General features: G+C 40.9%; 3 protein-coding genes across 7 annotated transcripts; all 3 read right to left on the bottom strand.

Annotated features, from left to right (window-relative positions):
- Positions 1 to 1,864: 1,864 nt before the first annotated feature.
- Positions 1,865 to 41,142, bottom strand: shtn1 (shootin 1). 5 transcript variants are annotated; one of them, XR_008573357.1, is made up of 17 exons: positions 39,616 to 41,142; positions 38,359 to 38,411; positions 37,276 to 37,336; positions 31,123 to 31,217; positions 25,097 to 25,253; positions 23,853 to 23,950; positions 22,287 to 22,368; positions 18,471 to 18,565; positions 18,229 to 18,375; positions 15,650 to 15,803; positions 14,874 to 14,982; positions 12,837 to 12,913; positions 8,240 to 8,340; positions 7,239 to 7,289; positions 4,900 to 5,031; positions 4,274 to 4,363; positions 1,866 to 3,794 (listed from the first exon to the last, which is right to left on the bottom strand). XR_008573357.1 is itself a non-coding variant. In XM_054795747.1 (16 exons), the coding sequence occupies exons 1-15, from the start codon at positions 39,677 to 39,679 to the stop codon at positions 4,903 to 4,905; spliced, it is 1,473 nt and encodes a 490-aa protein (XP_054651722.1). In that variant the 5' UTR covers positions 39,680 to 41,142; the 3' UTR covers positions 1,868 to 3,794; positions 4,900 to 4,902. The 5 variants fall into 5 exon arrangements, 3 of the variants coding, with proteins under 3 accessions (XP_054651722.1, XP_054651723.1, XP_054651720.1); XR_008573356.1 differs by having other exon boundaries at positions 1,865 to 3,794; positions 4,274 to 5,031; XM_054795747.1 differs by lacking the exon at positions 4,274 to 4,363 and having other exon boundaries at positions 1,868 to 3,794.
- A 607-nt stretch (positions 41,143 to 41,749) lies between these two features.
- On the bottom strand, positions 41,750 to 99,601 carry atp6v1ba (ATPase, H+ transporting, lysosomal, V1 subunit B, member a). Its single transcript, XM_054795744.1, has 14 exons — positions 99,389 to 99,601; positions 75,327 to 75,382; positions 75,015 to 75,113; positions 72,278 to 72,371; positions 71,892 to 71,969; positions 65,299 to 65,438; positions 58,503 to 58,604; positions 56,293 to 56,390; positions 56,088 to 56,211; positions 53,186 to 53,336; positions 45,770 to 45,852; positions 44,870 to 44,974; positions 44,349 to 44,478; positions 41,750 to 42,359 (listed from the first exon to the last, which is right to left on the bottom strand). The coding sequence occupies exons 1-14, from the start codon at positions 99,492 to 99,494 to the stop codon at positions 42,217 to 42,219; spliced, it is 1,509 nt and encodes a 502-aa protein (XP_054651719.1). The 5' UTR covers positions 99,495 to 99,601; the 3' UTR covers positions 41,750 to 42,216.
- A 6,957-nt stretch (positions 99,602 to 106,558) lies between these two features.
- On the bottom strand, positions 106,559 to 122,570 carry vax1 (ventral anterior homeobox 1). The gene is made up of 3 exons (XM_054796725.1): positions 121,785 to 122,570; positions 119,875 to 120,062; positions 106,559 to 109,352 (listed from the first exon to the last, which is right to left on the bottom strand). Exons 1-3 carry the CDS (start codon positions 121,996 to 121,998, stop codon positions 108,810 to 108,812), a joined length of 945 nt encoding a protein of 314 aa, XP_054652700.1. The 5' UTR covers positions 121,999 to 122,570; the 3' UTR covers positions 106,559 to 108,809.
- Between the last annotated feature and the right edge of the window lie 795 nt (positions 122,571 to 123,365).

Raw genomic sequence — 123,365 nt, 5'->3', positions numbered from 1 at the left:
ACAAACGGTGTTGTACCATGAAGGCAACAACGTCTTCTGGAAAACACAGGTCACGAACACCGCTGTCCCACACGAGTCACATCCTCATTCTCGCTGGAGATAGATTTGCTATAGAGTTCCTGTCCCTGCTGCACGTGGAGTATTGAAAGACCCCTCCAAGACACATCTGTGGTTTGAGGAGGAAGGGGTGCACTCGTTTATTCAACAACAGAGTTGTAAACGATATCAAATGACATGACATTACCAGACGTTTCTCCTTATCTGGCAGGCCTTTGGTAGGGATACACTTCATACTTAATGGATTTAGCAAAACATGCTCCTTATGAAAGAACAACTCATATACAACTTCAGGTCAAGTTGACCTCTTCTTTAGTGCAATTGGAGCTCACAGAAAGATTAATTCTATAATCACCCCCCTCTGGGGGTCCCAAAACCCCCAAAACAAATGAATGAATGCATGAATTACGATGCATGGGGCACTCAGTTCATGGGACACAACTGTATGTTGTCCCAAAGACCATGGTGACGACACGATCTACTGTTAAAACACCCGACAACATTTGCTTCTTTGGAAAGACGAGAGTGGACTCAGTGTGTGGTTGGCGGTTCCATCCTCGCAGCCTCCACCCATTCACGGTCATTGTGACACTTCACCCGCCATGCCTGCAGTGCTGCCCACACTGCGAATGAATGTTTGGTGGTGTTCGGAGAGGCCAAAGGTGCCAACTGGCACCCGCGTTGCCGTCAGAGTACCATGCGGGCTACATCTGTGGCTACATCTGTGGAGTGAATGAATAATGGCTTCACATTGAAAAAATCTAATCAAATCTAATCCATTATTATGATCATCCATCAATGAACAAAACAAGACAAAATGAACACATTATTCTGATGCAACAACAAAAAATGTAAGAAAGATATTAAAGTAAATATCAGTGATATCAATATCCACCCACCGAGACAAAGAGACTGAATGACGGACAAAAGGGTCATTCCGTTCATGCTGTTGTTCTAAGGAACAAACACGCCAAGGTGCTGAAAGCAATACAGAGTTTTCCATTTTCATTCATTGTGTGATGAATTCATTTATTCATTATGGTCCCAGGCCTCGTGCCCACAACACTCCTAGGAATCTGTTTAGAGGCGATAGAGTCATCGTCACCATACCCGTCTATAAAAGCTTGACATGCAATGAAACACTCTGTTAAAGGAACTGCAAGCTGGAAATTGCACCAGAGTGCTAAATGAAGTCTTAAGCTTGAATTAGCCAACACGTACAACGAGTGAGGGACTTGGCACATGGTTGATACCGATCATGTTTCAGGTGTTGGGGAAATTGGGCAGGTGTCAAGAGAAAACAACACTGCACAAAACGGACGAGGCCTGTAGGAAAATACGTCGCACAGCGAGTGTGATTTCAAACAAATGACACCATGAACAAACATACGAGGACACCCACGCATTAGCCTGACAGCAACCTGGCTTTCATGTGAGGTTTGGACACGGCCAGCATGCTACACTACTCTCTTACAGTCTAATGTGCTTTTGTGGATGTATTTATTGCACGGTATACGCTAGGGATGTCCCGATCTGCTGCATTTGTGAAGGTCGGATAATGTCGGCTTCCGCCACGAGATCAGGCTGATCCGGTTGCCGCATCATGTTCGTAATTCTGAGCCACACTCCAACACGTTAGGTGCAGTAATGCTGGTTGCCACTTGAGCCGCACCACTCGCAAGAAGAAAAGGCCACAGCGCCATGCAGACATGTCCGTGGTGAAGTTACTTTCATGTTGGACGTTCGTAGCTCCAGCGGTTGTTCTCTGTCACTGTGGCCGGACTGCTGCGTCATGGTGTAGGGAGCGCTCACGAGACATGCCGCTTATAAAAGGGACCTTACTAACACGACTAAACATTTCCAAACGGCGGCTTATAAACTTATAAATGTATAGTATGTATATATAGTATGTATACTTTATAAATCTACAGAAATTCCTCATTTATGGCAGTTAATTGGTTCCAGACCTGACTGTAATAAGTGAATTTCCACAAAGTACGATTCCTTACTTATAAATGAAATATTTTGGTAGCATAGAAAACCTGTTTACCACCTTCTAAATACAGTTTTTAACATTCTTAGAGCCCTCCAGACAGGAAATAACACCCCTATAGTCACCTGTACACTCCTACTACCCAATATAGTAGACATAATAAGAAAAAATAAGACATCTAACTCATAGAAAACGTGTTTACAACCTTCTGAATATGATTTTTAACATTATTAGAGCCCTCAAGAAAGGAAATAACACCCCTATAGTCACCTTTACACTCCTATTACCCAATATAGTAGACATAGTAAGAGAAAATAAAACATACTGTATAAGTCATAGAAAACTTGTTTACGACCTTCTAAATATGATTTTAAAATTATTAGAGCCCTCTATACATGAAATAGCACCCCTATAGTCACCTTGAAACTTCTATTACCCAATATAGTAGACATAATAAGAGAAAATAAAACATATTAACCTGTTTACCATATTCTAAACACACTAACATTATTAGAGCCCTTTAGACATGAAATAACACCCCTATAGTCACCTTTTCACTCCTATCACCCAATATAGTAGACATAGTAGACAGTTTTAAAAAGTACCAATTTTAAAAAGTGTATTTTATATCACAGCATAAACAATTCAAGACATTTCATAATTTTTTAATTAAATTAATTCAGTTTAGATAAAGTATTAATTAAAAGCATAATAATTTACTCATTATTTGATTCATTTTAAACCAGTGGAGGTAGCAATACAGCCAAGCTAATATACAACACTACAAAATCATATGAAATATGTGAAAATGGTCTTTTAAACAATAAAAACATGATAAAACCATTGAAATAATTTAATTACTAAGAACGCATCGGTCATCATTCTTTCAACAGACAAACATCAAAACAAAATGAAGTATCAAAAGTATCGATATTTTGACTTGGAGCATGAAGAGATGGTATCGGCAGTATCGATCCGCACACCATGCACAGTAAATGAAGTACAGCACAGTTTCACCCCGTAAATACTTTCACATGTTTGCAGACAACAAACACTACAACTTCTCTTTTGGACTCCTCACGGTTCTGCAGGAGAACCCTGTGGCAATGCTAATGTTAGATCACATGACCACCTCACAGTGACGTGCAGTGAGGTTCACGGCTGGTGAGGCACTGACTCCTTTGGAGTTTTTTTTATATTAATACAGTTGGCTCATTAAGAAGATAAGAAAACAAAGATCAGAATTCACTTTGGTTACACAAAATGTATTTATTGCACTGTATACGCTAGGGAGGTCCTGATCTGCTAGATCTTATCTTTCATTTGTATATGAAGTACATGCAGCCTGCCTTATCCTTCTCCAATACTTTGTTGTAAAAGTCTGATCACCTCCTGGTGAGCTTGGATGTATAATCCTCCATCTTGGCGGTCCAATTCATTCGACAGAGCATCAAAATATCGTGAATGCATTTGACTTGCTGCTCTCCAGCTGGTGCAGCTGCTGTCAAAACAAACAAACAAACAAACAAACCTCTCTATGGAAGGACAGCAGTGACAAGCACCTTCCTGCTCACGCAAGTACTGCGAGTGCCTCCCATATGATATTTGTACGCATTTTATTGTGGGATTAGCAAGAAGAAGAAGTCACACTCCCATGAAAGACATTGCACGGGCGCCATGATCCAACGCTGTGGATCTACTGTGGATCACCAAGCGCACTCAGATGGCAGGCAAGGCTTGCACACTACGGTGAGAAAAGACGCTGGCATCAGCCTCATTTTTACTTAAAAAATGTTGCAAATGATTGGAATCATCTAGAAAATACGTTTCTAATACACTTCAGTGGGGAAATATTCATATTTATGTGGCGTCACTGCCACACTTTGCAGATTGAAAAGGAATATCAAAAACTGATGGATCCCAATCAAAAAGTACGGCAAAAATAGTATAAAAAAGATTTAATGGCCATATATATACAGTATATAAAATATTAGTGTTTGTATTTGTATGAACACACTGGATTATGTATCTAGTTATCTTTTTTAATTGCTCATTCAGTCATTCATAAATGATTATTTTGACTTTTGTACAGGTTTTGTCTGTGCTAGCACACTGGAATGCGTTTATAACTCAAATAATTAAATGGTAATTATTTTCATATGTTCATTTGTTTTGTTTTATGAATTTTATATAATAAAATCTATAATTTTGCCCAACCCGTACCACTGTCGTCCGTTTCGTGCAGGGGCGTCAAACTGGTTGTCAACGAGGGCCACGTGTCAGTTATTGGTGCCCTCAATTGTAACTGACAACCTATAGATGAATATAAGCACATGATACTATTACATTTGGACTAACAAACTGATGGATAACTTGCAGATAATATTCAAGTTCAGAAAAACTACACGCAGTATAATTTTTCTGTCCAAATGAACAAATCCATTCCCAGGCCTTCGCGGGCCACATCTGGCCCTCAGGCCTTGAGTTTGACACCTGTGCTTCAGTGGGTGTCAAACAAGCTGAAAGAGTTCATAATTAATCAGCAATAAGACAATTTGAGAATACAAATCCTTTTCCAGGTTTATAAACTTCTTTTCTTCCATTTTCCATCCATTGCGTGAAACATTAAACATGAAACTGTAGTGCAAGTAGCGTTTCTTCTGAATGAAGTACAAACTTCAGCAGTGGAGTCACATGACCCAAGTGTTCATTGACTGAATGAAAGACATTGTCTTTCCTCGAGGACAAGCCGCTACTGGCTTGGCATGCGTATTGCAGCGCTATTTCAAGTCCAGATGAACAGGTAGTTATTTTGTCTATTGAGAAATGTAAAGAATAAAACATGGAACCTGTTATTGTGTTGTTGCGTTTGATGCCTTCAGTACACGACAGCGTCCCAGCAGGATCTTCTGCAGCTCGTCATCGGAGCTTGTGGATGAAGGTGCACGTTCTGCTTGAGTAGGGCTTCTGTTAAAATCACCCTGAACAAGAAAAACCAATACAGACTCGTCAGGAAGATGACATCTTTCTCCTGCTACCACTAATGCGTTTGTCACGCGAATGTTAACCCTGTAAAACACAAACATAGTAACACATGAGGAGTGCATGATAATTATCAGGGAGTTGAGTCATCAGGGAGATGACGCCTTACGGATGAATCCGATAACGTTAACATTCAATGCCAGCCATTTTTCAAAAGACAACCCCTTCAGTAGCGGCCATTTTAGAGGATTTTGACTGATCTTTCGAGGCACACAGAATATTGTGTTCCATGGCTTTGTAAACATGGAACCTACCAAAAGAAAGATTGGACTCGTATTTCATCAAGGAAAAAAAGTTTGTTTCCACTTTTTTCCATTCTTTAGTAATCAGCAGTAGAACATAGGTCAGTTTCAGGAAAACATCAGTTTCCAACAAAAAAAGGGAGAAAAACAGCTTTTTGTGGAAAGATACATTTGAAGCAAGTTATTAAAATGGCATTTTCAAATTTGAAATAAACTGCGCGTGTGCATGCGTTAATTTCCCTACAATGCGTAACCTGCTGCACGCTACACTCCTCCACTTCCCTTACTTCCTCCTTGCTGTGGAGTGTGTTTTTACATGCAAATGATACATGCCGAGCTCTTATCAAACACACTTGTGCCCCCTTGTGGCCGTTTTTATTGCTGAAAAGTTCTAGAAAAATGACCTCTTTTATTGTGCACTTGCGTCGTCACCTCTTTTTGCCTCTCATAGAAAAAAATGTAAAAGACGTCTAAATATGTCTTTGGGATCGGGCGTTCTGTCACGTTTCACGGGCTCTCTCTCGTTGCCCCCGTCTCCCGTGCCTTTTCTGTGTTTCTGTCCAGATCCTTAGTTCCTGGCTGGAGGCGGAGCTGCTGAACGCACCTGTAATTGAGTGCCGACGCCACTACTTAAGCTGACTACGGACAGCTGGAGAACGCCGGATTATTCCTTCGCTACACCACGTTCCAGCCGTGTGTGTCTCTCAGCCTCGTACTGTTTCCAGTCTCTTGCTAGCGCTCAGCAGACTCCGCCTCCAACCGGCATTATTTGTGTTTCATTTTTTCATGGTGTATCTGTTTTGTCACCATCGCTTTTCGTTGTGAGTTCTGGGACAGAATAAATTCAGTGCTCACCTACCTGCCTCCAGCCTCTGCCTTTGGAGTTCCCAGACCGGCACCCAACCGCACCGTGACACGTTCGGCTTTATAAAAAACTATTCATATGTCTTTGATATTGAATGAGTTAAAAATAGCACCGATACCTAATAATTTAAAAAAAAAACGCTCCAATGACATGAAATTGGGGTGAGCAAATCAAGCTCTCATTTTTTTCTCCTGCCTGTGACGTTAACGGCCTGCCGCAACTTCCCCTAAGCTCACTTGGAAATAAACATTCACTTTCCAAGGGAGGCGTTTTGCGTGCTAGTTTTACCAAATGCTCCACGATGAGGGAAAAAAGAAAAACATCGAGCACACAAAAAACCTGAAACACCAGAGTGTTTGAAAAGTGCAAAAGGTTTGCCTGAGACCTCCACGGCGTCACGCCGGCTGCTCGGAGCGTGTGCCTGAATACAGTGCACCTTGCTGGGCCACAGCTCCTCCTGCTCTATACTCTGGTTCTCCTGATAGTAGTGATGTGGTTGTAGCAGTGTCATGATATTTGATTAGGACAAATCAACAGGTTCAGTTGGTCCAATCCTAATTTTCTTACCTCCGTGTGCACAAACTATACTTCAATCTAAATTTAAATAGTAGATAAAAGTAGATAAAAAGGTATGTGCCACCTGCACGTCAAATGAAACATGATAGACAGAATAGATTTTACAGAATAGTATTTTACAGTGGAAGAGTGTTCACTAGGGGTGTAATGGTACATGTATTCATAGCTGCGCTCTTCTGGGAGGGAACCAAAAGGAATTTTGCTAGAAAAAAGCTGCAATCGTAGAAGATGAAAATGCTAACATCATGAGAAGATTTTATTTAGTTGTTTTTGTGTTTCATTTTAAAAATCATTGAAGTTGTCTCCACAAAAGCCAAGCAGTTTTGCATTTTATTCCTGGACTAAACCCAAACCATCACCTTAAAACCCAAGTACTCTACATACCCAACCGCGATGATGGCGTACTGTTACACCCCTAATGTCCACTGTTGGACAAACATAATTCATGTATTTTCCACAATACCATGATTGCTTTAAGTTCCTGGAAGGCAGAATGAGAGGGCGTCTTCTCCATCTGGCAAGAAAGAAAATAAGCACAACAAAGATTATTATGTGCCACTCAACAAAATCACTCTCCCAACAAAGACGTGACACAACGGAGCATGAACAAACATCTATTATTAGTCCAAAAATATGCATATTTAAGCAAATTATATATATATATATATATATAAATATTTATATTGATGTGTGTGTCTAAATGAAGTAAAATACAAATGTAAGGCATTCAGAAGACACACTCAAAGATGTTGCGATGATATGTAGTATTGTACACTGGCCACTAGGTGTCAGAGTAATGTTATATTGATGAGATAATAGCCACTGCAGGAAGTACTGTACAGAAACTGGAATTAAAAATGGAACAAGAATGCTAACATGTGTGAGTCTACATTATTTGTTATTTTCTCTTATTATGTCTACTATATTGGGTAATAGGATTTTAAAGCGTAAGATAGGAGTGTTATTTCATGTCTAGAGGGCTCTAATAATGTTTAAAAAAAGTGTATTTAGAACGTTGTAAACAGGTTTTCTACATATTAAATGTCTTAATTTTCTCTTATTATGTGTTATTATTATATATTGGGTAATATGAGTGTAAATGTGACTATGGGGGTGTTATTTCATGTCAGGAGGCTCTAATGTCAAAAAGTGCATTTAGAAGGTAGTAAGCAGGTTTTCTATTAGGTGGTAAACAGGTTTTCTATGTCTTATATGTCTTATTTTCTCTTATAATGTGTACTATATTGGGTAATAGGAGTGTAAAGGTAACTATAGGGGTGTTATTTCATGTCTAGAGGGCTCTAATAATGTCAAAAAGTGTATTTTGAAGCTGGTGAACAGGTTTTGTACATAAGTAATTAAAGTGGTGAGGGATTAGTGTACTTGAATACTCAGAAAGAAATGCGTAATTGTGTGTAGAAATGTATAATTGGGTTGGATTGGGTTGAGAGGTCATGAAATCACCTGTCTCTTGTTAGGAGGTCTTTGGCTGACAGGCCGAAGCTGAACTCCGTTCTTGATCCTGTCCATCATTTCCTGTACTGCCTGCTGCCTGACAGCCACTTCTGTTAGACACACAATCACGACCTTTTCATCATGTTTATGGCAGAAGGAGAGATTTATCAGCATAGCACATCTGGCACTTTCTTCAGAAAAAATCTTTGTCAATGTTTGTTTCATAATATTATGACTTTTTTTCCATATGTTAAAACTTTCTTTTGTTATAACGTTTTCCCCAACGGAATTTTCCAAAAATTACAACTTCATTTGTTGTTTTTCGTATATTACGACTTAAAAAACTTTTTTTAATAATTGAATTCTATGCTACTAAAGTGACATTTTTTTCACTCATCACATGACGAGTTTATTCTTGTAAAAATGTGACTTTTTTCTCGTTATTTTTTTTATTCTCATAAAATGGCAGCTATTTTTCCCATTTCTGCTGTTTTTTTCTCTCAACTGTTTCAACTTTATTGTAAATGTTCTTTTCGTCATTATGACTTACATTATCATATTATAACTTGTTTTGTTTCTCAAAATATTACGACTTTTATCAAATAACATTTTTCTTTAACATTTCAACTTTATGCTACTAAAATAACTATTTTTGTCTTTCGTAACCCAACCGGTTGAGACGGACGGCCGCCCCACAGAGCCTGGGTTCTGTTGCAGGTTTCTTCCCCAGAAGGAGGTTTTCCTTGCCTCTGTCGCCAAGCGCTTGCTCATGTGGGTTGAGTTGGTTTCTCTTTTCATGTATGAGGAGCTCATAGCTCATGTGCTCATAGACCGAGCTCATGTGTAAATTTTGTTAGGATTTGGCGCTATAGAAATTAAATCAAATAAATGAATAAAAATTTTAATTTTTCTTCATAATATTACGTTATTTTCGTAGAATTCCAACTTCTTGTTAAATTACACCTTTTTTCTCTTCGTATTTTGACTTTATTCTTGTCAAATTACTGCAGATTTTTCCATTTTTGCTGGGGTTTTTTAGTTTTCTTGTTAAATGATATTTTTACAATGGGCACGTTTGGACACCCTGTTTTACATCCTTCTCGTCATTAATTATTGGTCACTTTTAACAAAAAGGTGAGCCATGTGTGTCTCTGGAGACAGAAGGATGCTTACTGCTAAATGTTAGGTAATTATCATTTAAAAATGTGTTTATTATTTTAGGAACATTTCACTTTTTATTGCTTTTAATAAGGTAAACAATAAGTATTTTATTCTAAAAATAAGTATATCCAGCTTAAAAGTCCATCCATCCATCCATCCATCTTCTTCCGCTTATCTGAGGGGGCAGCAACTTAAGCTGCCCTGCTACTTCGTCCAGCTACTCCCGAGGCGTTCCCCGGCCAGTTGAGAGACATAGTCTCCTGGGTCTTCCCGGAGGCCTCCTACCGGTTGGACATGACCTAAACACCTCCCCTGAGAAGAGTCCGGGAGGCATCCTGACCTGATGCCCAAGCCACCTCATCTGGCTCCACTCAATGCGGTTCTACTCCGAGCTTCTCCCGGATGACAGTGCTTCTTACCTTATCTCTAAGGGAGATAAGGTGAAGCCGTCGAAGCTGTCCGTAAGTCATTCTCCACGGCTTCTGCGAACTCCTCCCATGTCCGAGTTTTTGCGTCAGTGACCGCCAGAGCCTCAGATCTCTTGGCCTGCTGGTACCTGTCAGCTGCCTCCAAAGTCCCATGAGCCAAAAAGTCCCGATAGGACTCCTTCAGCTTGACAGCATCCCTCACCACTGGTGTCCACCAACGGGTTCTGGGATTACTGCCACGACTGTCACCAACCACCTTACGGCCACAGCTCAGATCAGCTGCCTGGACAATGGAGGCACGGAACATGGCCCACTCTGACTCAATGTCCGTCACCTCCCTCGGAACATGGTCGAAGCTGTCCCGGAGGTGGGAGCTTAAACTCCTTCTGACAGTCGACTCTGCTAGATGTTCCTATCAGACCCTCACAATACGTTTGGGCCTGCCAGGTCAGACCGGCATCCTCCCCCAGCGTCGGAACCAACTCACCACCAGGTGGTGATTGGTTGACAGCTCCGCTCCTCTCTTCACCCGAGTGTCCAAAAGTGTCCAAGTCAGATGACACGACCAAAAAGTCGATCATCGAAATGCGGCCCAGGGTGTCCTGGTGCCAGGTGCACATATGCGGTTCTACTCCGAGCTTCTCCCGGATGACAGTGCTTCTTACCTTATCTCTAAGGGAGATAAGGTGAAGCCGTCGAAGCTGAACACGGTGTTCGTTATGGACAATCTGTGATGAGCACAGAAGTCCAATAACAAAACTCTGGTTCAGATCTGGGGGGGCCGTTCATCCCAATCATACCTCCCCAGGTCTCACTGTCGCTGCCAACGTGAGTGTTGAAGTCCCCCAGCAGAACAAGGGAATCTCTTGAGGCAGCACTCTCCAGTACTCCCTCTAAGGACTCCTAAAAGGGTGGGTATTCTGAACTGCTGTTTGGAGCACAAGCACAAACAACAGTCAGGACCCATCCCCACACCCAAAGGCAAAGGAAAACTACCCTCAGAGTACAGGCCCTGATTTGGGGGGCAACAAGAATTGACACCCTTGCCCGTCGCCTCTCACTGCAACGCCAGAGTGGACTAAAGACCGACTCATCTCAAGAGGACTGGTCACAGAGCCCTTGCTATGCGTTGAGGTGAGTCCGACTATCTCTAGCTGGAACGTCTACACCTCACGCACCAACTCAGGCTCCTTCCCCAAGGAGCCTGCAACCGAGGGTCGAACTGCCAAGGCCTTTGCCTTGTTACCTCTTCAGGCTGTGCCCGGCCGGACCCCATGGGTGCAGGCTCGGCCAGCAGATGCTCGCTTCCAGGGCTAGCTATACTTTCTTTCTTAATATAAGATTATTTTTCTCAAGTGAAAATTGATAGACAAGATATTTTTTCTTTTTAGGAAAAAAATAGAAGTGGACGAGTTTCACCCTGAATTCCTCAAGGCTCTGGATGTTGAGGGACTGTCTTGGCTGACAGGTCTCTTCAACATTGCATGGAAGTTGGGAACAGTGCCTCTGGATTAGCAGACCGGGGTGGTGGTCCCCCTTTTCAAGAAGGGTGACCGGAGGGTATGTTCCAATTATAGCGGGATCACACTCCTCAGCCTCCCTGGGAAAGTCTATTCCAGGGTGCTGGAGAGAAGGGTACGACCGTTGGTCGAACCTTGGCTACAGGAGGTGCAATGCGGCTTTTGTCCTGGTCGTGGAACACTGGACCAGCTGTACACCCTTGCAAGGGTACTGTAGGGTACTTGGGAGTTTGCCCAACCGGTCTACTTGTGCTTTGTGGGCTTGGAAAAGGCATTTGACTGTGTTCCTCGCGGTGTCCTGTGGAGGGTGCTCCGGGAATATGGGATTGGTGGTGCGCCACGACGTGCCATTCGGTCCTTGTACAACTGGAGCAGGAGCCTGGTTCGCATTGTCAGCAGTAAGTCAGGCCTGTTTCCGGTGAACGTTGGCCTCCACCAAGGCTGCCCTTTGTCACGATTCTGTTCATAATTTTAATGGACAGAATTTCTAGGTGCAGCCAAGACGTCGATCGAGTCCAGTTTGTTGGCCTTAGGGTCTCATCTCTGCTATTTGCAGACGATGTGGTCCTGATGGCCTCATCGGGCTACCACTTTCAGCATTCATTAGGATGGTTTGCATCTGAGTGTGAAGCTTCTGGGATGAAACTCAGCACCTTCAAATCTGAGGCCATGGTTCTCAGTCGGAAAAGGGTGGATTGCTCTCTCCGTGTTGGGAATGAGGTCCTGCCCCAGGTGGAGGAGTTCAAGTATATCAGGTTCACGAGTGAGGGAAGGTTGGAGCGTGAGGGCGACAGGCGCAGCGTCTGCAGTAATTCGGTCGCTGTACTGGACCGTCGTGGTGAAGAGAGAGCTGAGCCGGAAGGCAAAGCTCTCAATTTACCGATCGACCTATGTTCCCACCCTCATCTATGGTCATGAGCTGTGGGTTGTGGCCGAAAGAACGAGATTGCGGATACATGCAGCTGAAATTAGCTTCCTCCGTAGGGTAGCGGGACTCACCCTAAGAGATAGGGTGAAGAGCTCAGTCATCCGGGAGGAGCTCAGAGTAGAGCCGCTGCTCCTTCACATCGAGAGGAGCCAGCTGAGGTGGCTCGGACATCTAGTCTGGATGCCTCCCGGACGCCTCCCTGGTGAGGTGTTTCGGGCATGCCCAGCCAGGAGAAGGTGCGGAGGAAGACCTAGGACACGCTGGAGGGATTATGTCTCACAGCTGGGCTGGGAACGCCTTGGTGTCCTCCCGGTGGAGCTGGAGGAGGTGGCTGGGGAACGGGAAATCTGGGCTTCCCTACTGAGACTGCGCCCCCCGCGACCCGGACTCGGATAAGCGGAGGAAAATGGATGGATGGATGGAAAAAAATAAGAAATGCTTGCTCAAAATGGGAGTTTTTTACTTTCTTGAAATGTACTTTTTGCAGTGTGGTGGACCAGGACTTGATGAGTTGGTCCACATCGATGGGTTTTGGACATAAAGGCTATGGTTTAGAATGAAAGTCATACCACTTGTTGAACATGATGTTTGGCCAGCATTGTTGCTGCTTGTCATGTGTCTCTGTGCCATCAGTGACAGCAGGGAGCTGAAAAAGTGAGCAGACAAGAAGATGATGACATCACAGATACTTCTGATGAGAAGACACGTGCTGGCTTGTATTTGTGTGTCATGTGAAGGCAATGCGTGTTTGGGAAGTGGCGTGGGTTTAGGGAAGTAAATATGGCATCTCGCTCTGCCGCATTTGTGGCAATTTTCTCTTCTAGAGGATGAGACGTCTTCTTTAAGGAGACTTTGGATGTGAGAGTACTCATAGGTGAGCTCCAATTGAGAGAGCAGTTGGTGAACCCGGTGTCTTCCAATGCTGACAAAGGCTGCTCATTTCTTACGATGAATTCAATTATTTTGGGTTATTAGCTTAGCCTTCTGTGTCACGCACATACAGGTGAGTGTCGTCCAGCGCTTTGGCCGCGTTAGCTGCCGTTTGACTGATGACCACACTGTGAGCCTCCAAAAGTCACCATCTGTAAAGTGTTTGCTCTTCACATGCTGGATTAAATTAAATATTTTTAACGTGCGACCCCCACCAGAAGGTTTTCATGGCATGTGTTGGCCTTAATGCGTTTGTGGCAATTTCAAGGAGTTTGTGCAGCGGGAGTCAATATCTTCTCAGGCCAATGATTCCATGTGGGAGATTAAGAAGAAAGAGGGCAAGAAGTTTGGCTGTGGCAGTTGGTGGAGGACTTGCTGCCACGTCTGTTCCGAAAAGCGTGTGGGTGGGAGGAGCGCTGGGACATCACCATGAGCTGGAAGAACTTTTGCCTACATGGATGAGTACACTAATCCACGTCTCATGCAGTAAAACACGCCTTTGAATGACGTACAGTATATGTCGGATACACCTTGCTGTGAAAAAGTGAAGTATTTTTTTGCCTGTTTGTAACACAGATCATCAAACAAATTTTAATATTTGTCAATGACAACACAACTGGACACAAAATGCAGTTTTTAAATGAAACTTTTTATGATTAAGGGAGAAAAAAAATCCAAACCAACAAGGCCCTGTGTGAAAAAGTGATTGCCCCCCTTTAAAACGTAACTTAAGTGAGATTAATTGAGATCTATCAGTGTGGAAATTCAGGTTATAAAGCCATTTCTAAAGCTTTGTGACGCCAGCAAACCACAGTGAGAGCCATTATCCACAAATGGCCAAAACATGGAACAGTGGTGAACCTTCGCAGGAGTGGCTGGCCAACCAAAATGACCCCAAGAGCGCAGAAACAACTATTCCAAGAGGTCACAAAAGACCCCACAACAACATCCAAATAACTGCAGGCCTCACTTGCCTCAGTTAAGGTCAGTGTTCATGACTCCACCATAAGAAAGACACTGGGCAAAAACTGCATGGCAGAGTTCCAAGACCAAAAACCATTACTGAACGAAAAGAACATTAAGGCTTATTTCAATTTTGCCAGAAAACATCTTGATGATCCCCAAGACAATTGGGAAAATACTCTGTGGTCTGATGAGACAAAACTTAAACTTTTTGGAAGATGTGTGTGTCCCATTACGTGTGGCTTAAAAGTAACGCCGCATTTCAGAAACAGAACATCGCAGCAACAGTAAAATATGGTGGTGGTAGTGTGATGGTCTGGAAATGTTTTGCTGCTTCAGGACCTGGAAGACTTGTTGTGATAAATAAAAGCATGAATTGTGCTCTCTACCAAAAAATCCTGAAGGAGAATGTCCGGCCATCTGTTGGTGACCTCAAGCTGAAAGCAACTTGGGTTCTGCAGCAGGACAATGATCCAAAACACACCAGCAAGTCCACCTCTGAATGGCTGAAGACTTTGGAGTGGCCTAGTCCAAGTCCTGACCTGAATCCTATTAAGATGCTGTGGCATGACCTTTAAGGGGCATTTGTTTGCTATTTTCTAAAGTAAAAGCAATATTTGAAATCATTTATTCTGTTGTCTTTTGATTTTAGATATAAAAAAGTGTGTTTAGAGAAAAAGAATATAGTAGCTACTGTAAGTAAGTAGAGTTACCTGAGTGGGTTGGAGGCTGCTATGGTTGGAGGAGGAGGTGGTGGAGGAGGTGGTGGAGGAGGACATGGTAGCTTGGTAGCTGCTTGCAGTTTTCTCTCAAGTTCTTCAACTGAACAATCACATGATACATTCATTAAGTGACTAATGACTTCATATTTCAATATTCTTTCTGCCCTGGAATGTACACAGTATGTACACATAGTAGTATTATGACAAGTTCATAATAGCGATAACAACAAATATCACTCCGATAATTAAAAAAAGAAAAAACGCTCCAATGAACTGTGGAGGTGAGCAAATCAAGCGTTCGTTTTTTTCCCTTTTTTGATAGTACTCATGTGGTCGTAGTAGTTATGATATTTGCTTCGGACAAATCAACAGGTACAGTTGGTCACATCCTAATTTGTTCCAGTCCTTCTTACCTCCAGGTCTGCACAAAATCTAAATAAAAAAAAGTATAAAAAAAATATTAAAAAGTTAGCGGTTATCGGTAGCATATCAGTATCGGTAAGCATCGGTAAAAATAACGTAAAAAATAAAAAAAAAATTTAAAAAAATATCGTGCTTCTCTAATTGTTTCACATAAATATGTTTGTATGTTGACCGCTATAAGAAAAAAAGAGGTCTTTGTGCTGTCAAGAAGCTGTCTCCATGTGGACGGTTTGTTCAGGCCAGGGTCTCAGTTTTGGTGTTAGTGTTGCTGATCTTCTCGTGTCTGTGATCATCTTCTAGCCACCAAACAGCTTGTCTCCATGGTTGTAAATAAATGTTCTCACCTGTCAACCTCAGATGCTTGACCTCTGCTTGGGCCTTGGAGCACTTGTCATTGCACTGGCGCGTCTCCTCCTCAACGAGCTGAAGTTTCCACCTCAAGGCTGTCAGCTCCTTTCCAGGCTCGCAGCTCCTTAATTTGTCCTCCAGGTGCTTTATCTGAGCACATGCAAGGATAGATAGAACGTCTTCTACCTGATATTTACGACAGTAAAAGGACTGAAATGTGAATCTATTTTTGATAGTACACAGATGTTGTCAATTATTGCTCCCTCACTATACCGCACTTTTTCAGAAATGATGGCTGTCTGGTGGTGAACTATGGTCTATTATGAGTCAAAACATACTGTATGTACTGTAAATACAAGTGATACGGAGTATTCTGGTCACTAGGTGGCAGTAATGACACAAAACATTGATGAGACATTAGCTTACATTTCATTTTTATATTTATTTTTTAATTTTTGAATTTTGTCCAACATCCACAATCCTTACATGAGACATGAACACATGTCACATGTCCTTCTCTTTTCTGTGCGTTCTAAAGATCTAAAAACAGGTCTAAAGAGGAAGCCAAGAATGCACGTAATGGGACACACCTATTCCGCCTATAGCCTTCTGATAAAAACCTCAAAAGCGCCAACAAGGCTCCACTAATGTGACCTGCATATTACACCACCAGGTGGTGCGTTCCTTTCTATGTTGCTGTGTGAAATCAATGCACCCAGGAAGGAAGTGTTGCATGTTGCATGTTATCATGAATGTACCTGTTACTACATGCTCACAGCATGGATAGACAACCATAATACCTTGTTGGAGCTTTTTGGAGGTGTTTTAATAGCAGCCTTTCTTTTGGAATAAGTGTATGAATACGTGCATGAATTACCTGTCTGTTTTTATCTGTTTTTATAACTTTGGAACCCACAGAAAAGACAAAGACATGTATTCATGTCTCACATAAGGATCGTGGATGATTCCCCCCAAAAATGTGCACTTTTCTTTTAATGCTGCATAGTCATGAAGTCACATGCAGAGATGGGAACCTAGTGCAGGTAAAAGTGTTAATAATAAAGTTTGCAGAGGAGAAAAAGTGATAGTCATATGAGGATAGGAAAACTATGACATAAACAGAGAAAGAAAGAAACTGTCGCGCAAGAAGTAACGCCGGGCGATACTAATACTGTTAAAAAGTGTATTTACAAAGTCATAAACAGGTTTTCAATACTCTAACTATGAAAATATTCCATTGATTCACATGGAATCCTATATCACAGAAATTCATTATTCGTGGTCGGGTCTGGAACCAATGAACCGCAATAAACGAGGGACGACTGTACTCCCTTTGTTTCACTTGTGTTGTTTGTGTCTTGCTGCTGCAGGACTGGTAATTCTAAATAGCACCGCTGCCATTTAACAATCACTCATCTGCACCATAAAGCCTGCTATGTCGCTGCTAATTGTTCCTCAAATGAAGGTAGGCAAGGCTTCACCTGGTGCGTAGCGGCAGGAGAGATCAGTGATCCCTCTCAGCTTGAATTGTTTGACATGTGAGGTGAGAGGCTGTTCATGGTGGTCAGGCTCTCAATGCTGGCCTTTACCTCTCACCTTATCTTTTCACTTCCATTCACTTTGTGTCTTACTTGTGTGACGCAGGGGGAAATCATGACCGCAACCAAAAAGTATGCCAACATCAATTAAATGTTCTTCTTCTGTTGCTTATATGAAATCAGTATTACAGCTGCAACAATTATTCAATTCATCCAAAACTATTTTGCTATTTGATTCATTTTTTTTTATTTAAACATGTAAATATCCTCCGATTTCTTTGACTATTATTACTTTTGATCTTGACTTATGATGTTTGATCTTGCTTAGATTTCCACTTTTTGTCACCTGGCAAAGTGGTGAAATACTACCATAATCACCATGTGAGCCATGCCAGTGAGTAGTATTAATAGGCTGAGGTGTAGTATTATAGGTGTAGTATTAATAGTGTGATGTGTAGTATTAATAGGTTGAAATTGGTTGAGGTATATTATTAATAGGTTGAGGTGTTGTATTAGTAGGTTGAAATTGGTTGAGGTGTAGTATTATTAGGTTGAGGTGTAGTATTAATAGGGCGAGGTGTAGTATTAATAGGTTGATGTGTAGTATTATTAGGTTGAGGTATAGTATTAATAAGTTGATGTGTAGTATTAATAGGTTGATGTGTAGTATTATTAGATTGATGTGTAGTATTATTAGGTAGATGTGTAGTATTAATAGGGTGAGGTGTATTATTAATAGGCTGAAGTTTAGTATTAACAGGGTGAGGTGTCGTGTTAATTGATTGAGGTGTAGTAATAATAGGTTGAGATGTACTACTAATTGATTGAGGTGTAGTATTATTAGGTTGATGTGTAGTATTAATAGGTTGATGTGTAGTATTATTAGGTTGAAGTGTAGCATTAATAGGCTGAAGTTTAGTATTAACAGGGTGAGGTGTCGTGTTAATTGATTGAGGTGTAGTATTAATAGGTTGAGATGTACTGCTAATAGGTTGAGGTGTAGTATTAATAAGTTGAAGTGCAGTGTCCATGCAGACCTGCTTGTGGTGCTCCAGCCGCTGTGCTTCCCAATCTCTGCTCAGCATGGTGAGCTGGCTGAGTGCTTCCTGCAGAGCTTGGTCTGGTGAGGACTTCTCCATCAGAATCTGGCTCTGTCTCTTTAGCATCTTTTGCTCAACAACCATCTGAAAAGGCGTGAGACCAGCACGCCGTAGTAAGAGACAACGTTACATGCGTACACCGCAGGCTAAATGAGAAATGGTAGAGAAAAACAACTCACGGCTCTGGCAAACGTCTCTGCTTTGTCTCGCAAATCCTGCTCAAGCGTCAAAGTGTCCTGTATGGCCTCGTATTCCTCCACAGCAAGCTCAGACACTGGACAAGACATCCCTACTATTTACTCACTATCACGAACCACAGCTACAATAACTAGTCTGCTTACATTACACAATTAACCCACAACTACTTGGCTATACCGTGAATGCTTTTTTTGATTTAAAAAAACATGTAAATCTTTTTGTGATGTGCTTAGTCATCCATGAAAGCAGAGCTATAATGTTTGCGTTTTAGGTAAAGCAAGCTATTCCAACACATCAGCTTTGACTCAGGAAAACACTGATGGACATTTTTGCCCCCTTTCACCGTGTGTGTGTTGGCTTCATATTGATTTGGTCCGTCTAGGGCAGGCAAGGGTGTCCAAACTTTTTCCAATGAGGGCCATATGTGGGTATATGGACAATTTCAAGGATGTGGGGGCCATTTTGGTACTTTTTATTTTGTAAAAAAGGTTTAAAAAAGTGTATTAACACCTATTATTACACCTTATTGCTCTTTTTTCCATTGTTGCTGTTATTTTTTTATTTACTTTAATTTCTAGAATGTGCCATGGGCCGATAAAAAAGAAGTTGCGGGCCAAAGATGGCACCCAGAACGTAGTTTGGACACCAAGGGGGTCCAGGGCCTAATCCATTTCTTGATGAATTCAAACAACAAGCTCCAGATTCATCCACTAAGAAAATCATGGTTAGTTGCAGCCCCATCATGACCTACATACATACCCCACAGGACTGCGATCTATGTGTGGTGGCGGGGCTAGGTAACATCATCATTTAATTTGGATAATTGTCCATGATGCATGTGCACGCCTTTTTTATGGATGCTGCTGGTGGCAAAAAGTGATTCAAAAACATGAAAAACACAACAAATATGTTTCAAGGAAAAGTGAACTTTTTTGGAATTTTGTCCATCATTCACAATCCTTATGTGAGACATGAACACACACGTCTTTCTCTTTTCTGTGCGTTCTAAGATGTAAAAAGAGGTAAGTAATTAATGCACGTAATGGGACACACCTATTCCGCCTAGAAAGGCTGCTATTAAAACACCTCCAAAAAGCTCCAACAAGGTTTTATGGTTTTCTATCCGTGCTGTGAGCATGTAGTAACAGGTACATTCATGATAACATGCAATACTTACAGTACTTTGGGAACTTCCTTCCTGGGTGCATTGATTTCACATAGCAACATAGAAAGGAACGCTACACCTAGCGTTAACTTTTCCAAACTCAAAAACAAAAACACAGCAGCAGCGTTGCTGTAGCTTGGTTAATATGCAGGTCACATTACGTAAATGGAACCTGGTTGGCGCTTTTTGGAGGTTTTTTCAGAATGCTTAATAGGTGTGTCCCATTACGTGAATGTTTAGCTGACTCTTTTTAGCTGTTTTTATATCTTTAGAACGCACGGAAAAGAGAAAGACGTGTGTTCATGTCTCACATAAGGATTGTGGATGATGATGATACAGTGTTCCCTCGTTTAACGCGAGGATTAGGTTCCATTAAAAAAACAGCGTTAAGTGAAATTCGTGTAGTAGAAGTTTACTTTTCAAAAATTTTTTATATGTTTTTTCTTTCATGACATATTTTTTCATTTACTGTACATGTTTTGTCCTGTACAGAAAATGTTTTTTCATTTATTATATTTGTTTTTCACATTTACAGTGCATGTTTTTTCGTTTGCAGGATACGTATTTTCGTTTGTTCTATATGTTTAAAGGCTGTAAAACCCCTCACCACACACTTTTCTCAGACATGAGGAAATATATATGTTGCGCATATAGATTGGCCTGGTAAGCGCGGATCAGGCCCTGGTTGAATCAGGGCTGAATCAGCGATGTAGTGTTTCCAAAATAAGCCTGTCTCATCCATTGAAGAACTTGTTCAGGTTTATATCCCCCTTCCTCGATGATGGCTTTAAATTTGTTCATGTACGCCTCTGCTCCACCGGTATCCGCAGAGGTGGTCTCTCCGTGGTCCTGTTGCGGACAGTTACAGCCTTTTTGCATCCTTGTTCAAATGTATTGCTGCTGTCGTCCTTATGTTATTTTCCTCCTTCTTTACGGTACGAACCCAGCATTCATTTATTCCGTAATGGTGCCCTACAGCTGCGTAAGTTCTACCTTCCTTCAGCATGTTCATAATTTGAACTTTTTGTGCAATGGTTAGCATCTTCCTCTGCCTTTTGGGTGCAACTGCAGGTGCCTTTGTCGGTGCAGAGCGTGTCGTCCACATTGTGAGTTTTGTCGGGGGAAAAACATACAGAACTAAAGAGCCACACTGCTGGTGATGGAAAAAGTATGTCAGTTTGTCAGGCTGAACGCATTCTGTACTGTACAGGACACCTGGCATGGAGGAGACTGATTGATGGTCTACAGTCCCTTAGCCAATCGGGACGCAGAAGACAATGCGGGTTCTCCCATAGCGAATCAGGACGCGGAACACAATGCGCTGTTAAAAATTGCACACAAAAAAAATCCGTGTAATAGCAAAGCTGCGTAAAGTGAACTGCGCTATAGCGAGGGAACACTGTACAACAAAAAGCAGCAAAAATGAAAAAAATCAACAGTCATTTTAAAAGACTAAAGCCAAAATATTAAAGAGAAAAAAGCAATTTAACAAGAAAAAGTCGTAAACTTACTAGAATAATGTTGTGATATTATGAGGAACAATAACTTCATTCTAATAGCATCAAGTTGAAATACTAACAAAAGATGTTTCTTTTTGAAGTCGTAATATGAAAAACAAATAAAACAATGAATAAAATTGCAATTTTTGGAAAATGGAAAATAATCCTAATTATGAGAATAATGTAAAAACATTACGGGAATAGAGGCATCATCACGAGAAGAAAATTCATACGAAGAGAGCTGATGTAAAAAACACATAACAATGGGAAAAACCTGTCACGTGAGGCATGGAGTAATGTTGCGACGACTTCAGGATGCAGAGAACCCAAATGCAGGCAAAAAGTATTTACTTGATCAAGCTAGGCATAACCAAGGATCTGGTGACAGAACCACGCTAACAAGCATCATGTAGCAGCAGAGAACAGACGCCAAAGGCAGAACTACATCATCGAAACCTAAATGAGGTGTGTGAAATCAAGAAACGTAAAAGCGGCAGGAAACAGAACGGAGCAACACGGAAGTAACACAAAATAAAAGGCATGAAACCAGCAGTAATGCATGAAGAAGGAAATAAACAAACTGACACGCCGGCAGAAGCAAAAACAGCTGGGATTTCACGACAATAAAGTCATCATATTGCAAGAAAAAAATGATGTCATTTTAGTAGCATAGAGTTGAAACATTTAACAAAAAATGTGTTATTTTGTTCAAGTTGTAATATTATCAGAAACAAAAAAAGAATTTTCGTAAAATGAGTTTTTACGGGAATAAAGTTAAAATGTTCCGAGAATATTTGAGAAGAAAGTCAAAATATTTGGAAAATGTAAAAAAAAAAACAACAACAGCAAAAATGTAACAAAAAGGAGCAAAGAGTGAAGTCTTTTTACCTATATGACAAAGCTGAGATGCAGTTTTTTTCTTGAAAGGCATATAACATCTTAGCATATGATGCACATTCTTAGCATGTGATGCTTTACAAAAAGTTGCATCCTTTCATTTTCCACTATGTGGCCCTCGCTAGAAAAAGTGTGGACATCCCTGATGTAAGCAGTACCAATGTTGCATGGTGAGCAATGCTCATATTCAGCACACATGCTAACTAACTAACTAACTAACTAACTAACTAACTAACCTGTGTTGTATTTCCCCAGCAGCTTCTTCAGCTGCTCCATCTCAGCAATGCAAGCAGTCTTGTCACGCTTCTCTTTCAGCAGCTGCAAGTACAAAAGAAAGACGAGATTTGATTTACAAATGGATTAAAATATATACAAACTTAAAATTATTTTATTATATTATAGGGCTGTCAATTTATTGAAATATTTAATTGCGATTAATCACATTTTGTCCATAGTTAATCACAATTAATCACAGATAGAAATAATTCAAAAAAAAAAATCTATAATAAGTGTACCGTACCTTTGAAAGATCATTTTTAAGTTTTTAATACACCTATCAACATGAGACCGGACAATATGTTTGCTTTATGCAAACATCCTGTTTTTTCTTTTTTTACACAGCTCAACACAAAATGGAGCTTAGTGTAAATAAACACACAAAATGTACAACAAGTAGACATTGGTGAGGTGAACTGTCCATCACTCAAATATTCACTCTTCAAGCAAATCATCTGACTAAATACCATTGGGACAAACATGGTAAATAAACACACAGCAACGAAGTGAAATGAAAACAGGGTGCTGCAAAAATCAATATTGACCACTATAATGACAAAAATAAAGTGCTGAAGAACAGTTTACAGAAATAGGACTGCGCTGATATACTGTGGTACAGTCCGGCTGGAGCTTATACTGCCCTTCCATTCTACGTACACAACAAATAATGTAAAGGGCTGTTCATGCTTTGCTTGACTGACGAGTGTTTTTTGGTGGTGTCATGTCCCACTGCTTGTTTACTTCTGCTTTGAACGCGGTGGCCTTCCTGCGCCAAAAGCACTGACAAATGAGAAAGAGGAGTTCAAATCTGCTCTTACTTGACCCATTTCCACCATTTAAAGACTCGGAGGCATTTTGAAGTTCACACTTTGGATGTGTTAGCGTGTCGTATGATGCTGCACCTGCATGTTCCACGTCAAAGAGTGAAAGATGCTAAAGGCAATCCAACGTAGGTCACTATATGCTAGACCAGGGGTCACCAACGTTTTTTCTTGCGAGAGCTACTTTTAGAAAATGAAAATGGCCACGAGCTACTCATTTTTGTAGAAAATCAAATATGCTTGTTTTACCAAAACATTCACAAAATGCTGGTATCCACACGAATACATTTCAGAATACATCAGAATACATTTCTTTCTAGTGTTGTCACATTATTAACTGAAAACCTGAATGAAAAGCAGGCCTGCAGGCGCCTCATGTGGTCGTGGGGGGCTACCTGGTGCCCGCGGGCACCACGTTGGTGACCCCTGTGCTAGACTATCTCAACAACACATTCATATCTTAGTTTATATACTAGATGACAATCTAATAGTCAAATATCTCATACTAAATGTCCTTAATCATCAACTTTTATCTTATTTTTTTTACAATATAAAGAATAAACTGCTTGATAAAGTGTGCCATTAGCCCATTCCATGACAGACTTTTCATTTTCTATATTCTTTGACGACATGATTGTGCAAAAAACAAAGAAATCCATCCTAAATATTAGCAATAAGAAGAAGAAGAATGACACCAGCACTCACTTGTTGTGTGGTTTCCTCCAGTTGTTCCGTCAGCGTTGCGATATCATTACATCCTTCATCTTTCTTCCTCAGTGTCAACTGTAATACACTTTGCAGCTCTGAAACAAACAACGATAACTCCACTTTGACTATCATTCCAACTGTTCACTCAACTTTTTGCCTAAATTTGCCAAAAACAACATTGCACCTAACGAAGTAGTCGGTCTGCCATGTACACCATGTCCACAATTATCAGGCAAGTCAGTATTTGGACCGTACTCTCATTTTTACGCATATTTTCCAAGCCCAAGCAGAATAAACTTGAATGCCTATTGGCTGTAAGAATACCAGGTGATGTGCATGTGTGTACTGAGGGAGGGTGTGGCCTTAGGAGATCAACACCCTTTTTAGGTGTGCACAATTAGGCAGCTTCTTGCTTCTTCCTCTGGCAAAATGGGCCAGAAAAGAGATTTAACGGGCTGAAAAGTCAAGAACTGTAAAACATCTTTCATAGGGATGCAGCACTCTGGAATTTGCCGAAATTGCCAAGATATTAGGATGTGACCACAGAACCATTAAATGTGTTGTTGCAAGTGCACAAAATGGTCGCAAGAAAGGTGTCGAGAGAAAAAGATGCAAATCAACTGGCAAATAATTGAGAAAAATCAAACATTAAGCTGCCAGGAAGCCTTTATCCTGCAGTGCTGTCATATTCCACAAGTGCAATCTACCTGGACTGCCCAGAGGTACATGAAATAACACCCCCATAGTCACCTTTACACTCCTACTCTTCATTGTTTACAACACATTGCATAATTCTTATGTTGCAGGGACTCACGACGGCTGTTAGCAAGCAATGTAGCGAGCTAGCCAGTTCGTAGCCAGTCAACGTATTTCTTGTAAAGTTAAGAAGCCAAAAACTCACCGCTTCCACGCGGAATGGGAGGGTTACTTTTTCCACTCGATCATGCGGGACACACCTTGCCGTGTTAAGGCAGTGTCATGTAAGCTAATGTCTCAATGTTTTTGTCATTACTGCCACCCAGTGACCACAATACTACATATGAGTTGTATTTACGTACGTTTGGCTAATGGAAGACCACAGTCTACCGCACAACAACCATCACTGATTCATTTGTGAACCGAGATATTGTGAGGGACGACTGTGGGCTCTCTTGTGTTTGTGTTGTGTCAATGTTAAAACTAAACACAATCTTGTTTCCTCATAATTCTGTAGAGCATAAACGTAGTGAGACGTGAGGCACCTGAGATTTTGGTCTGGCACTGAGCTGATGAGCAGTCAGGAAATTCTTCATCTTCCTCCTCTTCATCGTCAAGGCTGATCTCCCTGATGGTCTGTGGACTGACCTGAGACAGCAGCATCGCGCTCTTCCTCTTCAGAGAACGCTTCTGTCGATTCAACTACAGGCAGGAGACATACGCATCTTCATCATATGTTCATTCTTTTCCAATCATCACATAATTGCCTTTCAGTCAAGTTGAAACATGACTCTTTATTGAAAAACTAGGGTTTTGTGGGGCATAAAAATCACATTTCATGTTGTTTCATGTCTGGAGGTCTCTAAAAATGTTAAAAAGCACATTTTGAAGGCTGTAAACAGGTTTTCTATGCTCTAACTATATACAGTATGTCTTATTTTCTGCTAAGAGGTAAAGCAAATATTCTTTGGTGAACGACCAAACATCAGCTGGTGAGCTACTGCCAGCTTACCTGTTGGAGACCCCTGTGATAGCATCGCTGTGGAAAGCTGGACACACGGCGTGTTTCACGTGCACAGCAGTTAGTGCTTTGAAGACAAGTCATAAGCATTATCATGATCACAAGAGAGAAAGACTGCTGAGTGACACTTCGCAATGATGATCGATGATCGATGTATTCCATGAAACTAATAGCCACTTGTAGCTCAAAAACGAGCAAGCTAGATGCCGCCAGCCAGGCATGGAAACCGATGGACGAATGGGTGCAGCTTTAATATGGGTGCGTTCTATAGTTTGGGAATGATGGTATGTCTCCACATCTATTCGCTTAGTTTAGTCTAGTTTGATTCCTTTCAAACATGCATACAATCACATACATCACAGATTCACTGCTCAGCATGTCTAAAAAGGAGCAGAACGAAGCAGAGCTTATTAAATCCTGTCCATATCACAGCAGCCGCTAATTACCTCCGCCAAGCACAGCGCCAAGGTTGTGTTTTTGCTGGCGTTGTTCTGTTTGTGGTCAAAATAACTTGAAAAATTCTGAATGGATTTGGATGACATTTTCAGGAATTGTCGGAAATGGGATATGGAAGAACTGATGACATTTTGGGGGTGAGCCAAACTTCAAAATGTTCCCAAAATTCACCCTTTTCCCTACAACTAGTTATTACCTGCTACTGCTGCTACATTTCTCAACTGCTTTGCCTCAGTCCGACATCAAGTCGTTCAACAAAGTCAGGACATTTGTGCTATTAGCCACAGCACAAACATTTCCACATTTTTAATTCTGGAACGCAAAATGCCTTTGATCTAAAGAGTTCTCGCTACTTCCACATTTCTCAACCGATTCAGACCCTTCCAACATCAAAGCATTCAACTTAAATAAGGACATCCATGCCATTTTCCACATACCAAGAATTCCCACTTTTCTTGACATTCCCATTTTTTTTATCTTTGATCTAAAGAGAATGCAGAATGCCTTTGATCTAAAGACTTCCTCACTACTTCCACATTTCTCAACCGATTCAGACCCTTCCAAAGTCAACATTCTCAACTCATTGGGGACATTTAGCATGTTAGCATTACTAGCATGCTAATGTTAGCATACTAGCATTTATAGCTATTTTCATGGCTAGACACATACATATAAACAATTACCACTAATTACGCTAGGTGTTAATATGCTAATGTTGACATGTCAGCATTGTTGGCATGTTAACATTAGCATAGTAGCATTTTTAACCATTTTCATAGCTAGACACTTATACTGTATGGTGGTGCACGATCCTTGCTTCCTTAAGTCCCATGCTTTCTTGGCTATGTTGGCCTTGCTCTGCTTTGTCAGATGCTCATGCTCATCATATTCCAAATGCTTTCATGTTTCCAAGGCAAGTTGGAATGTGAGAGTTTTGGTAAAAGAGCCAAGAAAAACTAGCAAGAAAATAAGACAGCAGTGTGACTGACGGGGCAGATGAGATGTTTTTCTTTTCTTTTTCCCCGCAATCAGTCATAATAGCAGGACACATGCAAAAGCGATGATCAGGTATTGAAAAACAGACCCTAATAGAGGGAAGCACTGCCTCTCCTTTTATGCATAATAATTTTTTCAAGTGATTTGTATTTGCATCAAGCATTTCTTAGATATTTTCTGATGATCAACATGAGGCATGCGTACTACATTACCATATTCAAAGTTCAATCATCAGGGCATCCATATTTATCTAGTCACAAGCTCATCCCTCAGGAAAACAACTATGTAGCCAATAAGAAATCATGTGGATGCAATTTCCAATCATGTCATTGCAGAAAAGAAATGAATTGTTAAGAAAAAAACAAGAACTCTTACATGGCACCCTGAAAGTTACTGACTCCCTCAAGCAAAACGCAACACAGAATGACATTTTGACGACTTCTTCAATTGATGATGTGGTATCTTATCTATAAGTCTCATTTCCAGCTATGCTTTACAACTTTGATCACATTCAATCATGCGTCTTTTAATATGCATGCAAATGTACTCACAGTTGGTCACTGTGGATTATTTCCAGTCTTATTTTGAGCTGTTGTGTTGATTGTCATTGTGCAAAGTGGCAGTTACCATGTACATTGGAACCTTGGTTAGCATCATTAACCCATTCCAGAAGGTCTGACTCCGACTGGATCGTACGCGAACCCATAAGAAATTCCCATAAGAAATAATGGAAATGAATTTCATCCCTTCCAGAAAGCCAAAAATGTTGACACAAAAGAAGTTTTTACACTTTTACAATTATAGTTTGACATGCATAAAACAATTGTACATGCACATAAAAGAGGAATGAAATGGATGAATGAAAATTTGAGCTTACTTTTACCTTCATTGAAGAAGTGACTGTTGCCAAAGACACCACACGGCAGCGACATCAACACGGACACCACCTTCCTGTCTTGAGTTATTTCTTGAACTCAATGCTGTTTCTCACCCCGAGTCTCTGCTTTTCTTTTCATCACGGCTGTAAAATCATCCACAATGGAGCCAAAGAACGTTTTTTTTGTGTGCTTTTTTCAATGTACTTTTATTTGTACAATGTGGCAAGGGCCAATAAAAAAACAGCCCTGGGCTCCACTTTGGAAACCCCTGATTTTTCATTTAGGGATGCTCCGATCAATCGCCCACTGATCAACATTGGTCGATTTCCATAAAAAACACGTGCTCTGCATATGCCGATAAAAGCCTTTTCAAAGCCGATCACAGAAATCGATCAGCGTGCGACGGCAAATCCAAGTTGTCAATGGCTGCACTTTTGCAGTGGTGGCAGCAAGCTAGCTAGCTAGAGTTATCTGCCTGGTTTCTGGTCTCGGGACTCTAAATGGGACTTTTTAGCACAGTGACATTTGGTTTTTAAAACAAACAAGCAATGCGGTTAGTTGGGAGCTCGTTTTTGGCCCACCGGGAAGTGAATATCACATTCATGGGGTACGTACTAACTTTTTCAAGTGTCACTGAACAATTTAGCTGTCTTGTTGTCATGATACTGATGATGTCTTGTCCTCCAAACACTGTGTGTGTGGTTGTTAAATGAACACAAAGCCTTATGATGGTGATACTATCACAAGGCTTTGATTTTGAGTAGCTCCCCAAAGACTCAAAGAATATTTGCTTCAACTCTGAGTAGTTTTTTTTAATTACAACTGTTAAATTCAGACTTTCTGCCCTGATATCATGACAAATGGGAACAAAATAGCATAAAGACTGTTTGAGTGGAGATGTGCTTGGTAAATAAAGTAGTGTACAATTGATACACATAATAAAAACACAGGTTACTCTTGTGGCCGTAAACCATGCCAAGCTAAAACTCAACACTGAACCCCCGACCTCACTTCCTGTCCGCCCCCCCTCCTCCACTCAGCTCCCCTAGCACTGGAATACATTTGAAAGTTTTAGTTTCTCTTATTATGTCTACTATATTGGGTAATAGGAGTGCAAAGGTGACTATAGGGGTGTTATTTCATGTCAAGAGGGCTCTAACAATGTTAGGTGGTAAGGTGGTAAACAAGTTTTCTATGCTCTAGTTACCAAAATATTCCATGTATGAATAAGGAATCTTACTTGATGGAAAATTACTTCTCATGGTGGAGTCAGAAAGCAATGAACCACCATGAAGGCGGGAGACAGACGTATAGAGTATATAAAGCCGTTGGTTAGTTCTTGTACACATTGACTTGTACACCAGTTCAGGATGTTTGAAGTTGTAAAAAAGAGCTGAGGTACAAGGCAAGGTAAAGTAGGAGCGTAATGAAAGGAGCCAAATCAATGAGGTGCATTTGGTAAAGCAAGAAAAAATGCCTAAAGGACAATTTTCACCATCAATTGTTCCTCCCTGCAACTTCCCAAAATGTGGTGAATGTGGTGGACGAGAAGAGCTTTTGTCCAAGAAGTGAATGAGAAATGATTATAGTGATAGTTCAGCCATAGAAAGCTGCAAAGCACTAACTATGTCCCAGGCTCCATCACTCTCAGATAACAACACTCTTTTTTTTTTTTTTTTTTAGCAAGGACTCCTAAATTGTGCTCTCTATCAAAAGAAATGAAAGCAATTTCTGACACAATCCACAGAAGGACAGAAAAGAAGAACCAAAGGGGCAAAAATGCTTGGCTTCTAGCAGAAAATAGTGGTGTGAAAAAGTGTTTGCCCCCTTCCTGATTCCATATTTTTTTTGCATGTTTGTAACACTTACAGTAAATGTTTCAGATCATCAAGCAAATGTAAATATTAGTCAATGACAACACAACTGAACACAAAATTCACTTTTTAAATGAAATGTTTTATTATTAAAGAAGAAAAAAAATCCAAACCCTCATGATCCTGTGTGAAAAAGTGATTGCCCCCTAAAGCTAGTAAGTGGTTGGTCCTCCCTTAGCAGCAACAACTGCAATCAAGCGCCTGTGATGACTTGCAAGGAGTCTCTTACAGCGCTGGGGAGGAATTTTGCAGAATTGTTGTAATTCAGCCACATTGGAGGGTTTTCCAGCATGAAGCACCTTTTTAAGGTCATGCCACAGCATTTCAATAGGATTCAGGTCAGGACTTGGACTAGGCCACTCCAAAGTCTTCAGCCATTCAGAGGTGGACTTGCTGGTGTGTTTTGGATCATTGTCCTGCTGCAGAACCCAAGTTGCTTTCAGCTTGAGGTCACCAACAGACGGCCTTCAGGATTTTTTGGTAGACAGCAGAATTCATGGTTCCATTCATCACAGCAAGTCTTCCAGGTCCTGAAGCAGCAAAACAGCCCCAAACCATCACACTACCACCACCATATTTTACTGTTGGTATGATGTTCTTTTTCTGAAATGCGGCGTTACTGTAGTTTTACACCAGATGTAATGGGACACACACCTTCCAAAAAGTTCAACTTTTGTCTCATCAGACCACAGAGTATTTTCCCAGTGTCTTTCTTATGGTGGAGTCATGAACACTGACCTTAACTGAGGCAAGTGAGGCCTGCAGTTCTTTGGATGTTGTTGTGGGGTCTTTTGTGACTCCTGGATGAGTCGTCCCTGCGCTCTTTCTGTTGGTCCGCCACCCCTGGGAAGGTTCACCACTGTTCCATGTTTTTTGCCATTTGTGGATAATGGCTCTCGCTGTGGTTCGCTGGAGTCCCAAAGCTTTAGAAATGCGTTTATAACCTTTTCCACACTGATAGATTTATAGAGATAGTTACAGTATGTTTTAACAGGGGGCAATCACTTTTTCACACAGGACCATGTAGGTTTGGATTTTTTTTCTTCCTTATAATAACAAGTTTCATTTAAAAATGGAATTTTGTGTTCAGTTGTGTTGTCATTGACAAATATTTTAATTTCTTTGATGATCTGAAAAAACATGCAAAAAATCAATCAGGAAGAGAGCAAACACTTTTTCACACCAATTGTATGCTGCTGTTGTTGGATTTCTTTTACAAATGTTTTGTTTTGTTTACAAATGTTTTGTTCATCCGTACATCATTCTCCTGTACTCCTATTTGGTAGGACATTTCAATAAAGCATACCGAAGAAAAAGACATGAAATACTGAAGATTGTACATGTACCTTGGAGGCCAGGGCTTCTGCACTTTCTCTGCATGTTCTCTCAATCTCCAATTTCTCCTGAATGGCAGCCACCTCTTCAATCACCAGTTTAGAAACTGGGAAATGGAAGCGTGCATTAGTCATTTCAATAAGGCATTAGCGAGCGTGCCTGAATATCATAAAGACATGGGTGCCAATGTAAACGGTAGTAGCAGGACCAAAATCTACAGTAAGTACTGTGGATGTGAATTTCTATTGATGGATCTATATAGATATCAGTGCTTCATCTTCATTTGGCTGCTAAACCAGGGGTGTCCAAACTATTTCCCTCAAGGGCCACATAGTGAAAAATGAAAGGATGCAACTTTGCCACTTTGATAATTTGTAAAGCAAGCTAAGAAGTTAACATTTTTTCTTTAATATTTCAACTTTATGCTACTAAAACAATAGTTCATAATAATACTCCTTATAATAATACAAGTTTATTTCTAGTTAGAATATAACTTTTTCCTCTTTGACTTAATATAAGATTGCAGCTGTTTTTAGCCCTATTGAAACGGCTATATTTATCATTATTATTATTATTATTATTATTATTATTATTATTATTATTATTATACCAATTCAATCACATTTTTTACATGCATGAAAGCTCAACAGAATGGGGCGAAAAATTTGATATTTCAGAGGTCCCAAACACAAACTCCCAAAATTCCTTTACATTTTTTAAAAATTAGCCCTGCCAGCATTTTCATGGATCGTCACAAAATTTGGTGGAGGCATCAATCCTGACAGGACGCACAAAAAAGTCTCAAGAACCAATATTCCCAAACAAACAGGAAGTCTGCCATTTTGGTCTGCGGCGGTGATACTGGGGCAACCAGGGGTTGCATTTCAACAAACTCCTCCTAGGGACTTTGACCAAATGAGCTCAATGGGCCATCATTGGACACTAGACAGATGGCCGATGTTATTTTGCAAAGGATTTTAGGCTGGTCCATAAGAAACTTTGATGTTTTGATTTGAATGTTCCTTTGAACATTCAACAAAACTGTAAACGTTAATAACTTGGCTCCACGTGGTCGGATGTACATCATAATTGGTGCAAATGATGACGACAACACCTTGACGGTATACGTAGGTCACTTCCTGAATTCGTCTCAGCGCCATCCAGTGGTGACAGGATCAATTTTGTGATGTACATTAGCCTTTTCCGATAAGGAGATTTTTCAGATCAACATCTAATTCAGTAGAAAGTATGACTGCCAGACTGATGAGCTTGAATTATGGATGGATGGATGGATGCCTTCGCCATTGACCAACAAAATGTCATAATTCCACTGCAGATGGTCACATGTGGTTGAAAACTTATGAGGGAAGTAAGAATCCATGCCTGAACAATATGGTGCAGCTCCCAGATGAGACCACCCCAAATAGACTGCCTAGCGCCCCCTACGGAGTTAGACAAAATTATCCCCCACCATCCGTTTCACAAATCGTCATGAAATTTGGTGGAGACATCACTCATGAAAGGACGCACAAAAAAGTCTCAACATCCAAAAAAAAACAGGAAATTGGCCTTTTCCTTTTAATGCGGCCATATTGGGAAAAAACAAACAGGGGTTGTATTTCACCGAACTAGTCCTAAGGGCTTTGAGCAAATGAGGCCACATGAAAATCACAGATACTAGACATATGGACAATTACGTTTTGCAAACCATTTTAACGTACGCAATAGAATGTGGGCGGAGCCTTGGAGGCTCGCCAAGCAACACAAAACTCAAATAACTGGACTCCACACGGTTAGACTTCTACAAAAATTGGTGTGTGTGACATACATGGCATCCTGAAGAGACCCATATATCAATTAGATAGACAGGAAGTGACAACTAAATACACGCTTGATAGAAAAACCCACTCCTCTGAGTTCATTTCTTGAATCACTTTCACATTTATACGGGGCACATGAAACAGATCTATGATATGAAGCATGATGATTCATTACATGTAGTGGGTGGAGCCTGGCGGCAAAGATGGCTCCAAATGGCCACACCACACCGACTAGCTTCTAGCCGACTAGTGACTAGCGACTAGCTTCACCACACTCCTGCTCACAATGCTTCAGGCCACTAGTGAAATAACGCTACATATTGGAGCTGATGCCACTGCTGCTGTGTTTTTGTGTGTAGCGGTGTAGCGTTTCTTTCTATGTTGCTGTGTGAAATCAATGCACCCAGGAAGGAAGTATTTTACATGCAGTAAAAGTAGTATGGATAGAAAACCATCAAACCTTGGAGGAGCATAGTTGTTTAGATACAGTTAAACCTGTCTTAGCGGGCACCTTTATAGAAGGGCCACCTGCCTATAGCAGCCACTGAAAAATCCCCCCCAGCAAATTTACATGTTATAGACCCTGTGTATAGCAGTCACCTCTCCAACGCGGCCAGCGGCCACCCATTTTGTCTCCCTTGGTCAATATCTGACTGCATATAGCAGCCAAATTACCAACTCAAGTAGAAGCTTCATGCACGAAAAAGTTTTGTTTTTCAATCAATGAAGGCTGTGTGTAGACTTTAATTACTGAGTCCTAGCTCAGTCACAATCATTCACAAGATCCACACAAACTGTCAGTTGTTCCACATAAAAAAGCCGTCTTCTTTTGAGCTTGCTATTTCCTGGTCAAACATGTAACTTTAAGAGCATTTGCACCAAAACATTACCGCAAAGTAGGCTGGGAACAGGACGTGCTCCCAGCGACGCTACAATAAAAAAAAAAAAAAACATATGCTAGCATGCATGCGGCAGCGGGAGCAAAACTGAGTTCGGTTGTACTTAATTGAAGTATTTTATCAGTTATCAGTTATTATTAAGCCTCTAGCTTCCTTTTAGTAAGTAAAAACCTTGGCTATGATTGCACTACATTGTCATGTAGACCTACAAAGTACACTTGGAAGAACAAGAGATGAATAAATGTATTGCAACTGATGTGAAACTGATGAGGGGTAGGATTAAATAAGCTTTGCTTCTTCCTACTCCTTTTTGGACATACAAAATTGTGAATTGTACTATGTGATGTGCTACTGTTTGACTCATGCATGTTCAGGATTAAAACCATGAACCATGATAATAACAAGCCTAGTAGTGTTGTACAACTTTTATCAGCAGTCCGCAGTGCCCTCTACTGGTCAACATTATTATTATTTTTTTTTCCCTTTTTTTTCCTCTACTGGTCAACATTCAAACTGGACGCCAACCTGTCTATAGAGGCCACCTGTCTATAGCGGCCACTTTAGCAGACTCCCTCTAGTGGCCGCTATAGACAAGTTTGACTGTATTTGAGTTGTCACAAAAGCAAAAGGGTATTTGTGTCAAAGTGAAAGTTATGCGTGAAATGTATCTTACCACAAAAAGCTGTTTTCTCCCTTTTTTTTGTTGGGAGCTGATATTTTCCTGAAACGTACCTATGTTCCACTGCTGATTACTCAAGAACCGAAAAAGGTAGAAACAAACTTTTTTTCCTGATGAAAGACAGGAGTCCAATCTTTCTTTTGGTAGGTTCCATGTTTATGTAGCCATAGAGCACAATATTCTGTGTGCCTTGAAAAATCTGCCAAAATCGTCTAAAATGGCCCGTGCTGGAGGGGCTGAATGTTGAAAAATGGCTTGGATTGAATGAGTTAATAGCAGCCTTTAACAGGTGTGTCCCATTACGTGCATGAATTACCTGCCTCTTTTGTTTACCTGGTTTGGAATCTTTCGAACGCACAGAAAAGAGAAAGACGTGTGTTCATGTCTCACCTTGCTGATCATCCACAATGGACCATCAGCAAAATTCCCCCAAAAGTGCACGTTTCCTTTAAGTACTGCTTCAGGTAGTGTTTCAAAAGTACCGGTTTGGCACCGGTATTGGGTAATATAACCCGAACCAGCATATGTAAAAAAAACCCCAAAAGAATATTAGTGTAATCATGCTTTTGACATGTATTAGGGCGAAGCAACACAAAGTGCACAAAGACTTGTGTCAGACGTTTTGCACATGGATTGTACACGCAGGGCCAACACTTGGCTGATTCCACTTTGCTGAAGATGGAATGGAGAAAGGGCAGGATGTGAAAGGATGGAGCAAATAGTTTGTTTGTAAGGATGACAGTGACAGACAGTGTGAATAAAATCCAGCATTTCTGCAGCCCAAACACACATTGTGTTTGACTTCCACATTAATAGAGGCTGCCTCGCCGTGCCAAGCAGCTGCATATTAGGAGCTATTACGTGATTTCATAGCTCTTAGAAAATTGCTCCTATTCACAACAAAACGGCTGGAGGTGGGGTTGGCGGCTTGGTGAGTTGCGGTTGGAGAAGAGGACAAAAAGCGGCGAGCACCCAATCATGCCTTTTGAATTGGTGATGGCAAGGTTGATGACAACATGACCATTGTGTTCTAATGATAACACCACAAAGGCATCGGCCCCCCCTCATCAAGGCTTCACGTTGGCTGCACATACCATTTCATTCACTGCTCTGTTGGCGGCGCTGATACCATTATGCGGCACGTCAGCGGCGGCTAATCACTGTCTTTCCTCAGAGAAGGATGAATAAAAAGAGACAAAGAGCAGGGAAGAACACAGATGGGGCGATGATGATGATGATGATGATGGGGATGCCAAAACTCACAATTAGACCTGCCATATTTGATGCGTCAGGCGCCCCGTGGACTTCATCTCTTCATGTTTGTTTACCATGGCTACCAGCAATCATAATGAACATGTCATTAAGTTCAAGGCGAGCGCTGCAAGAAAGGATGGAGTGGCCACGGCATTACGGAGAAAAGCGGCGGTGACAAAGAAGGGGCTAGTAAGTGTTATGAAATGTTTGATGTGGAGGATGTAGAGTGCACGGGTATCACATGCTAGCGCTCTTCATCAAGGTTTTAATTAGGTGTCACTGTGCCTGCAGTTCATTTCTATTGTACTCAAACACAATCTTTCATTAGTTAAGTGGCAGGGTGATCCTTTAGGGGCGCTCTGCACTGGCCGTGATTGCAACTTCAGCCATGCTCAACAAGTCAATAGGAATTTCAGCACATTTTTCACGACAGTGGATGCCCGCACTGTCCACATTCAGCAGTCCCAGCCCAGCACATTTGGCCAAAACACATTTTTATTTCTACTTTTTCTCCAAAGATAGACATTTTGTTCCCTCAAAAAACACCCTAAGTAGGTAAGCATTTATAAATATGTGATCCGCATTTTTTGCATGTTTATGTGTATTTGTCTATTCTGTCATCATTTGACAGCCCTAATAAGGCTGTCAAATGATGACAAATTTTAATCAGATTAATCACGGTTTTCAAATGAATGGATCATGATGAACTCAATCATGATGAACTCATTCAATCCCAGCCATTTTTCAAACATTTTTGCAGACATCCTCTGCAGCACCGGCCCTTTTAGACGATTTTGACTGATCTTTCAGGGCACACAGAATACAGCACACTACGCCTACATGAACACGGAACCTACCAAACGAAAGATTAGACTCCCGTCTTGTTTCTGCCCTTTCCCGTTCTTTAGTAATCAGCAGGAGAACAAAGGCAGTTTCCGACCAGAAAAGGCAGGAAAGCAGCTTTTTGTGGAAAGATACATTTCAAGCATAACTTTCACTGTGACTCAAGTATTTTTGATTTTGTGACAGCTCAAGTACCGAAACAACTATACCAACATAAACAACAAAAAAGGGAAAAGGATTTTTTTTAAAAACATCAAAATAATAATTAATTTACAAATATAACACCATGAACTTTTTACAGTTGTCACATTTGGAACTGAACTATGTGTGCATGTGTGCGCGCGCGTGTGCATGCCCGTGTGTTACAATTTCCCTACAATGCGTAACCTTCTGCACGCTGCACTCCTCCACGCTCTCTTACTTCCTCCTTGCTGTCGTGTGATTTTTCCGTCCACATGATCCATGCCGACCTCTCGTCAAATACACCTCTGCCACCTTGCGGCCGTTTTTATGGCTTAAAATTGCTCTGAAGTGAAACCCATCAGCAGGGAGTGGTGTCATCACGTCTTTTTGCCTCTCGTGCAAAAAAACGTAAAAGACGTATAAATACATTGTTGGGATCGGGCGTTCGGGGTTATTCAGAAAGAAGGTTTGAAAGAAAAGACATACCTTGCTGGAATTCATGGAGCCTTTTCATAGCCTCATCTCTTTCCTCCTGCATTGCCTTACACTGGAACACACACACACACACACACACACACACACACACACACACACACCCAACACCATTCTACATTGTAACTGACATACACTCAAGTCCCAACATAATGTTTACTTTATTTGTTTCTAGGTCTTAAAATGCCTCATCACAAGCATTGGAACAGTCAGGACAATTTCTTTATTTTCACGGTACAATTACAACATTTGGCTTTGACGTGAAAACATGAATATGAGAGCAGACGGAGCACTCCATCTTTTATTTGCAGGTGCAGTATTTACATCTGCACCCATCCATTTTTCATATCAGCAAAACTATTGGAACATGTGCCTGACAGCTGTCTTTTCTTACACAGGTGTCCTATGACTTTCTTTTATTCAATCAATAAATATACAACACTTGACTTATTCAATTCCTAAAAAAACATTCATGGCTTATTAAATCCATAAATAAATATGACATGGCTTATTCAAGCAAACCGAGCCAGATGTTTTCCATGTACAGTCAAAAATAAAGAAATTGTCTTGACTGTTGCAAAACTTGTGTGATATTTATTAACTTGCAGTGAATACATAGATACATGTTTAATGTATGATAATGATATTTCTATTTGTATTGAGTGATTAGTGATCAGCAACAGCTGCGCTATAAATGTATGCCTTTTACATTTACTATTAGCAGCAACTTGTGCTCAGTGTGGGGCACATTACCTTTAAAAAAGTACCGGCTTGTACTTCTACTTACTAGTTAGTTTCCCAAAAACAGGACCGTCATTTGTAGCTGATGTACTCCTTCATAAATGTAATTAGTTACCATGGAAAGTAATTACTGCTTGAAAAACCTTACAATATGTGGCCAGTTGACCATACACAGTACACGCCTAATAAATAATAAATAAATACAAATATGTGGTGCGGGTAGACTTGAGCATATAAAGTGCATACGTAATAAGCATAATAAATAAATATAATAAACAAATATGTACGTACGTGTGTGATGGAAGCATATGTTTGTGTTTTGTAAAGGTTGCTGACCTTCATGGTTGCTGCCTGGTGCTTCTTTTGCAGGCGTTCATATTCTTGCAGCGCTGTGAGCGTAAAAGTGGAGCATATAAAAGCAGTCAAAGCTCACATATCCCTTTTACAGTCCAAGATGTACCCATTCATATATATGCCTATTCAGGGACCCATTATTGTCCATCCTTCCATTTTCCATGCTGCTCATCCTCCAGGGGTATGCTGGAGCCTATCCCAGTTGACTTCGGGTGAGAGTTGCCGCCAGCCAATCGCAGGGCACACATAGACAAACATTCATACCGATGGACAATTTACCTAACATGCATGTTTTTGGAATGTGAGAAGGGATCTCCTGACCGTGTGGCCAACATGCTAACCACTAGGCCACCGTGCAGCCCCCCTGAAATGAGGCCTTTTTTTCAATATAGGTCAAATGTAGGTCAACATATGGTAAACTATGTGAACAAAACATCTTCGCTAATTACTGCCAAATGTGTCATAATCATATAGCTCATGAATAATACATTCATTTTACTTTTACAATATGCAGAGGGTCCCCAGGACGCACCATGGACGCCCCTGGTGTAAGCCAAGGCTGTCCCACATACTACTGCAGTGCTAGCATGTACAGTACATAAAACATGGATACAGTACTGCTCTGTCATAACAATAATACAACAAACTGTAATGGAAGATACAACGGAGACCAAATACTCTCCAAGTTGTATTTTACCCTGGTAACATACTACAGTACTGTATGTCGTACGCATACCAGTAACATACTACAGTACTGTATCGTTCATATGCCATGAGGTGTACTTTTGTAGTGAATATGCTTAAGAGTAAGATGCTTCCGTAGTACTGTGTAATGTATGGCATGCTGTGTACTTGAATATGAATACGAGTAAGATACTAGAGTAGTACTGTATGAAGTATGGCATGCTGTGTACTTAAAGATGAACACGAGTAAGATAGTACAGCACAGTACTGTATGAAGTATACTGTGTATTTAGATTCCAAAGTGGAGTTAGACAAAGTCACCAAGCTGGTTATTTGTGTAATGTGTGTAGTTTAGTTTATTGTCTGGAAAAGATTACAGCACGTGTACAACCTGAATGTGATACACTGTATGTATGAAATGCATCGCACTGTATATCAATGAACACAATATAGCACTATAGCAACACACCAGCTAACCTTCAGCTAGGACGTGAATATGTGAGCAGGCGACGGTACACTTGCTTCATATCATCAAGAATGTGGAAACAATCCTACCTTTCTTTGTCAACTCATCAATGCTATTCTTCTCCCTAGCAAGCTCCTCCGAATCCATAACCATTTGTTAAACAGACAAGACAGGAAGTAGTCCTTGTCACACACCATAGCAAAGTGCAAAGTCCAGTGACACCTAAACGCACCACACAGAGTGTACAGCGCAACTACAGCATAAGAACATGGTCCCACAGAAGAGCAAACAGGCATAATACAGTCAATACGTGTGTAGGTAAATGTATTATATAAGTGATGTTTTCCGTAAAATACTATGAATGAATGTGTAAGGTGTGTGACGTTACATAAATACTGTACTTTACTGTATAGATCAGGGGTCACCAACGTTTTTCCTTGTGAGAGCCACTTTTAAAAAATGAAAATGGCCAAGAGCTACTCATTTTTGTAACATTTATTTTCAGAGCTTATTTTACCAGAACATTAACAAAATGCTGGTGTCCACAACTCACGTTTTGTATTTCAGAATGCATTTCTTTCTAGAGTTCTTTCATTATTAACTGAAAACACGAATGAAAAGCAGGCTTGCGGGCACCTCATGTGGTCGTGGGGGGCTACCTGGTGCCCGCGGGCACCACGTTGGTGACCCCTGGTATAGATAATGCTGCTCATGCTAGCATGATCAGTAGTATCAAGTTATCAGGTATTAAGTTAAGAATACATCTAGCTAGATGTATTCTTAACTTGACACGTTTTGTGTAGCACATGTATTTGTATTTGTACTTTATTTATCCCACAGCAGGGAAATTCACTTGTTACAGCAGCAAGCAAGATACGCAAGTAAAGAAAACATATTGATTACAACATGGTTCAGGTGGTGCAGGTGTTGTAGAGCCTGACAGCGGTCGGTACGAAGGACCTGCAGAACCTCTCCTTATAAGTTATAAGATTTTCTTCTTATAAGTAGATCTTATAAGTAATGAACATATATTCACATATATACAGTATGTCACAATAAGTGACATTTATTGAGTGTTGTATTATTTTTGCGGTTGTGACAAATGCGTCAGGTCAGTTTTACAAAGCAATTTGAAGGCTAAAAGCCCAATAGTGATATTTTCCTAGCTGCTGACAAAGCATTACAATTGTTAAATGGACTTAAAATCAGCTTTCATGGCAAATACAATACGTTTTTGGAAAGAAGCCACACTGCCGTTTTAAGAAAGTGTTTCCTGTTTGCCACACTTAAATGTTTCAGATCATCAAACAATTTAAATATTAGTGAGTGACAACACAGCTGAACACATAATGCTGGTTTTAAATGAAACTTTTTATTATTAAGAGAGAAAAAAAAAATCCTAACATTAAAGCTCGTCTCAATTTGGCCAGAAAACATTGACGGTGACCCCCATGACCTTTGGGAAAATACTCTGGCGAGTCAGAAGTTGAACTTTTTGGAAGGTGTGTGTCCCATTATATCTGGCATAAAAGTAACGCTGCATTTCAGAAAAAGAACATTATAGCAACAGTAAAATATGGTGGTGGTAGTGTGATGGTCTGGGGCTGTTTTGCTGCTTCAGGACCTGGAAGACTTGCTGTGATAAATGGAAGCATGAATTCTGCTGTCTACCATCGTGAAGGAGAATGTCCGGCCATCTGGTGACCTCAAGCTGAAACCAACTTGGGTTCTGCAGCAGGACAATGATCCAAAACACACCAGCAAGTCCACCTCTGAATGGCTGAAGACTTTGGAGTGGCCTAGTCCAAGTCCTGACCTGAATCCTATTGAGATGCTGTGGCATGACCTTAAAAAGGTGCTTCATGCTGGCTGGCAATGTGGCTGAATGACAATTCTGCAAAGAGGAGTGGTCCAACATTCCTCCACAACACTTGATTGCAGTTGTTGCTGCTAAGGGTGGCCCACCCAGTTATTAGGTTTAGGGGGCAATCACTTTTTCACACAGGTCCATGTAGCTTTGAATTTTTTTATCGCTTAATAAAAAGTTTCATTTAAGAACTGCATTGTCTTCAGTTGTGTTAATAATACAGCCCATAAAACAAAAAATGTATGATAAATGAATATGCATATTTTGCCTTACAGTGTGGTCATGTCTCAAAAAGCAAAACAAAAATTGAATCATAATATATAACAAACAAAAAAGTAGTACTCATATAATTTCATTTATTTCTGTTGACAAAACCATTTACTGACTGCACAACAAAGAATTAGCTTTTGCTAATGGGAATGTCTTTTTTTTATACATTTTACACAACAAATCAAGGATGAAAGCACAAATATTGTAAACACAGCACGAGTACCACCTGCCTGACATCAACAGGGACGTTGTTATTCCAGCTTGTATCACGTGCAACACGCTTCATTTGCTATTTGGGACAGTAGAGGATCCAGCAGAATAAATAAGGGCTGAAGTTCACCCATGAAGTTCACAAGCGCGGTCACTTTTTACACATCACATACTTTGAACAGCAAGACGCTACGTACAGTACACTACAGTACACAAGTCACTACTTTATCTTACGGTGTGAGAAAGGGGATTGCTGAGGGATGCTAACTTAACAAGGTTGGTGTCCTTGATAAAGCCAGGATGAGGATAGGGAGGGTGAGGAGCAGATGTTCCTCAAGGTGTCTCAGTGGCGAGCAGCAGACTCCCTGGGATAAAACTCGGCCAAGGTGCTCTGAGGAATCCTCTTCAGCATCTCCTTGGGGAAGATACGGAGCAGCTGCCAGCCGATGTCCAAGGTTTCATACACGGTCCTGTTGTCATATGGACCTGAGGGACATTGGAGACACACATGAATTAGTCTCCTCACAAGTCTTTGTCTTTGACAAAAACCTAATTTTCAAAAACTTTATTTTGTTTGTTTTCCTTAATATTACAACTTCAAAAAAAAAGAAACTGATTTTTTCTTTAATGCAAATCCATGCCACTAAGATGACAATATTTTTCCTCATAATATTACATGTTTAATGTCGGAAAACCGGGACTTTTTCCTCACTGGAATACTTTTTTTTCCTTCATATTTTGACTTTCAAAATTACTGTTTTTTTTCCTACTTCTGATTTTTTTTTTAATTTAAATTTTTTTTTTAAACCTCTGTCTTTTGTAAATGTGTTAATAATTAGGACTTTATCTGCATAATATGTGAACTTTATTCTCATACATAACTTTTCCTGCAACCTAATTTTCCAAAGATTGTTTACAATCTTTATTCATTGTTTGCTTGTTTTTCCACAATGTTACAATTTTAAATTTAAAAATTACTTTTTTGAAAATATATTTCAACTTTATGCTACAAACGACATTATTATTCCTCATAATATTACGTTATTCTTGTAAAATGACCACTTTTTCTTGTTAGATTGTAACATTTTCTCTTAATATTTTGACTTTATTCTTGTAAAATTATTGACTTCTCAATTGCTCTGTTTATTTTCTTGTTTTATAGTGGTGTGAAAAAGTGTTTGCCCCCTTCCTGATTTCTTATTTTCTTGTTTGTCACACTTAAATGTTTCAGATCAAACAAATAAAATATTAGTCAATGACAACACAACTGAACACAAAATGCAGTTTTTAAATGAAACTTTTTGTTATTAAAGGAGAAAAAAATCTAAACCTACATGGCTTTGTGTGAAAAAGTGATGCGCCCCCCCCCCATTAAAATATAACGCAACTGGGATTAATTGAGATCAATCAGTGTGGAAAAGGTTATAAAGCCATTTCTAAAGCTTTGGGACTCCAGCAAACCACAGTGAGAGCCATTATCCACAAATGGCCAGAGTGGCCGGCCAACCAAAATGACCGCAAGAGCGCAGCGACGACTCATCCAAGAGGTCTCAAAAGACCCCACAACAACATCCAAAGAACTGCAGGCCTCACTTGCCTCAGTTAAGGTCAGTGTTCATGACTCCACCATAAGAAAGACACTGGGCAAAAACGGCCTGCATGGCAGAGTTCCAAACCAAAATGAACAATAAGAACAACAACAACAAAGGCTCGTCTGAATTTTGCCAGAAACATCTTGATGATCCCCAAGACCTTTGGGAAAATACTCTGCGGTCTGGCGAGACAAAAGTTGAACTTTTTGGAAGGTGTGTTTCAGAAAAGGAACATTATAGCAACAGTAAAATATGGTGGTGGTAGTGTGATGGTCTGGGGCTGTTTTGCTGCTTCGGGAACTGGAATACTTTTCTCTCTTAATATTTTGACTTGTAAAATTACTACTATTTTTTTTCTAATTTTTTTCTTTTTTAAATTTTTTGAATGTCATTTTTTTTTTACTTTTTCAATTACTTGTAAATTTTCTTGTAATTCTGACTTTATTTATTACTATTATTATTTAGTATTATTACTACAATTTGACTTTATTCTCATCTCGGCTTTTTCTGCAAACAAATCACAACTTTATATGTTTTGTTCTTCACATCTTCTTTAATATTTCAACTTTAAGCCACTATTTTTGTAATAATAATTTTAAGTTGTAATATCATGGCAAACAAAATGAAATATTGTTGTATTTTTGTTTTTATTAGGTTGGGGAGAAACGTTCCAATATTATGGGAATAAAGCCATAATATTCCAAGAAGAAAAATGTATGAAGATAATGAAAATGGGGGAAAAAAGATCAATGTGGACGGCTGTGGTATAACACACCAAGAAGGGGTTAGGTTCCTTTTGTAATAAACAACATTCTAGCTTGCTTTGTCAAAGTGATAGCAGCTGAAAAGAGGTGACGACTTGACTCGCTAGGAATCTACTCACCCTGGGCAATGAAGTTCTTCTCAAACTTCTGTAGGAACTCAAGGTAGAGCAGGTCATCAGAGGTGAGGGCTTCTTCTCCCACCACGGCCTTCATGGCCTGAACATCCTTGCCTATGGCGTAGCAGGCATACTGCAAGATGCACAGCCAAATCAATCACCTGCTCCATCATAACTATTCGTCACCTGATCAAAGCCTTTGCTCAGACGTCATCTCTGCATCTTGGATTAGAGTCCATTAGATCAGCTGTATGTAAAGGTGTGTGGAGTTAGGTGGAGCAATGATATCGTTACATTGGTGGAATGCCACCAGCACAAACATACTTTTGTTCATGTTTTTTTTTTTTTACTGACTTTTTGCAAATGTGTCACGATCAGTTATGCAAGTCCAACAATTACATCATTAAGCAACCACCCCGCCCCCAGCAGTTTTGAGGGAATCGCAGTGTAATATCGATATAAGACGTGAGATTAGAAATGAAAAGTACAACGCTTGGCAAAGTCCAGGAGTGGAAAAGTGTTACCAGCTGGTTTGAGACGTCGGCGTGATCCTTCCTGGTCATACCCTCACCGATGGCCGACTTCATCAAACGGGACAGAGATGGCAAAACGTTGATGGGCGGGTAAATCTGGAACAAAAACACCCAAAAAACCCATCACAAACATTGACTTTTAGGAGGGTCAGAGATCATAAATATGAAGAAATTTGATGGGGTGCACAGTGGCCTAGCGGTTAGCATGTTGGCCACACAGTCAGGAGATCTGTATCTGTTGGAACATCTGTGTGGAGTTTGCATGTTCTCCCTGTGCGTGCATAGGTGGGCTTTCTCCAGGTACTCCGGTTTCCTCCCACGTTCCAAAAACATGCATGTTAGGTGAATTGGTGACTCCAAATTGTCCATGAATGTGAGTGTGAATGGTTGCCTATATGTGTCCTGTGATTGGCGGCCAACCAGTCCAGGATGTACCCGGCCTCTCGTGTCAGCTGGGATAGACTCCAGCATACCCTCACGAGTGAGGATGGATGGATAAATATGATACACAGTCGTCCCTCACTACGTTGTGGTGCCATGGCACATCCCACATGATAGAGTAAAAAAAAAAAAAAAATTCTACTCCCAGTCCGTGTGGAAGTGGTCCATTTTTGGCTTTTTTACTTTGTACTTCTTCCCCACTCGGTTTGAAACACTCTCTTTAAGTTAAGAATGAATACGTCGGGGGCTAACTAGTTAGCTTGCTCGCATGCTATCCAGCTGTGGCCTTCTCAGCAGAAATTGTTTGGACACCCTTATGTAAACAAAAATGCAATTCACGAGTGGAAAAATACATGCCGACTGAGGAATGTGATAGAAGTTTATGATTTCATGATGAAATGGCAGATGACTGCAAAAGCTCAGGGAAAATAAGGTGAGTGGGTGCCTTACCTGACGGTTGTGCAACTGCCTGTCCACATACACCTGACCCTCGGTAATGTATCCCGTCAGGTCAGGAATGGGATGGGTAATATCTGTCAGGGAAATACACATAAGATCATATAATATATAACATATGTTTTTATTTTTATTCCTGTTAAAACAATGATACAATCTAACAAGGCAAAATTTTTCATCATGATCAACTAAATACATATTCAAATATCCATTGGAAGAAAACTAACAATCATTCATTTAGCTTTCTACCACCTGCTTCTACCATCTTCACTCTAAACCCAGCACCCAACAACACAGCAGCGCTGGATAAAATGTCAACACTCTCACATAAATCACCTAGCTCTGGCAGATCACATAGATCGCATAGATCACTTACATCACATAGATGACGTAGATCACATAGATCATGTACGCATAAATCACAGAGCTCACATAGATCACGTCGCTCACAAAGATCAGGCAGCTTAGATCACATAGATCATGTAGCTCGCGTAGCTCACATACTGTACATCCTGTAGCTCACATAGATCACACAGATCACCTCGCTCACACAGATCATGTAGATCACGTAGATCACAGATCACGTACATCACATAAATCACAGCTCACGTAGATCACATCGCTCACATAGATCATGTAGATCACATACACCACGTAGCTCACATACATCATGTAGATCACACACACATCGCATAGCTCACATACATCATGTAGCTCACGTAAATAAATCACATAGCTCACAGACCCCGGAGCTCACGTAAATCACACACATCACGTACATCATGTAGCTCACATAGATCACACAGATCATCTATCTCACACAAATCATTTAACTCACATCGATCATGTAGATCATGTATCTCACGTAGCTCATGTAGACCACAGGTCACATAGCTCATGTAGATCATGTAGCTCACATACATCACACAGATCACATAGCTCCACGTAGCACAAGTAGGTCACGTAACGCCACGTAACGTAGCACACGCAGCTCACGTAGATCGTATAACTTCATGGAGTTCACACAGATCAGGTAGCTCACGCCAACTTCACCTAATGTCACATAGCTTGTGTAGATCGAGTAACTTCATGGACTTCACGTAGATCACATAGCTGATGTAACTCATGTAGATCGCGTAGCTTTACGTAACTTCCATAGGTCCAATGCTGTACAGTAATGGAAAAGTACTCTTACACCAAGAAGGACTATACACCACATGTTAGTTGCTATGGTAACATCAGCCATCTTAAATGTCTTCTTAGCCCATTTGTCATACTTTTATCAGGTCAAAGAAAAATGTCTTGTGCATTTAATACATTTAATGCGTTTTATGCATTTCATACAAACTTGGTGCATTTATTACATTTGCATGATGACACATACATACTTCAATGAGAACACCATCACTTTCATAAAAATGTCTTACATTCACTCATCAAGACAATACACGTCATATTCATTTATTTAGGGCTTTTAACCTTTTATTTCAACTCTTACTTTTTCACCGAGGAATGACTATACACATATTGTATATTTTCACGTCTTTGTAAACAAGCATTGGGTGCTGCCTGTGCCATTATGTTTCTAACAAACGTGTCCTACGTCTTCCCCGAGGCCTCTTACCCCTCAGACGTGCCCTGAACACCACCCCAAAGAGGAATCCAGTCGGCATCCTGACCAGATGGAGCCACCTCATCCGGTTCCTCAAAATGGAGGAGCAGCGCTTCTCCTCCGAGTTTCTCCCAGATGACAGTGCTTCTCACCTTATGTCTAAGTGAGCCCAGCCACCCTACAGAGAAAACTAATTTCAGCCTCTTGTACTCACAATCTTGTCCTTTTGGTCACTACCCAAAGCTCATGACCAACAGTGAGGGCAGGAATGTAGATCAACCGGTAATTTTTTATTTTTTTCTCAAAATGGCGCCGTGTGAGTGGCTGCCGGTTACAGCAGCTCTGTACTTTTCTTCCACCTTTTAGTGTTTTTATAGTATTTTAGTCTTCTTCTTACTTTTTCTTTTGGTCGCATTTGGTGGAGTGTGCAGCTATGGAGGTTCATATTGTTACTTTTCTAGTCTGCGCCTTGATGCTCTTTGAACTTTTCAGTTCAACTGCGGGAAACCTCTTCAGCCACGGCTCCCCATTCAACCAAGGCTCCATTGTTTACACCCGGGATCAGCTGTTAGCCCTGTGCCACACACCCCCTCTCTGCGCGGAGAGGCCGGAGATCCCCAAGGAGCTGCGAAGGAGCAGAAGAGGATGCAGGTCGGGTGTGAAGTGCAAGAAGCGGAAAAGACGGTACAAGCCATGTCTACTGTCTGTCATCATGGGGAACGTAAGATCTCTCCCCAACAAGATGGAAGAGCTAACGGCGCTGACCCGACTGCAGAGGGAGTACCGGGAATGAAGCCTCATGTGCTTCACAGAGACGTGGCTGAGTGAACTTTCTCCGGATTCACACATCACAATGGACGGATTCCAGCTGGTACGAGCGGACAGGAATGCAACGGAGAGCGGTAAGAAGAAGGGAGGGGGAATCGCTGTGTTTGTGAATGATAGATGGTGCCACCCGGGACACATCTGTGTGAAGGAGCAACTGTGCACCAGAGACGTGGAACTGTTAGCGGTTAGCATGCGGCCATACTACCTTCCGAGGGAGTTTTCACATGTTATTGCTATGACTGTGTACATCCCCCCCCTCAGCGGTCGCTGCTGCAGCTACAGAGCAGATCCACACCATCGTCTCTCAACTTCAGAACCAGCACCCCCAATCCCTCCTCCTCATCTCCGGTGACTTCAATCATGCTTCCCTGTCCTCTCCTCTTCCCACCTTCACCCAGTATGTCAAATGCCACACTAGAGACAATGAAACTTTGGACCTCCTGTATGCAAGCATCAAGAATGCATACACCTCATCCCCCCTCCCCCCGCTGGGTCGTTCTGATCACAACCTTGTCCATCTCGTCACAGACTACACTCCAGTAGTGAATAGACAACCCCCTGTGAAGAGGCCTGTGAAGCAGTGGTCTGAGGAGAGCAGTGCTAGGCTCAGAGACTGCTTCCAGACAACAGACTGGGAAGCGCTCAGTTGTCCCCATGGCAGTGACGTTGACAGCATGACACACCGCATCACAGACTATATAAACTTCTGTGTGGACAACACTGTGCCCTCCAAGTTGGTGCGGTGTTTTCCCAACAACAAACCCTGGATGACCTCTGAGATTTAAGGCCCTGCTGAATAAGAAGAAGAGGGTCTTCAACTCGGGGAACAAGGAGGAGCTGTGCAGAGTCCAGAGGGAACTCCGGCATAAGATCAGGAAGGGGAAGGACTGCTACAGGAGGAAACTGGAGAAGCAGCTGGAGGAGAATAATGCCAGGGAAGTCTGGAGAGGCCTGCAGACCATCACAGGCCATGGCAAAGGAGTGGGGAGAGACCAAGCCAGTGGGGACAAGATCTGGGCAGATGAACTCAATCTGTTTTCCAACATATTTGAGTCTGCCCCCCCACCAACTCACCACTCTTCACCCCCACATCCCCATCCCAGCCATCCCCTATCCCCCTCTCCATAACTGATGATCAGGTGAGGAGTTAGCTGAAGAAGATCAAGGCAAGGAAGGCCCCGGGATCGGATGGCATCAGCCCTAGAATCCTCAAGGACTGTGCTGACCAACTCTGTGGAGTTCTTGTTCAATCTCAGCCTGAGCCTGGAGAAAGTCCCGGCCCTGTGGAAGACCTCCTGTGTGGTCCCGATACCAAAGACACCGCATCCCAAGGAGCCTAACCACTTCAGGCCTGTTGCCTTGACCTCTCACCTGATGAAGACCATGGAGAGGATTATCCTGCAGCACTTGCGACCCCTGGTGGGCACTTAGCTGGACACTCTGCAGTTTGCTTACCGGCCTCGGATCGGAGTGGACGACGCAGTGATCTACCTGCTGCACAGATCACTGCTACACCTGTAGGACAGCGGGAGCGCTGTGAGGGTCATGTTTTTTTGTTTTTTTTTTAACTTCTCCAGTGCCTTTAACACCATCCATCCATGTTTTTTTTTGTTTTTTTTTTACTTCTCCAGTGCCTTTAACACCATCCAACAGTCACTACTCAGAGTGAAGATGGAGAGTGTGGGAGTAGACCAACACCTGACTGCATGGGTTATAGACTACCTCACCAACAGACCACAGTATGTGAGGCTCCGTCACTGTGTGTCTGACATGGTACTCTGCAGCACAGGTGCCCCTCAGGGTACAGTGCTCTCCCCTTTCCTCTTCACCCTCTACACCTCGGACTTCACACACAACTCCACACAGTGTCACATCCAGAAGTTCTCCGATGACACAGCCATCGTTGGTTATGTTTCAGAGGGGAATGATCTGGAATACAGGACGGTCATCAGGGACTTTGTCAGCTGGAGTGAGCTCAACCAGCTGCAACTCAACACCGGCAAGACAAAGGAGATGATCATTAACTCCCAGAGGAAAACATCTCACGTCACACCGATGAACATCCAGGGAGCGGACAGGACTGAAGTTGAAGTTGGTAGACAGCTACAAATTCCTGGGTGTTCACCTTAACAACAAACTGGACTGGTCCGTCAACACCCATGCCCTCTACAAGAAGGGCCAGAGTCGCCTCTACCTGCTGAGGAGACTGAGGTCCTTTGGTGTGTGCAGGACTCTTTTACGGACCTTTTATGACTCTGTGGTGGCCTCAGCCATCTTCTATGCTGTGGGCTGCTGGAGAGGGGGCAGCACGGACAGGGACAGGAGCAGGATCAATAGACTGATCAGGAGAGCGAGCTCTGTTCTGGACGGTCCTCTGGACTCCGTGGAGGAAGTGGGGGAGAGAAGGATGTTGGCTAAGCTGACATCCATCATGACAACACGTCTCACCCGCTACATGACACTGTTGTTTCCCTGGGCAGCTCCTTTAGCAGCAGACTGTTACACCCACGGTGTAAGGAGAGGTTCCGCAGGTCCTTCATACCGACCGCTGTCAGGCTCTACAACACCTGCACCACCTGAACCATGTTGTAGTCAATATGTATTCTTTACTTGCGTATCTTGCTTGCTGCTGTAACATGTGAATTTCCCCGCTGTGGGATAAATAAAGTACAAATACAAATACAATACAAAATTGGACCGATGCAGAGTCTGCATCACTGCAGACGCCGCACCAATCCCCCTCTCGAGCTCACGTTCCATCCTTCCCTCACTCGAGGTATTTAAACTTGTCCACTTGGGGCAGATGGCAATCCCGACCTTTTTCCAGGCGAGAACCATGGACTCAGACTTGGAGGTGCTGATTCTCATCCCAGCCGCTTCACACTCAGCTGTGAACCGATCCAGTCAGAGTTGAAGGTCACGGCTCGATGAAGCCAACGGGACCACATCATCTGCAAAAAGCAGAGACAGAATCCTGCGGCCATCAAACCAGAACCCCTCAACGCCCTGGCTGACGGGACTCTGCCAGACATTCCCAGCAGACCCTCACGTTTGGCCTGTCTGACCAGTATCCTTTCCCACCATCTGAGCAAAGTCACTAGCAGGTGGTGATTGGTTGACAGCTCCGTCCCTCTCTTCACCTGAGTGTCCAAAAGATGTAGCCGCAATTCTGACAACAGGACCACGAAGTCAATCATCGAACTGCGGCCCCGGGTGTCCTGTGCAAGTCTGGCAACACGACCAGGAAGTTGATCATCGAACTGCGGCCTGGGGTGTCCTGGTGCCAAAGCAGATGTGGACACACTTATGCTTGAACATGGTGTTTGTTATGGCTAATTTGTGACAAGCACAGAAGTCCAATAAGAAAACACCGCTCAGGTTCAGATCATGGGGGCCATTCCTCCCAATCACGCCTATCCAGGTCTCACTGTCGCTGCCAACATGAGCGTTGAAGTCCCCCAACAGAACAAGGGACTCCCCCGTACTCCCTCTAAAGGACCCCAAAAAGGACAGGCACTCTGAACTGCTGTTTGCTGCATAAGCGCAAACAACAGTCAGGACCCGTCCCCCCACCCGACGTGCGCAGGGAAACTACCCTCTCGTTCACCGGGTTAAACGTACAGGCTTGGACCTGGGGGGCAACAACAATTGCCAACCCTGCCTGTCGCCTCTCACTGCTGGCAACACCAGAGTGGAATGAAGTCCAGCACCTCTTGAGAGGACTGGTTCCAGAGCTCTTGCCGTGCATCGAGGTGAGTCCGACTATACAGTATCTAGCTTGAGCTTCTCCACCTCGCGCACCAGCTCAGGCTCCTTCGCACCAGAGAGGTGACATTCCACATCACAAGAGCTAGCTTTTGCAGCTGAGTATTGTACCACCAAGGTTCCCGCCTTCGGCCACCACCCAGATCGCTCTACACCCAACCTCTTTGGCCCCTCCCACGAGTGGTGCGCTCATGAGAGGGGGCACCCATGCTACCTCTTCGGGCTATGCCCGACTGGGCCCCATGGCTGCAGGTCCGGCCACCAGACACTTGCCATCGTGCCCCGCCTCCAAGCCTGGCTCCAGATGGGACCCCGGTTAGCCAAGTACGGCCAAGGGAAAACTGGGTCCATTGTTCCTTATCATCACTGGGCCATTCTTTGTCTGGTCCAGCCCCGAGGACCTGTTTGTCATGGGTGACCCTACCAGGGGCAAGAAAGCACCCGGCAACTTAGCTCCTAGGATCATTGGGACATACAAACTCCTCCACCACGACAATGTGGTGGCTCAGGAAGGAGGATCTTAAATCTTGATGAAAAACGTAATCATGATCCAACGCAACCTAAAGATGTAAAGATGGTTTCTAAAAGAGACTGACATGAAAGCACGAATGGATCTTCTCAATGAGCAGTAGGTGCTGCTGCAGGCCCCTCCTCCGTCTCTAAGCACTCACAGGCAGCCCCGGCTTGTGACATAAAAAAAAAAAAAAAGACAAAAAGAAAGAGCAAAAGAAAGCAATTTTGTTGTGCTTTTCATGTTTTTTTTTTAACTCACTTTCAGTCTCCCAACATTATTCCTCTTTCCTAGAGTGAATGATGGCCAATTGTGCAAATATGGTGATTCATCTATTTATGATAATTCAATGTGTTAAGTGTAATCTTACAAGAGTGACAATGAGACAGTCAACTTGTCAATGGTGTCTCAAGGTAATTTCATGAAAATCTTATCATTTCTCTGAAACTTGCAATCATTATGAATATTAGATAACCTCATTTGAAATGATTCATCACACAAAGGCCAACTTTTACACACAACAGGCCATCTAACATCAGTGTCTGATATCACAACACGTTAAAATGTCCACAGACAGACTCCAAAATCTTGCAAAAAGCAGAGTGGATGGTATAATAGCTGCAATAAACTCCACACTGTTTGAGTTAAGCACATGTAATGGACACTCTTTCGAATGCAGGATTGCAGCACTTACCATCGTTAGGCATGGTGAGAATGGGGATTTGGGTGATTGAGCCATTCCTGCCCTCCACTCGGCCTGCACGTTCGTAGATGGTGGCCAAGTCAGTGTACATGTAACCTGGGAAACCTCGACGTCCAGGCACCTCCTCTCTGGCAGCAGAGACCTACAGGGGATCAAATGGGTGTTGAGTGAAAACAACATTCCTGACAAATTGCCAATGGAAAAGCAGACCATGTCTTCTTTTGCAAATGACTTTCTCCCTGCTTCTCTAAACGGCATTGCTATCAGAAAAGTAGTTCATGATCACACAACTTAAAAAGTTTGCATATTTAATAAAGACATAAGAGCAATACATCCTGAAAATGTAAGGAGCAGTCGGAAAATGTTAAGAATGTACACTTCTCACTGTTGGATCTTAAGGAGGTTCTAAGTAGAGCTTCAAAATGCAAAAAGAAGACATGGGAGTGAGACAAAAGAGCAGTTTGTTTGAAAGAAGCATTAAAGTGAAATAGGCTTTTCATCAGCTGATCAAAAGTTGAAGACCATAGCTACAAAAACCCATAAAATAGAAATAAAATATTGGAAAAAGGAGTGAGTAATTAGTAGCTGTGGCATTCTTGTTAATGAGGTGAAAAATGGGTTTGGGCATGCTTGATGCCAGTGTTTCCAGGAAGCTAGTGGGAATGTTGCTCCAGGTGGTGAAGATGGCTTCACGGAGGGCATCCAATGTCTGGAACTGATGTCCATTTTTGTAAACTTCCCTTGCCATCCATCCCCAAATGTTCTCCATTGGATTTAGATGAGCGGAACACGCAGGATGGTCCAAAAGAGTGAGCTTATTCCTCTGGAAGAAGTCCCTTGTGAAGTGCAGGGTTGTCCTGTTGAAAAAGTCATTACCACACAGACGAGGGCCTTCAGGCATGAGGGATGCGCCCTGCAACATCACCACATAGCCAGCTGCCGTTTGATGCCCCTGCACAACCTGAAGCTCCATTGCTCAACTGAAGGATCATGATGACTCCCCTCCACTGTGCCGTGTGAAAAATATCTCAGGTCATCTCCTTCTCATAACAGTAACTTTGGAAGCCATCAGGACCATCAAGGGAGAATAAAAACTGAGGTTTCACTGTAGAGGCATAATGTATTTTGACAATTTTGACCCATTGGTGAGCTACTAGTCGCTCCCGAGCGAGCCGTGGAGACCCCTGATGTAAACGATACCTAACCCTAGCGATATCTCAGCCAGCAAATTACGTTCCCCAGTTGTATTTATTCATTCTTTCCATTCTTGTGTGCTTTATATCACATCCAAGTAAAAAAAAAAGTATTGGGAGAGTCAAGTGATGGCAAATTTTGCTTTGCAGTCTTTCAAAGAGGCAAACAACTGCTTGCAAATGTTGCCATTATGTTGGCAAAATGACAAAAGGAAAGTCAAATGAATGCAGAGCAAGAAGGAAAGCAAATCCAAAACACTCCTGCTTGGAGTCACAGGTTGATGGCTGGAGCGAGGGCTAAACACTTGCGTCAATGGAAGACTCAACCTTTGCATGCATGAATAGGATATTTTAGCAGGATTCCTATTCATCCCTATTCATGCATGCACGGGTTGACTAGGCTAACATGTGTATAGATAGATGTTTTTTTTTTTTTTTTTAAACAATGATTGTCCTCCAGGCTCTTTGTAAGTTCACTCTTCAGGCAACACACATCTTAGTTGAGTAAGGAGTACACAGTTCAAGGTTAGGGTAAACACTAACCCAGAAGCGTACAATATAAAAGGATTACAGCAGGCATACAAAAGAGTGAGTCGCAAGGGCCTGACTTCTTAGAACAAGCCAAGCAAAGAAACTGCTTGACAGGGAAGGCATAAGGGGAAGGGGGTGGGGGTGTGTGGGTCAGCAGCTTTTTCTCCTAAGGGTAAGTGTCTAGTAATTACGTTCAGGTATTTCCAACAACAAAAAACCCCCACACATTATTGTCCCTTTCAGCAAGGCGTACAAGACTGTATGAGGTCATACTTGCACTACACATAATTATCTGTGGTGCCTTTTGACATTATAAAAGCATGTGAATGTACGGTAGTTTTACCTGTGCACTACTACTGAATACTTATTGTTGTCCTGACTTTCGGCCCTCGTTTATGGCGGTTAAGTGGTTCCACAATCAACCCCGATAAGTCATCAGATTCCTTATTTATAACTTGAATATTTTCATAGTTACACAGACAACCTGTTTACCGTCTTCAAAGTATGCTTTTTAACGTTATTAGAGCCCTCTAGACCAGTGGTCACCAACCTTTTTGAGCCCAGGATCTCTGGTCAGTAATTTAAATATGTATATTGAAATTATACATAAATATTGAATTATTTATTGCATACAAAAAGTGCTAGATATTTAAAGCTTTATGTAGTCTTAAATACAAAGCTTTGTGTTATTATTGGTTGTTGGTGTCAAAATTTCAGCTTTTTCCTCATTGTGCCTTTTGCTCTACTTTAGCCACTGATGCTGTTTTTTTTACGTTTGATTTTGTTTCTGAAGTGATGCAATGACAAATGAGCCACGGTCCGGAGATGGGCCCTGGGCCGAACTTTGGCCACCCCTACTTTTGTGGATCTTTGTCGGTCGCGCTAGGGGAGGGGAGAGCACTGATGTAATAATTTTTTTTTTTTTTCTAAAACTTGCACGATCGACCAGTAAAGTCTCAAAGATAGGTTGGTGACCCCCGCTCGAGACATTCCCTTCCTGACCAAGTGTATTTACAAAGAATAATACACAGTAACTACACACTTAATCTGCATGGTATGTGTGGAATATGCATCAACTGGTTAGTTAGCAGGATACATACGACACAGACCAGAAACAGAAAGCTGTTTGAGGCTAACTTGGTCTACAAGGTGCTGAAAAGGTGTGTTACCTCTCTCAGAGCCTCAGCGTAAGAGCTCATATCGGTGAGAATGACCAGGACGTGTTTCTCACACTGGTAGGCCAGGTACTCTGCTGTCGTCAGTGCAAGGCGAGGTGTAATGATTCGTTCAATCCTGATTGGTAAGAGAAAAGAGTGTTGTTTTTGGTAACGAATACGCAGTTAGAAAAGCTGATCAAGTGGGACTGCATCTTACGTGGGATCATTGGCCAGGTTTAAGAACAGGCAAACGTTATCCATCGAGCCATTTTCCTCAAAGTCAGACTTGAAGAAACGAGCAGTTTCCATGTTGACCTGTGGGGCGAGTGGAAAAACACAACGTCAACAACAGGGCTCCATTCCACATGCACTTTGAGTCATTCTGATCAAACCTAAAACAAAGCACACACCCTTTTCAACCTCGATGTTGCAAGTTTAAAACAAAGAGCATCAGTCAGCTTGTGAGGAGTTTATGCTGATTGGATCCGTGACGACCGTTCAAAATCAGTAAGGGTCCAAAGATCAATGTACAAAACATTGACAAATATTACAGGAAACATTTTTCCTCCGTCAAGCGCTGCGACAAGCACAAGCGCCAAGCAGAGGTTATGTTTTTGCCAGCATGTTTGTTTGTGTTCAAAATATCTTGAAAAGTTCTGAATGGATTTGGATGAAAATTTTCAGGAATTGTCGGAAATTGGATATGGAAGAACAGCTTAAATTTTGGGGATGATCCGGATCACCGTATGGATCCAGGAATTTTTAAATGGAATTCTTTAACATTACATGACATAGGACCATTGTTGGCAATTGTTCATACAACGCCACAAAAAAAATGGTCTGACCACTTTTCAGGACATTTAGTCTTCCCAGTACATTGCGCTATCATGCCAGGTGCTAACATGCTGATGTTAACATGCTAGCATTGATAGAATTTTACCGTTAGCATACTAGCATTATTTTGCTATTTTCCTGGGTAGACACATATATTAACACTTACCACTATCATGCTAAGTATTAGCATACTAACGTTACCATGTTAACATTACTGGCATGCTAATAATAGCATACTAGCATTTTTAGCCATATTCATGGGCAGACACTTATATGAATACTTGGCATTATCATGCTAGATGTTAACATGCTAATGTTAACATGTCAGCATTGCTAGCATGCTAACATGAACATTCTTGCATTTTTTTCACAATTTTGATGAATTTGAACTTAAGCAGACACTTAGCACTATCACGCTAGGTGTTTTCATGCTAATGTTAGCATGTTAACAGTCAATATCGGTAGACCGACATTATCCGACATCCATAATTATTATATATCATAACATTAGTGGTTTCTTTTTTCTCAAAAAATTGTTGACAATAATATTGTTTAGTGTCAATTTGTTGGACAATACACGTGGTTAAACAAAGTTTCAGTCCAGTCATTTTTTAATTGTACTATTCTTAGAATAAATGTTAAAATCGCGTCTCGTTGGCCTGGACCCAATCTCGTGTATCGTCTCGTCTTGTGACACCCCTATTCAGAAGTCAGAATTCATCCACCTGCTATATTGGGTAATGGGAGTGTAAAGGTGACTATGAGGTGTTATTTCATGTCTAGAGGGCTCCAATGTTGAAAAGTGTATTTAGAAGGTCTTAAACAGAATAATATGGATCATTTTGTGTTATTCTGTCTACTATATTGGATAATAGGAGTGTAAAGGTGACTATAGGGGTGTTATTTCGTGTTTACAGGGCTCTAATAATGTCAAAAAGTGTATTTAGAAGGTTGTAAACTGGTTTTCTATGCTCCAACTACCAATGTCTTCAATTTCTAAGTAAGGAATTCTCCTTAGCGGACATTCACTTATCACAGTCGGGTATGGAAGCAATTAACCGTGATAAATGAAGGATTGCTGTATCTGCTTCTGATGGATTATGACCAAATTGTTCGTAACTTTGATATACTTTTTATTTTGGGCAATAAACAAATAAAAGTAAAACTAATTATATAATTATATTATTATAGGTTTCCCCTACAGAGCGTAACATGTACAAAAAGCTTGTGACATAATTTCCTGGAATCATCACAATGGGAAGTGACTTGTTTTAGCGTGGAAGTGGGGGATGGAAGTACTGAAAAAGTGAAGCAAATTGGTAAAGGTCAACCTGTCACAATAGGCGGACAGCTTAGGGGAGGGAATTTGATACTGGCAGGATGACAGTGTTAAGGGGCTCTTGAATTAGTAACCTCTCCAAGGCGGGAGGATATGCTCAGAGGTGCAGAAGTAACAAGAGCGACTTTAAAGGTTAAATCACCTCATGAATAAAGGAGGTAAGGGTTGTCACGTCAGGGTTAAGAGGTGGATTAGCAAGACAGATGTGCTTGATGGAAAACATGTCAGGTGAATGCTAGAGTTTCCATGCTTACCCCCATGGCAGCGAACACAATGGCAAAGTTGTCCGAGCTGTAGTCCATCACATCCTTGGACTTCTGCACCAGGCCGGCTTGGCGACAGATCTGGGCTGCAATCTGAGGAAGAAAGTCAACGTGTTTATGGCAACACTGATACAGTGCAGCTCCTGTACGCCCACACCCCTGGAACTGGCTGACTCACCTCCACATAAGCGCTTGTCCACACAGCCCAAACCCAAAGCAAAACTAGCCATTGCTTGCACATTTACTTGTGGCTTTCCACAGACATAATAATCATGACAATCAAGATTTGCTGACATGCTTTTCCTCCATATTTTCATTTAAATTCTTGTGTTTTCACTGGTGAAGTGCGACATGGCTGTTTTCGTTTCCCATTTGATACCGAGTAAAATTCAGGATGGTATCGACAAAACGGATACTTTGTCGACAAAAGTAGTGTATTTAATATCACAGCATAAAGAATACAAGACGTTTAATTAATTTATTAACTCATTCAATCCCAGCCATTTTTCAAAAGACAACCCCTTCAGTACCGGCCATTTGGACTTTAAAGGCACACAGAATATTGTGTCCTATGGCTACATAAACATGGAACCGTCTCAAAGAAAGATTAGACTCCCGTCTTTCATCAGAAAAAATAAGTTTGTTTCTACCTTTTTCCGTTCTTTAGTAATCAGAATGTAGAACATAGGTAAGCAGCTTCAATACAGTTGAAAAGCCAACATTTTGGAAAATGTTACAAATATTTGACAGACAGTACAAATTTGTTATCGTGACAAGCTATATGCTATATTATATATGCTATATAATTAATGAAAAAAAGGGCTCAGAAGTTACCTGTATGATACAGGGAACTTCTCTGTCAAGCTAATGTGGCTCACACAAGGTACATTGTACTTGAGTACCATGTAGTCAAATGTGGATTGCACCTTTCACGACAATTATTAATGAAAAAATTGTCTCAAAAAATGTTGCCGATAGTATCAATTAGTGACGCTAATTTGTAGCACAATTATCGACCAGCAAAATTTGTTATCGTGACAGGCCTAGTTCCTGTCGTAGAATCCAAATTAATACTGCCATACTTTTATTTTGCACTGAGCAGGAAGTGAGGTTTCAATGCTGTGTGAGTCGACGGTAGTTATGTTGCTGCTTGGTGATAATGAGATTACCGTCCGTTATTTACTACTGTCGCTTTGAGTTGACTTGTCACGGACTACTTTGCCTCTCAAATGCCAGAGGGTTACGAGCTTCTAGTTAGTGGCAGGCACAGCTGAGGACAGCTATTTGTGGGGCTTGTGTCAATGTGACAAAGGCAGACGTAATAAGCGAGTGCACACACAGCGCTCGATGAGATGGCAGTAAAGGCTCGTGAGGGAATTTATTAGTGTTACTATTGTTGCTTATTAGCGTTTGTGCTTGACCTGCTGTGTTTGTCAAAGCTGACAAATGACTTGCAACTTTTGCATGAAGAAAAGTGTGATAAAGTGTGTATGCGTGTAAAGAAGTATATGGAAGCGAGGTGTAATCAATAGCCTGGCTGTACTACAGTATATGGGTGTAGTCCTACTTCTGTAAAATACTGACTGATCATGAGCTCTCTATTTTGTGTAAGAAGATATATATTATCAATATATTATCAATATATTAAAAACCCGTTATCATTTCACTTAGTTGGTGGGCGTTTTTGCAAACCTTCATTTCACAATTGTATTTAGTGAGATGATTTGCGAAAAGAGACTTTACCTTACCAATGTATCCTTGTACATTGGATTTGTTTTTTTACCTACTGAGCCCCATTTTGTGTTGAGCTGTTTTATAAACAAAAAATTGCATACAGCAAACATATCAACCAGTCTCATGTTGATAGGCGTATTCAAAACTTTAAATGATCTTTCAAAAGTTACACTTATTACAGACAAAAACTTCTATCTGCTATAAATTGGGATTAATTACAAATTCACTGTGGACAAAACGCGATCATCCATCCATCCATCTTCTACCGCTTATCCGAGATCGGGTCACAGTCGGTTCCCCGAGGCCTTCCACCAGTCGGACTTGCCATTAACACCTCCCGAGGGAGGCGTCAGGGAGGCATCCTGACCAGATGCCCTAGCCACCTCATCTGGCGCCTCCCAATGCGGAGGAATAGCGGTTCTACTCCGAGTTTCTCACAGATGACAGTGCTTCTCACTTTATCTCTAATGGAGAGCCCAGCCACCCTACGGAGAAAATTCATTTCGGCCGCTTGTACCTGCGATCTTGTTCTTTCAAAGCTCATGACGATAGGTGAGGGGAGGAACATAGATCGACCGGTGTTGAGAGCTTTGCCTTTCGGCTCAGCTCCCTCTTCACCACAACGGACCGATGTAGAGTCCGCATCACTGCAGACGCCGCACCAATTTGCTTGTTGACCTCGCGTTCCAGCCTTCCCTCACTCCTAAACAAGGCCTCGAGGTACCTAAACTCCGCCACTTGGGGCAGGATCTCATTCCCGACCTGGACATGGCACTCCACCCTTTTCCGGGCGGGAACCATGGACTCTGACTTGGAGGTGCTGATTCTCATCTCAGCCGCTCCGCACTCGGCTGCGAACCAATCCAGTGAAAGTTGAAGCTCACGGCTCGAAGCCAGCAGGACCAGATCATCTGCAAAAAGCAGAGACTCAATCCTGCAGCCACCAAACCGGAACCCCTCAACGCCCTGGCTGTGCCTAGAAATTTTGTCCATAAAAATATTGAACAGAATCGGTGACAAAGGTCAGCTCTGGCGGAGTCCAACCCTCCGATTTATTGTCGGCAATGCGAACCAAACTCTGACACCGGTGACACAGGTAACGAACAGCCTGAATTAGCTGGTCCGATACCCCATACTCCCGAAGTACTCCCCACAGAATTCCTGTGGAACACGGGCGAATGCCTTCTCCAAGTCCACAAAACACATGTACTGTAGACTGGTTGGGCAAACTCCCATGCACAGTTCCACGACCAGGACGAAAACCACACTGCTCCTCCTGAATCTGAGATTCAACTATCCGGCGGATCATCCTCTCCAGAACCCCTGAAAAGACCTTAACAGGGAGGCTGAAAAGTGTGATTCCATGATAGTTGAAACACACCCTCCGGTTCCCTTTTCTTAAAAAGGGGGACCACCACCCCGGTCTGCCAATCCAGAAGTACTGCCCTCGATGTCCAAGCAATGATGCACAGTCGTGTCACCCAAGACACGCCGACAGCATCCAGGGCCTTACGGAACTCCGGCCGGATCTCATCCACCCTTGGGGCCCTCCTCCCGAGAACCACTTGGCAACCTCAGCCCCAGAGATAGGATAGCCCACCGTGGAGTCCCCAGGCTCTGCTTCCTCATGGGAAGACGTGTCGGTGGGATTGAGGTGGTCTTCGAAGTATTCTTTCCACCGATCCACAACATCCCGAGTTGAGGTCAGCAGCGAACCACCCCCACTATACAAGGTGTTGACTGTGCACTGCTTCCCCCTCCTGAGACGCCGGATGGTAGTCCAGAACCTCTTCGAAGCCGTACGGAAGTCGTTCTCCATGGCTTGTCCGAACTTCTTCCATGTCCGAGATTTTGCCTCAGTGACTGCCAGAGCTGCAGACCACTTGGCCTGCCGTTCCCTTTTAGCTGGTTCTGGAGTCCCATGAGCCAAAAAGGCCCGATAGGACTCCTTTTTCAGCTGGACAGCATCCCTCACCACTGGTGTCCACCAAGGGGTTCTGGGATTACCGACAGGCACCAACCACGTTACGGTCCCAACTCCGATCAGCAATCAGCAATCTGTGATGAGCACAGAAGTACAAGAACAAAGCACCGCACAGGTTCAGATCAGGGGGGCCGTTCCTCGTAATCGCGCCTCTCCAGGTCTCACTGTCGCTGCCAACGTGAGCGTTGACATCCCCCAGCAGAACAAGAGAATCCTCTGAAGGAGCACTCTCCAGTACTCCCTCTAGAGACTCCAAAAAGGGTGGGTAATCTGAACTGCTGTTTGGCGCATAAGCACAAACAACAGTCAGGACCCGTCCCCCCACTCGAAGGCGGAGGGAAACTACCCTCTCGTTCACCGAGTTAAACTCCAACATACAGGCCACAACAAGAACTGCCACCCATGGCCATCGCCTCTCCCTGCTTGAAACGCCAGAGTGGAACAAAGTCCTTCCCCTCTCAAGAGGACTGGTTCCAGAGCCCTTGCTGTGCGTTGAGGTCAGTCCGACTACATCTAGCTGGAACTTCTCAACCTCTGCACCGGCTCAGGCTCTTTCCCTACTAGAGAGGTGCAAATTATTGGATAATATCAACTACTTTGATTACCTGTGAACTTTTAAAGTTGACCAGTTACATTATGCACAGTATGTATATGCATGCACGCAAGCACGCACGCACGCACAGCAATAGTTGAATTTCTGCAAAGTACAATTCAATATTAATAACTGGAATATTTTGGTAGAGCACAGAAAACCTTTTTATGACCTTCGAAATACAAGTTAACATTATTAAAGCCTTGTAGACATGAAATACAACCCCTATAGTGACCTTTGCTCAACTGCAGGCTACGGGATCCCTGCGGAGACACAAGAGCCTTCTTAAAACATAGTATGCCACCATGCTAACTGGTTAGTCTCCAATTTATTTATTCTAAACTTAAAGGTTTTCAAACAGAGTGGAAAAGAGGGACAAAGGAAAAAGCTAAAAATGTACCACTTACACACAGAATGGGAGGATAACTTTTTTTCCCTCTATCGTCATGATCGAGAGGAAAAAAAGTGCACAGGTCAATTTATTAAGGCTGGCAAAATTATCAAGTTTGCTTTTATTTATCGTGCAGTTAATTGATTTATTGATTATCGTGACAGATATTGAATATTACATTGATGATTTTTCTTAACATATCTTCGAAAAACAGGAATGCAAGTCAATTGATAGTTGTATTTAGCAATTGGGCAGCAGTTTGAGTCTACTGGTGTAGAAAGTCAAAAGTAAGCAGCCTGCAAAAAGAGTAGCACGAGCGAATTGGAATTTCAGGCTTTTCACTTAATGTGTGTTGATCCTGCCTGACCCCTCCGTGCACCCTGGGACGAGGCACCTGGTGCACAGACAAACCCCCACATGAATGACCTGTGTGACATGCGCTTAATGAAATAACCAGCCAGTTTTCACACCATCCAGATGGCACCACAAGTGGGTGGTCATTAGGAGGGCTACACGGGTCATGTTTGTTGGAGCTACTCTACAGTCGGGACCCTTTTGATCGGGCCATTAGCAAGTGTGAATGACATTACAGATGACAGCCGCATTTGTGCTTTAATGCCATAATAAAGAAACCTTGACAGTCAGGCTGTAACGGTATGCGTATTTGTATCCAACCGTTTGGTAAAACGAAGCTGTACCATATTATTGGGTGATGGATATTATTTTATTTGATTTATTTGTTTAAAGTTTTGAAAGCCGAACCAATTAAAATATCTATTAGTTGCCCGGCAGACACACTGACTGACGTGCTGGTGAATGTCCGTCTCCAGTTTGTGCGGCGTCTCATCCCTTGTTTATCATGCAAGACTTGGATAAAGGTACTCACCGACGTAGGCAAAAGTTCATCTCATCCAAAAATTACTTTTAAGAGGTGTTAGTGAAGCAACACTCGTCATCTCTCACCACTCCTGCCTCAGACATCCACCACACGCACTTTGGAACAGACGTGGCAGCAAGATGTCTCAGAAACTGCCATAGCCAAAATTCTTGCCCTCTTTCTTCTTTACTCCCTACATAGAATCATTTGGTGGAGAAAATATTGACTCCCGTTGCATAAAATCCTTGAAATTGCCACAAAGGGGTTAAAGGGAGTATGCATCACCGATACCAGCCTGAATTTCACGATCGAATCAGAAATGAAATCAATGGCATTGCACATGACTAGAGCACCCTCTGCTGTAATCTTTACTCGCGTAAACACACGGAAATGCGAGTGATGTCGTGTTTTTACGCATGCATGTCATAGGGATTGTGGATGATGGGCAAAATTCCACAAAAAGTTAACTTTTTGTTTCATTTGTGGCTGTGTGGAACAGATGAATTGGATTTAACTTCTACGTTTCTTTTGCTAAAAGGTTAAATCAGTCAATATGTGGTTTTAGCTTGTGAAAGTGTAAGTGGAGTTGATTTGGTTATTGAATAAGAATCAGACCAACAGTGTAAACATTTGAATGGCTCCAGGGTCATTTCAATCAGGAAAAGATAAAACACTGAGGTCAAAAAGCTAACCCCTGGACTCATTTTGACACCTCTGGCCTAACAAGTAGGGGTGTCACAAGATCTCACGAGATTAAAATATGACAAAATTTGTCATTCAGGAAAAAATGTCTCAAGATAATAAATGAATGAATTAATCTCACTGTAAATAAAAGTTAAGTGGATAATTTTGCCGGCCTCCACACATTGCCATGTGCATGCGTGTCTGTTTTCCTCGTCTCTCGCCTCCAAACAGGCAGGAAGATGGTTCACTCTGAGCATTGGTTCCGCACATACATGCTTCATAGAACAACAGGGTGAGACCTCTTGTCAGTCATGCAGTCTCTTTGCTTCTGTGGGGGGTGGCGGGGCTGTTAGCATACACACGCACAATGCAGCACAGGAGCCTCATGAGGAGCAATGTAAGGTAATGTAGTAGAAATTAGGAGGAAAAATCGTCTCGTCTCATAAGTTGGGTGTCTCGTGACACCCCTACTAAAAAGTGGTATATGCTATTATGTAAACGTATCAAATATATTGTTGGTCTCACTTCATTGTGGGGCAGCCCAGCAGCAGAGAAAATTGGGATCTTCTGTCCTCTGGCGATACTGTTCATGCCATCAATAGCCGAGATGCCAGTCTGGATCATTTCCTCTGGGTAGATGCGGCACTGGGGATTGATGGGCTGACCTGGACAACAAAACAAACACACGCTTTCAGCTTTTGCTTTACGCTCCTCACACACGGAAGCAAGGGCGCCCACATCAAACATGGATGTAGATGACACATTTTACAGCGTTATTACATCATAATGTGCAGTCAATACACACCACAGTAAAACAAGCATCAAGAGTTAATTAATGAGGATGACGGCGAAATAATTTCTTTCACCCCGAAAAGGAGACGGTGACAAGCCAAACACGGCTCTTTGATGAGTAAAACGTGACGAGTCAAGTGTGCGTTTTCGTTGACAAGACGAGACTGGACGAAAATGTTAGTGGGTGGTCTATTACAGTTGTACCCAACCTTTTTTCACCCACGGACCGGCTCGTGTTCCCACAAATCCCTATAACCTGGAAGACTATAACCTCGCTGTTTGATGTGTGTGCTAGCATGAATTAACTTGAGGTTGTGCACCAACAAATATGCATATTAGCACCCACAAAGGTCATCAAATCTTACCCTTATTGCATTCCCACATAGTATCAGCATTTGGGAGCAAATATGAGGTGAAAGAAAACGGGTAAAAATACAGTATAGTAGTCTATCTGTGCAGTGTGGGACAACGTTACATGGTGCGTTCAAGTAATGTGGGACCGGTCGCCGCTCTCAACTAACAGAAACATGCAAAAACAATGGGATTTTTAACTGTGTATTATTTTAGAAATAAAATAATGGCCTGTATTTCCAAAATTATAAAATTTGATGTCGTTATTTACAAATATATTTTTACGTGTATTTTTTTTAATCATTGCACCTGAAAGTTTCCCACATCCTGGTGGTTGGGTCCCCTGGGGCCTCATCTACTAAGCTTGCATACGTACAAAATAAGGCCAAAAAGATCCATACACCGTTTTCCACGCAAAATATGGTACTTATAAAAACACAACCTGATGTGAGAATGCGCACACACCGCTACGCCACCTTTGCAGCTGGTGTATGCACTTTTTGGAGACATGGCAAAAAGGTGACGCACATTTTAAGTGGTGAAGTGAAATGATACGTTTGAAATAAACAAGCAATGGAAGCCAGTAAAGATTTATCCATCATTGCATGAAAACATCACGCCGTTATCGACTTAAAACATTTGTGGAAAGTGTTGTCATTTGACATGACACTGATGGATATTATTTGTCATTTATCATAAACACCGTTACGCACCAGCGTATAGTATCTCCACTAAAACAAATAAAAAACACAATGCAGTGCTTGAATACTTCATTTTATTTCAAAATCATGATAATATTATGTGTTCTATTAATATTAATGATAAACATCAGGTTGTCAATTAAATAATTTTAGGGATTAAGTTTATAAGACAGAGCTAATATGTCCGCAGTGCTCCGTTTCTCGCATTCTTTGGACAGTTGGTTGTTTGTCTGGCGACCAGTCCCCCCGCCTCTTGCCTGAAGTCAGCTGGGATAGGCTCCAGCATACCTGCGACCCTAGTTCTGGGCCCCGTTCCACTGGCGTTCCACCGTTCCTCAGTTTCGGTGAAGTTCCGCTTGTTCGGCTTTGGCTTCTCAGCAGCCATGATTCAGAAGAACTGAGCCAAATGCAATCAAGAGTCATTATTCATGAGCCACTGCCAATAAGTTGATACCTGGAATGTCTACATGGCCAGTGGCGTGGCCACGCCCACCCCTGGCCGCTGCGTACAGTAGCTGCATTGACCATTTATGGGGGGCGTGACGTGGGGTGGAGTCGCATACGCACATTTGGACATTTGGACTCACATTTTGGGTTTCTGGCGTACGAGACTTTTAAGTCAGATTTCCACGCAATTTTAAAAGTGAGGCCCCTAATCTATCAGACGTAAAAAATGCATGACATTTCTGCCTCTTGGGTGGGTATTATGTTTTTTATGATATACCTACACTTGATTTTGTATTCACCTGTAGAGTCTTTGTGTACCCTCTTTTTCCTCATCCAATTTTCAATACTTGACATAAATTATATATATTTTTTATTTTATTTTCACTAAAACCAGACTAAAACATTTTTAGTTTTCATCAACTAAAAGTTCATTTTTTTGGTTTTTAGTCGACAACATCTAGACTAAAACTATGACATATAGAAATGACTATAATGTGACTAAAACAAGAGGCCTTTTCGCCCAAAAGACTACGACTAAAATGGCTGCCAAAAACAACACTACGACAACAGTTTGAGGAAAGAGCTGCTGCCAGTATCGGTATTGGTTGATATCGGTGTGGGGAATGTTGTGCTGGATATGCAGTAGGTCAGAAAGCCAATTTTTAAAGCTTATGTAAGCCAGCAGATGGAAAGTCAAACCGTGCATGTGTCATGTTTAGAACCACAAGTACATTGGAAGTACATTACAACTACGGTAGAACCCGTTTAAGTCCGCATTCCTTGGATTGGCTGACTCGCGTTGACATAAGTGGTTGTCAACTTGTGACATACTGTAAAGAGAACGGTTGATCATACAGGATTTTAGTGTGTTGACACCCGTTTCCTCCATTTGTGTGAAATGTAAATAAATGTGTGCAATATGTTAGTTGTGGAAAAGGGAATGAAAGAACGTGTGAGAAGTCCACCACCAAAGACGAAATGGTATTTGGTCTTATTCCAAAGCTTTGAAGGTAAGTTCCTGTGCCCCTCCCACCCGTCTTCATTTGCTTTTTATTGATTTTCACATAAACCTCAAGTCTGCTTTGGCAAAAACACACGAGCTATAATGACAAAGTTACCAATACTACAAAACCTAAAAATCACATTTTATGTCCATACTGTATATGTCAACGTCACCTTAAGCGAGCACGTGTTAGTAATAATAGGAACATGCTGGACCAGGGCTTGATGACTTGGTCGACTTACACGGTTTGTCAACACGAACAGGATCAAATTAAAGGGGTTCCACTGTACATTACATTTTAACTTTTCTTTGTCACCAACCATGGAAAGTCCTAAAGCAGGCATCTCCACTTGGTGTACACGGCTACAAGTCAACATGTGTACAATATGGCCTCGGTGGAATCAAATGTATCTTTCCTAATAGTTTCACCACAGTAACCCCTGGTTTATTGGCGGTTATTGGTTCCACACCCACCTGTGGAAAGTGAATTACTGCAAAGTAGGATTCCTTATTTATAAATGGAATATTTTCATTGAGCATAGAACACCTGTTTAGCACCTTCTAAATAAACTTTAACATTAGAGCCCTCTAGACATGCAATAACAACCCTATAGTCACCTTGATACTCCTATTACCCAATATAGTAGACATAACAAGAGAAAATAAGACATATACGACATAGAAAACCTGTTAACGACCTTCTAAATACGCTTTTTAAACATTAGAGCCCTCTAGACATGAAATAACACCCCTATAATCACCTTGATACTCCTATTACCCAATATAGTAGAGAAAAAAGACATCTTAGACATAAGGATGATTTGTGCTAGTGTGTGTTGCTTTAAGTGTGTTCCGGTGCTAGAAGGGGAACTGAGTGTGGGGCGGACAGGAAGTGACGTCGGTGTGTGTTATGGCCGCAACAGTAGCCCGTGTATTTAATCGTGATTTTTATTAGGGATCACTGTGGCTGTTGTGAGATGATTCAAAGCTGTAATAAAAGCTTGTTGTTTCACCCATCAAGCCTGGTGCTTGTGTATCTCAGCCAACATTACAGTAACATTACTGACACCTACTGACCAGGGCTTGATGACTTGGTCGACTTACACGGTTTGTCAACACGAACAGGATCAAATTAAAGGGGTTCCACTGTACATTACATTTTAACTTTTCTTTGTCACCAACCATGGAAAGTCCTAAAGCAGGCATCTCCACTTGGTGTACACGGCTACAAATCAACATATCTACAATATGCCCTCGGTGGTATCATATGTATCTTTCCTAATAGTTTCACCACAGTAACCCCTCGTTTATTGGCGGTTAATTGGTTCCACACTCACCTGTGGAAAGTGAATTACTGCAAAGTAGGATTCCTTATTTATAAATGGAATATTTTCATTGAGCATAGAACACCTGTTTAGCACCTTCTAAATAAACTTTAACATTAGAGCCCTCTAGACATGAAATAACAACCCTATAGTCACCTTGATACTCCTATTACCCAATATAGTAGACATAACAAGAGAAAATAAGACATATACAACATAGAAAACCTGTTAACGACCTTCTAAATACGCTTTTTGAACATTAGAGCCCTCTAGACATGAAATAACACCCCTATAATCACCTTGATACTCCTATTACCCAATATAGTTGAGAAAAAAGACATCTTAGACATAAGGATGATTTGTGCTAGTGTGTGTGTTGCTGTAAGTGTGTTCCGGTGCTAGAAGGGGAACTGAGTGTGGGGCGGACAGGAAGTGGCGTTGGTGTGTGTTATGGCCGCAACAGTAGCCCGTGTATTTAATCGTGATTTTTATTAGGGATCACTGTGGCTGTTGTGAGATGATTCAAAGCTGTAATAAAAGCTTGTTGTTTCACCCATCAAGCCTGGTGCTTGTGTATCTCAGCCAACATTACAGTAACATTACTGACACCTACTGACTAGTGTACAATACTACATATCATCAAAACTAGGCATGCTCCTATCAGGGTTTTATGCCGCCGATTCTGATACTGATCTTCCTTGAGTGAAATCAGCCAATAACAATCACACGGATTAATTATAAATGTTTACATTTATTTATGATGCTATTAGACAGGGGTGCCGTATAAAGGGGAAAAGTCAGGCCAAGTCCAAGGTCCCCCAACTGCCTGAGGACCCAAAAAATAGGTAATTACAAAAAAAAGATCACAATTAATGAATAGGAATGTCCCGAGCCGATCCTCAGGATCGGGATCGGCTGACGATCTGCTGTATTTGTGAAAATTGGATATCGGTTTCCGCCACAAGATCAGGCCGATCTGATTGCCGTATCACGTTTGCAACTCTGAGCCACACTCCAACATGGTAGGTGCAGTAAAGCGCCTCAAAAGTGGTTGCCACTCAACTCCCGCCAACCGCAAGAAGAACAAAATGCAACACCACCATGCAGACATGTCTGCGGTGAAGTTACTTCACGTCGGGCATTCGGCTCCGTAGCTACAGCGGTAGTTCCTCCTCACTGTGCCCGGACTGCTGTGTGATGGTGTAGGGAGCTCGCACGGGAAGTGCCGCTCTGGTTGCTTATAATAGGGACCGCACAAACACGACTAAACATGTCGAAACTGCGGCGAAAAACCTAGGAAAGTCCTGCGTTACGGAGCGTGAATGGAAGCTAGTGGAGTTCGCTTAGTTTGCTAATTCAGCTTTGTGTGTGTGTGTGTGTGTGTGTGTGTGTGTGTGCATGAATCAGGCTGGATGAGTATATTTTCACCGTGTTGTATTTCACTGGTTTAACGTAAGGACCGTTTTACAATGCCCACTGACGACGTGCAGGATCTGAGCAAAAAAAGACGTTTTGCATGTTTGTCACACTTAAATGTTTCAGATGATCAAACAAATTTAAATAACCTCAAGCTCAAGCTGAAACCAACCTGGGTTCTGCAGCAGGACAATGATCCAAAACACACCAGCAAGTCCACCTCTGAATGGATGAAGACTTTGGAGTGGCCTAGTCCAAGTCCTGACCTGAATCCTATTGAGATGCATGACCTTAAAAAGGCGCTTCATGCTGGAAAACCCTCCAATGTGGCTGAATGACAACAATTCTGCAAAATTCCTCCACAGCGCTGTAAGAGACTCATTGCAAGTCATCACAAACGCTTGACTGCAGTTGTTGCTGCTAAGGGAGGACCAACCAGTTATTAGGTTTAGGGGTCAACTTTGGGCGAGAGGCGGGGTACATATTACCACACAGGATCATGTAGCTTTGGATTTTTTTTCCTCCCTTGATAATAAAAAGTTTCATTTAAAAACTACATTTTGTGTTCAGTTGTGTTGTCACTGACCAACATTTTAATTTGTTTGATGATCTGAAACATTTAAGTGTGACAAACGTGCAAAAAAATAAAACAGGAAGGGGGCAAACACTTTTTCACACCACTATAAATCACTGGTGAAACTTCCAGAGGATGCAACGCCTCCTTTCAGGAGACTTTGGATGTGAGAGTACATTAGTGGAGCTGTAGCAGACCTTCCAGGTAGCACATAGGTGGGCTGCTGTTTGACTGATGATCACATCGTGAGCCTCCAAACCTCACCATACTCTGTCAAGTGTTTGTTCTTCAAATGTCGTATCAAGTTAAAGCTTTTTAACGTGCTAACCTGCAGATAGGTTTTATGGCATGTTTTGGCAGCTTTGCGACTCCTGTGGCGTCATGTACGAGCATCACCCACTTCTTAATCATTCCCTGAATTCCTATTCATTGTATTGATTAGGTGTCTAATTTTGAAGTGGAGGGATTTGAACGAGCTGAAACACCAGACAGGTTACAAAAAGAGGTACCCATGATATCCAGATAGTCCTCAGCCAAAACACTGGGTCCACGGTCGATGGGTTTGCCTGAGCCATTGAACACTCGCCCTGAAAGAGAACAGACTGATCAGCTCATGTATTTTTTTTCATGTCATTCTCTAAACAGATGAGAGTCACTCTGGTATTACCTAGACTAACAAGTACAAGCAACTGAATTCATGGACTATAGAGGAATTACTGGGCCAAAACAAGTTAAAAAGGCAGACATAGTATTGTTTTGCTGTCACTGTTTAATCAGCAGCTGTAAAAGCACAAGAACACCCAATTGAAATGGCTCTCATGGTGCAGTTATGTATTGTGTCAGTTAAATGGATAATAGATTCAATAGAAAGCGTGGTGATGCAGCGTGGTCATACCAAGCATATCCTCCGAGACTGGCGTACGCAGGATGTCCCCGGTGAACTCACACGCCGTCTTCTTGGCATCAATGCCTGACGTCCCCTCGAACACCTGAACCCACACAGAACATATACAGTACATGCTATCTTCTCACAAACACAGAACACCAAGACTCACTTTTCTTTACCAGAATGAAAGTTCACCATTAACAATTTAAAAAAAATACTACAAAAATGTGAAGAAACATACATATGTTGGTTAACCGATTCCACACTTGACCGTAATAAATGAATTTTTTGGAAAGTCGGATTTCGATGGAATATTTTCATAGAGCACAGAAATCCGGTCTACGACCTTGTAAATATGCTTTTTAACATTATTATAAACTACACCCCTGTAGTCACCTTTACACCCCTATTACCCAATATAGTACACATAAGAGAAAATGAGACATACAGTGGTGTGAACAAGTGTTTGCCCAATCCTGATTTCTTCCTTTTCTGTATGTTTGCCACACTTAAATATTTCAGATCGAAATAATTTCAATATTAGTCAATGACAACACAACTGAACACAAAATACAGTTTTTCAGCAAAGCTTTTTATTATTACTTTGCTGACTGCCAGCCATGTTCAGAGTGTAGAGCTCCGTACTGCCAAAGTGTTGAGCCATTTTTGCTGAACCCACAGAATATTGAGTTTTCGGACTACACAAACATTGAAACTACCTAAAGAAACTTTAGACTCTCTTCTTTCGTCTGAAAAAAAGGTTTGTTTCTAGCCTTTTTGGGTGTTTAGATATTGGCGTTAGAACATTGGGTAGTTTCAGCAAAAACACACAATTTTTACCAAAAAACAGAAAAAACGAGCTTCTTCTGCAGAGAAGCAAATTCAAGCAGAACGGTGACTGACTTTCATGTTTTTTTAGTTTTAGTGACACCTCAAACATCTTAACACTTGTTTACTTCCATGAAACAACAAAAGTAAACAGGAAAAAACGGTTTTGGTGACAAAATAACTATGTTTATTCACAGATTTAGAACATAACGCATAAAATCATGAAAAAAATAAGCTATTTACACATTTGAACTATTTACAGATGTATGTGTGTATGACTCTGCGTCCCGTGTTAGGCTCCGGTGTCGCACAACACGGCTCAGCGACGCTAACTAATCGCTAGTTGCTTATCAACTACAGTACGTCACCTCTATCTTTTATGGAATCCTAGAAGAACTAACAGAGGCAGATCCACCACCACACAAGCTCTGTGACACGGTTAGCGGCTTTTATTTTTTTTGTCTCCAAATGATTTCCGAATGCGCTTCGCCATTTTCCTCTCTCAACGAGCAATCCACCAATTTCGGTCTTCTTCATAGCCAATCTGTCGCTGCCGGTTGGAGGAAAAGAGAACTGTTGCCCCCTACTGGGACAGATGGCCGGACATTCTCCTTCAGGACAGTAGACAGCAGAATTCATGGTTCCATTTATCACAGCAAGTCTTCCAGGTCCTGAGCTGCAAAACAGCCCCAAACCATCACGCTACCACCACCATATTTTACTGTTCCTATGATGTTCTTTTACGCCAGATGTAATGGGACACACAACTTCCAAAAGTTTAACTTTTGTCTCGTCAGACCACAGAGTATTTTCCCAAAGGTCTTGGGGATCATCAAGATGTTTTCTGGCAAAATTGAGACGAGCCTTAATGTTGTTTTTGTTCAGCAGTGGTTTTGGTCTTGGAACTCTGCCATGCAGGCCGTTTTTGCCCAGTGTCTTTCTTATGGTGGAGTCATGAACACTGACCTTAACTGAGGCAAGTGAGGCCTGCAGTTCTTTGGATGTTGTGGTGGCGTCTTTTGTGACCTCTTGGATGAGTTTTCACTGCACTCTTGGGGTCATTTTGGTTGGCCGGCCACTCCTGGGAAAGTTCACCACTGTTCCACGTTTTCTGCATTTGTGGATTATGGCTCTTGCTGTGGTTCGCTGCTGTCCCAAAGCTTTACAAATGGCTTTAGAACCTTTTCAAGACTGATAGACCTGGGGGCACTTTTTCACACATGGCCATGTAGGTTTGGACTTTTTCTCCCTTAAATCAGAAAAAGTTTCATTTAAAAAGTGCATTTTGTGTACAGTTGTGTTGTCACTGACTCATATTTAAATTTGTTTGATGATCTAGCACATTTAAGTGTGACAAAAATAAGAAATCAGGAAGGGAGTAAACACTTTTTCACACCACTGTAGTTGCAGCTTAGTACTTTAAAAAAAAGTAAATCGAAATTTAGGAACGTTTCTTGGTGAGTTTGAAATATGTTTTTTCTCAAAAATAACACCCTTTTAAACGCTTGTGTTGTCATCTATTTAATGTTTGTCTGTTTAACACAGCACCGTAGGTTCTCATTTGTGACCCATATTGATGATTTTTTAGACAATGTATTCATGGTTATCTTACCGCAGGGAATGCACGCTCAAGAAGCCACCTGCAGGTAAAGGCAAGCGCCGCAGTGTGGATGTGGATGTGATGCATATTTTAATTGACAAATTATTAAAAAAAAATTAAAATTCAATAAAATTTCTACTTCAAACTCCCGGATATAAAATAAACCAAAGTAAAATACTACATAGTTCATAATTTCATTCATAAATAAACTTTATTTTCTCTTTTGTTAGGACCCAAATGAGCCGTGGGTTGCCTAAGGCTGGACTAAGACTAAGACTAAGACTAAGACTAAAATACCAACCCTGGTTTTGAGCTCACCTGAACCACTGCTTTGCTCCCAATCACCTCCAAGACTTGACCGCTCCTCTTTGTGCCGTCAGGCAAGGTCAGATGGACAATTTCTGCATATCTGGGGAACTGAATCAAACATCGACTTCAACCATAATCACACGTGAGCATTGCATTGCTGCTAAATATACACTGGCAAATGAAAGAAAATGAAATTGGAACATCTACGGGAGACTGTGAAAATGTAGTAACACGCTGATTGTTAGCACACAATACAAATGAATCAATACTGTTGTGCTAACATTCTCAGCCTGCATGACAAAGAGATGAATAGATGCTCACCTTTACATTATCCAGAATGACCAGCGGTCCATTTACACCCGTCACCGTAGAATACGCTGAAAGAGAAGGCAGTTTCATTGCTCATTTTCGCTGAAATGCAGGCACTGCCATTCATTTTCTAATTTTCTTTGGTGGCTGAAAGCTACCAATCAACTTGGAAGCAAGCATACTTCCTGAATAATAATCACAAGGTGACCTTTCGCCATAAGACTCAAAAAGCTTTCATGCACTTTCAGGTCCAAATGTCAGAAAAAATGTAAAACATTGACTTGATGATGAATGCCATGACAATTGCTCCGGCAGGAGGCAATCTTCTGAGCGTGTCCATATAAGACGTGTAAGTAATGGCTCATCAGTAACCAAGGTGAGGGGAAAAAAATTAATGACGTGGCCTCCTCCAATTACTGGAACTAAAACTACTGGAACAAGACAGCCAAGACGCATTATTTGGTGCTTCGTTCTTTCTTCTTCCGCCGTTCCTCATTCCTCCATTTTTCAACCAGTTCAAACCAAGCCGGCTTCAAATCGTTCAGCTCATTCAGATATTGCAAAACATTATCACACTTTCCAAAAACTTCACAACATTTTTCCCATTGCCATTTTCCACTCATTCGGGGCTCCCAAACTGTCCGTTTTTCTCATTCCAAAAAATTTGTATTTTTGACAAAATGCGCACTTTCTTGTCAGACTACTTCCGCTTCTTCCAAGATCCCTTTCAATGTCCGGATTTCTCAATTCATTCAAGCCATTCTAACATCAAACTGTTCAACACGCTCATGACATTCAGGCTACCTATTTTGCACGTGTCAAGTTTTTGTTTTACGCAAAAACCAAAAAGCGTGTCTATTGTTTCTTCCACCACATTTCTCAACCGATTTAAACCATTCCAAAGTCAAAATGCACAACTCAATCATGATATTTCGCATTCCTTCCTGGTACATTGCGTTATCATGCTACGTGTTAACATGCTAGCAGTTAACAGCTTACCATTGCTAGCCTGCTCAAATTAGCATAGTAGCATTTTCTGCCATTTTTAGGAGTATTAACATACGCAGACACCACACACACACACTACCATGCTAGATGTTGCATGCTAACGTTAGCATGTTAACCTGCTAACATTCGCATTTTAGCCATTTTTATAAGTAGAACGCATAGAAAAGCTTTGTGCTTTCATGTGAGCATGCTAACGTTAATGCTAACATTAGCATAATCAACAGACACGTCTGCATGCTAATGTTAGCATTGGTAACATGTTGATGTAGAAATGTCAGTGTATTTAGTTGCAAGTAAACAGGTTGTGGTGCACATGGCTCTTATTTTGAAGGTTTTGTGTGGGTTGAGAAGGTGTCAACGTGCTGTGTGTACATGAACAAACCTGCATTCCACATAGGGCCGCAACGACTACTTGAATAATTTGAGCACCTCGATTATTAAAAATAATGTTGTTTTTTTTTTTTTTCCACATCACCCACGCAGAGGACGAAGAAGGAAGCGCATGTTTGAAGACGCGGAAGATTGAAGAGGCTCGACAAAGGAACAAGGCAATGAAAAAGAAGAAAAACTAAATGTAAAACAAAGACAAAAAATTGCGGCTGAACAGCAAGTTGAACAAAGTGCCATGTATCTGTTGTAACGTGGCACTTACATGCCGTCGCTGCTGTGCGGCAACAATGAAATCCCAGCGTGCAAGCAACCACTGGCTGCTGCTGTGGCTGGCGGCTGACAGCTAAAACAACTCTACGGTAAGATGAGCACACTTTTCACAATTGCCAGCCATCGTATTGTAAGCCGCCATGTTGTGTAGGTTGTGTGCAAAATATTTTAGGGTAGGACTAACTCTCTTAGGGCCCTACGAAATCCGTTAGTTTTTTTTTTTACCCCAAATTCCGTTTTTTTCTGTTGTAATTTTTTAGAATTCAGTTTCTTACACCTTTTGCACTTATTTTACCAGCATAGAGTGTGTGTCATTTGGGTTAGTGAATAAAATGCCAAATCCTTCCATTTCTTGATGCAATACATCATTGGTGCATTTTGTCCAGTAACTGAGAAACGGATGTATCTGAGCTAACTTTTCTAATGGGATGTCCGCCTCAGCACATATTGCTACTAAATCAAACAAACTGTAATGCCTGTGCTTGTGATCAAGGAGGATGTAGTCACAGATGTCATTCCAAACGTGTTATTAACGGAAGATATTTTAAAGACACCCTTATTTTGTTTACACAATTAGACAAACGTGACAAAGAGCGCTCGTATTTTGCAGGCCGAAATGTGTTGTGTCTGTGTTGAGAATGGCAATTGACGGTTGGTAAGTGCCGGGTGCGAGAATAAACGTGCCTCTCGTCTTTTTTCGCTCTGATCGTCAGTGGGCATTGTAAAACGGTCCTTACATTAAAGCAGTGAAACACAACACGGTGAAGTCGCGCACACACACACACAGCGGCATTAGCTAAACTATGCAAACCCAGCTAACTTCCATTTACACTCCGTAACAGAGGAGTTTCCAAGGTTTTTCACCGCCGCTTCGATATGTTTAGTAGTGTTTGTCAGGTCTCTTTTAGCGGTTCAGCGGTTAGAGGTGCGAGCAAGTATGTATGTATGTATGTGAGTATGTACTGTATGTATGTATGTATGAGTGAGTATGTATGTATGTATGTATGTATGTATGTATGTATGTATGTATGTATGTGAGTATGTATGTATGTATGTATGTGAGTATGTATGTATGTATGTATGTATGTATGTGAGTATGTATGTATGTATGTATGTATGTGAGTATGTATGTATGTATGTATGTATGTATGTATGTGAGTATGTATGTATGTATGTATGTATGTATGTATGTATGTATGTGAGTATGTATGTATGTATGTATGAAACATGGTTTCACTGTTACAGGTGGCCCTCTGAGGGTAACCAACTGCGATGTGGCCCATGGTATAAATGAATTTGATACCCCCAGTTTAGACAATCAATTATTGGATATATAAAAAAAAAAAAGTTTTCTTCACTTTTTGTTAAGGAATACAAGAATCAATGAAGATTTAAAATGAAATGTGAAGTGCTCCCCATCCATTTGCGTGGATGGAATTACAAGCTCATTTAAAAGATGTTTTGTAAACATACTGCGGTGATATTTCAGCCAACTATCATCTTAGTGTTTCCCCCTACCATTCATTATACAAGAGGGGCTCCCCCTGCTCTTCCTAATTAGTGGCATAGTGAATGCACCCCACTAGGCTAGGGGTTAGCCTTTGATATGGCGCTAGTGATTGACATATAGAGCACATAAAGCCTACAGTATGATAGAAGAGCAAAAGGAAAACAAAGATTCCCACCTCCTCCAGTTGTATGTCAGGTCTGCAGATGCAACACAATTGGTTGCCTGCAGGCAGTCCCCAATTCCTTCAAAATGCTGCGTTATTTCACACTCAATTCTGGTTCTTCCAAAGATTGGCCCACATTATAAAGTGGGTTTGGTGTTTGGTCCTCCATTTGTTTCCTGTTTTAAAATAGGTACAGTATTCTCTGACAGCCAAACAAAAACCTGATTTTATTCTTTAGGTTGTTCAGCCTCCACTCGTGTTCTTAACTACAGCTGCATCAATTACCTCATTCATCCACAACTATTTTGCTGTTCCATGAAATGCTTTTTGACATAAAAATGTAAATATCCTCTGATTTCAGCCTCTCAAATGCGAATTCTTGTAATGTGCTTAGTCATCCATGACAGCAGAGCTATTATGCTATTATGCTAATGGTTGAATTTATTTTCATCATGCGTACAAGTTACATAGGAATACATCACACAGTACAATACGCAGTTCCACGTGTCGAAAAAGGAGTAGAAAGAAGCAAAGAACAATTAATCCTACCCCCTTTCCGTTCCATTCATTTGTTCACTTCCTGTATTCCAAATGTGCTCTTTAAAACTCTTTGAAGCTTTATAATACACAGGAGAATGATAGGGCAGTATAACAATGTGGTACAATAGGAGACAAGTAGGCCTGTCACAATGACACATTTTGCTGGTCGATTGTGCTACAAATTATCGTCGATAATCGATATTATAGATGACAATTTTTTAGACCATTTTTTCATCATTGTCATGAGGTGTAATTTACATTTGAACCACTAGATGGTACTCAAGTATAGTGTACATTAGAGTCCCTTCATATAGAGAGTTACGACAACTGAGATTACGTCGCCATGTCGGGGCAAATTCAAGCGCGCGGCTTGCGTGCACAGTACGACAATGCATGTAAATTGCAATGTCTCTGCACAAAGGGATGCATACAAAATGTCTGTTTTATAATTATTTATAGATCTATATTTTCCAATGCGTAATATGGTATAATTTGACTGACTTGACTGCATGAATGAAAACATTGTTGAACTGTTATGGACATCATGCATGAATGCTTTGCCAACTGCTTATTAAATTAGCAAATTCAGTCTACATTAAAAAACTATGAATTCTGTTGAATATGGAACAGTTGCATTAACTTCAACATTTGGTTTCAACTGTAAATGGAATAAAAAGCAGAATTTCACGATACATTCAATGCCAACAGATTTCAAAATGAATGCAGTTTTATAAGTTTGCTGGAGATCATGGATGACTTTATTTGCAACCAGAGGTGATTTACACAAGGATCATTCTTAGCTCTAAGCATCCATGACTGCTTTTTTTTATAGTATATTTTACGTTTAGGCTCCTTTCTTATATCAAAACAATTAAGTAGAACACAATACTTAGGTAAACACACTCTCTCCAAAACGTGTCAAGCTCATCAAGAGATGCCTTAAACTTAGTAACATCGTCCCAGGTGGCTCTGTCAAGTTGTCAAAACATTGTGACATTCAAAATGTTAACATATACAGAGCCTACCTCGCACAGCTTTGAAGACGAGTTGGGCTTCCAGCCCAAACGGTTGATTTTATTTTCCCAAATTGTCCGTCTGTTGATATCTGAAGGGAATCTGTAAAGCTTGAAACCCTTGTCGTGTCTATTTGTGCATCCAAATGCACAACAACCCGGCATTTTTGGGGAATAAACAATAATACGGCCAAGAATACTGTAAAGAAAAGGTGAACGCAAACGCGAATTTGGCCCCAAGATGGCTCCACGAGTCACGTGACCGTATTTTTCCGACTCGTCATGTCGCAACTCTCTATATGGAGGGACTCTAGTGTACATGTGTGAGCCACATTAGCTTGACACGGAAGTTGCCTGTACATATGTTGTTTCAAATTGATGCCATATACTGTATGCCATATAACTGTATCGAATGGGTGCCTTTCCGTTGCAAAGTAGCGAACACCGTCTGTGAGGGCGCACCATTTTGCACTGTTTTGTTGATAGTCCTTGATACCTGCCAACCAAACGCCTCAGTAAGCGTTGACTGTCGGGACGAAGGCATCGCTGCCCGAGGGCTTTTTTTTTTCCCCAGTTGAGAAAACTGTCCATGTGGGTCTCGGTGTTAATGCGCTCACCTTGTTCATTCTGTTTTAAACCAAAATATTCACCTCAGAAACCATCGCTTATTTGCCTTCATTCATGTTAGCATATGCTAACTGCACCCCACTCACTAGTAGCCCCGCCTCCACAAAGAGGCTGAATGAGATGAGGGCTCACTCTCTCCGTTCATTCCACTATAGAACCAATGCGCACAGACAGATGCAGAGTGAACCCTCTTGTCATCCAGCCTGTGTGTAACATTACTGACACCTAGTGACCAGTGCACAATACTACATATCACCACAACAATGCATCTTCTGAATGCCTTGTATTTGTACTTGACTTCATTTAGCCATTTTTATGTTGAAAATTGCTTCATTCAAAATATGTAACATTTCATTAAATATGCACATTTTTTGACTAACAATAGTCTCAAAACAGCATGATTTATTCATTAATGTTTTTGAAAAACTGTGGAGTGAAGCCTCCAAATTCGAAACGTGGAATTTTTCTGGCCGATCAGCAAGCTATCGTAAGCCTGACCTGCCGATTACGATTTTGGCCTATCGCGATTTTTTTTTTTTTTTGGGTAAGAACTGACAGCGTTAATGTTCGAATCTGATTTTGGTGAAAAACATTAAACAAAATGTAACTACACATAAGGAAGTTCTCTCAAACAGAACTGAAAAGTTGTATCATTTAGTCCAAAACTATCAGCTCCTATCGTCTTTTGTGATTCACTTTTTAAAGACAAATTTGCACAACAGGTTACAGAGTCTCTTACCAAAAATAAAGTGCCCAGAGAGCGAAAATGGCTGGTCGTGCAAGGCCATGAATGCCATCATTTTTGCTCAGAGCAGCGGCCGCTACCTGGCTCTTTGCACCCGCTAGCTTTAGCTTTAGCCTTAACTTGATTGCTAGCTTTTAGTCTGGCGAAACAAAACGTGACAGTGGCTGACTTTCAGACCTTTGCAGAGGTACATAAGATCCATGGAAAAGATCCTCTTCTTATGTGAGTAGCGGCCGATCAATCATCAGCCGGCCGATCGATCGGCTCATGCTTAGTAATTGGAAATATATTCTGAATGAAAACAACACACACACACACACACACACACACACACACACACACACACACACACACACCATGTGTTTGCTGGACAAACATGTTTTTTTCTTCAAACCCACCTTCATCTAAACATACTCTTGAAAATGTCGTTAAATGTTCAACATTATGTCATTTACTGGCGAGCCCTTTCTTCATACAAATGCCGTATAAGCCTTGTTGGGTATGTTTTTAAAAAGAAATAATAACTATACTTAGTCTACAAATTGCCAGAGGGCCTCAAAAGGGCTACATACAGCTACTGTATTTACTGACGGCTGATGGTAATGTGGGGAAAATTGGGCTACATAATTATAGAGAAACATCTTTGCAATCTGGATGTCTACAACATCTTAATGGTAGATGCAGTTTCAGAATTCAATGAAATTTCACTTGGCTATGCATTTGCTCATTCATTATTGCCATTATGTTATACGGTAGCCAAAACACGACAATAAGACATAAGCAAGGACTCATTTCGTGATAAAACATGCTCAAAATTGCTCAAAATCCACTGCCTTATTTGTGCCTGTGAATATTGCCATTTATGCAGGTCATTACATTGTCAGGCATTGAGTGGATGGCAACTGGACTGTTCAGGTTGTCTTAGAAGACATTTGGCCTCTCATCCGAGCCAGGCTTCATCAGTTCATGCTCAGAAAGCAATGACAGAAAAGCACTGAAAGTGGGAGGAAGGTGGTTGCCGCAGACCTCCCCCTCTGTTGAGAGATGGCCGGTCAACCTTAACATAGTGGACTTTAAAATGAAAAATGCACTTTTTTGGAATTTTGCCCATCAGCCACAATCCTTATGTGAGACAGGAACACACGTCTTTCTCTTTTCTATGCGTTCTAAAGATATAAAAACAGCTAAAAAAAAAAAAAGGCTTAGCTAAGAATGCATGTCATGTGACACTTATTCCGCCTATAAAGCCTTCAGAAAAAACCTCCAAACCTTGAAACCAAGCTACAGCGACATTATTATTGTTAACATTGTTATGCCAATCAAACTAGGTTACTGGTGCACTGACACCTTGCCACACCACACCAGCTAGCTACTAGCTTCACCACACACTCGCCTGCAGCGCATCAGCACCACGCTCACAATGCCTCAAGCCACTACCAAAACGTAACGCTACATATTGGCTGCCTTTTTATTTTTGAGTTTGGACAAGTTAACGCTGGGTGTAGCGTTCCTTGCTATGTTGCTCTGTGAAATCAATGCACCCAGGAAGCAAGTTCTGCTAATGCTTAGAAGGACCAAAATACGGCAAAATACTACAAGTATTCCATGTTTTCACGAATGTACCTGTTACTACATGCTCACAGCATGGATAGAAAACCATAAAACCTTGTTGGAGCTTTTTGGAGGTGTTCTAATAGCGGCCTTCGAAGGCAGAATCGGTGTGTCCCATTACGAGCAGTAATGAGCTGTTCAGGGTGTCCCCTAGCATGTCCTGAAGCTGTGGTGGTGGGATGCATGAGCCTGTTGCCGCTGTGTCGTGCCGCTTCTGCGTCTGCAATTTTGTTTCATGACTTATTTATTTTTTAACTTCATTGAACATTGCACAACTGAGAGCACTTAGAGTCTTTTTTTTTTTTTATTTACTAATAAAAAAAAAAGTGAGAGTCTTAAAATGTTGAGTCTTTTTGTTACCTGACCTATTTAGTCCAATAGTACTATGTGACTATTGGTACAAAAGTACAACATTTTGTACTATTTGGCACAAACCTAAATTTAATTTGATGCCTGTTGTAGAGTAAAACCAATACATGGGAAATGAGTTGTTCAATAACATATTTTTAGCTCAAAATAACACAATTAACAAAATAAAATAAATATTTTGTTATCGAAATGTGTCATTTGTAAAGGGTATAAATTGGAAGTCCAGGGTTGTGATAGCAGGTGTATCCAACTTGCTGCACTATTAAAGCTATTTGACAAAAACAAAAGAGGTGTTTTATGTGACTGCCAACATTTAATTGCACTTTATTTACAAAGCACATCTCCACTCGGTGTACTCATTTGTCATTAAATACGGGTGTCATGTTTGAATAGAACACTTCTAAAAGAGGTGAGGCAAATGTTCTTTGGTGACCGACTCAACATCAGCTGCTTGCATATGAGCTACCTGGGGAGACCCCGGTGATAGCATCACTGTCTAAAGCTGTACACTACGTGTTTGTTGAACAACTTAGTCACACATCATGTTTACAAGACAGCCATAAGTATTATAATGATAACAAGAGAGCGTGGTTGTTAAATGACACAAAAACTAAGTTAGCACTTCTAGCCAGCCCGTGAGCTCTCTGGCGGAAAGACGCCAGAAAGTGGAGTGATATTGAAACGTGAGCGATCACATACGCTGGCATAGACACAGCAGGCTTCGTCCATTGACTACACATTTTATGGACTATTTTTTAAATAATTTTTATTTGCACGATAATAAAGAACAAAGTGAACATCGACGGAAGACACATACTTTTTTCTTTCGGGTCACACACGAGCAAGTGCCGACATGGCAGAGAGGCGATTCCGGTACATGTTTATCAAAATAAAGCGCAGTGAAAGATTTTCATGATATTTTAAATTGTTTTCAAACTAACTTTGGTGAGTATGTGCATAAATAATAAGCTATATAGTGTATGTATCTAAATAGCATATACAGTACATCCATTCATAAATTACTCATATATTAAACATTGTTTTCAAGTTTTAAAAAAATTAAATTAAAAAACCCTGCTGTTTTTATATCTTTAGAACACACACAAAAGACATGTCTCACATAGGCATTGTGGATGATGGGCAAAATTCCAAAAGAAGGGCACTTTTCCTTTAAAGAGGAGTGAGGAAAGCCACCCCTTCCTAAAAGATTGAATCATTTAGCCTCTAACAAATAAAGGAACAGCCATCTTGGTTTCAGATGGCTGCGTGACCATCATTACATCGGAATGGGATGCTAACGAAGGTGACACCACCCAAACCACCATGGTTGGCGAGCTGAGGCCCCTCTCCATTGTATCCTAACCGTCGTATTTTGACACCACTAAAGAGCCAACCATTCCTGTCTGGATGTGCCTCCTCCTTTAGAGGATAAATAGATTAGAGCTGCCCTATCTGGTCTGACTGGTGTGTCCCACCTAGCCTTTCAGCATGAACTGATGAAGCCTGCTCGGAAGAGCAGCCAGACGTCTTCTAAGACAACCTCAACAGTCCAGTTGCAATCCACTCAATCCACCCTGAAAACGCTTCCTCATTTGGTTTAACCCTCAGCATGCCTGGATTTTCTTTTGGCTAAAACGCCTAAAAAAGTCATACCCAAAGTAAATGCGAAGCAGTCCTTGAACTTTTTGGAGAGACTTGTCTTTAGGCTCTTTTGAAAGCTAACAGAATGTGTCTAAGTGCAACTGACATTGAGGAAGATGACTTTCAATACATTGAAAAAGGATTTTTGTCGGTTTGTGTAGATTTTTCTTTCAGAAATATGTGCCAGAATTTCCAAGTTAGGATCAGGCATTCCAAAAGAGAGACCTTTGGTCACTCTCTTGGTCAAAGACATCACAAACTCCATGCAAACAGCTCCATGGCCCCCTGACACTCTAGCTGCCTTTCAGGATCATTTTGGCGTAATCATTAGGAAAATATAGGGCCCAAAAAAAAAAAAAAAAACCCTCAAAAAAACTCATTGACACTTAATGTCTCTTTAGATCAGCTGGGCGATCGACTGGCTGATAATTGCTTATCTCCAATCACAAAAAACAGACCGGGACATCTAAAATTTAACGCCAAATCGTTGGGATTTATTAATAAAATAAAATCAACTAATTTTTTAAAATGGCTCCTGGGCCGTATTTCGCTCTCCATCAGGGTTCAGCATGCACAACCACGACTCTGGTTGACTATTTAGCTTGCCAGCTTCCTTCGCAGCGAGTGAATGATGGTGTTATAGCAGGTGGAACTAATCGATGTATTACAGCAGTCTTTTTTAAAGGGCCGCATGGTGGCCTAGTACTCAGCAAGTCAGGGGATCCTGGTTTGCCTGTGAATATTGTCATTCATCCGGGTCATTGTATTGTCAGGGTACTGGACTGGACTGTTCAGGTTGTCTTAGACATTTGGCCTTTCATTCGAGCAGGCTTCATCAGTTCATGATCAAAGACTTGGTGGGATACACATCAGTCAGAGTAGATAGGACAGCTCTAGGCTGAGAACCTGGTACAAGAGTCAATCTATTTATCTCATAAAAGGGGGAGGAAGGTCCAGAGAGGAATGTTTTGCCTGTTTAGTGGTCTCAAATGACCTGAGATTCAATTCTGGTTTGAATCTCTGTAGGGAACATGACGATGTAGCCCACATCAAAGTTCTGCATCCAGGGCATAAATTCCCTGCCTTGTACAATATTCATTCCCCGAGTACTGATTGCCTTGTAATGACAACATCCATCCATCCATCTTCTATCGCTTATCCGAGGTTGGATCACGGGGCAGCAGCCTCAGCAGGGAAGCTCAGACTTCCCTCTCCCCGGCTACTTCTCCCAGCTCCTCCCAGCGGACCACGGGGCGTGCCAAGGACTGGGCTGTGGGTCTTCACTTAGGCCTCCTACCGGTCGGACATGCATTCCTCCCAGGGTAGGCGTCCGGGAGGCATCCTGACCAGGATGCATCTGGCTCATCTCAATGCAGAGAAGCAGCGCTTCTACTCCCGGATGACAGTGCTTCGTACCTTATGTCTCAGGGAGAGCCCAGCCACCCTACGGACAAAACTCATTTCGGCCGCTTCTACCCTTCATCTTGTCCTTTCAGTCACTACCTAAAGCTCATGACCATAGTTGAGGGTAGGAATGACCGCATCATTGTTATTCATTACAGCCACCACACAAGCACTTGCCTGTTGGAATATCCTTACAACTTTACAAGCAATCAAGAGTCACATTATTGTAATGTTCATCAACAGGGTGAAGACATTCCAAAATCCATGTTGCGGTTTAGTGTGACAGGGTTGCTAGTAATTGATGCAACATAAATAAAATATCCCTGATGCTCCCTCCCGCTACATCACTACACCCCACGCCCCCATGCTGCCTTTTGTGCCTTTTCTTTAATGAAACTATTTTTGAAACTGTCCTGCTGGGAGTGTTGGGTCAAACCATCATAAATAGCCGTCTTTGTACAGTTTTCTGCCAAAAACCTTAAATTGCTTCTCATCATTAGTAGAGGGGGGAAAAATCATTAGATGTTGTTGAAGGGTTTTTAAGACTCATTTATTGTTATTCCGTTTGGGCATGAACAGCGGTGCCAAGCCTGGAGTGTATAACTTTTGAATATGTAGTTGCACTTTTCCCATCATGATAAAAACGTAACTGGGGCACTTCAGCATCGGCTATTATGTGGCATTTCAGTAAAAAAAAACAAAAAAAACATGAAGGTAGTTTGCGCTCTCGCAAACTTCTCTAGCCCTTTTAGTACTTCAGCTGGAGTACAGCGGTCTCTTGGCGCGGCATGCAATCGCAGTGTGGGTCATCCTGCAGCCTGTTCAGCTGCCAGAGCCTTTGTGAACAAAGATGTTAATTGGTCCTAATCTGCCACTACAGGCTGTTTTGGTAGCCTGACCTCACACCCTGAAGGACACCTTGGTGTGAAATACTGAATGGGCCCTTCAAGTGCCAGAGAAAAGAGGCATAGAGCATTCCAACACAATTCCATTTCCCAGTTAAAAAGGGTGATTGGGTGGAGGGTTGCGGGGGGGCAGCGTGCTTTGGTGAGGAGTGGGCCGGTGGGAGGGGGCTAAGGAGGTGGGAGCTGGGATGGAGATGGGGCACCAGCGTTCAAACAATAAATTAGTTCAACAAAGCTGTGGCTGCTGTGATATGCAGCTTCAGATTCACATCTTAGCTGCAACTACAAGCGATTCCCACAGCCCCACTGAAAGTGAACATGCTAATTGCCTCACAAACCAGCACTCATGCGCACCTTCCTGCTAACCTCATCACCCCAACACTTACACACCATCAGGAAGACCTTTCCTCAACCACCTACAAGATATCACTTCTTCTTTCCTTGGCTTTTTGAAAGTTCAAGTTACAGTAGGCCGCACAATTATGGCAAAGATGTCAATACTGATTTTCTTGAACTCAAATTCTCTGGAATGATTTTTTCCAAACACACGTACACACTCACACTCGCACACGCACACAGTTCATAGTGTTGTTTTATAAAAAAAACTGCACAGACACCCGCAACAAGTTGCTGACTCAGTGAAACAAGCCTTCATCGAGTACCTGTGAGTCAGTGAAACAAGTCTAATCGAGTACCTGTGAGTCAGTGAAACAAGCCTTCATCGAGTACCTGTGAGTCAGTGAATCACCAGAACAACAGGCTTTTATTGCAGCTTTGAATGATCTCACAACAGGCACAATAATCCCTAATAAAAATCCATAATAAATACCGGCCAAGCTGAAAATTAAGTGGTTTGTCGCAAGAACAGGGCAGCCAATCAGACTGATCTATGGCAAAACTACTATGAATGCTTATACAGTATGATATGGAAGTGGCAGTGTACGAGGCATTATTGGAAGCACATATTACGTGCTTTACACACACTAAGGACCAGGGGTGTCCAAAGGGCGACCATTTGCGGCCCATGGCTGTGATTTTATCGGCCCGCAGCACAGTCTAAAAATTTTGTATGCATTTCACATAGATTACAAAGGTGAAATGCAGTTTTTGCTTGAGCTACATGTAGCTTCTTAGCATATCTCTATGTGTTGGTTTACAAAATATCAAAGTGGCCCTTGCATCCTTTCATTTTTCACTATGTGGCCCTCGCTGGAAAAAGTTTGGACACCCCTGCTATAGACCTTGCAATCCAACCTACAGCCGTGTTCCCAGCGTCACAAGTGACGTGTGGTTGTTTTTTCCGTGTTAATGTCCAAGCAGTAGAACGTCTGTTTGATCAAACTTTTGATTTTATTTTAATCAAACTTACTTAAGATTTGTCAGATCAAAACATGCAAATGTTCTGACATGTCGGTACTCTTAATCACCAAGTGGTTCCATTTACACTCGGCTTGGGCTGAGCGCCAAAATCATAACACACCTCATACATAGAAGAGATCCGTGTTGACAATTTAGCCACACTGACACAAGTAGAGATGCGCATTCAAAGTGAAAGACGAAGTGTTTTCTGTATCATGCATTTATTGGGTAATTAAATACAAGGTGGAGTATCCGCCGCGCTGGCGAGAGGGAGTGAGGTCCACCTCTTTACTGCCATGCAATGCGGGTCTGAAAGCTGCATAAACCCCTCCACAATGCAATCCAAGCGCTAACCAGTGACAGCCAAGAAGGCAAAGCATGGAACACACTCCATCACTTGGCAATGCCTTGCCTTCCTGACGAAACACACTCAGGTGTCCAAAGTGTGGCGCAGGGGCCATCTTTAGAACGTGGCTCAATGCAGAAATAAAACAAATAAACGAACCAGCAAAAGCAGGAAAATAGAACAAAAAGGCATAATAGGGATGTTATTTTCCTTTTCAATGTTAAAAAGCATATTTAGAAGGTGGCAAACAGGTTTTTTATGCTCAAAATGAAAATATTCCATTTAAAAAGAAGGAATCCTCCTTGGTGGAAATTCACTCAAGGTCGTGTCTGGAACCATTGAACCACCATATGAGGGATTACTGTACATAATATACCCAGTCTAGTCATAGTATACCCAGTGCACATCCATTCATGTTGAGGCAGACTGATTATTTGGTCAGTGTAATTGAAACAAATTGTGAAGTGCTACTAAATGATCATCTTGGCGTATTTTGATATTATGATGCATAAGGGACCACAAACCAATTCATCCTCAGTGATCCCCGTGCTGTCGGGACATTGAGTCATAGAATTGGGTATTTCTGGAACAGGTCACATGGATTAGTTCCTGTTTGACAGAAGAAGTAAAGAAAGACATCTAGACAGAAGTCTGTTCTCTGCTACTGACGAGCTAGTGCTTCAGGCTAATTAGAATGCCAGAAAAGAAACTTTGAAAGAATAAGACTGATTTCATAGAATTGACTTTCATGGTGACAGATGAGACTTTAATTGATCACAATGACATTATTAGCATTAATTAAGTCTTCACAAAAGTCGTACAGTTCCTTGCTGTCTTTTCACAGCACTGCAGAATGCATGACTAAAACAAAGACAAGCCATCTCATGGGCTAATAGCTTTTGTCCCACTTGACACCAGAGACACAAAGGCCCCTGGAAAGAAAAGACAAACGTCTACATTTGTTTATTTTCTTCTTCCATCTCACAGTGTTCTTGCATCTCAGAGCTCTGACAAGTCAAGAAAAAAAGCCATACAAAAAATAATAATAAAAATTGCCATTGTGATCTTATGAACCATTTGAGACATGACCATTTACTACACAGTCATCCCTCATTTGGGGTGGTTAATTGCTTCCAGACCCGACCACGATAAGTGAATTTCCACCAAATACGATTTAATAAATGGAATATTTTCATAGAGAATAGAAAACCTGTTGATGACCTTCTAAAAGCAGTTTTTTAACATTACCCAATAGTCACCTTTATCCTCCTATTACCTAATATAGTAGACATGACAATAATAATAATAAGAAGTCATAATAACTCACTGTTAGCATTGAGAAAGTTCCTTCTTGTTGTAGTATCTCGAACATAATGTGGGTCGATCGCATGGCAGTAAAAACAAAAGATGGCCATCATCCTATGATCCATCCTCACTCGGCCTGTCATGATTACTGCTGTTTATTTTGAGACCATTTTCTCATGAATGTAATGATAATATATAGCATATAGTACTTCGTATCAAAAGCAATAACCTTTAATTACTCAGAGTATTTAACATTGTAATTGGAATGCCAAGAGCTTTTAAATTAAATGTACTCACTTAATACCAAAGACGTATTTATACATCTTTTACCTTATTTTGTGCGAGAGGCAAAAAGACGTAATAACTCAAGTGCACTCCTAAAGATGTCACTTTTAGAGCAGGTTTAAGCCATAAAAATGGCCACATGGTGGCAGAAGTGCATTTCATAAGAGCTCTGCATGGATCTTTTGCATGTACTGTACATACACACTCGACAGCAAGGAGGAAGTGAGAGGCGTGGATGAGCGTATCGTGCAGAGGGTTGCACATTGTAGGGAAGTGTTAACACATGCACGCATGCCTGTGACAAATAGTTCATGGTGTTAAATTTGTAAATAATGTTATTTGGGTGTAAAACACCAACTTTTTTGAGTTGTTTATGTTTGTGTCGTTGTTTAGCTATTTGAGCTGTCACAAAAGCAAAATAAATAAGCTTTACTTCTTCCTGCTCCTTTTTGGACATGTAGAACAGTAAACTGTACGATGTGATGTTTTCCAATGTAACTTGTAAGCGTGTTTAAAATAAATTAAACAATTACCATTACCATGTCTGAAATATGCCCACTTTTACTGTATTTCATTGAAAGAACGATAAATGACAGGGCAGAAGTTGCGTTCAAAGACACTAGTTGAATTCACGTTTTGAGTGAATTTTCTGGGATTTCCAGCACACTTAAATTCAGCAAATTGTACTTCCGCATTAAGACTTACAAAGTACGATACGAATATGCACTTATTGAGTTTCACTGCATTTCTGTTTGAGACCACCCATACACGCATAATAAAGAAGTTCATGTGATGTTCAGAGTGTCCATGAACGCATCTCGCGCTCTGTCTCGTGACAATGAGGAAGTGTTGTTGCAATGAATGGACGAGACACGTGTTTGTTTGGAGTAGGAGATACATACAGGTATACATAAATGGTGTTGGATTGCACTGCACTTGATGTGTTCAGGTAAGAATAAAGTTAGAAAAGAGCGTCAGACACTGTGTGACTCTGTGGGGAGCAACAGTGTGCCGCCGTCTGTCGTCATAATTGAGAGCCGTGGCTTGCCATGATGTGTTAATTACGCAAAAAAAATTTCACATGGCTATGGCTTCAAGTGACCAAAGTAACTGAACTGCGACGTCGCTGGTGCGCCTGTGAATTACCGTTTGCTTGCTTATTACTCATCATAGTACTCACTTGCAGCACACTCGCATGCACCTTCCTAGCACCAAAAAAAACGCATGCACATGTCTACTTACCGCGGCCGGCAAAATTATCGAGTTAGTTTATTATCATGCGGTTAATTGATTTATTGATTATCGTGACAGGCCTACTCCTCACGATGACGTTTGACGTCTTGATTGACATACAGGACACCCAGTCTGACATGAATCGGCCATACATACATATACTGTACACTACGACAACACTGCTAGCTTTGTTTACACCACATTGCACGCCACTTATGCGCAGGCTACTGAAGTGACAAAAGAGATGGCCGCCTCTCATAGCAATCTAGCAAACCGATTCATTTATTCTAAACTTAAGAATAGGTTTGAAACTGAGTAGGGAAGGACAAAATAAGAGGCCAGAAACCTACCACTTCCACACAGAATGGGGGAAGATCTTTTTTTCAGTACGTCATCATCCATGGCTGACTACACGCAGGTCATGTCTCGTCAATGCAACATTACCGACGCCTAGAAGTGACCAGATATACTACATATGCCTCATCAGTCAATAGTTTGTTACTAATAATAGGCCATAATCAAGCATGAAACAGCGATCATTTAATTTAGTCATTTGTTTTCAAACCGCGAGGGAGCGATGTGGGGACCAAATTTGTTGAATTTGTATATCAACGACATTTGTAACGTGACAAAGGACTTACAGTTGGTATTATTTGTGGATGATACCACTGCCTTTTGTTCTGAGGAAAGCACACAAGAACTAATTAAAAAGGTCAAGGATGAAAAGGTCATTAAAGTCCTGGTTTGACAAAAACAGATTATCCTTGAACCCAAGTAAAACTAAAATAATGTCATTTGGAAATAGCAGAAAGGATACGTACGATCAAATACAAATAAATGGAGTGGATATTGAAAGAGTGAAAGAAAATAGATTTCTGGGGATCATAATAGACGAAAAAATGAATTGGAACTCTCATTTCAAAAATATACAACAAAAGGTGGCGAGAAATACTTCAATATTGAATAACGCAAAAGTTGTTCTGTTGTCAAAAATCACTCCACAGTCTTTACTGTTCTTTGGTATGACCATATCTAACTTATTGTGTGGAGATATGGGCAATCATTATAAAAGCAATCTTCACTCACTCACTGTACTGCAAAAAATATGGGTGAGGATCATTCATAATGCCAAGTATAGACAACATACAAACCCTTTATTTTTAAAATCACAGATATTAAAATTTGCTGATTTAGTACATTTTCAAACTGCTAAAATAATGCATAAAGTTAACAATAACTTGTTACCCAAAAACCTCATACAGTATTTCTCTATAAGAGAGGAGAAATATGATCTTAGAGGAAAATGAAACTTAAAACACTTACATGCCAGAACAACGCTGAAAACCCACAGCATTTCAGTATGTGGAATTAAACTATGGAACTCAAACGATGTACCGAGATGAGCAAATTCAAAAAACAATACAAGCAGTTGATGCTTGCTAAATACAAGGCAGAAGAGTCTTCATTATTATACTTATTGTTCTGACATGCTTGTTTTTATTTATTTGTATTTATTATGACACTGATCATTATATAGAATAATATTGCATGGAAAGCAGGAAGTGAATAATATGTCCTGTACTAGATGTGGAATGGATGGGGGGTAGGATTAAATAAGCTTTGCTCCGTCCTACTCCTTTTGGGCATGTGGAACTGTGAAATGATTCATGAGATGTATTCCATTGTAACCTTCATGCATGTTCAAATCAACTTTGATAATGATTGTCCTCATTTCACTTATTTGTACGGGTGTCACGAGATGAGATGAAACACAAGATTGAGTCTACGAGAATGAGATACCAGATTTTAACATTACCTTTAAGACAAGAACAATGAAAAAAAATAATATACTCATTTCATTTCTACTGCATTACACTCTTCTGCACTATGTGTGTATGCTAGCGGCCCCGCCTCCACCCACGAAGACAAAGAGACTGTATGACTGACTGATGGCAATGAACAGAGTGAAACCTCTTCCTGCCAGTTTGGAGGCGAGAGACGAGGAAAACAGACACGTATGCACATGGCAATATATTGATTATCCACTTCATTTACTGTGTGATTAATTTATTGGTTTATTACCTTCCCTGGCCGAGTGCCCACGAGAAATCTGGTAACATTTCATGTCACGAGATCTAGTGACACCACTACTTATTTATCATTTATATTGACTTTCCAGTGGGGACCATCACGCATAATTTGGATGTTTCAAGTTTACAACACACACCCCTAACTTATTCTTCTCAATGAGCAGTGCCCACTTCTGCAAATCATCATCGCATCAATCCAGATTTTTGACCAAAAATGTGCGAATTTGCAGGAACCGCTGTGGTGTAAAAACTTGTCAAGTATGTGCCTGATTGTACCTGCTGCTGTTTGTTTAGAAAGACGCCACTGTAAAAAGGCTGGCCTAGTCATCAGCAACAGAATGAGAGCATTTCTGTGGTAGGGTGGTTAGATGTTGGAAATATATAAGAGCGGCAGCAAACAATTGCCTTGCTTTGGCAATAAGATGGCGCACATCCATTAAGTCATTTTCTTCTTCTCCAAGAGGCTTTTAGTCCATATCTGACATGAGCACCAATTTGCAAGGAGTAAAAAAAAAAAAAACATAGCTTCCTTATTTAGGTGTTCATATCAGTTAGCAAATTCGAAAACTCATTAACTAGCCCGTGGGTGTCCAAAGTGCAGCCCGGGGGGGGTCATTTGTGGCCCGCCGCTGTTTATTTATTGACCCCCGACACATTCTAAAATATAATTAACAAGAAAACAACAGTAAAAATGGAAAAATGAGCAGTCATTTTAAAAGAATAGAGTCAAAATATGAAGAGGAAAAAAGTTGTCATCTAATGAGAAAAAGGCATAACTTCACAAAAATAATGTTGTAATAGTAGGAGGGAAAAAAAGGCATTTTACTCGGATAGAGTTGAAATATTAAAGAAAACCTGACACTTTTTAGAAGTCGTGAACAAAATTAGAGCAATTTTTGGAAATTACGTCATTTTAGGTAATTTTTTGATTAGGTTGCAGACAAAGTTATCATGTTAAGTTATTTCATGGTAAAGACTATGGGGATAAAGTCAGTTATGAGAAGAACATTTACAAGAATGTTGATCAATTTTTATTATTATTAAAAAATAAAAATAAAATAAATTATAATTATTATTATTATTATTATTTTTAAACAGCAGACCTGGGGGTGGGGGAAACAGCTGGAATTGTATGAGATTCAAGTAAAAATATGAAGAGAAAAATATTCTAATGAGAAAAAAAAGTTTATTTTATGAAAATAAACTCGTATTATTATGAGGGAAAATAGTAGCATAGCGCTGAAATACTAAAAAATAAAAAATACATTATTTCGTTAAAGTTGTAATATTATGAGAAACTAACAAAATGTTAGTACGTTTTTGGAAAATTAAGTTGGGGAAAAAGTTATAATTTTATGGGAGTAAAGTCTGAATATTATAAGAAAATTTACAAAACGTATTTAAGAAGGAAGCTGAAATATTTGCAAAATAAAGAAACATAGTGAGAAAAAAAAGCAAGGCTTGAAGTTGCCATTAATAATATGCTTTCTCACCAATATGACAAAGATCAGATGCTTTTTTTTTTTTTTTTTTTTTACCATCTATACATGTGTTGCTTTACACCAGGGGTCACCAACGTTTTTCCTTGTGAGAGCTACTTGTACAAAATGAAAATGGCCAACAGCTACTCATTTTTGTAACATTTATTTTCAGAGCTTATTTTAAACCCAAACAAAGCGAATATGCTTGTTTTACCAGAACATTAACAACATGCTGGTGTCCACAACTCACATTTTCTATTTCAGAATGCATTTCTTTCTACTGTTCTTTCATTATTAACTGAAAACCTGAATGAAAAGCTGGCTTGTGGGCACCTCATGTGGTCGTGGGGGGCTACCTGGTGCCCGCGAGCACCACGTTGGTGACCCGTGCTTTACAGAATATCCAAGTGGCAAAGTTGCATCCTTTTATTTTTCACCGTGCGGCCCTTGTCACAGGACAAAGCATGGACATCCCTGGTGTAACCTAATCACCAATATCTCAAGAGGATTGAATCATGTGTGTGTTGAAAGAAAACAAACTACTTCCTTGCATTTAACCTCCTGACTGCCTGACCTCCTGACCTCATGAAGCAGGTATGGGATAAACTCAAACGGAGATTGTGATAAATGGTGCAGCATGCACTCCTGCAGGGCTGGGTGGAAAAATCAATTCAGTCCATGATGGATCCTTTTCAGTTTTGCAATGCGGATGACAATGAAGGCATGCCAATATGTACTAACTACGTGCACGTACGAGTATGTGCTAAGAAGACAGAGCTTGGACACACACACGCGTCACCTTCCCAGTGAAATACGTGAAGCGGTGGTGTTCAAAGTGGGCCCGTGCATCGGCATGGGCTGGTTAGCGGTTTCAAGGTACAGCACGGTATGGAAGTGTCACAGGTTCACACCCACTAAAATTGTGGAGGTCCAGCGCGGCCACTACATGGAACTACGCGTCGTTAGCTGCCTCGTTGGCACTGAGCGGCGCCGTTGTGGGTGGGACATATTACTCACGTGGAGGGGTCACCAAATGTGGAGATGTGATTGAGAAGAAGACTGGAAAAACGGAAAGTGGGGAGGAGTGCAGATTACGCAGTTTGGGGAAATTTTTACGTATGCGCAAAAACACACACGGTTTAGTTCCAAATGTGAAAATTGTCAATAGTTCATGGTGTTATGTTTGTAAATAAATTGTTATTCTGATGTAAAACAACCCTTTTTTGCATTGTTTATGTTGGTATAGTTGTTTAGATATTTGAGCTGTCACAAAAGCAAAAAATATTTGTGTCAAAGTTAACATTATGCTTGAAATGTATCTTTTCTTTTCTCCCTTTTCTAGTCGAGAACTGATATTTTGTTGAAAATTACCTACAGTGGTATGAAAAAGTATTTCCCCCCCTTTCTGATTTATTTTTGCTTGTTTGTAAATGTTTCACATCATAAAACAAATTTTAATATTAGTCAATGACAACACAACTGAACATAAAATGTATTTTTTACATGAAACCTTTTATTATTTAGGGAGGGGAAAAAAGCCTGCATGGTCCTATGTGAAAAAGTGATTGCCCCCCCATTAAAACATAACGTAACTGAGGTTAATTGAGATCTATCAGTGTGAAAAAGGTTCTAATGCCATTTCTAAAGCTTTGGGCCCCACAGTGAAAGCCATTATCCATAAATGGCAAAAACATGGAACAGTGGTGAACTTTCCCAGGAGTGGCCGGCCAACCAAAATGACCCAAAGAGGGCAGCGACGACTCATCCAAGAGGTCACAAAAGACCCCACAACAACATCCAAAGAAATGTATGCCTCACTTGCCTAAGGTAAGGTCAGTGTTCATGACTCCACCATAAGAAAGACACTGGCCAAAAACGGCCTGCATGGCAGAGTTCCAAGACCAAAACCACTGCTGAACAAAAACAACATTAAGGCTCGTCTCAATTTTGGCAGAAAACATCTTGGTGATCCCCAAGACCTTTGGGAAAATACTCTGTGGTCTGACGAGACAAAACTTTTCTAAGGTGTGTATAACGCTGCATTTCATCAGAGCAACAGTAAAATATGGTGGTGGTAGTGTGATGGTCTTCAGGACCTGGAAGACTTGCTGTGATAAATGGAAGCATGAATTCTGCTGAAGGAGAATGTCCGGCCATCTGTTGGTGACCTCAAGCTGAAAGCAACTTGGGTTGTGCAGCAGGACAATGATCCAAAACACACCAGCAAGTCCACCTCTGAATGGCTGAAGACTTTGGAGTGGTCTAGTCCAAGTCCTGACCTGAATCCTATTGAGATGCTGTGGCATGACCTTAAAAAGGCGCTTCATGCTAGAAAACCCTCCAATGTGGCTGAATGACAACAATTCTGCAAAGATGAGTAGTCTAAAATTCCTCCCCAGCGCTGTAAGAGACTCATTGCAAGTTATTACAAACGCTTGATTGCAGTTGTTGCTGCTAAGGGGGGACCAACCAGTTATTAGGTTTAGGGGGCAACCACTTTTTTACACAGGACCATGTAGCTTTGGATTTTTTTCTCCCTTAATAAAACGTTTCATTCAAAAACTGCATTTTGTGTTCAGTTGTGTTGTCATTGACTAATATTTACATTTGTTTGATGATCTGAAACATTTAAGTGTGACAAACATGCAAAAAAAACAAAAAAGAAATCAGGAAGGGGGCAAACACTTTTTCACATCACTGTATGTTCTACTGCTGATTACTACAGAACGGAAAAAGGTAGAGGAAATTGTTTTTCTGATGGAAGACAGGAGTTTAATCTTTCTTTTGGTAGGTTCCATGTGTATATAGCCATAGAACACAATATTCTGTGTGCCTTGAAAGATCAGTCAAAATCATCTGCAATGGCCTGTACTGAAGGGGTTGTCTTTTTTTTTCAGAAGGCCCAATCAGTAGAAGAAAAGCTGACAAGCTAGGTAGTGAAATGTACGATCCAATCAAACGCATTTTCCAGCCATCAGTATGCATTAACAGTCTCTCAACCACTTATTACGCTTAAACTCTATGTCAAGAATTGTGACGCCATACAAACCTGCGTACGCTTTCAGCTGACACTCATGTGATCTGGTCACGTGGCAGATCGTGCATCTGTCACCAGTCTTCACCAAGCTAAAGCTGCACTTCCTCATTTGGGTTCAATCAACAAAAAGCAACACCCCTTCTTAACCCTCCCAAATATAAAACATGGCCGTCACTGTACCTAATTAACTGACCAAATGAGCTGTCGGTCAACGTTAGCCACACCGCGACACCGGGTGCTAACAATTACCGTCTGATACCGGAATGACAATGATGCCAATACATTGAAATGTCAACAACAGGGCAAGGACACTCTGACTTGAGTGGACGACGCAGTGGCAGTCATCAAGCTGGCAAAAAGAAGCCGGATTAGCACCGTTAGCCATCGCTAGCAAGCTAGCTAGCTAGCTAGCTTAGCTACAAACACACGAACCGCGACCTTGTCAAAAATACAATAACAAACATCACCACACAAACCAAGGGTATCCAGAATAGTACTGTATAATTTACCCCGTTATTTTGTATTTTATTATTTTTCATTCATGTCATCAATTTGCACCTACACCGCTGGAACACATCGTCTTTCTATCATCAGCAATTGACTTTCATTTGCTACTTTAACCTGTCGAACTTGACTGCTGTACGGTCCAACATATGGCCAAATGATGTAGTCATTCACTTATCTAGCTGCTATTGCTTGTCAGTAGATAGTATGCAGTGTGCAGCTGTGCGTGTTAGCGTACTTAGTCTCGGTTGAGAGATGTAATTTCTGGTCACAGCTTGGGTGTGAGTCCTCGCCGCTGCCGCCAAGCCGTTGTCCATTGCCCGGTTTGCCACCAAAGTTGCCATAGCTGGAAGAAAACAATAGGAGAAGGATCCTCAACGTCAACTGCTACCAGGTGCTGCAAGACAGCTGACAGCCAAGAGACGATCATATGACCAACCGGATGTCCTCTGTCCAGACCGGAAGTAGTGTCACCGGAGTTTTTTCACAAATGTATGTTGATATACTGTTATATTTATTATACTGTTATATTTATATTTTATATTTTGTTAACAAACACGAACTCATATGAGGGAGAGCTTAAAGGACTTGAATGACAGCCATGAGTTCTTTTTTTAGTTTCATTTTTTGGAAGCCCTTTTCTACGGAAGCCCGTCTTCGCAACTGAAAGAGAAAAAAATGTCTGAATGTGAACTCATAATTAGGAGATTTACAAAAAAAGTTGTCATTAAGATATAAAATAATGATGAGATAAAATCGAAATTGCGAGATTAAAAATAACATAATTATGAGATGAAAGCCATAATTACGAGATAAAAGTCTTAATGATGAAAACAAAATGATGTCATACAAACTGCATGTGCTGAGTTCACGTGACAAAGGCTCTCGTTTGTATCTCATCATTTCCACTTTTTTTTTAATTTTGACTTTATCTCGTAATTGTGACTTTTTATCTCGCAAATTTGACTTTTTACCTCGTATGACTTTTTATTTCGTGATTTTGAATTGTTATCTCTTGACTGTGACGTTTCATCTCATAATTATGATGTTTTAATCTCATAATTATGCCTTTTTATCTCATAATTATGATTTACCATTGGGAAGTTTTTGTTCCTTTCAGTGGTGGCTTCCATGTATTTTGCATGAGCGTATTGACTTCTTTGCTCAAGCATTGTATGTTATAAAAGGGAATAATTCTGTTATTATTGTTACATTGTGTTATTTTGCTGTCGATTATGGCGGTTAATTGGCTCCAGACTCGACTGTGATAAGTGAATATCCACAAAGTTGTATTCCTGATTTAGAAATGTAATATTTTTGTAGTTAAAGCATAGAAACAATGTTTGCGACTTTGTAAGTATGTTTTTTAACACTATTAGAGTCCTCTAGACATGAAATAACACCCCTATAGTCAACTTTACATTCCCATTACCCAATACAGCAGACAAAGTGAGAGAAATTAAGTCATATTTAAGACTCGTGTGTGTTTTATTGTGATTACAATCATGATCAACAAATGAGTCTCAAAATCATTCAATGACAATCTCAGTTAAAAAAGTGTCAGTATCAAGAGCAGCAATAATGGCCCGTATTGGATTGATACCAAAATTGTCAGTACAGTATTGGCCAACCCTAGATAGCACTGCAGGTGTTATACAACATGATGGTGCACAATTTCCCCGTCAGAACTGGTGTTTTTTCACTTTGAATGTTCTAATGCGTTCTCCCTTGTGTGCACAACAGCGTGTAAGCGTGTGTTTGAAGATGATATTTGAAGCGTGGCCCTGACCCAACCACCTGATATGCAGGCAGGCATGCATACAGGCTTGCATCGCTCGGGGGGGAAGCACTAGAAAACTGAAGAGGTAAGCACTGCCAGGGTGAGGCTGGCGGTAAAGAGCTCCTTCAAACATTTCAGGCCGCGTGCAAAAAATAGCAAATTAATGCAAGTGAAGGGCTTCTTCCTACACAAGCTGTGCCCTCATTTCATAAATAGCTGTTGTTTCCACTCTTTTATGATGAACATGGTCTCCGCTAATGTGTCAACTGTATTTAACAATGACACTTCAGCAGGTTAGTACACCTCTTACATAAAAAACAACGTTTCTCTGGTCAAACCTCATGCTACATGACAATTCATGACATGATGTCTTCCTCCGCCCTTCAGTTTGTATACTTTATTGGCTCTCGTGGCATTGCAGGAAATCATTCTGCTGTTATGTTGATGTCTTTAAACCAGGGCTGTCAAATGATTTAATCAGATTAATCCCAGTTTTCAAATTCATCATGATTAATCAGCATTTGCATCTACAGTATGTGTGAAATATTCCCATTTTGACTGGATCTATGAAAATAGCTATAAGTGCTACTATGCTAATGTTAGCATACTAGCATTTGTTGCTATTTTCATGGGTAAACACATATTTAAACACCACTATCATGCTAGGTGTTAGCATGGTAATATTAGCTTGTTAGCATTGCTAGCATGCTAACCTTAGCAAAGTAGCAGTTATAGCTATTTTCATAGATAAATATTATTATGCTAAGTATTGGCATGTTAACATTAGCATGTTTGCTAACGGGTATACCAGCATTACAAAAAATGTTCATGAATATGAACTTAAGCAGACACTTCTCGCTATCATGCTAGCATGCTAACGTAATTATACCAACATTTTTAGCATTTTCAGAGGTAGGCACTTACTGCATATAAACACTTGCATGCTAACGTTAGCATTGTTAACATTCTCTAAGTCATTCAAACCCTTCCATTGTATGTTTTCATGGTCAAGGGATCTAAATATGTCGCTAAAATAAATGTAGGACTAATATTTATGCTGTAAATCACAATACGGGGGGAACTATGGCACATAGTAGAGGTTTGTGCTCTCTGAGTGCTTTTGTAGTTTAAGTTGAATTAATTGTTTGGTTTGATTTGGATTAATTTGATTTGAACATGCATGAAGGTTACAATGGAATACATCTCATGAATCATTTCACAGTTCCACATGTCCAAAAGGAGTAGGAAGGAGCAAAGCTTATTTAATCCTACCCCCCATCCATTCCACATCTTGTACAGGACATATTATTCACGTCCTGCATTCCATGGAATATTTTCCATATAGTAATCTGTGTCATAATAAATAAATAACAAGCATGACAGAACAATAAGTATAATAATGAAGACTCTTCTGCCTTGTATTTAGCAAACATCAACTGTTTGTATTGTTTTTTGAATTTGCTCATCTCGGTACATCGTTTGAGTTCCATAGTTTAATTCCACATACTGAAATGCTGTGGGTTTTCAGCGTTGTTCTGGCATGTAAGTGTTTTATGTTTCATTTTCCTCTAAGATCATATTTCTCCTCTCTTATAGAGAAATACTGTATGAGGTTTTTGGGTAACAAGTTATTGTTAACTTTATGCATTATTTTAGCAGTTTGAAAATGTACTAAATCAGCAAATTTTAATATCTGTGATTTTAAAAATTGTTGTGTTCGGCGGGCAAAACTCCAGATGCAGACGCAGGAGGCAGATGAACAGGGAAGTGAGTCTTTTAATTTGGCACAAACAGAACAAAAGGCGATGGTGCATGAGTCAGGAGGCTGAACGGAAAAAGCACCATGAAGGTCACATGTGGAGGAGAGCCGAAGGAGTTCAGTCCAGACCATCACACTACCACCACCATATTTTACTGTTGCTATGATGTTCTTTTTCTGAAATGCTGCGTTACTTTTACACCAGATGTAATGGGACACACACCTTCCAAAAAGTTCAACTTTTGTCTCGTCAGACCACAGAGTATTTTCCCAAAGGTCTTGGGGATCATCAAGATGTTTTCTGGCAAAATTGAGTGGCAAGTGAGGCCTGCAGTTCTTTGGATGTTGTTGTGGGGTCTTTTGTGACCTCTGTGATGAGTCATCGCTGCGCTCTTGGGATCATTTTGGTTGGACGGCCACGCCCGGGAAGGTTCACCACTGTTCCATGTTTTGGCCATTTGTGGATAATGGCTCTCACTGTGGTTGGCTGGAGTCCCACAGCTTTAGAAATGGCTTTACAACCTTTTTCACACTGATAGATCTCAATACATCAGTTAAGTCATGTTGTATAAACATGGCTATGTACTGTATGGAGGGCCCTACTGACTGGGTGTGCCTCGGGCCCCCACATGAATAAATACGCCCCCATGTATAGGACAATAAAACATGTAATCATCAAATAAGATGCTAACACAGTGACATATATTGCATATATTAGTGTTGCACATAAGAGAAAAAGACGTGGTTAGTAGCTATTTGCTAGGTTTATGATATCATGAAGTGGACTGAAGAAGCTGAGGAGGATGAGAAAAGATGTTTTTTTCCTGACCCGATATGGCAGGAAGGCTTTGTGTTAAATATATTTGACCTGCTTTAGTGGGCCACAAGAGGCAGGATGTGACCTCACTTTCCTCGCACCTCCGCCTCTCTGGACCGTGTGCTGACACTAAATGTGTTGGTGGTCTTCTTTGTGAGAACCCCCTGCAACACACACACACACACAGACACACACACACACATGCACACACACACACACACATACGCTTAAAAAAGCAGAGATCTTCTAATTGGACTGAGGGTGAAAGGAGATAATAGGTGGGGGAGCCCTGGATGGCGAAGGGGTGTTAGGAAGCATAAATGTGACCTCCACTCCACCCCCATGGTGGAGGGTTGGGGCCGGGACGGGGTGGGGGGTTGATATTCCCAGGACAGATGTGCTAAAAAGAAGGGTGAGATTTCTTTAGTTCCGTGCTCCTTCATGATGTTTCTACATAACAATAGATGGAAGTTTGCAACGTGCGACTGTCAGCCATTGTGCCAAGAGTGGTATCAGCATCGGTACTGTCTGATACTACTGTGATGACATATTTGACATGTGTTTTATTTAGTTTTTATTTTATCGTTAGTTATTATTTGATATGCTCAGCATCTTTTGTTTTTGTCAAACCGAGACTGATACCTTTCTGCTTCTCAAGACCGATATGGTGCCAATAACCCATACTGTTTTTTAAAATTTAGATTGAAGTGTAGTTTGTGCACACCCGGTGGTCAGAAGGACTGGAACAAATTAGGATTTGACCAACTGTACCTGCTGATTTGTCCTAATCAAATATCATGACATTACTACTACCACATCCCTACTATCAGGAGAACCACAGCATAGAGTGGAGGGAGCCACCTGCTGTGGCCCAGCAAAGTGCACTGCTTTTGGGCACGTGTGCAGAGCAGCCAGTGTGATGCTATGGAGGTCTCTGGCAAACCTTTTACACTTTTCAAATGCTGCAGTGCTGGCGGATGTTTTTTGTTTCCCCTCATTTGTTTCAGCTAGCATGCGAAATGTCTTCCTCGGAAAGTGAATGTTTGTTTACAAGCGAGCTCAGGGGAGGTTATGACAGGCCATTAACAGCACATGAAAGAGGAGGAGTGCTTGATTTGCTCACCTGCACAGTACGGGTACTCTCGCCTCCTTGGAGCACTTATCTGAGCTATTTTTAGTATTTTTTAATTTATATTTATTGGTATGATGTCAGATTTCCCTCAAATGGGCCCTATATTTATCATGCACCCCTTCTTATTATTGTTGTATTTTGGTTTATTATTAGGAGTTACTTTATTTGTATGTTGATGTGGTTATATTTATATGTTGTTTATAAAATGAGAGAATAAGTTGTTGGATGCAGGAAGGCTTTGAATGAGAGCCAGTAGTGTTTTTTTTACTTATTGTGTAGTTTTGACTTTAAATTTTAAAGGCTGAATGAAGGCAAACAAGGCTTCTTCAGTTTTAAACTTGGTGGTGCCAAGGCAAAGTTGAAGTCGCTGGCATATCCGGTGTGGTGTGAGGTTGCTTCCAAGACCAGAGTCTTGCTCCAAGACCCTCCTGTTCCAGTTTCTAAAGATATCCGATCATCTTCTTGGTCGTCTTGCCTTGGCATCACTTACTTCCAATTGAATGGATGTTTGTACAAGCAGAAACATGGCTGTGCCATGCACTCACTACTCTCCCCCTTTGTGGCCAACTTGTACATGGAAAAAGTGGAAAGGAAAGCACTAAACACCTTGTGGAAGACACAAAACCTCCAAAGTAGATTCGTTTACCGAACACATCAACTCTGTGGACAACACGTTGCTGTTTCTGGACTGCAAAGTGCACGCAGGGGAGGACAGAAGCCTTACTATTGAGGTTGACAGAACACCTACCCACACAGATCAGTACGTATTTTTCCACATCCATCACTCAGTGGAACACAAGCTCAGGGTCATCGGAACAGATGGAAGGAGCAGACGCACATCACAAAAGCTGATTCCAACTGTGGATATCCACACATACACTCTCACATAGCACAATCACCTTCCATGATGCACACCCACACACTCACATAGCACAATCACCTTCCATGATGCACACCCACACACTCACATAGCACAATCACATTCCATGATGCACACCCACACACTCACATAGCACAATCACCGTCCATGATGCGCCTACACACACACACACACACACACACACACACACACACACACACGCTCACATAGCAGACTCACCCTCTATGATGCACACAAACACACACACACACACACACTCGCATGGCACAATCACCATCCATGATGTCACACAAACACACACACACACTCTCTCATAACAGAATCAGCCTGCATGATGCACACACGCACACACTCAGATAGCACAATCACCCTGCATGATGCACACACACACACACACACACACACACTTACATAGCAATCAACCTCCAGGATGCACACACACACTCACACACATACACACATTCGCTCACATAGTACAACTACCTTCCATGATGCACACCCACACACTCACATAGCACAATCAACCTCCATAATGATGTGCACACGCACACACAGGTACACAAGCTTAAGTTTCACTTTGTAGGGGCATGCAGCAACTGCGATATATACTCTGTACTTTCATTTTGGCTCTTTCCTCCATGTTTGTCATTGATGCTGACAGTCCAGCACTGTAACCAAATATATTGCTGTTATTTGTTGATGGAATTTGAAAAGCTTTTAAATTGAGTGATTATTGACTACTTCTACAATAGTAAAAAGATTCAAGGATGGGGAGGGGGGTTCAATTTGATACTTGTTGTGTATTAAAGATGCTAAAAGCAATCCAATGTAGGCCAGTACATGCTAACCATGTGAACAAAACATCCACATCTTAGCTTTGTATTATAGCTGACAAAGCAAATTAGTGTCATATCAAATAATAGATCTCATTTAAATCAATTCATTTTACTTTGACAATATTCTGAGGGCCAATCAAATCAAGCTGCAGGCTGAGAATGGCCCTCCGGGCGTGCTTTGGACCCTTGTTGAATAAGTGAACCTTTGCATTTGTGTAGAAATGTAATTTGAATTGGTGTTGACGTCCTGTTCTTTAAGAAATGTCATTCAAAATGAAAAGTCCAAAAAGCATATGATATCAAACCACCATGTATTGATGCATCACATCATGAAATGTCACATTTACCATATGAAAGAAATAGAAAATACAGTATGCAAGATATACATGATGACGATGATGATATATATAGTGTATATATGTATCTATATATATATATATATGTATATATATATGCACATATTGGACAGCACATGATACAAATCACACAATACAGCACTAAGTACATACATTTGATTGATTCATCAGTCCACATACATTCATACTTCATTTCCACATGATGTCATTACAAAAGGCAATAATTTACAATCAAATAAGAGTTGAAATGTCCATGTACATTCATGTCTCCAAGCGTGTGTCCGCCTGAATGCTGCGGGATTCCTTGCTGCAACTCAAAGCTTTTCTTCAGGACACTCACAACACCCAAACACTCACAATGCTACTGAAATCACACACAAGATGTTTTAGCAAAAGGAACGGCTCCGTACTGCAACTTGTTGGAACAACATGGCGGTCTTCAACAAAGCATTGAGAGAGTAACAATCCCGTTTCTTCAATGGACTTTCTTTCCATTCAAAGTACAGCTGACTTTGTCAAGTACTTCATGTCATGTATTTCCCCACAAAACCTCTTCTTCTTCCACGCAGTGCTTTCAATGTGCCCAATACTATTCATATCCATAATATACCACTGTTTGGATCAACAGCGACTCTTCTTAAACAACCTCAAACATCACCTGAACCCATAAGAAGCCATAAAAACACTGACAATGTGTTCACATGTGTCCTACAAAGCTTTCTTCTTCCCATCAAATCCCTAAATGACGTACGGGAAACATGTAGGAATGCTTGTCAGGTGACAGTCACGTGACTATCCCAGGATCTGGTTTACCCAGCTCATCTTGAAACCATTTCATTTTGAATAACAGCGGAACCTTGCTTAGCGTCATGAATTCGTTCCAGAAAGTCCGACTCTAACCGAAACATACTCTAACCAAATCTATTTTGGTTAGAGTAAAATAGACTTGGTTAGCACAAAGAACCTTTTTAGAATTTTACAATTACAGGTTGACATGCATTTTTTAAAAAGTGAGCCCACATGAAAAGGCATTCATGCGATGTCATGCGTATTTTGGTCAATCAGAAGCCTGAAAGCGCTCGCACAACTCGTGCCTCATAATGCATCCGTTCATCAATCCATCCATCCACATTCTTCTGCTTCTCAGAGGTCGGGTTGCGGGGGCAGCAGCCGAAGCAGGTAAGCCCAGACTTCCCTCTCCCCCGGCTACTTCGTCCAGCTCCTCCCGGCAGATCCTGAGGCGTTCCCAGGCCAGTTGAGAGACATAGTCTCTCCAACGTGTCCTGAGTCTTCCCCGAGGTCTCCTCCCGGTCGGACGTGCCCTGAACACCTCCCCAGGGAGGCGTCCGGTCGGCATCCTGACCAGATGTCCGAGCCACCTCATCTGGCTCAGCAGTTCTACTTTGAATTTCTCCCGGCTGACAGTGCTTCTCACCTTATCTCTAAGGGAGAGTCCAGCCACCCTACCGAGAAAACTCATTTCGGCCGCTTGTACCCACCATCTTGACCCAAAGCTCATGATCGTAGGTGAAGGGTAGGAACATAGATGGACCGGTAAATTGAGAGCTTTGCCTTTGGGCTCAGCTCCCTCTTCACCACAACGGACCGACGCAGAGTCCGCATCACTGCAGACGCCGCCCCAGTCCATCTCATGTTCCTCTGTTGATCAATATAGTGAGATAGTACATGTACAATCACGTGCACATTACCTCTGAAATCAGTGCACACTCACATGGAGCCCAGGAAATATCCTTGTTTTTCTTTGCCCGTGCATGTTATCACGCAGACTCATGCGTGAACCCAACGCCCGTACTGTAAGTCAATAACGTCATCGTCCACCATCATCTCCCTTGAAACCTTTGTGGCTTCTTATGGGTTACAAAGTCAACATTTGACAGCTTGTGTGCTCTCCTGAGTTATGTTAGGGTTAGGTTAGGGTTAACCCTAACCTAACCCTAAGCCATGCCAAGAAAAGGGTTAGGGTTGTCATGACTTCTTTGCAAGTGGAGGATCTGATAGACACAGGACATGATGACACAGAAGAGACGCTGACTAAAACAAGGACGGATAAAGTCGACACTTCCAAAGAACACAAAGCTTCATTCCAGGTTCTTCTTGTCCATGGCTTCTTTGCCGTTGGTCCGCGAGTAAGGCTCAAAAGCAGAGGAGCTCAGGTAGCGGGCAGAGAGTTCCTGCAGGTTGCCGGCTAGCGAGGTGGCCATGGACAGCGGGTTGGAGGAAATGCGGTTGGCAACACCGCTGAGTAAGGAGGGCATGGGGAAACTGAAGAGGCTGTGAGCTGCTGCTGAGCTCTGCAGAGCCGGCATGGTCCCTGAGCTGGTGGCGGCGGGTAGAGGAGGGCTGCTACCAGCGGCGACGCTGCCGCCTCCACCTCCGCCTCCGCCACTGCCACCGTTAACGCCCACGCTAAGGGAGGCCTGCCGAAGGGCCGTGCCCAGAGTGCCGCTACCACAGTGGGGCAACATGCCCGGCAGGCCGGAGGGCGTGAGCAGCCGACCTTGCTCCAGCAGTCTGAGGACGCTGCAGGTCGCCGCTGTCTCAGAAACCACCGAGCGCAGCTCCGAGTCTTTCCCCTGATCCTTCTTCTGCTTGGTGCGCCGGTTCTGGAACCACACCTTCACCTGGAGACAAAGACACAACACCGTTTGATCCTGCATCTTGCTAGTTCCATCAGCATCACCTTTCTCAAAGCACCTGGCATCACATTATTGACATCAGATACATGTTACATATCTTTAACACGCTTTTCTTACTTCACGGGCGTCAAACTCAAGGCCACATCATATCATTATTATATATATTATGTAGCTCGCGAAAGCCTGGAAATAACGCACTTATTTGAATATTGTTTTTTACAAATATGTGTATATACATTTTATATAGTTTTTATTTTTACTATTCATTTTGTTTTTACTTTTTAATAGCTATATTTTTATTACTTTATTTATTATTTGCAATATTATGATGAAAATATTTTAGATATATTTAATCTTGTACTTATTTAAATATATCATATTAAGTTAAACTAAATGTAAACAAATTTAATCAAAAATACACAATTTAGTTATGAATGAAAAAATCCATAATAATTAATTATGATGATAAATATTATATTAAAAATATGATAAATAGAACTGTCTTCGACGGTATTTTACCTTTTCTAAAACACCTTAAGCTACTTGTACTTTTTTTCTTCCATTTTAATTTTTTAAATTTTAGTTTTTCAGATATGTATGTAAGACTCGACTATGATAAATGAATTTCCGCAAAGGATTCAATTTTAATAAATGGAATATTTTAGTAGTGAGAGCATAGAAAACCCCCACCTTCAAAATTGTAGTTTTTTAAAAAACTTTTTAAAAGCTTTTTAGCACTATTAAAGCCCTTTAGAAATGAAATAACACCCCATAGTCACCTTAACGCTTCTATTACCCAATATAGTAGAGATAATAAGAGAAAATAAGACATAAATAAGACTTGTGCTCGTGTGTTCCGGTGGTGCAGACAGGAAGTGAGGTCTGGGGTGCAGAGTTGATTTTTAGCTTGCCGTGGGTTACAGACGCAATAGTAGCCCGTGTTTTTATTATGGATTATTGTGCCTGTTGTGAGATCATTGAAAGATGCAATGAAAGCCTGTTGTTCCGCCCATCAAGTCTGGTGCTTGTGTGTCTCTGCCAACATTACAGTAACATTACTGACACCTAGTGACCAGTGTACAATGCTCCATATCATCACAACCATGCTTGAAAATGCTTCATTTATGTGTAAAATTTGTTTAAATATGTACATTTTTGTACTAATAACAGGCGGTATTCAACCACAAAACAGTGTCATTTATGAATCAACTCATTCAATACCAAAGACGTATTTATACGACTTTATACGTCAATTTTTTTTGCGTGACAGGAAAGACAAGAGAAAAGAGGTAATGATGCAGGAAACACAGAAGACAGGAAGGAGGAAGTTGGAGAGCGTGGAGGAGTGTAGCGTGCAGAAAGTTACCATTGCAGGGAAATTTTAACGCATGCACACGCACGCACATACATGCATGCACCTGCACACAAAACACACATGCGCACACACATAATGTACGCGTGCGCACGCATGCGCACAAACATGCACGCAGATAGTTGAGGTCCAAATGTGAAAACTGTAAATAGTTCATGTTGTTGTATTTGTAAATAAATTGTTATTTTGATGTAGAACAACCCCTTTTTTGTGTTTATGTTGGTATAGTTGTTTAGATATTTGCGCTGATGCTTGAAATGTGTCTTTTCACAAAAAGCTGGTTTCCCCCCTTTCTAGTGAGGAACCGATATTTTCCTGAAACTTACCTATGTTCTAATGCTGATGACTAAAGAACGGAAAAAGGTAGAAGCAAACTTTTTTTTTCTGATGAAAGACGGGAATCTAATCTTTCTTTTGGTAGGTTCCATGTTTATATAGCCTTAGAACACAATATTCTGTGTGCCTCGAAAGATCAGTCAAAATCATCTAAAATGGCCGCTACTGGAGGGGTTGTTTTGAATAATCGCTGGGATTGAACGAGTTCATATGTTTTTGAAAACCATGATGGAGTGAAGCCATGAAATTGGAAGCACAAAGTGGCGAGGTATGACTGTAGACGTGTTGAAATGGAAGCTCAGATGAACGTTGATGAATGAGTGAGACCTGCGTACGGATGCTTCGGTGTACATTGCTGGGATCATCACCTGCATCTTCCGAATGGTTGCGGGTCTGGGAGCAGTTTAAAGTCACGCAAATGACATAAGCGACTCTTTATGTACCAGCATGCTAACCTGTGCTCTGGCTAAATAGATTGTAAATGTGCAATAACAAATGTCATTCTCGTTGTTTGCACATTCAAAGCAAATGTTTGGAAATGAGCACCAATTATACCCGCATGCAACATTTGCATCTGGAATACCAGGGAAAAGAAGTGACACCCCCGCGCCCGATCCCTGAGGCACATTTACAGGAAACTATTTATGTAGGGCCAAGGGACATTCTTTTTTTGGTCCCCCCGACTCCCTTCCTGTCACATTACAAATACTGTGGCTGCAGGGATGAAGAAAAAAGGAAAGAAATGTTGCAATTTTACAAGAATTAATTTGTAATATTATGAGGAAAAATAATGTCATTTTCGTAGCATAGAGGTAAAATATTAAAGAAACATTCTGGGGGTTTTTTAAGTCGTAATATTATGAGAAACCAACAACTCAAAATAAAGCTGTCATTTTTGGTAAAGACGTTTTGCAAAAAAAGTTATATAATGTGGAAATAAAGTCAAAATATGATTGGAATAAAGTCACAATATTATGAGAGGAAAAGATGACTCAGGAAAAAAGTAAAATATCAAAAAAAATAGCAAACGTGAAAAAAGAGCAAAGAGTGAAGTTGATATTAATAATAGGCTTTTTGAACTCAATGACAAAAATGGCCAAGATGCTCTTTTTTTTCCTTGAAATATATATAACTTATCTAAGAAAAAAGAAAACAAACAAACCTCCCTTTTTCCTTCCACTTTCTGTACAGTACTTCCTGTGGTGGCTATTGTCCCATCAGTGTAACATACTGACACCTAGTGACCAGTGTACAAAGCTACATATCAACACAACCTCTTTGAATGCATCTTCTGAATGCCTTATACTGTACTTGCATGTGACTACATTTTATGCTTACAAGTGCTTCACTTAGGCCAAAAATATGCTTAAATATGCACAATTTTCGACTAATAATAATTAAAAATCATATGCAGCAAGTCAAACACTCCCCAAGAATAAAAGTGCATGTGCTGTGAAGAGGACAGATCGGGCTTGCCAAAGGTGCGTGCTTTGTCGGGGTTGCTGTCACAGCCACCAGCGTGTTTCCTTTGTTTATTTATTACGGGCCTGCAAGCAAAGCGCATCATGTGCTGTTTATAGTGTGCAACATTCTGTGTGACCGTGGCGAAGTCATTGACAAAAAACAAGCTTATTCTGGGGCAGCGGCCACATTTCTAACTGCGCTGAACGCGCAGCTGACAGTCCGTGCGTTTGGCCGACTGCTAATTGCTGTCGACTCCCATTCAGAAGGTCCTGTGTTTGAGGCAGCGTGAAAGAGACGGGTTACATTTATAATTTATCCAAATCGTTTTTTGGGAGTTGGGGGATGACGTATAATTGGGAAAAATTATACAGACGGGACACGTCCACTGTGTCTGACATTTTTTTCTAGTTGCACTTACTGTCCTTTACAGCTAGAAAGGGAATGTTTCATTAAGCCATTCAGGTGCTTTTGCTAACATTGTGAAGACATTTAGCCAATGTCTTCTGCGGGGGACATGAGGACTTGCTACGTTGTCATATGACGTGATGAAGATGGTTGATGCAACAAATGCATGAAGATGCAGAAGTACTTGCAGTATCATCTTCATAATATGACTGAAATACCTTCGTAAATAGCAGACTAACATGACGGTAGAAAAGACATATTGCATATACATATTATATATTATCATTTGCATGTTTGTCACACTTAAATCTTTCACATCATCAAACAAATGTAAATATTAGTCAATGACAACACAACTCAACACAAAATGCAGTTTTTTATGAAATTTTTATGATTAAAGGAGAAAAAAATCCAAACCTACATGGCCCCCCCCTGTTAAAACATAACTTAATTGAGATTAATTGAGATCTATCAGTGTGGAAAAGGTTGTAAAGCCATTTGTAAAGCTTTGGGACTCCAGCAAACCACAGTGAGAGCTATTATCCACAAATGGTGAAAACATGGAACAGTGGTGAACCTTCCCAGCACCGGTCGGCCAACCAAAATGACCCCAAGAGCACAGAGATGACTCATCCAAGAGGTCACAAAAGACCCCACAATGACATCCAAAGAACTGCAGGCCTCACTTGCCTCAGTTACTGTAAGGTCAGTGTTCATGACTCCACCATAAGAAAGACACTGGGCAAAAACGGCCTGCATGGCAGAGTTTCAAGACCAAAACCACTGCTGAACAAAAACAACATTAAGCCTTGTCTCAACTTTGATCTTGACGATCTCCAAGACCTTTGGGAAAATACTCAGAAGTTGAACTTTTTGGAAGGTGTTTGTCCCGTTACATCTGCCGTAAAAGTAACGCCACATTTCAAAAGAAGAGCATCATAGCAACAGTAAAATATGGTGGTGGTAGTGTGATGGTCTGGGGCTGTTTTGATGCTTCAGGACCTGGAAGACTTGCTGTGATAAATGGAAGCATGAATTCTGCTGAAGGAGAATGTCCGGCCATCTGTTGGTGACCTCAAGCTGAAACCAACTTGGGTTCTGCAGCAGGACAATGATCCAAAACACACCAGCAAGTCCACCTCTGAATGGATGAAGACTTTGGAGTGGTCTAGTCCAAGTCCTGACCTGAATCCTATTGAGATGCTGTGACATGACCTTAAAAAGGCGCTTCATGCTAGGAAAGCCTCCAATGAGGCTGAATGACAACAATTCTGCAAAGATGAGTTCCTCCCCAGCGCTGGAAGAGACTAATTGCAAGTTATCACAAACGCTTGATTGCAGTTGTTGCTGCTAAGGGGGGCCAACCAGTTGTTAGGTTTAGGGGGCAACCACTTTTTCACACAGGATCATGTAGCTTTGGATTTTTTTTCTCCCTTAATAATAAAAACTTCCATTAAAAAACTGCATTTGTGATCTGAAACATTCAAGTGTGACAAACATGCCAAAAAATAAGAAATCAGGAAGGGGGCAAACACTTTTTCACACCACTTTAAATCGTCATATGTTGTATTCACCCCAAAGAATTCTTAATTGCCTAAGAGAAAGTGTTTTTTGATGAATTCATGCAACAAAAAAAGCAACTTAGATATTTCTGGTTATTGGCTGACATTGTGTGGAAGCATGCATGCATGCACATGGCCAGAGTCAATGAATACACGCATATAAATATTCGACATATACCGTATATATTAGATATGTTTTTGTCCGTGTTACTGTTAAATGTTGATGAGCTTAGTACAGCCTGCTTATTCACACACATACTGTATCCCTAAAGTCTGGATTCGATTTTATTATCATTATTCCACGTGATTATTATATCATTAGACACTTGGAAAAAAGATTTTATTGTAGCATTTTTAATTGAATACACATATAATACTGTATTGGTAAATAATACCATATTTATCTTTATTTTCTTATTTGTCATTGATTGTATTTATATTATTACATATCCTGTTTTATTTCTAGTATAGATAATAAAGAGCAAATGATGACACGGCCACTTCAGGTGTGAGAAATATGTGTAGATAATAAAAGGAGTTGTGATGGGATGATTGTGGTGTTTGTGGTGGAGCATAAAAAGCTTGTGTCTCACGGCACAGCAGTGCAAAGCACAATCAATCGATCAATGAATCAACGATTGTGTCAAATGTTTTCATTCACACATGAACGGGGGCACAGATTGGCTTTGCATATTTCAAGGTGACATGACTGATGCAAATATGTTGATGTGGGTGTTCCATCTAGCGACACCGTGCTCCTTACACACACACACACACACGCACACGCACACACACACGCACACACACACGCACACACACACGCACACACACACACACACAGGAACATGAGCACCGCTTGCAAATAGGCAACAAAGTCATTCATTCATTGCAAAGTCTTATAGCATATATTCTTATGAATGTTGGGGCAATACGTAAAACGCACATATATGGACATATGCACGTGTTCACACACACGCACACACACACAGACACACACAGACACACACTGGCTTTTAAAAGCTGGAAAAATGCTGGGTGACATACAGTATATATGGCAGGGTTGGATATCATTTTGGCAAAAAAAGCCTAATATAGACGTGTTTTTCTCTTTGTATTAAGCTTTTTTAATTTAATATGATTTTTAAAAATGACCTTTGGGCTGCAAAAGGCCCCCTGGTCACACTTTGGACACCCCTGATGTAAAACATGCAAAACGATGTTGGACCAACATCAATTTCCTTCTTCTTCTTCTAGTGCAGGGGTGTCCAACATGTGGCCTGGGGGCCATTTGCTACATCATTTATTTAGTAAAAATGGAAAACAAATTGCGAAAAAAGGCCAAATGTAAAGAGGAGAAGCTGAAATGTTCATCATTTTAATGACAAATCATTTTTACAGAATGAAAAAAATACATTAAAATATCCTTTGATTGTCGGTGGAAAAAGTTTGGACACCCCTGTTTTAGTGTCTGCTTTATGACATATTCAATAATAATGTCTAAGAATAAAATTCCAAATAAAGCGTGTGTCCAAAGGGACTGTTCGTATCGACAGGATTTATCCTCTTTCCTAGTCAAGCACACGTGCTCGTTCTTCAGGTCCCATCATCGTAACGTAACAAGTGGATGTCAGACTTTTATACGTAAAAGCAAATCAAACGAGTCATGTGATAAAAAGAAGTAGAAACATTTCAAATGACTTACAGCTGGACTTTATTTATGTTGGAAATACATACTTGGTTATTAATGTTTGAAAAAGACGCATTTGCATTTTTGCTTGATAATAACTGCTGTATATGGTATTAATATTCATATTGCAGGATAATAACTGCTGTGTATGGTATTAATATTCATATTGCAGGATAATAACTGCTTTGTATGGTATTAATATTCATATTGCAGGATAATAACTGCTTTGTATGGTATTAATATTCATATTGCAGGATAATAACTGCTTTGTATGGTATTAATATTCATATTGCAGGATAATAACTGCTGTATATGGTATTAATATTCATATTGCAGGATAATAACTGCTGTGTATGGTATTGATATTCATATTGCAGGATAATAACTGCTGTATATGGTAATAATATTAATATTGCTTGATAATAACTGCTGTATATGGTATTAATATTCATATTGCAGGATAATAACTGCTGTATATGGTATTAATATTCATATTCATTCAATCAGCTGATGAAAATACAGTGGGTTTGTGTTGTTTTTATCTTTTTGTCTCCATTCAAGGCGGGGACAAATGCAGTAAAACGCATATCAGCGTGTCGCCGCAGTAATTCCGTTCATAACTGACTCGGTCATATCCGTCTGTTCATTTTAGACATGAAGAAGATGCTGAATAAAGACGAAGGTTCATTGATGAAAACGCCATCGTGTCCTTTGGTTCCCTGGAATATTTTGCAGTGAAGGCGTGTTCAGAAACATACATGACCCAGGCTGTCCTCTGGACATCCACCTATGCTCGTACACGTACGTACATTACACCAAATAACGTTCATCTAGTTCATCATTTAGTAAAAAGACACATTCAGCCAAATGCTAATGCTTACCATTGAAATAAGTACATTTTTCACATGAATTCATGACTTTAATTTCAATTAATATAAAATTCATACATATGAAAATTGTACTGTACATATACAACTGGATAATATAAGCATTTTTGCCTATTTCAATACAGATTATCGTTAGTGTGATATTTTGTTGAGATATTTTCTGTTTTCTGCGTAGCCCCGATCCTCCATTATCATGTTTCCGTTTCATTTTGGGAGGAGGCCGATAAAAACACAAAGTGCGAGCCGAGCACGGCCCCCAGGCCGCACTTTGTCCACCGAGATGCTTGGCGTGCAGCGCGGGAATACGTTGCAGTACAATCCTAGAAGATAGAAGCAGTGCAGCCGGGGATGCGGCGCATGCTAACATGGAATATTTGCCATTAAAAGCATCCAAGTCTATCCAAACATATTTGACAGAAAAACAGCTTTGCTGTGGCAAAACAACAAAGTAGTCATTTTCCACAAAGAATCCACAAACGCATTTCAACAGCTTGCCTTGTTTTTTTCATAAATACGTAGAATATCGTAGACGCCTTCATAAAGGAACAGCAATGCTTTATTATCGCCACGCTATTATAGCTATGCTAATCTTTTCGTTTATTTTCAAAATTGTTTTCAATCTTTTAATATCAGCTTAAAGTCTTCCTCCTGTATTTTTGAAATATGCTGAGGGCCCACAAATGGCCCCTGTGCCACACTTTGGACACCCCTACCAGTTTGTCTTTCTTTCTAATCCCATCCTGGATTTTTTTTAAGTTTACTTTATTGAAATCAAATCCGCCAGTTTTTCTTGAAATCCGAAAAAAAAATTGTATTGAAATTAAGTCCCACAGTTTTTTATTGAACAGGTTTTTTTTTACACAATAGAAATAAAATCTTACAGTTTTAAAAAAGACTTTATTAAAAAAGTGTTTTTAAACTCTGTTGAAATGAAACCCTGCAGAGTTTTTGTAAACTTTATTGAAATTCCAGAAAATCCCTTTTTAAAGTACATTTTATTTAAATGCAAACATATATTATTATTTTTTTATTTTATTGACATGACTTAACTTGATAACTTTATTGAAATCAAATCATTGAAAAAAACTTCTTGAAATTAAGTCCTACAGTTTTTTTTTATGGAAAAGTGTTTTTTTAACACAATAGAAATAAAATATTACAGCTTTTAAAAAAACTTTATTGAAAAGTGTTTTTGTAACCCTGTTGAAATGAAACCCTACAGTGTTTTTGTAAACTTTATTGAAATGAAATTTCCCTTTTTTTTTTTACTTAGTTGAAATTAGTTATTTTAATGCAAACCTATATTAGTTTTTCATTTTCTAAATTTATTGAAATTAAATCCTCAGTGTTTTTAACTTTACAACTTTATTGATATCAAATCATGAAAAACACATTTTTTAAATAAATCCATACAGTCTTTTTATACATTTTCTTGAAATACAATATTAGTGTTTTTTAATTGTATTTTAATATAACCCTACAGTGTTTTTTTTTAATTTTATTGAATTGAAATCCTAAAGCGGTTGCTTTGAAACGTGATGTGGTGTGGAAGTGAAGGAAGGAAGGAAGGAAGGAGTGCAAAGAAAATTCATGCATGGCCTGCGAACTCCTGCTGACCTCTTACGTTCACATACATACATACATTCATACATACATACATGCATACATACATACACACATACATACATACATACATACATACATACATACATACATACATACATACACACATACATACATACACACATGCATGCATACATACATACATTCATACATACATACATACATACACACATACATACATACATACATACATACATACATACATACATACATACATACATACATACACACATGCATGCATACATACATACATTCATACATACATAATACATACATACACACATACATACATACATACATACATACATACATACATACATACATACATACATACATACTTACATACATGCATGCATACATACATACATACATACATACATACATACATGCATGCATACATACATACATACTTACATACATACATACATGCATGCATACATACATACATACTTACATACATACATACTTGCATGCATACATACATACATACATACGTGTGAAGGACATCCCCAATGATTCACATTCTATCAAATACATGAGGTGGATAAATATAAATATTTTATTTCAAGCTTTATCGTGACCTGAGAGGTCCAATATTTGAATCCGAGGCCAAGTGAAGGTCAGCTACTGTACTCTGTATACCTGTACGTGTATGTATACGTGTATATAGGTACTCTATATACAGTACGTGTGTGTATGTATGCTGGGTGGGCACAGAGCGGGGACGCTTTGCATTTAGGAGATGAAATGGCGCTGAATTACACAACATGATGGTTGATGGGGTTCTGAGGTGACGGTTTGGGACAAGTTGTTTTCCATAATCCATTAAGTGCATGACAGATGCTGAAAAGAACCCAACGTAGGTGAATGTACGCTCAACTATCGGAATAAAGCAGAAGCTAATTAGTGTCGTATCTAATCATATTTCTATGCTGAGAGTCGCTTTGGACACCCCTGATGAACCTTAAAGCCACAATGACAATGACCAATGCGTACATCGGCACATACAGTATGTACAGTCCATGAATGAAATGATGAAATATCAAGTCAGATGTGAAATGAAATCTATATAGCTATATTTCTATTAGAAAGACACAAATATTGACATCATTTCTCCTGCTGGTGATGGCGCTATCACGGTGATATTGATATGAAAACTGAATATGCCTACCTGAGTTTCAGACAGACTGAGCTGGCGGGCCAGTTCGGTGCGCTCCCGTCCCACAACGTACTGACACCTCTGAAACTCCATCTCTAACCTGTACAGCTGCTCCGCCGTGAACGACGTGCGCGTTCTCTTGGGACGGTCCAAATCCAAACCCTTTGGCAGGATAATCTCCCTGATGGAGCCTTTTGCATCTGCAAGGATCACATCATCATCATCACCACCATCATCACCATCACAGTATCAGAAATATAAAACGTATTCACTCTTCCTGGCAGCTTTGCTTCTAAAAGCTTCTTAAAGCCACTAAATCTTAGCTGGGCCACACAATGTACGCTTTCATCATCAATACATTCAAGAACTCAGGGAGAAAAGAGCAATATTTGCATCAGAAATAGAAATATACTTCATATTCACTCATATTTACGACACTATTATTCACATTCGACCAAAACTGCTGACATAAAAGTCAACAAAACTATCCCAAAATTATAACATAACAATTATTATTATAATTATTATTATTATTATTATTATTATTATTATTATCTTTGGTCATTTAAAAACTGCTTGCATAAGAGTCAACAAAGCTATCCCAGAATTATAACATAACAATTATTATTATTATTATTATTATTATCTTTGGTCATTTAATAATAAAAGTGTCTTTTTATGCTGCCAGCTTCAAAGGTAACTTAGCAAAAAACACAATTATACTTCACATAAAACACAACTGGACTTCATATAAAACACAATTATACTTCACATAAAACACAATTATACTTCATATAAAACATAATTATACTTCACATAAAACACAACTGTACTTCATATAAAACACAATTATGCTTCATATAAAACACAATTATACTTCATATAGAGTATAATTATACTTTATATAAAACAGTTGTACTTCACATAAAACACAATTATACTTCATATAGAGTATAATTATACTTCACATAAAACACAATTATACTTCATATAGAGTACAATTATACTTCGCATAAAACACAATTATACTTCATATAGAGTACAATTATACTTCGCATAAAACACAATTATACTTCATATAAAGCACAATTGTACTTCATTTCTGCTTTATATGAAGTATAATTGTACTTCTTAAAATGCCTGCTGTATAAGAAATACAATTAAGTACAATTAAGCACAAATATACTTCATCTAAAGCATAATTCTACTTCATACAAAGCACGGTTTTTCTTCATATAAACCACAATTGTACTTCAACTGTGCTTTGAATGAAGTGTATTCGTGCTCCATAAAGCGACGTTTTTGATAGTAAAGGTGGAACTGAAACATACGTCATGTGAAATAAAACCAGCACGTAAATATGTAATTATGTCATGAAATGCTTACATTCACTGCAATGAATTATTATTATTATTATCATTATTATTAGATAATTCATGATAAAAATGGGTGAGGTGAAAGTAAAAGTCAGTAGCTTTGATGAAGATGTGGGATATAATGATACTTGATTATAAAGCACAATTATACTTCCTAGAAAGTAGAATTATATTTCATATAAAGCATAATGACATTTTTGATAGTAAAGGTGCAACTGAAACACACGTCATGTGAAATAATACCGGGAGAGAAATAGAAATGCTTGCCGTCATTGCAATAAAAATGAGGGGAAATAATGATGCTGGCTGTTATTGGCTAAATACAAACGTGTGAATTCAAAGTAAAGTCAATATTTTGGATATTATGATGCAGCCTCTCAAATCAATCGACATTTCTAATGTTCTTCTCAAGGAACACACACACATTCCTTATTGTCGTCATTGGAACACAAATCTTTTGTAAGAGCAAAAACATGTCAAAAATGTGTCAAGGAAATATTTCCAGGTGGTGTGTGACGGGCGCAGGAAAAGCCCGGTCCGCTTTACCTCGCACAAGTATTCTCCGACAGTAGTCCGGGTCTGCGGCGCCGGCCCGGTTCTTGTCACAGTTTTCCACGGCCCCTGAGGAGGAGAAGGAGCCGTGTGGCTCCTTGAGGAAGCTTTTGGACAACCTGTCCTGTGAGTCCATGGCGTCTTTGCTCTCCATAAGTCCATTCTTCAGAACCATTCCTTCCGTCTCTTGGTTGTACCTGACCTCCATGCTCACTTTATCCTCTTGGACTTGCCTCTTTTTTTTTCCCCCCTTTCCTTTGTCCGCTTTGCAAAAAGGGAAAGGAGGAGATTGTGTGATGTGGTTTGCTTCCAAGGAGGCAGCGTGAAACACTTTGCTCACCAAAGCAAGGAAGCCTATAATGACCGAGCAGGTCCCTGGCCCAATGATCTTCAATGCTCTTCAGTGATCTTGGGCGTCTCAGTCAAATGTTGCTTCCGTAGACTTCAGGGTAACAGACGATTAGAGCCGCGGACGAGTCCTCGCCGGTTCAACTGATTGCAGTCATTTTGCCGCGTCCACGTTTGTGTGAGCTGGTGAAGACATGAAAAGGCTTGAGGGAAACGGACGCGGGTTCCTGAGAGAAATGATTGGTCTTTCCTGGCAGCCAAGCCTACCTGAGACTCACATCAGCCTCCTCAGTCTACAGGACTCCTCCAGACCTCCCCAAACTTTCCTTTCCGTGTCTTTCATTTGTTCATCTCCCGAAAACCAGCGGCCACCATCATCAACCCCCCCCCAACTTTTCACTGTGCACCCACCAGCTTGCTGCAGAGGGTCAGTCAGGCAACTTTGATGTGTTTTGAAAGGCTCAGCTCGGCTAGGAACCGAAATGAAGGGAAGCCATCCTTCTTATTTCACACCTATGTGACTTTTCTCTTTCTGCCTCCTTTTCTACACAAAGCAACCCCCCTCCACACCTCCACCCCCACCAGCCAGCAGGTCCTGCACACTCGCGATCTGATACTGGGCCAAATTCAGGCTGGTGTCGGCGTATGCCGATCCGATAACGGTACTTTGTGCAAATTCACCTAATGTGTCTGGTACATTTTAAAAAGTAGTCTATTTCACATCATAGCATAAAGAGATTCCATTCATTGATTCATTCATTCATTTATCATTTTTTAATCAACTCATTCAAGGCATTTTTCAAAACACAACCCCTTACCTTACCGGCTGGCTATTTTAGACGATTTTGACTGATCTTTCAAGGCACACAGAACGTTGTGTTCTGTACTTATATAAACATGGAAGCTACCAAAAGAAAGATTAGACTCTCGTCTTTCATCAGAAAAAAAAGTTGGTTTCTGCCTTTTTCCGTTCTTTAGTAATCAGCAGCAGAACAAAGGTAAGTTTCAGGGAAATATCAGCTCCCCACTAGAAAAGGAAAACCAGCTTTTTGGAAAAGATACATTTCAAGCATAACTTTCCCTCTGACACAAAATTGTATTTGCTTTTGTGGCAGCTGAAATATCTAAACAACCACACTACCGGTCAAAAGTTTTAGAACACCCCAATATTTCCAGTAATTTTGAAATTCAAGTCGTTGACGTCCAATGAATAGCTTGAAATGGGGC

The sequence above is a fragment of the Dunckerocampus dactyliophorus genome, chromosome 13 (assembly GCF_027744805.1).
Source record: "Dunckerocampus dactyliophorus isolate RoL2022-P2 chromosome 13, RoL_Ddac_1.1, whole genome shotgun sequence".
NCBI lineage: Eukaryota > Metazoa > Chordata > Actinopteri > Syngnathiformes > Syngnathidae > Dunckerocampus > Dunckerocampus dactyliophorus.
This window is presented reverse-complemented; position numbering and strand designations above follow the sequence as displayed.

Coding starts and splice junctions, on each gene's coding strand:
- shtn1 (XM_054795747.1), bottom strand. CDS start 39,679: ATGGTTATGGATTCGGAGGAGCTTGCTAGGGAGAAGAATAGCATTGAT. Junction 37,337..38,358: donor ACCAGGCAGCAACCATGAAG/GTCAGCAACCTT, acceptor TGTGTGTTCCAG/TGTAAGGCAATGCAGGAGGA. Junction 12,914..14,873: donor GCAGCCTCCAACCCACTCAG/GTAACTCTACTT, acceptor TCACTTTTTCAG/CTCCCTGCTGTCACTGATGG.
- atp6v1ba (XM_054795744.1), bottom strand. CDS start 99,494: ATGGCAACTTTGGTGGCAAACCGGGCAATGGACAACGGCTTGGCGGCA. Junction 72,372..75,014: donor GGAGCAAAGCAGTGGTTCAG/GTGAGCTCAAAA, acceptor GTGTGGGTTCAG/GTGTTCGAGGGGACGTCAGG. Junction 44,975..45,769: donor GGCAGTTGCACAACCGTCAG/GTAAGGCACCCA, acceptor TTTTTGTTCCAG/ATTTACCCGCCCATCAACGT.
- vax1 (XM_054796725.1), bottom strand. CDS start 121,998: ATGGAGGTCAGGTACAACCAAGAGACGGAAGGAATGGTTCTGAAGAAT. Junction 120,063..121,784: donor TCGGAGAATACTTGTGCGAG/GTAAAGCGGACC, acceptor TGATCCTTGCAG/ATGCAAAAGGCTCCATCAGG. Junction 109,353..119,874: donor TCAGTCTGTCTGAAACTCAG/GTAGGCATATTC, acceptor CTTTGTCTCCAG/GTGAAGGTGTGGTTCCAGAA.